Source organism: Sceloporus occidentalis, unplaced genomic scaffold, assembly GCF_023333645.1.
Source record: "Sceloporus occidentalis isolate IW3139 unplaced genomic scaffold, rSceOcc1.0.p SCAF_2, whole genome shotgun sequence".
Lineage (NCBI taxonomy): Eukaryota > Metazoa > Chordata > Lepidosauria > Squamata > Phrynosomatidae > Sceloporus > Sceloporus occidentalis.
The window spans coordinates 169780125-169924303 of NW_028316982.1; the positions used below are offsets into that span (position 1 = coordinate 169780125).

The following is a 144179-nucleotide window of genomic DNA, read 5'->3' on the forward strand; positions in this document are numbered from 1 at the left end:
CGCCAGATAGCATTTCCCCCCTCTAACCAGTTCCCTCCCACTAAAACCCGTTATACAGCTCAAAACTGATTTGCTGAAATACAGCCTCTCCTGGCAGGCCCCAAGCATGCTGCTCTCCCATCCCCAGAATCAGAGTGGATTTTTGGGAGAGAATCCAAGATCAATTTCCTTTCAGCATGAACAGTTCTTTGCACTTGAAGGGAAACCAGATGTGAAAGGATTGCAGCTTGTTTATCTTCAAGCAGTGTCAAAAGAGTATCAGAAATAACACCTTTAAGTCATGTGAAAATTTATGTTCTCTCCTGCCGACTTCCAAAAATATACAGTACTGATCTGCCAATCTTTGAACTGTGATACATGAACCCTCAAAAAAGTATGTACTAAGAAGCTTGTTAGTATCACTTTTATAATTTTTATTGTAATAAAAATTTAGTTTTCATCCACATTGACAGTCTGTAGACCTGTAAAAAAAAAAAAAAAGAAACTTGCATAAGTTACAGAAATAGCTGACATACCACTCTTAGCAAACATTAGTTTCAAACGCCTTAACGTGAATGAAAGCTAAAAAGCAACACTAATATCTAAGCACAGCCCACAGCAGAAACATCAAATCTCCCTCCATTCCACAAAACCAGAAAAGACTTACTCTTGAAAGTGGTAACTGGCACATAAGTAACCAATGTGTACAGTTTGTTGGGTGAATCTTCATCTTCATTGCGTTTTCGAGATAAACGCACACGGATACGATAAGGAACGTTCCTATAAAATATTTGCAACTATGATTAGGGCACAAATGAAGCCTTTTTTTAAAAAAAAAATTGACTAATATTCACTTGCCAAAAAAGATATGGCATAAACCACCAATTAACAGTGATTACCGAATTCCAATCCTGTAATGCTAATGCAGAAGAATTTAATAAAACATTTTGCAGGCTGTTCTCCAGATCTTTTTTTAAAAACCCACCAATCTCTTGAGTCTAGAATCACATTGATTTCACAATGCATTTTGAGACGGGAGCAAAAACGTGAGCTAGGTGAAGCATTCCACCAAGAAAATCTGGAGAACAGTTACAGTACTAAAGTTTAGAATTGTTCTAGTATTGGTTGTTTGCCCTTCCACTGAGAATGAAACGTGTATTTGAATCAGCAATTTGTTTTTAAAAATTTACTTCTCAGGGGCTGTTAGGAGTGGAAAACTCCCAACTCAGTCCCAGACAGTTTTGTACCAATCTGTCTGGCAACAACTAACATTGAGAAATATACTGATGTTGGTGTATTTCACCTTTACCTTAGCATGCACATATTAACCAGATAGTTAATAACTTTTTCCCCATAAGGTAAAGCACAAAAGGTACTGCCTGTCCTGAACGGTCTGAAATATACCTTACTCCTTTTGCCCAGACAGCTTTGTTCAAACGAGTGTCAATGCGTACATCAGGAGTCCCCATCTCCTTCATTGCAAATTTACGGATCTCCTTGAGAGCACGGGGAGCCCGCCTTTTGAAGCCCCTAAATGCAAAAATATTCATTAGGTGAAAAGAGATGTCTCTCTAAAACCTGAGGATCCTTCATTACCTACAGTAATACAGAAACGGCAGGAAAAGTTTTTCTCTTATTCTGAAAAAAATAAGTTTCAGCAATAAGGCAGTTGGCAGAGGGAAGCATCGGTCACAACTGTTGTGATCAGTGGTATTGCCAAGCTTGAATCTCTGGAAGTGAATTCAGTCCCATACCCCAGAAGGCTTCCAAATGCCACCAATGTCTCTGCAGTCTAGAAGATGCACTGGGATGTTAATTAAGGAAGCAACTGCCTAGTCTTGTTTTCATAGGAACATTTTCCCCAAGGCAAAAAGTCAACAACAGCACTTTTTGAGACAAAGAGGGAAGTGTCCTAATAAAACACATCTTCAAAAGGTAGAATCTGGCCAGGTTTATTGCCACTCTTGCTTTTGAAGAAACTTCCAAATGAAAATGGCAGACAACTGCTGACTATCAGAATAACGCTTGGTTCTCCAGGTGCTGAGCTCAGGGTACCAGGTTAAAATATACCATTTTAAAATTCAGTTTAAAATTGTCTGGACAGGCCTGTTAGAAAAGAGGTCTTTAATACTGTTTTATTTATTTAAAGGATTTATATCCTGTCTTTCTCCCAAAATGGGATTCACATGATAGTGTCTGAGGAGGGAAAGGCTCTTACTGGCGACAGAGAAGAGAGCAGCTTAACAAAGCAACCAGTGCAGCACCCAGAAAGAGGATTTAGGGGAGGGGGCTGGGTAAACCATGGCAGTGGGAATGGAATGGATGGCACTTTGCTCTGGATCCCTTCAGACCAAGCAGCACAATGGCTCAGTTCAATTTAGAAACTGAAAATTCCTATCTATCTAAGATTTGTTTTGTTTGCATTCTACCCTGAATTGTTGTTGTTTTTTAAAATTAAAAACAAGTCAAAGCTGACGACTACATTTCCAGAATCCACTTCTGCGTTGATTTCTCCGCAATAATAATAAATGTACAGAGTGATTAAAAAAGAACGGTGCAAAATAAAAGTTGGTCTTCTTAGGTTTTGCACCATTCTTTTTAATCACCCTGTACTTTAGACACAAACAGGACACAGATGGAAAACAGCAAGTATCCATCACTTTTAATTCCCTCTGCTCCCGGTCACATCACTATGAAATTACTGTGTTTCCTGTTCAGCTCTGTGACAAGAATATGAACTCCAAATAGTTCCTATTATAAACAGGAAAAACAACAAATCTTTTCCACTGTGCATCAACAATACACAAGGGCCTACTTCCCCTTGGGCAAGTCACACAAGTCAAGTGCCAACAGGTTAACAAATTTTTTCTTTTACAATGACCAGTTAATAGGCCTTGAATTTAAAAGCAGTCCTGCATCCTCATCCAAAACAAGAGTCTAAACAAAATGAAACAACACTAGTTTCAGAATATTTTTGATGTTATTCCAGCAGTTAAAAATCTTATTTGCTGAGCCAACAGGTCTTCTTCCTGTTGTTGTGTGCCTTCAAGTCATTTCTAACTTACGGCAACCAAAGCTAAATCTGTCAAGGGGTTTTCTTGGCAGAAATTGTTTGGGGGGGGGGGGTTGTCCTTGCCTTAGAATCAGAGTTGAGGAAGGGACCACAAGGGCCATCCAGTCCAACCCCCCTGCCATGCAGGAAATCACAATCGAAGCATCCCCAGCAGATGGCCATCCAGCCTCTGTTCAAAGACCTCCAAGGAAGAAGACTCCACTACACTCCAAGGGAGTGTGTTCTGCTGCTGAACAGCCCTTACTGTCAGTAAGTTCCTCCTAATGTTGAGGTGGAGTCTCTTGTCCTGTAGCTTGCGTTCATTGCTCTGGGTCCTAGTCTCTGAAGCAGAGGAAACCAGCTTCCCCTGAAGCTGAGAGAACGTAACTTGCCAAAGGTCCCCCAGTGGGTTTCCATGGCTGAACAGAGATTCAGATCATGATCTCCTAGTGTCCTAATCTAACACTCAAACCACTACACCATGCAAGTCTTACAAGTTGCTTATCAGCCTCTTTGCTTATATCCCTCCCCAAAACAAACATTGTTTTTTGTTTTCAAGGTCTTGACCCAAACATAAGCTTTTTAAAAAGCTACTTCACTTCCTTTAAATAAATCAAGAGCCACAAAAGCTTGAGAAATAACATCTTGATACTAAAAAGCCCTCTTTCTTGCCTTCCTCAAATGTTCTCATGAAAGCTTGTGAATACAACTCATGCAGTCCAAAACATTAGCTCAAGGATGGGCATGAGGAGGGCTTCCAGATGTTCAGTACTAGAGTATTCGCTATGCCCAGCCAGCAAGGCCAATGATAAGGGATGATGGGAGCTTCAATCCAAAACATGTGAAGGCAAAGCTGCTGCCTATTCGACAAACATTTTTAAAACTCTGTTGACGACCGTTCTCTATATTCAGGTGGTAAAAAGTGGATTTTTATTTTAGTTAGTCCTGGAAAAAGAGCAGGATACAAAATAAATAAATAAATTTGCCTATAATAAAATAATTAAGATTAGTGACCACCATTTTGCCTAAAGGAGGATGTGGATCTTCTACAGGAAAATTTCTTCCTCAGCAGGAAACAGTAAGTATGGTGTCAATTATATCAGAGTAATTGGCATTTTTCATATATATTATTTCTTCACAGAGATGCATGAGACAAAGGAATTTCACTCCATCTCCTTCAAGTCTTGTCATGCACAAGAAAATTGAGCATGGGGGAAAAAAAGGAAAAGCTACTCACACGCCATGGATCCGTTTGTGAATGTTTATAGTATATTCCCGTGTAACCACCTCATTGATAGCTGACCGTCCTTTCTTTTTTTCGCCACCTTTCTTTGCGGGCGCCATCTGCATGCAACATTCAGACAAGAGCAGAACTTTTAGTGCCTTCTTTGCCACTGCAAAATATGGCATAGGCCAATAACATAAAGGAGCGTCAGTCCACGAGTGTCACCAGGCACACAATGAGACTACCCCTCCCAGAAGTATATCCATAGAAGAAATAAACCCAATATTTACACTGTGGAATACCAACTATGAAGTGGAGCCAAAATTAAGGAAGAAGAAGGAAGTAGTAACATGCTACAGACCCCTGGTTCTCCAGATGTTTTGGACTTCAGCTTCCAGAATCCCATGCCATGGGCCAAGATGACTGAAGCTTCTGAAGCTAAAGTCCAAAACACACAGAGAACTAGAGTTTGGAAACCACTGCTCTGGGCCTCCAGTATGACTCTGTGGTCAATGTGCCCCAGAAGTCGTGGTTGAGGACCTAGAGATTCCTAGAGAGAACACTTCTCTAGGCATTTGTAGGTCCTCAAGGACAATCCTATGGTCAACATTTGGCAGATGTTGACCATAGAGTTGCACTGGAGGACCCAGATATTCCTAGAGAGAACATATTAACCAAACCCACGTGTATCTGTGTGTATAATAATAAGGCACCTTGGGTCCCGTCCTGAGAGAAAGGAGCCTATAAATGAAGCAGAATATGTAAGTAATGTATCCTGAACGGCACCTGAGCCAGAGCACTCTTCCTAGGAGAGGATACAGTGCAGTATTTTGATGCTGCTGCTGCCCCCAATGGCTGTGTCTACACTTTAGACACAACCCACTTTGACGCCACCTTCCCTGCCATGACTTCATGCTATGAACTGTAGTTTCGCGAGTCTCGTCTGTCAGAGAGCTCTGGTGCCACAACAAACTACAGGACTCCACAGCATTGAGCCATGGTGGTTAAAGTGGTGTCAAACTGGATTATTTCTGTAGTGCGGATACAACCTCACAGAGTGCCTACCGCCTCCACCGTGCCAGATCCAAAAGCCTTTCCGTGCAAGGTTTATGTTTTATGCACCCATGGGGAGGGATAATAGGCAAACCTCTCTGCCTCTTCCTCCTTCCTTGAAAACAGACACAATGAATAATGATACTGATAATAAAGAAACAAATAGTAGTGATGCAGCTCAGAGAGTCCAAATATTTAAAGGCATTAAGCACTCGTGGCCAGGCCCTTGGAAACACTGATATATCCCAGACGTCTCCCCTGGGTTCCCATTACAGTAATTGCCTACTTAAGCTCTAATGGCGGCAGCCAGGGAGAGATGGAGGGAGGGGGGAGAGGAATGTCGGCCTCATTCGGCGAGACTCCCAGCCCAGCCCCAGAAATAACCCGCCCTCCATGAGCCTCTTCGCCCCAGGAAGCCAGGCCGACCCTGACCCCGGCCGCCCGTGGCTCCGCAGAGACGGATGGCGACGGATTGCTAAACACCGCCACAGCTAGACTTACCCTTCCTTCCCAGGGCCAGACCGAAAAGGAAGCGCAAAGCACGATGGGAGAAAAAGAATCCACCAAGGCGGAAGAACCATAGAGATGGGAAGCGAGGAAAGGGAGCGATAGGCTACTTCCGGTTTCGGATGCTCCCGGCTTCCTAGAGGGGCAAAAAAAGTTGGGAGGGGGCGAAGAGTGGTCCTCCAAGGCTCTTTTTCCTCCTTGTGAAAGGAGGCACATAGGAAGACTGTTCGGGGGGGGGGGGCAGTGTAGCCTAGTGGCTTGAGCATTGTGTGGTAGAAAGGTTAAAATTTAGACTGTCCCTTGTGTCCAGGAGGAGCTGAAGGTGACAGTGCTGGCATGTTGATTTAATGCAGGTCATGTGAAATTATCTGTTTTTGGAATGTAAACGATTTGGAAAGGGCTCCTAACTTAAGAGTCTAACCCAAATAAAAGGAAGTACTGCATAAATAGTTTGGGGACAGTGGAACAAAGCATACAGATAAAAGGTTGATGGATGTCTAACTCATGAGGGACAATGGAATAGGTTAGCTGTAATGTGGGAAGAATATCCAATGAAAATACAGGGGTGCGGATGTTCAATTCAATATAACCAATGAAATGTGATTTCTAGTTTTCTATAAAAACTGGGTTCACTTTGAATCCGGGGTCCCAGGAATTTGGATGAATTTCCTACTGGGAACAGCTACAGCTAAATGAACTATGTTTCCTTTCCAATTGGCTCTGGGTCTCCTTGCTAAGTCTGGTTAAAATTCTGGTTTCAAATTAATCAACAGTTGCACTAGGACTCTGGGGGCCAGGGTTTGAATCCTGACTCAGCCATGGTAAACCCACTGAGTGGCATGGGGGAGTCACACTCTCTCAGCCTCAGAGGATGGCAGTAGCAGAGACAAAAAACCCTCTGAAGAAGAGTTTATGGGGCTGTACCAAGACCCTCAAGTCTTGGGAAATTGCACATGCTCTCCACCCATCATTTTCGCACATAACACAATTTGGGGCCAAAAATTACTCAGCTATGTGGGTTGTCTCCTATGGTTGTCTCCTTTCATTTCAGGTAAGATTGCCTGGTTTTAGGCTCTCAAAAATTGGGGAAATGGGTGAGCCTAGGAAGGGTATAAAAACAACCCTCGGTGTGCACTTTGTCCCCCTTCGATATATATACATTCTGTCCACTACCAGAGACACTGTTCCTTGGCATACCAATTGTGGATGAGCAGTGGGTTGGGGGGATTATTGCACTCATGTCTCCTTGGCCTTTCCAGAGACAACCAATTGGTCACCAAATGAATAGCAGGTTGGATGTGAGAGACCTTTGGCCTGATCCAGCAGGGTTCATCTTGTGTTCTTAAAAACCCAAATTTAACAAGTGGTAAACCAAAGAAAGAGAACAAATGAGTGGACAGTGACCAAAGAGCCTCTATGACAAAAAGCAAGTAATCAGATAGCACAAACTGGTCTTGAACTACTTGTTTCATACCAGATGTTGACTAATGCAAAGAGTGACATACCAACAACCTTCTGCAAGCACCCATATGACCAAGCTGTAGGCCTGAAGCTATATTTCTAATTATTCTTTTATTTAGAAATGTTTACTCACAGAAAACATGAAAAAAGCTCTAGACTTGTGAAATGAGCTGATCTTTCATATACAAAATAATTTCCACACAGTCCCATATAATTTCATTTTATATAGAAATAGTTCATGGTTGTTGTTTTTTAACAACAGCTCATTTTTAACACTACTTATTTTATAATGACATAAAATCTCTTTTAGAAACATCAACATAAAGCATACAAAAGTGCAATGTCTTGGAGGAAAATTCAGTCCTAAATGTAATAATGAAAGAGATATGTAATACAGTTGCAGCATCTTCCCACTGAATGGGCAGTAACACAGTGCATATCCTCCAGATGTTTGTTCTGTGAACAGTTGTGAAGGGTCTGTCCAGTCAGTAGAAGAGATTCTCTTCAAAGTGTTTAAAAGAACGTGGCTAGTATGTTGAAATAGTAGCTGCAAATGATTGTGCTTAGGTCCACTGTTTACAGTTGTAATTCAATAAGTAAATAGGAAACTCAAGTGTAATTTATCTGAAATATTAGAAGTAGCAAGAATAGGGTGGGTAGGTAACAAGTTTCTGGTTAAGGGTCTTGAGGGTTACAAATTGCAGGGTGTTTTTAATTATTTTTAAATAAATGACAGTATATTCTCTCTTACTGGAAGTGCTCATCTGGTCACTGGAGCAGACTTTTCCTTACCAAAAGTGCTAGATTATGCTTTTTGTGCAGCTGTGCAAAATAATAATATTAACCATAATAAATATAATCTCTCATTCTCTCAATAAATCTCTCTGAACCAGTGCTTTTCATATTAAATGATCAAAATAGTGAAGGCCATCTACTACTTCTTCTTCTTCTTTTTGGAATAACCAGAGCATTTTCTGGTCAAAATATTTAACAGAATCTCCTACTAACACATACCAGTTAGTGCCACAATTTGCATATGATGGCATGTATTAGTATTAGCATTAATAACACAGTCACAAAACAGTGCAAACATCTGCAAAATGATCCCCGTTCCTTCTCCTATTGCACTATCCATCAAGGTCTACCTTTGGTAGTCCCTCTATGCCACAAAGCTTTTGAAATGAATACATATTCAAGCACCGACATTTCCTCCTATCCAGCCATCGTTAAATAAAGCTAAATGTGCACTAATTGTGATGGTGGACTCTACTGCAGACATTGCTGCATGTTTGAGGATTCAGGCAAGCCAATGGTTCTCCGGCCAACTGGGTGCTGCAGTTGCTGCTCTTGTGATTGCACATGAAGGTACTCTATGCTTTCTTCCTGTGGAGAGTAGGAAGGTATGACCAGAGACTCTGCCTGCACATTGTGTAAAGGTCCTGCAGACTGCACCTAGGCAAAAAACAGAATTTGATGAAGCCAAGTAATGATTTAACAGACATGAAACAAAAGATTCATTTATAATTAAAATGAATTTGGTATAGTTTATACAATCCCCACCCGCAACAACTACCAATTGCTTTGTGACTGTTGCCTGTTGGCTATAATAATTTGAAGAATACTAAACATTTGGTGTAGGTAAGTTAATGGACCAAATACTGTACTATTTATGTGAAATGGAACTTTTTTAACCAACTCGTGAAGTTATAAAGTTATTTAAACAGAAATTGGTGGGATTTCCTGTCTAATAATTTGGCCTGCTTTAGCAATAGCAATAGCAACAGCAATAGCAAGTACATTTCTATATTGCATATCAGGGCACTTAAGCACTCCATAAGTGGTTTACAACGTATAAGCTAACTGTCCCCAACAAGCTGGGTACAGTGGTACCCCGGGTTACGAATTTAATCCGTTCCGCGGCGCCGTTCGTAACCCGAAAAGCCTTCACAAGCCGAAATGCCATAGGCGCTAGCGCTAAAAGCCGCGATTTCGTGCGAAATAGCGCCGAAAAGCACCAAAAATTTTTTTCGTAAGCCGAAAAAAAAAACATAACCCGGAACAGTTTTTTTCTTTGGGATTTTTTCGTATCCCGGGAATTTCGTAAGGCGGTGCTTTCGTATCCCAGGGTACCACTGTACTCATTTTAGTGACCTCGGAAGGATGCCAGGCTGAGTCAACCCTGAGCCCCTGGCTGGTATTGAACTCACCACCTTATGATTTCCTGTCCTACCTTGCCAATGCATTCTGCCTCATCTCCTTTTCTTGCCTCCTCTTTCCTGCCATGATTCCACATTTCACATGGCAATCATGTTTATTATTAATGGATAACAATCCTGAGCTTGTTTATTTAAAAATAAGGTCCCCCAGACCTCAGTGGTACTTATTTGTAACTACACATATTAAGGACTACAGCCCTACATTGACATTGCCAATGCCCTTCTACTGTGGACGGATTTTACTGTTCTTAAAGTGAGGAATTCTCTATATTTGGGCTTTTTTAATTTGACCCTTATATCTACAATTCATGTTTACTATTTTACTGAAAAACCTGATGTTGAAGTGGCAGTTTATTTGTTAACAGTGCCAAGAGCAATCAGTGACAAATAATCATTCAGGAAGTTTATGTGCAGCAAAAGGAAAAAACAAAGGAACAAGTAAGTAATCAGGATCCAGAAAAAAAAAAGAAAGAAAGGAAATCCACTTGACAGAAACAATGAGCTAAAATTAGATTTAGAAAGAGCGACCAGGTACTCCTTCAGAAAGTTTCCTGTATAATCACATTAAAACAAATTGATGTTTTCATGATATACATAAAATATGAGCTGTTTTTAACATATGCAAAGTCACAATCTCCAAATAGCTAATTTTCCCAGTAATATTGCAGAGTACAGAAATAATTAATTGGGAAATTATTCTGTATTTGAGTGAATGGAGCTATACTATGAGGCTGCACCATAGTCAGTTATTAATGTCTACTCAAATGGATTCTAAACAAATTAATGAAAATCACAGAAAGCTAATAATGTACATTTTTATAGAAGAGTGAAGAAGTGAAACTATTTAGATCCAATTTTCTCTCATCTTTACTTTGACTGAAAATTTCTCATAATTCTAACTATTCCTCTGGTATTAAAAACTTACTACTGAGTTTAGTTCAATTAATGTTTGTTTAAGTACTGTATAAACCGAAGGCTATTGTATTCAGCAGCAACATACACATAAAATAAAAATTGGTACTGGAAACTTAAAAATCTTAATAGAAATATCACACATACACAATTAAAATGGAATTAAAACCAGTCCACTCTTTTGGGTCCTTTTATGAATGAAAGAAAATTTGATATGGAAAATAATGTGTACTTTTGGAAGCATATCGACACAACTGCATCCTATATAACTGTATGGAATCATTTGCTGTGTGTGTGAGAAAAAGAGACAAGAGTGATTGACTATGGGTGTGAGAGAGAAACAGACAGAGACTGCAACTAAGTGCCTTATAGCTTGATCTGCAACATTCACTTATCATGTTCATAACACAGATGCAAGTTGAAACTGGTTTGTGAAAAATGGATAGAATTTATGGTCCCAATGTGTAGCGCTATTTGCCTTTGGTAAAAGCTGTATGGTAATAATTTACTACTTTTCCTTGAAACATTTACATGCCGCCCCTTCAACTAAAAAACGTCCAGGGCGGCTTACCCATTAGATAATGTCAGTTCTGTTCCAGCCCACCTGCAAGTAGCATTGCTGCTGCTGCTGTTGATGCATAGGTTGCAAAGATGAAGCCTGAGAAGTCTGTGTTGCCGAAAACCTGGGGTGTAACAGTGCTTGTCCCATCAGCACTACAGGTGCACTGCTGCTGGAAGCTTGTACTTCCAAACTTTGGAATGCTTGTAGGCTCTGAGAATATCTATTAAAAGAAACAGTCCAGCTAAGGCTTTGTGAAAATAATATAGTTGTCACAGCACAATCCATGAGAGACAATAGGTAAGAAAACAGCAGGTGCGGCTGACTCAGGATCTATGTACTTTAAGTGGCTAACCCACATATATACATACACATGCACACAATATATGCACTGCACACAGATTATTTTCTTCTACACACATCTCTGCACATGCAAATACATGGCACATTCATGCACACCAATGTGCTAATCAATCTTTATTGAAATCACAGAGTCCTGCTGGTTTGGGGAGCTGTTCAGGGAGCAGCCAAGGACCACAGACATGCCCCAGGGCTGCAGGCTGTGCATGGCTACATTAGATGATGTTTCAAGCATCAGGATCCAAGTTCTTAAACATTTTCCTCTGTCTGAAATAGCCCCCATTAGTTCCCCCAGGTCTTAAAAATTGGACAAGCCATATGGTTTGAAAAAACTAATACACAACTGCAGGAGTGAAGCTATGTATTGGAGCAGCTGACTTCTGTGAAAACTAGGATTGTGGTTAGCTGGATGATGGTAGAGAGGTTAACTGTAAGACAGAAGCTAAAGATAACATCCTTACTCTGTCTCCTGTTTAGCTCAAGTACCACCTCTAGATGGATCTGTAGTTTCATGATCTCAGAATAAATGAAGTTTCTCAATATAATTTCAAAACTGCCTCTTCATCTTAATTATCTATGTGTGTGTATATATTGCATTACATACTTTGTTTGGTGTCCAGCTGCATTAACATCTGATGACTGCCTTGCATGACAGGACCCAGGCATCATTGGTTGAATAGGTTGACTCAGCAAGAGTCTGGAAAACAGAAAATTAAAGAAAATTAACATCGGTGAAGATCAAGTAACTTTAATACATTGAAAAGGGAGGAGATTTATTCTGCATAAGGTAACTGCATGTTTTGTGGGAGTAAGAGACTTTAAATTAGACTGGGCCCAGGAACAAATTTTAATTCGTTGTGGAATAAAGCACAATTTGAATCCTATTGCCAAATGCACTCAAGAGCCTACTCGTTCTCATAAGACATTAATTCTTTGTTTAGGCCTAATTCCAATTGCTAATGTCAAGTAGATGAAACCCATTGAAGCAGTTGCTGAATGGTGAAACTAATTTGTACAAGTCTCACTGATCTAATTGGGACTAGCAGTTGGATTTAGGTCTTAGTGTAGATTTAAATTGTGGTTGCCTTGAGAACTGACACTCAGCTGTAATAGTTTCTTCCTCTTACCATGAGATGTGGTATCACATTATAAATACGTCCCATTCCAGCTGATAACATTCTACCACTTGAAGCAAAATGCACCTGTCCCTCTCCCATTCCACATGTGAAGTAGCAGTTGAAATTTTCTTCAGAACTGGTGATGAGAGAAGATCCTTCACTACATCAAAGGGCAACGAACAGGCTATCTTAAGGATGGCAGGGCAAGTAAGGGGCAACATACCTCTGCCCCCTCCCCCAATGCTATACTGCTGCTTTTTATTTACCACTGTAACATCTGCTACCTGAAGCAGCCATCTCATCTTACCTAATGTCAAAGACAGCCATGATAATGCTCACCCCAAACAGCAGTCACTCATTTCTGATGGTGGGACATTTGATATTGTATTGTGTATGCTGGTTATTAGAATAGTTGATAGTTAAAAGCTTTCATTCAGTTTGCCAAGCCTAAACACCTTTTTCTTTTACTCCAGGAAAGCAGTTATTAAGCAGTCATCTGAAGAGGCAACTAACTTTTTTAAAGTACTTATGTACCTGGATTATTTTTCTAAATTTTTTTCACAACATTAGCTGTTAATTCTTTAATCCATCTTGCCAGATCTAAAGAAACTGGGCATACATCCTTTTAAAATTCCACTTTACTTCCTGGATAAAAGAAGGCCTTTCTTAGCCCTAAAATGACACTGGGAAGGAAAAAAACATGGTAAAATTACTGCCCATATTCTCAAGGATATGGGGGCCATTTTTATGTATGAAAAATTTATAATGCAGGTAGTGCAAAACCAATGAAATATTTGGTGGAGGGCACAACTGGGGTATACTCCTGGCAGTTGCCCATTCCTGCTTTAAGTTTATTTTTTCTTTATGATAAGATACTAGAATGGGGAGCTGCAAATTCAGCAAAAACTGTCATAGAAATGAAAATATGATAAAATAGAAAAATACAATAATAAAATAGCTTTCAAAGTAAAAAAATACAGTAAAACAGATCGACCAGTTTAATCTGCCGAGGCAAACAAAATGATACCCAAATGGTGTGTGCTCCATCTTGATAAAATTAGATTTTTTTTTGTTGAACATTTTCCATGTTTACTGGTTATAAAGTAATAATCCAAACATGGAGCTACAGATTTTGCAGCAATGACAATGCCTATTTGCATTAAGATAAACACAGCACACACTTCTTTTACCTCAACTGTTGGTCATGACCAAAATCAGAAGTACTGTGCTGGTGACTGCTATCCTGTGGAATGACAGAAGGTGGAGCTATGCTCAAAGATTGTGGGAGCAGAGAGGTGTCCCTGAATTGGGAAGATAAATTGCTGGAAGAATGGCAGCCATCCTGCATCCCTTGTGAAGTAGCCACTGATTTCTTGTCCTACAATAACCAAAATAGTTTGGGATTATTACACAAGGATACAACAGTAAAACAAAATTAGGAATATTTTTACAGAATGACTGACATAGATTTAGTTCATTTCCCTCTTTTGCTGAGGGCAATTATATGAGTTACTATTAAATTTGCAAATAACCCTGTCAACTGCATAAATCCTCCCTGAACCCAAACAGACAGGCCAAAATAAAGCTGCTTTGGGTCACTTTGGAGGTATGCTGTTTAAATGACACACACATCTTAAGAGTCCAGAAGCTGTATCAAAGCTGCTCTCCAGTACTTAGTACTGGAGCGTGGCTTTGGCATGACTTCTGGCCTCTTAGGACGCATGCATCATTTAAACAGCATACCTCCAAAGTGACCCAAAGCATCTTTATTTTGGCCTGTCTGTTCGGGCCCCATGTCCACTAACATACCATTTTGTTTTTGTTTTTGTTTAAAGAGTTGCTCATGCCTTTTGGGGGTATGGGAAATTTTGCCATGGTTTTGATATCCTCAGAGCTTTTCTAAGTTCAAAGGCCCCTCTTTGAAAAACCAATCCACTTCTTGTTTTTTGGGGAGGAAAGGCCCCCACGCCTCAAATAGCCAAAAATGTGGAGAATTTATCCCCTGCACTCCTTACAGCATAGCTGGGGAATACTCTTAACAGTCAAGGGTATCACTTTCATGCCCACCAACTAGAGCCATTAAACTTTTTGCCAACCTGGAAGTGATGTTCCAGAACTTTGATGTCACTTTTGTGCCATTTGGAGAACTATTTTCTAATTGGTGTGTGTGTGTGTGTGTGCGTGCGTGTGCGTGTGTCAGGGGACTGAAAGAGCATTACTGAAGAAAAAGCACATACCCCAAAATGATCTTCTGGCCAAAAATGATATTTTTGAAGCTGAAAAAATGGGGACCAGTGGCCAATGGCTACACACAAGGGCCTCACAATTCTCTCCCCTGTCCCTTAAATTGTGAGGATTTTTTCCTATTTTGTTTTTGGAGTGCCAGAGTCATGGGAGAGGCAGCTTGTGGCTTACAGGCTGCATTTTACCCATCCTAGTACTGGCCTGGTTTGACAGCACATTTTCTTCCCTTAACATCTGATGTTCTACTGTCTGAGAAGTTGCAACCTGCTCTTGAAGAGAAGGTCTTGAAATAACTTGCTGCCCATGCTGCTGTTGAAGTGGATGAGCCACTGGCTTCCTCTGAGGTTCTGACTGTTGTGGGTTGGTAATATTAATTGAAGCTGCTGACTGCTGTAAAAACATCTGGAAGGAAATTTAAAAAACAAAAACAAAACAAACTTCATCTTCTGCTAAGGCAAATCGAGGCATTTCAATTCCATGTTGTTATTTAATGAATAAAATTTATAAGTAGGGATAGTCAGAGGACTAACTTGCTCCACGAGTTAGATGCAGAAAATATTTATGGATTTGAAGCCAGAAGAGGGGTAGGTAACTTGTGGAGGTCTGAGGACTGCACACACCTCTCCCTGCCTGCTAACAATCTGTATCTATATCTCTCATATGGTGACATATAAGAGTTCACACATATACACAAACATACAAATTTAAAAGGCTGGGGGGAGGTTTCATGAATTCCCCACCCACCCTAATCCATTTTAAATCCAGTAGATGCCTTTGAAAAACAGCAGTAGCTATTGCAAAATAGCATCCCATTGTCTCTAGAAGGTGTGATTGGCTTCCCACCCATTTTTAAAAATAATTATGGGGGATGTGAAGTAATGTGGGACCACACTAGAAGCCCTAAGGCAGTGTTGGTGAACCTTTTAGAGACCGAGTGCCCGCACCAGGGCAGGACTTCCGGGGGCATCACTGGGGTGGGGCAGGACTTCTGCATTCTGGAGGTGGGACATCTGGGGTGGGACTTCTCCAGTGGGGGGGGGAATAGGAAGAACAGGCATTTGCCTGTTCAGCCAGGAACAGGATGAACAGGCACCTCTGGCATGCATGCCATAGGTTCGCCACTATGGCTCTCAGGAATTGGACACAACCTACAGGCTGCATACTTCCATCCCTGTACTAGAAGAGCACAGGAATTTTATTATAAATTTGTATAGAAAGTATTTATTTATCTTTCCTTATATTCTTCCAACTAGCACCTTCTAGCTCAAGTTTCTCTCTTGTATTTTTTGAGCTGTTTGTGAAACCCTCCTGTTGTGCTTACTCCTTTAAGAGATACATATAAAAACACAAAAATTGTATTATGAAAACTAAAACAAACTATAATGTTAAATACAACTAAATTAAAAGAATGGCACAAAGAATGAAATGAAGAAAAGCACAGCATCCGTATATTAAAAGTTGCTTTTTCAGCAACCAGGCAAAAACCTGCCTGAATGAAAAAGTCTTTGTGCCTGCAGGTAGAAGGACAACAGGAAGGGAGGCTGCCTAATGGCTGTTCCCAAAATCTGGGAGCTGCCATTGAGAAAGCCCTCTTTCACGTCCCTGCTAAAAGTGCCTATGAGACTGGCCTTCCCTATAGATCTCAAACCTGAGCAGGCTTGTATGGGGAAATATAGTCTTTCAGATACTCTGCACCAAAGTTAGAGAGAACCAGCATTGGGTTGTGGTTTGAGTGTCAGACACTGTAGATTATAGGGAGAGGAAAGCATCCTTCTCCCATGCTTAAATTGCATTAATCACATGATCGGGGGGAAGATTATCACACCCCCGTGCACTTATCCCATTCTTCTATTGTCTGTAAACAGTAATGGACCAGTCATTCGGTAGTAACGTACAATTAACATGATTTAAGCACTGGAGAAGGACGTGTTCTTCCCATATGATAATCTCCTATGTTCTGGACAGCAGTGTTCAAATCCCCACTGGGTCATGAAAACCCAGTGGGTGAACTTGCCTTGATCAAGTCACACTCTCTCAGCCTCAGAAGGTGGCAGTGGCAAACCCCCTCCGAAGAAACTTGCCAGTAAAATCCTGTGGTAGCTTCACCTTAAGGTTGCCATAAGTCAAAAACAACTTGAAGGCACAGAACACACTCATGCACCTAAGTTATATAGGGCTTGCCACACACAACCACTTAAAACATATCTGGGACTAGTAAAAAGAGTATTTCCCGAAGAATGTTTCAACCTTCCATTGCTCCATTTGTAAGTGCAATCCTTGGAATCATGAGAAACCCTTTGCTCTTTGAATTTTGAGAAAATGTGGTGAGGAATAGTTCAGTTGTTGTCTGAGTGTCAAATGCAACATGTAAAAATACACTCTTAAATCAACAATGGAAGTACTGCTAGCAGTGATTAGAAATCAGCTGTTTAGGAATAACATCCATTCTCCAGCCTCTTCATTCATAAACCTTTTATATATACTTGTTATTATCACAACAACCGGAGAACAAGATAAACGCATGTTATTTTGTTTATGGGAAAGCAGCTGAGGGGGGCAATTAGATGAGAGAAATTGTGGGTAGATGTCATTATATCTTTCTCTGACATAGGACTTTCTCACATGGAAGCAAATTTAAAATCTGTTTTTGCATGTTATTTGTCAGATGCGGCGTCAATAAGAAATAACACGACATTAATCCAAATGCCGACAAAGCACACTCCTTTTTACTTTTGGTAAGGTCCTGAAAGTAAAAAGTAACAGGTTTTATTGATTTTGAGTTCCGATTAATGTTGCGTTATTTCTCACTGGCACAAACGTCGTCTGAAAAACTACTCCTAATTTCTGTTCAGGTAAACCCCAAATGTCATGTGAAAAACAACCCGCTTTTATGGTTTTTTAAACTTTAAATCAAGTTTCTGCATGAGATCCCTCCCATGTAATCATTTTCCTGCTTCAAACCCTACCCTTCCCCACCTTCATACCCCCTTTTTAAGGTCCAAGGTGTATATTTGCAAGAACAAGCCTATGTCTTTTCCACCAGGAAAGAACATTCATACAACATTCCTAAAACCAAGCACAAGGCTATTATGAAAACCAGAATAACATGTTTTTCAATATCTAAATGCACTGCCACAAATTGCCTGTACTCAATCAGTCATGTTTCATTGTGTATTATATAGTTATATTGTCTAAATCAGAGATGGGAATCATATAAACTGAAGACCATATCTGACCTCTCAGGCCACTCTGTTAGGACCCAGAAGTCTTCTCATCAGTGTTTCCAACCTTTTGGATAATCCCACCACTGGGCAATGCAAGTCTCTTCTGAAACAAGACACCGTTTCACACATTAAAAACCTTGATTTAACAGGAAACTTAGTCTAAACCACAAATTTACATTGCTCAACCAAAAAGATTGCAAATTGATCTAGTTGATTCCATTTTCACATAGTGGGGATGGCCAGAAAAAATGGCCTCTCAATGAATAGGGATGTCAATAATAAAAGAAGATTCACATTTGGGGGAGGTTTTGGGAAAAAATAATTTGTGCAGAAATGCTGTTTTTTGAGCAAAGCTCCAAATTTGTGCAAATAAAATAGTGGCTGGGTGTGAAACAGTGGCTGGCTTCTCTGTAAAAATAAATAAATAAATTGATTTTTGTACAAAACCCAATGTTTTTGTTGAAACTATGTTTTTAAAACCAAGTATTGCCAAAATGTGAAAAATAAATTAAAAGTGCATAAAACTCTTGTAATATCATTGGGGGCAACTTTTTAAATTCTTTGCTCCTGAATGCAATAATGAAATAAATGAAGATTTACATCCCTTGTCTAGAAATAGTCCTATTTAGAGCAGACCGATGAAAAGCAAAGAAAATTTAGTATCTATTATTATTATGTATTACTACAATATGTGAGATAAGAATATATGATTATGGAAATAATTAATGAAGATATGTTTTTAAAAAAATCAATGGGACAAGTTTCCCTAAGTCCCATTGACATCAGTGGGATTTGATTTAGATGCAATCTGTTATGTATATCTAATGCTCTTAAATATACACAGTGGGAAATAATTTTATGGGCGAGGGAGATTAAGTTAAAATGTCTATGTATAAAAATGGGGAATGAGTACCTCCCCCAAGATGTTATTGGATTCCAGTTCATAGCTAATTGTGGGTGATTATGGAAGGTGCAGACCAACACCTGGAAGACTATAGTTGCCCAATGTACCACATGACATTGTCTATTAAATACTAAATATTTGGGGAAACTATAATCGAAACTTCAGTAGACCATCAAACCAATTCTCCAAAAATGGTAGATTCTCAAATATTGAACCTACTCCTAAAATCTGTAGCCTATATATCCAATGCTGAAGGATTCTGGAAGTAGTAATCCAGCATCTGGGAACACACGGGTTAGGAATCACTGCCATAAATAAGAAATGAAATCCCAATTTACGGAAAAGGCTTCCTTCTCATTGCTGTAAGCAGAACTTTGATTTTCTGTTTCTGATGTTTCTGCAGTCCTAAACAGGAACTTCTCCAAGATCTCAGATTGCAAGAAATTTTAAGTAGATAACCAGTAAAAGTAAAGGAGAAGTACAAATATGTGTCAGCACAAATCTTAGGACTATTTTTGCAGTGTGTCAAGCACTGAGAGGCACATTACTAATCTCTTCTAATTGCCAGTCTTGTTAGTATTCTTAGGGAAAAAGTAAAAAACATGAAAGCTCAACAGCCCTCAGATCTAGAAACAGACAGCATCATATTTAAAAAGATATGAGAAAAAGCTTTTCTATATGTGCCCTTTAGAAAACAGGCATTTTGAACCATCTGTGGTGATCAAACAGGAAACTCTTTATCACCAACAGCAATTATTTTTAAAAGGTATCACAAGGAAAGACAGCAAGCCAGACTTATAGTTATGAGACATTTCTTTCAGAAAATAAACTGATCTGTATATTGCTGTTTTATGAATATTGCTATCTGTGAATGTCTTATCGTGATGGGGCTCGAGCCTTAAAGCTATTTAGTTTTAGATGAAAAAGGACAATGTGATAATATAAAGAGAATGAGTGTTCTCCTTTAACAAACTGATGAAGAGACAAGAAATTAATTCACAGTAACAGAACAATAATCTGAGGTAGTGTGGGCATGTCAGTAGCAAGTCACAAACAAATACAATATGTGAGAGTATAGAACATGCTTATTGCTTCCAGTTCACTTCCAACCTGAATTCAAAATGTGTGTGCTTGCCTTTAAAAGACTTTAAAAAGATGGACTAGATAATCGACCACTCCTTAATTCTACATCCATCCTACTTTAATGGGCACTTTCAGATTATCAAAGGTTGCCACATTCTATGTGCCTTGTCCATCAGAGATAAGATAGATATCAGCAAGAGAGTAGGCTCTTTTTGGGTCGCACTCTTTCCGAGAAAGCCCACTTGGCATAAATATCAACTTCCTGGCACCAGGTAAAAACATTGTATTAAAATGACAACTGTATTTACCATTACATTAAAAGCAAAATAAATTAAAATACAATAAAATTGTATTTTAATACAATGTTGCATTTTAATACAAGGAGCCATTTTAAATTTTGTCAGTGATGTATTATTAAGATGGTTCTAGATCAGGGGTGGGCAACTGTGAAAGGGTCCACATGACATCCACATTTGCAAAACAGTAATAGTAAGAATAGTAATGATAATGAACACCATAATAATCAAAGAGGGGGTTTTGTTTCCCAACTTCCTCTAGGGAGAAAATGGGGGCATTTTCATAATGTTTTTTGGCATTTCTGGGCCATTTCAGACCTAGGAGAGGTCCCTTATTTTAACAACAGGAAGAGAGTAGAAATCACATCTTGTTTCAAAAAAGGCTTCTTGAGGACCTAAATTGGTTCCTAGAAAGGAGCCCAAACATTGAGGAAATCCACTTAACACACTTTAGAGGGCATGGGGAGGGGGGTGGGGATAAAATGTTATTTGACCCTGGACTCCAGAGGAAATGCCCTCAACAATCCCCAGAGGGTATTTGGGGTATTCTGGAGAATCTTCAAACCTGGGGGGGGGGGGGGGGGGAGAGCCAGATTATCTTTTTTCATTCATGCTGAAATAGGGATTTCCTGCATGGCAGGGGGTTGGACTGGATGGCCCTTGTGCTCTTTTCCGGCTCTATGATTTTAGGGCATAAAAATTCTGTGCATAGACTTTAAGAGCAAAACAAAGAAAAAGCCTTAATAATAATACAATAAAATAACAAAACTTTTATTTATATCCTGTCTTTCTACTATAATAGCAATCAAACCCGTTTACAGATTAAAACAAAACCAACACAATACATAATAAACAAAACATAATAATATATCTTGTTCCCCCCCCTTAAAAAGAATTAAACTTGTCACAATTTAAAATATAGTCTATTAAAATCTATTAATAACAACAAATGCTCTATTGGGCAGAGAGGCAGCATAATTCGGTATTTATTTATAGCCTTAGATAGATCTTATCATGCAACACACATCCTAACAGTATGTTGCTTAGAGGGAAAAAATAGTTTAAAATGCAGATTTAATTTCTAATGAATTCTTTATTTTCTTGCCTGTTTGTGCTCCCACTAAAAGCTGGATGGATGAGAGAGTAGAGGGGTCAGTGCTTCCAGGAGAGATAAAACTCTTGCCTTTCACCAGGGAATGGTTCCTTTTTAAATAAGAGTTAAAGTACTGTACTTACACTGACCTGTGAATAAGTCGACTCAAGGTTTTGGGGTCAATTTTTGGACTAAAATTTCTAGACTTATATACTGTACTTCAGTACTTCTCTGAAACTAATCACGGTTTGCATGCTCACACCACTACCACCACTACTGAGCTACCGCTTTTCAAGATACCATTGTCATCACTGCTACACCAAACCCAGCATTTCTCTTGTGAAACATGCAGCCAAGGGAACATACGCCATATTTTGCAGCAGAACTACACACCCAACAGCCCAATGAGAACACCATCCTGGTGGGAAGAAGAGCATGAAATGGTTCATGTATCTTGTTTCCAAATAGAATTGTTGGGATTCTAATGGCAGGGGAATCTGCAGTTGGGAATGGAGCAGGTGGGTGGGAGACAGCGGAAATAGCTAAAGGTATGTGGATATAGCTTGGTGGAGTATGTATTGCTCATCTCTTCATTTTCCCGTTGGTTCTCTACTGAAAATATTACCTTGTCCCTACATTCAAGTTCTTTAAGCAAAACTGAGGATCAAAATACACTGCAGAAATAATCCACTTTGAGACAGCTTTAATTGCCTTGGCTCAAGGCTAGGGAATCCTGAGAATTGTAGTTCATTGTGGCACCAAAGCTCTCTGACAGAGAAGGGTAAATGGCTCACAAAACTACAGTTCCCAGAATTCCCTAGCATTGAACCAGGGCAGTTAAAGTGGTCTCAGACTGGATTATTTCTGCAATGTGTTTTGGACCTGAGTTTGAGTAGGCATTTTTGCTGAGAATGATATAGGGGTAAAATTGTGATGACGATTTCACAACTGCAGCCCGCAACTGGTGAAATTGAACTGTCACTTTCAAAAAGTCCCTCCTATTCCAGAAAAATAGGTGGCTACTAAAACCTTTTGTGCAGTCCTTCCTCAATTTAAAGACTGGGCAGTGGCATGAGGTAGAATTGCAAAGGCAAATTTCAATGTTGGCCACATGGGACAGTATCAAGCATCACAAGGAAAACAGAAAAGTTTAGGGCTGGGCTATGAGCTAGTCTCAAATTTGTATTAAATGAAAGCAACTCTTTTCAGAGGCAGCCTGAAGCCAAAATGCTGTAAGAACAGATTAATCCATTCACTACAGAAAGAAAGATATACCTACAATGAGGTCTCCCTCTTGAAGGAACAAAATACAAAGAAATCCACCAATACCTCTCTTGGCAACCAAAATGCACAAAATACATAATTCAGGCTTTTGAAGCTCCACTGACTTCTTCATCAGACAAAAGATTAAATAATCATACAGGAGAAGTGACAATGGTAGAGTCACAGGTCAACATTTTGTATATTGCTGCCAGCATTGAGACCAGCCTAAATCAAATATACTACACCAGAAACAACATCTGATACAAAATATAGGCCTGTACTCTAACATCATCCATTTAGTTCTCCTATATGATTTGTTAACATCTTTTGTCTGATGAAAAAGCTAGTGGAGCTCTGAAAACTTGCATTATGTATTTTGTTCATGTTGGTTGGCCAAGAAAGGTATCACTCTTGTATGTTTTGGATTTTGTTGTATTTAGCTGCATAACTAACATAACAACTACCCCTCAATATGTACTCTAGAAGGGACAAATATGTATGCAAGGCTGATGCATAATGGGACCCCCATCCTCAGTCTAGCAGCCCCTTGTGCATTAAGGTGTTCTGTGTATAGAAATCTGTTTCTGCTCTACGATTGCCGCTCACTGGATCAGAACAAATTCATCTGAAAAGACATGCTTTGGGGTATTCTCCTGCTAACCTGCATGTCGGAATCCTGTACCATGCAGAGCTGTTCCTGGATTTTCTGCAGCTCTTCCTGCTGCCACTGAATATTGGCTTGCAGTAGTCGAGTCCGCTGCTCAAGTTGGTCCTTGATGGTTTGGAACATGCTAAACTGAGCACAGAGCTTAAACAAGAAAATAAAGAGCTATGTTCTTTTACTGCTAAGTATAGTAACTGTTATTATATAAACTGTCCTAGATTACTTGTGTGCAAAATAACAGAAATTGGTACACTGTACTGTACTTTCCCCTCATTCCCTTAGGGCACCAAGGAACCTTTCCCATTTGTTCCCATTTTCGCTAAAATTTTAGTTCTTAAAGATTTTCCTTTGTTTTCTTTATTATAAATTAATCATAAGAATGCATAAACCCAAGATGCATTTCACCTTTTAGATTATCCTCTTAGAGCAGTCATCTGTTTTGAGAAAAAAATGAAAAGTCTATCTCACTGACAAATGATGAAACCCATTTTCTCTAGGTTAAAAATTCTCAGAACCCTTGTTTTTATTTGGAATCAGGTTTATCAAATCATGTTACTCTTTGCACCTCTGAAATACAATAGAACCTCAACTTTTGCGGATTTAACTTTTATGGATTTGATTATTTATGAGTTTACCATCAATACCATCAATAATTAAATATCGGTAGTGTTTTTTTAGTTTTGCGGCCTACTGCAGAAAATCTCAGATGACATGCATAGACTAGAAAATGTAAAGAATACAAAAAAAGTTTAGCAAGTCATAAATACATAAAATAATACCAAGTATCCCTGCATCTTAAGCCAGTGTTGTGTAGTGGTTTGAGTGTTCGACAATGACACTAGAGATCAGGGTTCAAATCCCCACTCAGCCATGAAACTCACTGGGTGAATTTGAGCAAATCACATGCTCTCAGCCTCAGAGGATGTCAATGGCAAGCCTTCTCTGAAGAAAATTGCCAAGAAAACCCTGTGATGGCTAATGCCACACTGCAGAAATAAAGCAGTTAGACACTACTTTAACTGTCATGACTCAATGCTATAGAATTCTGGTAGTTGTAGTTTTGTAAGATATTTAGCTTTTCTTATCAGAACGCTCTGGTGTCCCACCTTACCCATAAAGACAGGAATACAGACTATTTGTTGGGGGGTGGTAGAGATATTTGTGGGTTTTCCAATTTGATGGAGGCCCTGAACCCTTAAACCCCCCCATGAATGTGGAGGTTCAACGGTAAAATGATAACTAGAAGAATGTAATTTGATTTTTTAAAATTTCAACATTTTGAATTTAGATCATATCATGCATCACATGTGGGTCCAACTGCTTCCATTAAGATCCTGAACACTAACCTGTTATCCCATCACATCTCACTCATGATGGTGCAATGGAATGAGAATTTGGAAGGTCTTCCCCTCCTTAGCACTGTGGAAACCAGCAATAGGGATGGTTTACAGAAACAGGAAACAGAGCTGGGAAATATTATTTTTTGGACTGCATTGCTCAGAATTCTTTTTAGAAGCCGAAGAGGGGCTATACTGCCTGAGGGGTTCTAGAAGTTATAATCCAAAAAAGGAACTTTTTCAAGTTGTGACAAGAAAAGCCTTACCTAGCTGGGAATCTGCTACATGTATCTTGTGTCATATCTCGCTAGACTATGTGAGAATTATCATTTCTGTGTGAGAGCTGTTACTTCTCATGATTCTCAGGGTTATTTTATTGACTTAGTTATTAAATTTATATATCACTCTGCTAGCAAATGCTCACAGGGCAGTAAAATAATTAAAACCATTTAATCAATAAAATAGAAACAAAAAATTATAGCAAACTTAAGTACGCATTAAAACATAGTGCTTTGAGCATTGGACTATGACTTTGGATACCAGGGTTCAATTCCCAGTTTGCCATGAAACCCACTGGGTGACCATGGGCAAGTTTCTTTCTCTCAGCCTCAAAGGAAGCCAAAGGCAAACCTTCTCTGAATAAATCATGCCAAGAAAACCTTATGATAGGTTTGCCTTAAGATCACCATAAGTTGAAAACAATTTGAAGGAACACAACATGAAGATGATATTGACAAGTCATTCGTAGAGCAGATAATAAAAGAAACAAAGATTAAACAGCATGCCTGCTGGAGCAGAAAGGATGCAGCCTTGTGTCCAATTGTATACAATGAGGAAAAATAGGTGATAGAGAGGGCATTCCACAGCTGTGATGCTCCTGCAGACATGGCTCTTCCGAAGTAACCACCCAAAGCACAACTATAGGCAACAGCATCCAAAGAAGAAACTTCCAAAATTATCTTAGGAACTATTGATAACATACAAGTCTGTACTCTCATGCAGAACTAATTTAAAGCACGTGTTTTCTCCCTGGGACTGACTTGTCTTCTTGTATGTCTAGTTTCTTTTCACTTTGTTGATTAATTTTTTCTGGGGCGGGGGGGAATCCTTACCTGAGCTGGATCTCTGGAACGCTGGCTGGATCTCTGTATTAATAAATCCTGCTCTACATTGGGGGTTCTTTGCAACGAAGGCGACTCTGGGATGAGCTTTGTTGTTGTGGCTGTATAGAATTAATTATATTGGCAACATCTCTTTAATAAAAATGATCATAATTTAAACCAACGTTAGTACAGTTGTTATAAATATGTATAAAAATACTGAAACATTTATAAAGGAAGCCACTGATAGGACAAATAACACCATACAGGTTAAACAGATGGTTTTAGAGAAAAGGGGAGAACTTACTATAGCTGGTCTGAATCACAGGCTGCTTCCTCTTACCTACCCACCCCTTGTTAATCCTGCCTGCAGCTCTTTAGATTTCTGAGCAAATGCACTACTGATTCCATCTCAAAAGGATTCTCAGAGGCCACACTATTTGCTCCTACCCCCAAAGTGCTGAACTGAGAGCAATGGATGTTCATGTACAAATGTCCTCTTGTTGCTTCTAAGATGTTCTAGGATCAAAAAAGGGACAAGGCCAGGAAGAAAACTGCACGTACAGCGTTTTGCTTGCTGTTGTTACTGCACCCATTTTCATTGCTTTAAAGACAAGCCACTTTTAAAACTGAACAGAAGCATGGTCTCAATCTATCACACACACAAATCACACCACACACATGAGCAGGATGAACAATTTACTAATTTCCTACCCAAAGATAAGCAGCTATCATGAGAAGGGCCGATTGTACATACAGACCTTTTGCTGGTGTGGGGCTCCTCTTTGGTTGCATCTGCTCTGCAGAAATAATCTAGTTTGACACCACTTTAACTGCTATGCTTCATCCCATGGAATCCTGCGATTTGTAGTTTGTTGTGGCACCACAACTCTCTGGCAGAGAAGGCTAAATATCGAACAAAACTACAGTTCCTAGAATACCATAGCATTGAGCCAGGGCAGTTAAACTGATGTCAAACTGGATTATTTTTGCTGTGTGGATGCAGCCTTAGAAAGGAAAATATTCAGGATATCTGTAGGAACCTCCCAACTCATTCTATCTCCTTCTATGCAATGAACTAAAAAGATGCAGATTGTATATCCGCAACTGAACAAGCAGCTTTGCCCATTGTTAGTAACAGTAATAGTAACTAGCTGGCTGATCCTTGGTATGTTTTCTTGAGTATACATTTTAGGACTGCAATTTTACTATCCTTATTTAGCCTTGTTTTGTCTTCTTTGCTGTACAGTAGGTCTGTATATATCTAAGCTTTTTTATTGTTGTTGTTCTTTATATTCTTGCTCATACTGGAATATACAGTTCTAATTTCAAATTCTTTAAACAGTAACCAGAAACTCACTTGCTATTACAGGTAAAGATGGAGGAACAGATTTGTGTGAACCTTGCGAGGATACAGAAAGCGCCCGACTAGTGTTGAGAATCGACGCACTTAATTCAATTGTGCTAAAGTGCTGTTGAGAATCCATACCTGAGTTACTGTCCTTAAAAACAAAGTAGACAATAATAGCCAGTGTTATTTTGACAATTTAAAGCCTAAACAAATTATAAACAGTGGTTATAATTTAAAAAGGCTATAAACTCTGAACTAATATTGTTGGGAAGGAGACCTTTTTAAATACATGTATACATCAGTTGGCAAAATAGATGGGAAGAATAGAGGTAGGTTCCTACACCATAAAGAACAGTTCAATATGGTTCAACAAACATTTTATTCAAAATTAACTGTATGCACACGTGAAATGAAATAACCAGGTAAGGTTAAGAAAAACATTTTGAACCTTCAAGAGACCACCAGAAAACCTCTTCTAAAATACATCCAGGAATTACTTTTTATTTCACCAGGTTCCACTTTCCTTATTTCTTATAAGGGATAAATGTATAGATCAATGCAATTTTAAAAATATTTTTGTGCTGCCAGGCCTGTACAGACTGTTAAGGATTGGCTCCTAATGCTCTGTGGTGCTGGTTTTGAAATTTTTAAAGGGTCTGTATAAAGATTTTTATTTGTATTGTTTTAATGCAATGTAATATTTTAATTGTTTTTATATATAATTATTTAATTGTATATTGAATATTTTCATTTTACTTTTGTAGTGTATTTAATCGGTATTGTTTGTAAAATATTGTTATCTGCCTTGAATCCCATTATTGGCAGAATATAAATGATTACAACAACAACAATGATTTGTTGGGATGGCTTTTCGCTCTGTTTTGCTCTTCACATATGCTCATTAAACAAAGATGGAGGTAGCTGATGTTTACTTTACTTGTAGGTAGGCACACATAGTAATAGAACGGGATACAAGAGAATCCCATAGTTTCCCGGCTTAAGCTTTATCGCATCATTTACTTCACACATTCTGGTGCAAACCAATACCAAAAGTCTATTTTCCTGCAACACTCCATCCTCCTCCTCCCAGTGCTGACACTGCTAAAAAGTTACTGGCTAATCAGAGGACAAAGAGGAAAAGTGGGACTGGGCAGACATTACAACACTTTGCAGAAAGGAGCTTCTTTGTCAGCGGCCTTGTTTACTGAGGTATGCTTTTATTGCACTGTCTCAGTGCAATTTTCTGCACGCTTATTCAAAAATTCCTTTGTGTTCAAAAATGTATTCAGGGCTGTAGTTTTAATGACATACAGCAGCCTAGTGTAGTGATTTGAGTGTTGGACTATGGAGCTTATCGCATCGCGTTCCGAGAACATTTTTGGAACCCGATTGGAACGGAACACTTTCAACTTTACCGCACGGTTTTGTCCCCATCGGGTTCCCATCGGGTTCTACATACCCCTCAAAGTGTTCCATATGTGTTCCTCGGAGGGAACGGATTAGAAAGTGATCCAAGCTTGTGGAAACGTTTTTAAAACGGTCCAAGAAATGTCAGAGCGGTAATGTAATCCGTTCTTACTTCCGTTCCCATGTTCTGCCTTGTTGTGATTGGCTGAAAGGACTTCCCTTCCTGCATTCTGTTTCCCAAGCTCTAGCCTGGCCCTGGATGGGGCTCTTCGACTGCAGAGTCCTCCAAAGCTTGGCTGGAGCTTGAGAGAGGCTGTCTCCCCAGCTCTAGCCTGGCCCTGGATGGGGCTCTTCGACTGCAGAGTCCTCCAAAGCCTGGCTGGGACTTGAGAGAGGCTGTCTCCCCAGCTCTAGCCTGGCCCTGGATGGGGCTCCTTGACTGCAGAGTCCTCCAAAGCTTGGCTGGAGCTTGAGAGAGGCTGTCTCCCCAGCTCTAGCCTGGCCCTGGATGGGGCTCTTCGACTGCAGAGTCCTCCAAAGCCTGGCTGGGACTTGAGAGAGGCTGTCTCCCCAGCTCTAGCCTGGCCCTGGATGGGGCTCCTTGACTGCAGAGTCCTCCAAAGCTTGGCTGGAGCTTGAGAGAGGCTGTCTCCCCAGCTCTAGCCTGGCCCTGGATGGGGCTCCTCGGCTGCAGAGTCCTCCAAAGCCTGGCTGGAGCTTGAGAGAGGCTGTCTCCCCAGCTCTAGCCTGGCCCTGGACAAGGTTTAAAAATGTAGGACCTTCTTTTTAAAATTTCCTGACCAGGAATTTTTTTTTAAAAAAAAAGTCCTACATTTTAAAACATTGTCCTACATTTTTCCTAGTTTGGAGGTCCCCAGGGATGGCAACCCTATGTTTATGTATATGTATAACATTTATATATATATATATATATATATATGTGTGTGTGTGTGTGTGTGTGTGTGTGTGTGTGTGTGTGTCTAAAAGTATACATACAATATATATACAATATACATATTTTAAATATGTAATATATACAAAATATATATTATATATAATATAAATATATTACACACAATATATACATATATATGCATATTATATATATATATATATATATATATATATTTGTATATATAGATTGCGGACTATATGTGTGTATACATGTGTGTGTGTGTCTATATGTATCTTGTATATAAAAAGATTAGGTTGTGTTTGCACAAATATCTCCCTGTAAAAGCCTTTTGTTCCGTGTATGTGGTACTCATGAACAAGAATACACAGTTACAAATACGCATGTGCAAATATTGAAACGTTCTCATACTTATCACGCTTCCTATAAGGACAAATGCGGTAAATTGTGTTCCCGTTACGTTCTCGGAACGCTTTACATTTTTGAATGCGATAATATCCGTTCCCATAACGTTACATCTTGAAACGTTCTCGGAACAGAATAGAAACGTTTCAGGCACTGATGCGATAACCTTCTATGACTCAGGAGTCCAGGGTTTGATTTCCAGCTCAGCCATGAAACCCACTGGGTGACCCTGAGCAAGTCACATTCTCTCAGCCTCAGGGAAAGGCAATGGCAAATCAACTCGTTAGAAATGACTTGAAGGCAAACAACACAATCATGAAAAAAACCTACTTTTTATAGTTTTAAGCATGTAACTTAAGCATATTGCTCAATGTCACTGCCCCTAAGTATTCTTTAATTCTCCTTATGCATGCATGGCATACAGCAGACCATAAAGCACATAAAATGAGAGTTCAACTACAAGAGTTTGACCTAATTTATCTTGTCCTAATTTAAATCTCTTCTACGCTATACAGTCTTAACACTGATACCACTTTAACTCTTCTGCTGGCATCCTACAAATCCTTGGATTTGTAGTCTGGTGAAGCACTAGGGCTGCAACCACACAGTACAACTGATCTGGTTTGACACCACTTTAACTGGCATGGCTCAATGCTATGGAATTCTGGGAACTGTAGTTTGCTGTGGCTCCAGAGCTCTCTGACAGAGAAGGCCCACAAAATTACAACTCCCAGAATGTTATAGCATGGAGTCACGACAGTTAAAGTGGTATCAATTATTTCTGCAGAGTGGAAGCAGCCAAAAACTCCCAAGAAGAGAATTCTAAATACCTCATGGAACTACAAATCCCAGGATTCTGGAGCCAAGACAGTTGTAGTGGTATCAAAGTGCAATAACTGTGCAGTGCAAAACAGATTTTACTTAGAAAAGTTCACATATTTCAAATATGGATCATAAATGGGAATGGAGATCATTCCACCTTAACCATCCCAGTATAGTACAGCTTCCCAACAATATTTGCCATTCTTTGCTGGCTGACTGCTTTTCCAAGCAAGTATAAGCCTTTTAACAGCAGCGTAAATACCCTAAAGGCACCAGATCTGACCTGGGAAGATGGGAAAAGTCAACCCTGGTTAATATACTTGGATGGGAGACCACTAACAAATACCAGGAAGGAACTGGCAAAACCACCTCTGAATATTCCTACCTTTTGAAATTTATGGGATCACCTTAAGTCAACAGGTAATTTGAAGGCATGCGTGTGCACATGTGTGTGTGTGCACACACACACAATCCTTCTATCATCCACAGCCCCGGAAAGCAGGGGGAGAATTATGTGCAAGTGACCCTTCCTGAGCAAATACTTGCGCTGGCTGTTTTCATTAGGTTATGCCCGCAGTTCATTTCTCATTTATTAGAAATTACTGGGAGGGATTAGAAAAAAAAATCAAAGGTATCTCATGCAGCCAGACAAGATAGCAAAAGGAAAAGTGAAGAGGGAGGGATGAAAGGCCCCAAGTTTAGTTGGAGAGATGCAAGACTGCTCTGTATGAATTTACATTAGTTTGCAAACTGACAGAACAAGATTGTGGTAAATTTTCTTCTGCAAGGGTCAAACTTGACAATAAATGCATTTAACATGCATCTTTTTCACAGGCATCAGTATCAATGGGAGGGATTATAATTATCAGGTACTGAACAGCCTTTTCTTCCCTGCCACTTTCCAAAGGGGGGGAAATACTTCTCTCTATTTGCACTAAAAGGAAATTCTCCATTGGCACATCAGCAGAGGATGACATGGTTAAATTGCCTATCCCTTTCTGCTGTTATTCCAGTAATGATCAGCCTGCCCAGCTGATTATATTTGCATTTTTAAAAATCTGCAATTTTTAAAGAAATAAAAATCACATCTACTTTGGCTCTTCATCTCCATATTACTGAGCAACAGAAGTGTCAAATGAATTTCTGTAAAACACTCATAAAAGACTCCATTATTAACTTCACTAAGCACTAAGGATATAGATCAGAAGAGCTCATTGCTTAGATGCAGCTAAGGTATAATCGGTTTTAATAGGCAGGAAGCCATGCACTAAGGAATGAGCTCAGGCCAATCCCACAAGCACTTCAAAAGCAGTAATTCTTAATGCCTGGCTTATGGTGTGTTTGCCTTTCCTGGTCTGTTTCTTCCCAGAAGATTTCTTACCAAATGTACATTTTCTTTCACCTTTATATTCAACCATGAAATTATACTGAGATAACTGAATAGGTGGGAAGAGTTTGTTGTTGTTAGGTGTCATCAAGTTGACTTCTACTCATGGCAACCCTATGAATGAGACAGCTCCAAGACCCCCCTATCCTCAATCGTTCTGCTCAGGTCTTGCAGGTTCAGGCCTGTGATGTTCCTGATTGAGTCTAACCACCTGGTATGCAGTCTCCCTCTTTTTCTATAACCCACCTTTCCTAGGATTATTGTCTTTTCTAGCGAGTCCTGTCTTCTTGTGATGTGACTGAAGTACAACAGAGTTTGCATATCTATTACTTACCTTGACTGGTCCTTCTAAACTAACCTATAGCAGTTGTTCATGTGTCCATTTTCAACATCCTCCAAAAGACCATAGCTGAGATCCTGAATCAGGAGAGATGTCATAAAGTGCCACAAAGGTGGAACTGTGACATGTCTCCACTTCCTCCCCCCAAACAAACGCTTTAAGCCCACTCTCCACAAAGCAGAGAGACAGCAGAGAGAATCATCCAACCGTGTTTTTATAGCTGGACACACAGTTACAAAAATTCTCCAGAACCTCCCAGGTGCCCTGTAGAAGTCCCAGAGGATGAGGTCATTGCTATGTCTTGTGTCCAGCTATAGGAATATAGATGAACGATTTTCTGTTCTCCCCCCACCCACTCTCCATCAGCCACTAAATGGCTGCGTTGAGGGTTTAAGAGAAGCTTAAAAGGAAGGTTTAGGGAGGGAGAACTGGGTCACTGTGCCAAGTTAGGAGATCATTCCATTTTCTGCAATGACTTCAAAAGTGAGATATGCATGAGTAAGTTGCACTTACACCTTCATCAGTCACTAACAGGGAGCCAGCTCATATTGACGTAGCAGCTCCATGCACAACAAGGGACAAGCAAGGACACTCTCAGTTTGAGTCAGCCCAAGCATGCTTATCAGTTCTTGGACTGAACAAGGATGGACAAAGGGACAGCAACAACTGTGAGGAAGAGGCAATACAGAGCCGAAAAGGAAGTACGAGTCTTTACAAGTGGGACAATATCAGCAACCAACTCCTACTAAGTGGCATACATTTGACAGCAATCCAAACAGTTTTGAGCCCAGCAGTTGATGTTACCATCTGCCTCTTATTCCTTATTTAAAAGAATTATAGGAATATCACTAACCCATAGAACAAAATATCTATCCCTAATTTCATATGTCAGGATTCCACTACATCTTTCATTTCCAACATTTTATTCTGGAAAACAGAATATTATTCCTAGCCAAATCTTGCTCAGGAGTGGAATGTGCCAGATAAACACTGAATTCACATTTTATGACATATTATGGAAATATTTCATATTTGAACTTTAAAAGATAGAAAATTGGGAAGGGAGATCCTGAAAATTGTTATTTCATCATACCTTTAGTACTGAAGAGTTGATCTCTGAAGGTGTGTCATCCAAAATCAGATTTTGTCGCCTTTCCACTCGAACCTCTGCATAACTGATGAAACATTATTTTCTGTGGAGACCTATATACCATACCAATGGTTGATTCCATTTCAACATTAGAAAGAACCTCCCGATAATAAGAGCTATTCAACAGTAGAACATACTGCCTCAGAGTGTGGTGGAGTCCCCTTTCAGTGGTGTCACTGTTGGTGTCACCAATTGTGGCAAGTAATGGTGTCACCACCCACCAATTGACCTCCTCCTATACTACACCATACAGAATCCTAGGAATGTTTTTGTACTAATTTACTTATAAATTGTAATTCTCATATATCACTGAATGTAATGGTAATAGTTGTAACATAAACAACTACCAAAATTAAAATTATATCTTTAAACTACAATATCATACACATATAATAAATGTGTTTACATGTACATAGTTTCATGTGGTTAAAGTGAAAATTTGGTAAAATGTGATGTTTTGAAAAAAATGTTAAAATTTAATTGAAAAAAATAAAAATTTGAATATTTAATAAAAAAAACCACTGGGGCTTTTCCTCCCACTGAGCCTCACCCCACTCACACCATCTCTTCAGCATTTTAAAGAGATACAAATGAATGCCACAGCCCATTCTTGCCAAAATGCAGATGTCTGAGGAGCAGTAGTGTCATGCCTCCTAGGGTGTCACCTGGTGCGGTCTGAACCCCCTGCATCCCCTTGTGATGCCACTGCCTTCTTTTGAAGTTTTTAAACAGAGGATGGATCGTCATCTGTCAGGAGTGCTTTCATTGTGCCTTTCTGCTTGGCAAGGGATTGGACTGGCTGGCCCTGGTGGTCTCTTCCAACTCTATGATTCCATGATTCTGTAATTCATTCTACTATTCTGAAAGTATCATTAACTCTGATTTATTGTATGATTTACTCTGAATTACTCCACTGTTAAAATCTGTAGTTCATATAGTCCAAATAGATATGGTAGTGTAATAGACTTTACTTTATGTTTGGTTTCTGTGTATATGATTGTAGGTAAATTCCCCAGAAACAACTAGAACTTGGGAGCTGCTTTAAACTGGAGCTTGGATTACCTTTTGGCCTACAACATCCAAAATCCCCAGCCAGCATGGCCAAGCTCTACTTTGTATACTGTTCTTTACACAGTTATGAAATGTTAATTTGTACATGCAATAATAATAATAATAAAGATGTTTACAACTAGGTTTCTGGCCTAGGCATGTATATCAGACAAGAATGACTGGGTTTGTCTCCACATTCCAAGTGTACATTTAAATAAATAAATAAATAATTTTTAGCTATTTCACAGTGTGCAAAATAGCTATACCAGATGGGCATAAGATTATAGCCATAGCAATTATTTAGAGACCAATTAGCATGCCAATATGGTATTTTATTTGTAATAAATATATTGATTATATATACAATATATTTGTTTTAGAATGCTTATTTCTAAGCCAGACAAGATGTTGCTTCTAGCTACATTTCCTTTTTGCAATTAAGTTCACCAACAAAATTGCCTCAATCAACCTGCATCCCTATATAATGGATATATTCTATCATACCCAGTATGTGCAAAACACAAGTATATTCCGTTAGAATTAGATTAACCATTGTACTAAGTATGCTACTGAGTCAAATAAGACCTCTTCTCTAGTATAAATCTAATATTCAGGTCACAAATGCAAAAGAATGGAGGCTTTTAATGTAAGCACATGGAGACTTATCCATGTAGCAAACCATTTCTATTGTGTAGCTTCCATTTGGCTGTAGCAATGTTCACCACAGCAAGGTCAGGAGATTTTCAAATGGGGAAAAAAGGCAGAAGTAAAAGGCATATTCCCGGCAAAGTTGCGTGATTGCACTGAAGGTTTTGAAACATATCACACTTATCCAGGACTTAACCCATGAAGATCCAGGAATGCTCCAGCAATAAACCATTCATGGGGAAGTCCTGGGAATGGTTTGTTGTTGGAGCATTCCTGGATCTTCATGGGTTAAGTCTTGGATAAGTGTGATGTCATCTGAAAATCTTCAGTGCAATTGTGCGACTTTGCAAGGAGAATGCCGTGTTCTTTTTCGATTTCCCCCCATCTGATAATCTCCTCAGAGAGAAAGAGAACCAAGGTGCACTTAGCCAAATGATGATACGCTTTATCCAAAACTTGCAGCAGGAATGTCATGAATGCTTTCCTCTACAAAATGAAATTTAAAACTTTCAAGAACAGGTATACAGAACCTTCCTAGTCTTTCATTTAAACCATTCCAAATCTACCCAAAATTCAAAATGCAATTAGCAATTCCTTTTTCATGTGACAGGGAAATAAGCAACCATGACTTGCAGTTGTGTGCCCTTAACCCAAAGTTATGCATTCATGTTATGCACCAATGACCTTAGTTCCTCATACCTCAGTACTGTGTGAGTACATACGATGAATTCTGGCTTGGAATTCCACTGGTGGTAGGTGATATAGTAATGTGTTTGTAGCCAGATCCACTGTTGCCCTTTGGTCAGAAACCGGTAACAGCAAGACTTCCCTTTGCCAAACTGCATCACTATACGTGGGCAGAAAAAAGTATACGGTACTTTAAAAAAAAGTATACATAACATCATTCAAAAATAATTCTCTGTTGGAGGTTTGCCAGCATAGCCAAAATTTTCCTAAGGACACAAGCTTTATTTTCTTAATGCAGATAATTGAACATTCATATAAACAAGCACAGGTGACAGGGCATGTACAGCTGGAGTTTGCTTACACACAACCTTGCGTCATGTAAAAAACATATCAGAAATATTCATCAAGTACATTGGGGACTAGATGAGCATCATGGTTCTCATCCACTAGTCCGTCCCCATCACCAGCACATGCTCCTTGCTTGATTGCAACAATGAAGTGAAAAGTATACAGGTTGATGTTTGGCAGCACAGTTGAAGGCATCGTTTATTTAATGCTTAGGACATAAGTGTGCCTTAAATTTCCTTATTCATGCAGGAACTAACCACAGTAGCATGCTGAAAACAAAAAGGATTCTTTGCACCCCAAAATCCAAAGACTTTAAAAATGCTTTGACAACATTGTGTGAATTCAGTGGGATGTACATTAGCCCATATGTATGATAAAAGGCCCTTTCACGTGACAATTACTGCATTAATGATTCCACTTTGATTGTCATGGCCACCTTGTATGAAATCCTGGGATTTGCAGTTTGGTGAGGCACCGGTGTGGCATAGTTGTTTGCTGCTGTTATGGTCTACAATGAGTCCCAGTTTGGCAACTCCACCTTTACGATGCCACACTTCAGTTAGTCTGGTGAGGGGCTTATTTTGGTAATGAATCTTTGTAAGCCCCAATATGTAAGGGCCAGGCAGGGTGCATCTACACTGTAGAAATAATGTAATTTGATACCACTTTAAGAGCCAGTGCTTTGAACTTTGGACAACAACTCTGGAGACCAGGATTTAATTCCCACTAGGAGACTTTTGCCATGTTACATGCTCTCAGCCTCAGGGGAAGGCAATGGCAAAACTTCTCTGAAGAAATCTTACAAACAAACAAACCCCTAGGGATGCCATAAATCAGAAATGACTTGAAGGCGCACACAACAACAACAACAACAACAACAACAACAATAACAGGGAACAAGAGCTATTTGGCTGACAATTATAAGTACCTCTCCCTAAACTGCAAGTCCCAGGACTCCAAAGGATAAACCATGACAGTTAAAGAAGAATTAAAGGGCTATTACTGTAAAAGCACTTCAAGTGTATTCCATATATTTGGGGAAGTTTATTCCAATTTCACCTCTATTGACATTGCTCAGTCACAGCCTGGCAGCTAAAGATATGAAGCTGTTATTCTACCTTGGAAAGTTCAAAATAATTTTGATCAGTATAATTTAGCAGATTAATAGCAGAACCATGAATAACAGAACTGTTATTGACAATTAAACAATAAAGTAATCAATGCAAACATTATTTAAGTGGACATGGGAAGGGAGGTTGTAAAGAGGTTTGAGTTTCTTTTAATTCCATTCTTCAGTTTTAAGTCATAAAAAGTTCCGGAATATTACCAGATATTCATTTCATTTTGGAATTCATATCTATTTAAGTGTCAAGCAATAGCTCCAAATTAAAAAAAAAAAAAAAGCCAGAATTAGCTTGTATGACATTAGTAGTTAACCTCAACTGACTACTTTAAAATAACAGTTCTTGAAGCCTATGATATGGAGACTTAAGTCATAAAGAACTGATTAAATATTAACCTGAACTGAGTAAAGTGTCAGATTTGTCATATTACCAGTGCACACAGCACAAAGCTATATATGCTCTTTCAACATAAGAGCCATTAACTTCAATGGGATTTACTTCCAGGTAGGTGCTTATAGGGTTACAACTGTTATCTGGTCTTAAGCTTTTACTCCTTTCTCTGGCTACATCTGCAATGCAGAAATAATGCAGTTTGACACCACTTTAACTGCCATGGCTCAAAGCTGTGAAATTCTGGGATTTGTAGTTTTGAGAGATAGTCTTCTCTGTCAGAGCCACAACACACTACAGCTCCCAGAATTCCATAAGACTGAGCCACAGCAGTTAAAGTGGTGTCAAACCATTATTTCTTCATGTATATACAAACATTAGATTCCTGTGACAGTAGGAAATGTGATACTCACAGTGTTCATGGCATCGTGCTAAGAGCTGTAGGTCATCTACATGATAGTAATCATACCCAGATGTACCCAATACCTCAAAAGGCAAATATCCTATAATTTGTGGTGCTCTGTATCAAGAAAGAAATGCAAATGATTGTGTTCTGTGATTAAAATTTTTAGCAGCAGTGGTTAGTACCTCTATATCTTTCCACTCACACCTGAAAAGGCAGCCAGTAAATGTGTTACAGACAAATTGGGATTAGAGTTTGGAAAGTTACTTCTTGGAATCTAACTCCCCACTGTTATCCTTCTGAATGTACTAGGTAGGGTCAAGGATTCTAGAAATTAGAGTCCAAAAGATGAACTTTCCTGAGCTTCATCACCATGTGGAGCTGTCTCAAGAGCTGCTGCTAGTCAGCCAGTATATTACACAATACTGAACAATTTAGGCCAATGGTAGTTTCCTGTGTACTTTTCTGAAATGATGTTTGAAAGAGAATGGATATAAGCACTGCTGAAAGGAATTCCCAGGACTTCACCTTGTTCAATTGACTCCATTGGGAATGCTGGTGCCCTGAGCAGAAACATTTACCATGTCACCAAGGCTGTGAAGGAGCAGGAACAGTCTCTTTCTTAGACATACACAGGTGTTTGCCTCAGTCTTGCTTCAGGGCTAACAACATGTTCACAGGGGTAAAAGAGCCTCAAGTCATTTTTTAAGGAGAAGTCCCATTTCTAGAGAAGACAATTTAGAGAAGACAAGACAGCATGGGAAAGTACTACCTATTCCCTATCCACCACTTTTCTGCTTCAAATCACACGGTAGCTATTCCTGCCCTCTCCAGGGATCTAGGTACACAACATGTGACTTTGGAACCACATGAGAAGAAAAGCTACAGAGAATTCATACACTATCTGGAGCAGACATATGGTGAGCAAGTAATCATACACAGGTAGTAGCTAGTATTGTGTAGGTTTTGAACATTTGGAAGAAAGGCATCCTGCAAAGGAAAATCCACTTTTGACCCTTGAAAAAAAAACCCGGGAATATAATCCTAACAAAATTAAGCACTTCTAATCCTGTCAGTTTTACTGAGAACATTCCTCTTAAATCTCCCTCTCACTATGGGATTTTAAATGCTGAATTTGGCAGGGGGTTGCCCCATATATTTCCTCTACAGATGTAATGGCATTGGCAGCAATAAGATACAACACTGAATCATAAAAGTGAGAAGAAGATTGGAAATTTCTACTTCCATTCAGATTAAGTTTTATTAAATTATCATCCAATGGCAAACTGTGGTTAATCTTAATTATGGCCAGTGAAAGCAAGACAGTTTCATAGCTGTGGTGTGCATTTGATTTAGTGGCTGCCATTAACCATTTGTTGTTGTTGTTATTATTAATTACAGTCCAGTCAGGTTCCACTTATGGTGGCCCTATGAATGAGAGGCCTCCAACATCCTGTCATCAACAGCCTCATTCAGGTTCTGCAAATTCAGCACTGTGTGTTCCTTGATTGAGTCTATCCAAATGTAATGTGGTCCTCCTCTTTTCCTACTGTCTCCCACTTTACCAAACATTATAATCTTTTATAATGAGTTATGTCATCACATGATAACCAGTTTTATCATTTTGACTTCTAAGGAGAATTAAATCCATTTATTGGTCATTTTGGTGGTTCATAGTATCCTTAGAATTCTCCTCTAGCACCACAATTCATATAAGTGACACACTCATTTCTTTGAAAATGATTCATAATATTTAATGATCTACACAGCCAAGAGATTTGCAATAATCTATAAAGCATAGGCTGCCATTATCCCACATATTTTTGCAGAGTGATCTCTTTCTTGTCTGAACCCATTGTGGATATCTGGCACTTCTTGCTCTATATATATATAGTAAAAGTCTTTGTTGTAAAATTCTGAGCATCAGTTTACTTGCCTGAGAGATTATCCACCAAACAAAGTGACCATTAATCATAGTATGTCTCTATCTATCTATCTATCTATCTATCTATCTATCTATCTATCTATCTATCTATCTATCCATCCATCCATCTAATATGACAATTTTCTGCCAAATTGGATCCAAGGAGGCTCACAAAAGATGTCTGGAAAATTTAGCAAACTACAGTTACTTAGAAATCCCCAAAGAAGCAAAATCCTCCAAATGGCTTGTTTTTATTAATCTGATTAATTTATATCCTGTCTTTCTGCCAATACATGATCCAAGATGGCTTAAAAGCTAGGCTAAAACCAGTTGTTTTAAATAGGAGTACAATATGCCCAAAATGTGAACCTGAGATTTCAGAAGAAATGTAACCCCCACATATCCCTGTTCCCTGATGTGCCTTTTAGCAGAACAGGAAACTAATGCAAGTTACTTTTTGGCCTCTAGCTCCCACAATCCACTAGCCAGCATGGTCACATATACAGTGGATCCTTGTTATACGCTGGGGTTTGGTTCAGGATCCCCCATGGATAACAAAATCTGTGGATGCTGAAGTCCCATTAAATATAATGGCACAGCAAAATGGTGTCCCTTATAAAAAATGGAAAATCAAGGTTTGATATTTGAAATTTATACTTTTTTTGAACATTTTCAAACTGTGGATGCTTGAATCCGTGTATAAAAAAATCTGTGTATAAGACGGGCTGACTGTAGTTCGTGTGTATCGTTTAGCAATACTTTCTACAAACAGATATTGTTTCACTAAAATGTCCATTAGAATCTAACTACTTTGTTTGATCACAGTGCATAACAGCCTTTTGTTATGAAAACTGTATACTATCTATGCAAATATTTCTGGGCATCTCATATGCTTTGTATATCTTCAACAGGAATGAAAATGAATGTTAATAAACAAATGCTGGATTTAGTAAGAGTTGTAGGGATTTGATGCCATCACATCATTGTTTGGCCATCAAACACAGCACTGTTTTCAAAATCTGTTTCATGAAACATTAGCAAACAGTCAAGTAAAATTTCAAGTGCCGTCTTCTGTTTACCAACCTGTGATCCAGAAATAAAAATTTCCATTCCAAACTATGTCTTGAAGTAAATTCTTCTAAAGGTTCTTCAACCATGCACATTTCCTGTGTTAGAAATAAATTTGTTTAGTACAAGCAGTATCTATTAAATAGCTATACATCTATTCAGCCTGCTTTATTAGTTTTAACCGTCTCTATAATTGTTATTCTGGAAGATAAAGCAACAGTTTAGAATCTTAACAAGTTTGTATTCTGTATACAGCACAATTCGTTTAGAAAATTAAACAGTTATTGATAACATTACTGATACATTTTATGTTTAACAGAGCCCCATACAAAACTAATTGACATGTTACAAATACCAGATATTGCCAAAACCACTTCTTTCTTTGAATGATGTCCACTGCAGATGAAATTTTAAAAAATTAATTAACACAGAGATGGTTGTTTCTATGTTGAGCGTCCCTAGACTTGAACGTTTTGGGGCAAAGACATAGAGACTAATCATGAACATGATGAGCATTCCATACAATGCACTCCAAAATACTGCAATTGCAACTTTAATCACTCTCTGTGTGAAGGTTTTTTTTGAGAAACAGTATCTGGGACTAGATCAATATGCAATAGCTGTTGTTGTTGTTTTTTTCAACTTTAAAAAAACTGTTTAACAATGGCAGGTTGCATTGCAGACATGAGATGATCACAATTTGTTACTGTTTCAATTAATTTTGGGGGAAACTCCACATTTATTTGATTAAATATTAAATAATGGAAAGATTCAGTCTCAGAAAGATTTTGTTTCCTAACAAAATCTGCATTCTAACAATATGGGAGGGTGTCCATAACTTGAAAAATGACATCCATTAACCCATGGAGCCTCCTGCATGCCCATTGCTCCTTTTTGTATTTTCCCACATCTACAAATAGTCAGCATCATGTACAGTACATATAGTCTTTTGACATCATCGTAAACCAAAGTGACAAAAAACTCAATTATTCATATACTTTGCAAGCTACTGGTATTCTTCATTCAACCATATATACTGGTGGCACCTATTTCTTTGCTTTGTACATAGTCATGAATGGGGAAGACACTGACTGAAAGGACCGATATTGTTGCCAAGACTAAACAGACTCTAAGACATACACACTTGCCTTTAAAAACTGAGGTGTTGCCAGCCGAACAGTAGCAACAAAGCAGACTTGTTTTCCTAGTGGTGTTCTGTAACCTCTTGGAACAGCACCATCAAAGCCATTATAAGTGGATATAGGCACTAGATAAGAAAATTACAAGACAAAGAGTTGTGCCTCTTAGTGCATTTGCTCCCATTGTCTATTTTATACATATGAAATGCACTGATACTTGAAATACTTATTATCTGCATAAGATAATTAATTCATGATTAGGGAACGGCTGAACAAGATAGCAAATGGCTCAAGTCTTCAGTGTGGGTCACTTGTGAACAACAATAAAGTGGGTGAATGGGAGTAAAATGGCCAGGTAAGAATGAACAGTTGGAAAACCACACAAGTCATTAGTTTTCTGTCTGATCCTGGAGCCCAAATGGAAGGAGTGAAGCTGACAAGGAGGAATAGGAGAAAGGGGTTAGATAAAGTATGAGGCAGCGAAAGGGGTATGCAGCACTTCTATCCTGCTGTTACTTTTCCACCTGAAAATCTCCTTTTATTGTACAGCTGTTGTGTGTGACCCATGTTTAAAACAAATGTGTTGCTATTACATCTCGTTCTATCGCCAAAAAAGAAAAAGCAATACTAAAGTGGCTGTGAGGAAAGTAATGTTAAGCCTTCATCTGACCTCTAAAGCTCCCTGGAAATGGAAGGAACTTACCCGTGTGTGTGTGTGTGTGTGTGTGCGTGTGTGTGTGTACACACACACACATTTTAGTGATATTTCTGTTTGTATAAATACCACTTCGGGTGCAATCTCATACCTGCTTACCTAGCAGTAGGTTCCAATGAACCCAATGAGATTTATTTTCTATGCAAACATGTATAGAATTGGGGCATTATTTTCATGAAGCAGAGTTGTTATGCGCGAAAGAAGTTTCTAGGCTAGAGAAATAGACAACACATCTATATAAAAATAAAGTGGTCCTCTGACATAAATTCAGAATTATAGGAAAGTGAGACTGCATCTACACTGCAGAATTTGCAGTTTGACACCACTTTAACTGCCATGACACGATGCTATGAAATTCTGCAATTTGTAATTTTATGACATATGTAGCCTTTTCTATCAGAGACCTCTGGTACCATAACAAACTACAACCCCAGGATTCCATAGGATGGAGCCATGACAAATAAAGTGGTGTCAAGCTGTTTAATTCTGCAGTGTGGCAGCAGAAGGAAGAAGTGCACTCATTTATAAATTACAGGGCTAAAGTTATGTCAAATCCATAAAGTTTTGTATACTGTGAAACTAGGGTTTCTGACAAACCCAGCAAGGTTTTTTTTTTAATTGCTGAACGTGACCTATCTGGGACAATGCCAGCAATATTTGAAGCAAGAATCCCTAGAGAGTATTCAGTGAAATAGAGGGAAGATAATCTAAGTAGTAAAGCAGATGTAACAGCAGAGTGGTTTCTTTATATATTGTTGCATAGCAGCCTTTCCTTAGATCACAATACTTTTTCATACAGTAAGAAAGTTATACTCTATGAACACACAGCACTGAAAAAGACAGAAAGCAATTCTCTTTACTCTACAAATCAAGTCCCACTGTAGGATAAATAAAATGGAATTAAAAAAATAATAGAAATGTACAAACTGAAAAATTGTTGCAATTACATGTCACAAAGATAAGAGACTAATTGACACTTTGATGTACTCCTAGTTGCCTCCAAGATTATACATTTAAAAGCCTTGAAAATAACACTGCATTCGCCACAGCATTACAATGGTGAACACACATGGCATCTAGAGGATGTAAGTCAGTTCTGGAGGTTTAAATCTTTCAGGATTCAGGTTTCAACTAAATCAACCTTACTCACATAAGGGATATGATATACTACAGTGCTTTTCAATTGTCTCCCAGAGAGCTTTACACCTTCTCATGGTTTTGGAGGAAGAAGATCAATAATGAAGAAAATATTTTCTTGAAAGACTGCTTCTCCTCCATTACCAGTCTTAACCTGTGCAACTGGTGGGTAGCCCTGACTGTATTCGGGATTGTGCTCTCAAGGGGAAGGCATGACGTTCAACAGGTCTGGTCAGTACAACATGCCCTAAAATGTTGTATCTGCTTCCTCAGGCATGATCCAGAAGTATTTGCACTGTGCTGAAGTCCTACAGGATGTGATATGTGGAAAGCATGTGGAAGGCAGTGCCAAATACAATCAGTGATATATTACAATTACTGTAGAGGTAAAATTTCTGAAATGTTTGAAGCCAAGGGAAAAATAGGCACCACCCCCTTATTTCCCTCCCTCAAGAGTAAAACAGAAATGTTGGGGCAGGGAGCTGAAATATCTGCAATACTTCCTTTCTTATCCAACTAAAACTTGTTTTAAAACACAAACTGCACAATTTATTGGTATATTTATATAATTTACACAGACTTTTATTTATTTAAATATTTTTCTAGGCCTCACCTTCCAGTGAGGTCTTAACTAAAATGAATTCTATGTATTCTTAGAAATAAGAACCACTCTGTTTCCCGGAGCTTTCTCCCAGGCAAATATATACATGATTGTATCTCAAAAGTATAAATGGCTTAGTTTTGTACAAGCACAGCCAGGAGCCATCCCAAAAGAGAACTGAATACAACTGTTGCACTGTTAGTTTACTTCCTGCCTAAGAGTTTTTACATATGATATGGCAGGAATGGGGAATAGCTGGGTCTTCAGAAGATGTTGGACCACAACTCCACCATCCACTGGCGAAGGAAAGCTACTGTGCTGTTCACTATTAATTATAGCATAGGAAGTAGATATGGCATTCTACATAACAGTTACAACAAGCAATTAACATGCTATGTGGGGGAACTATATACTAGGAAAATATTGTCAACCTGCAACAGATGCTGAGACGTTGAAGAATGATATATGCACTTTGTGCAGCACTCACTCAGTTTTATTACACAAGAATAAGAGTTCTAAGTCTGAACTGAACTACAACCTTTGAGTCCATCCAAAACCATGTTTACACAGAAATAGGTTCTCCCACCCCCTGCCAGTTCAGTGGAATTTATTTCATAATTAATATATGAGTTTGGAATTCAATCTAAGCAACTTTGTTGTTGTGTGCCTTCAATTCATTTCCAACTTATGAAGCCCCAATGTGACCCTATCATGGGGTTTTCTTGGCAAGGTTTGTTCAGAGGTGGTTTGCCATTGTCTTCCTCTTGGACTGAGAGTATGTGACTTGCCCAAGGCCACCCCAGTGGGTTTCTATGGCCAAGCAGGGAATTGAACTCTGGTCTCCAGAGTCCTAGTCTAACACTCAAATCACTACACCATGTTGTTTCATCTAAGTAACTAGTTTCTGTTAATTTTGTTTTTTTTCCTGTTATATGTGCCCCCCAACTTCTCAAAAACACCCCACCCAAATTCTGCCTATTAAAAGACACTTTCTTATTGTAACCACATTTATATATTGATTTAGTCATTGCTTATATTTATAGAATAACTGAGACTTACCATGATTGTAAGACAGAAAGTTTCCTACAAATTTTATATATTCATATGTTGGAATGTCTTTGGGATTCAGACTTCCTCTCAGAAGATGACAGTAAAATTCAAAATCATCATCAGCTGGGATTATAAAATAGAAGAAGAAAAAAATGTAAATACTTAGGAATAAAACTCTTCCAGAACACAGCCACACAGCCCGAAAAACCCACAAAAAAACTATAGTAGATAGTCTCTGTAAATAAAACAAACTAAACTGTAACCAAGGAAAAGGAAGTAAACCAGTGAATTTAGTGATTCTTTCTGAACATCTACAAAGGCTCATATTTTGTTTGATGAACCTGTGGATTAATGTAGGCTGCTCAGAACTTGTCTAAAGGTAAGGTAAAAGTTTCCCCTTTGATGTGATTGTCAAGTCATGTTGGACTATAAAGGTCAATGCTCATCTCCATTATTAAGCCAAGGGAGCCAGAGTTGTCATAGATGGCTCTGTGGTCATGTGGCCAGCATGACTAAATGCCGAGTCGCATGGAACACTGTTACCAGGTGCCAGTGGTACTTATTTATCTACTTGCACTTTTAGCAAGTAGCAATAGCAAGTACATTTCTATACTGCTTATCAGTGCACTTAAGCACTCCCTAAGAGGTTTACAAATTGTAAGCTATTTGGCCCCAACAATCTGGGTACTCATTTTAGCGACCTCCTCGGAAGGATGCAAGCCTGAGTCAAGCTTGAGCCCTTTCACTGGGATTGAACTTTTACATACTTTCAAACTGTTAGGTTGGCAGAAGCTGGGACTTGTGACAGGAGTTCACTTCATCACACTTGAACTGCCAATTTGCTGACCTTGCAGTCATCAGAGTCAGCATCTTAACCACTAAAGCCACTGTATCCCTACATGGGCTTGTCTACATGGGCCAAATGAAATGTGTCCCCATGCTTTCACAGTAAGCTGTCTAGATGATACAGAGCCTTATCCCCACATCTGGTCTGATCAGTCCAGACAATATACAGTCCTATCAGCACCAAACTCACATTATACCAGCCTTAAACTGGATTTTTAAAAGTCAGTGATTGCTCTGGATTTTGCCATAATTCCAATATTTTTTACTTCCATTTTACTCAATGTCCTAGCCAACTCCCAGCTGGGAATGATGACAGGTAAGGATTTTCCCTCCTCAGTGTCACTGCTTAATCTGCAGTCAGTAACAAGATGCCCGGCCATGTAACCAGTGGTAAGGGGATAGAGCTGGACACCTTGTTTCTGACCTCAGATTAAGTGGCAACACTTAATACAGTGGTGACATGTGTAGATATATGCCTGAGGTCACTGCAAAGTGCCCAGGAAACAGGGGACCTCCAGGGCATCTCTGGGGCCAGAATAGTCAAGTGTCCATTCAGAGTTTTGCCCCTGGTACAGATGTGCTCTATAATTAAGTATTTGTCATGTATACCTAAAAGAAAAAGGCTGAGTTTAGCTCTTGCCCAAGTATTCAGTACCATTCCTGGAAATAAATCACACAGGCTACAGTAAAAGAAGTGCAGTGCAGACTTCTATTTTACACTTTACAACCTTCATGTCAGTTTTCCTCCTTTTAATATATAAACAGCTACAGATAGAACAGAATTTCAAAAATGTAATCCTATTACTAAAAGTGACATCCTTGTCTCTTTCCCATATCCACTCTTTTCATATAGGACAGATCCATTGTGACTTTAAAACAAATTCTTTTTTTAAATAATAAATATGTGCTTCATTAAAGTATTTATGAACATTAAAGTAATCAGAGCATGACTCATGCTCTGAAAAGAATTAAATATAATCTGATGGCATTTTCCTCATACAAATTCATCTGATCTTCAGCTAAATAAAAGTTGTCTTTAGCTGATTCTTCAAGAGACAACAGTGTATTATTAACAAACCTGCAAACAATCACATTTTAAAATACAATGAATGTGTACCTCTATGATTTTAGCACTGGAAGCTTATTCTCTTGCTATGACAAAGTCCTTACTAACTCCAGGTAGTTCTTTTAATCATCATCATCATCATCATCATCACCACCACCACCACCACCACCACCACCACCACCACCACCACATTTCTTACCTCTCCCCATGGATCGAGACGGGGAACAACAACAATTAACAGACATACTACATCAGTTAAAATTCACATCAATTTCATAGGACATGCATACAGTTTAAAATGACAAGATATACACATATTAAAACAATACACATTTAAAATTCACAATTTAAAAATCACCTGGGTAAGCCTGCCGGAAGAGACCAGTCTTTAATGCTGTTTTGAATTCAGACAGCATATTCAGCATATGTCGAATCTCTTCCAGCAGGTCATTCCACATTTTTAGTTTTGTATTTATAAAATCATAATAAAAAAATTAAAATATAGAGAAGAAACACTCACATTTTAAGTAATCTGATGATATAGTATCCAGGAGAAGCATATGAGATGATAATATTTTATAAATGTCTGGCTGTTCTTGTTCTGGAAGGAAATCTAACAAATTCTGATCGATTACATCAGACTGTAAATGAAAAAATTCAGGGATACAAAAACCAGACATTTAGATTATTTTCAGTCATTTCATTTAACACAAACACACACACAAATTAAACATAAACACACACATAAAGAATAACTGGCATATGTAATGCTGTATATAACCAGATCGTCAGTTTTATATAAAGATACTCACTAGTCAATGGGAATTTTGGTAGTCAGGATCCAAAGTGGCAGGGCTAGGAATCAGTGGTCCTCCACATGCTGTTGAACTACAACCCCCACTGTCCATCTGTTTGGGGCTCATGGGAGTTGGAATCCAACAATATCTAGATTAGACTAGATGGACACATGATGTCCATCCTGGCCCTATGATTCAGAACTAGTTAATGTAAAAAATGTGGGAATGTGGAATGTACACAGCATGTGGCAACTGTAAGCAGTAAGACTTATCTCAATGCCACTTGGAGGGGTGCCATTGCTCTACTCTGAGACACTCCTTGTAGTACTGTGGGCAAAGTCTCGTGGTGTCTAAGGTCAGCCCTAGCCATTGCAAAGCTTCAAATGAAATTGGAATGAAATCTCAATCCAGCTCTTGCTCAAATCTCTTGGAACTTTGAGATATAGCAAGATTTGATGTGAGAGTTGGCACTGTGCACATGGCTGCCAACCACTGTTGCCCATCCTGCCCCTATGATTCACACCAAGTTAATGTAGAAAGTAATGTTGGGTATGTGGAATGAACACAGCACATAGCCTTTTGTAAGCAATAGTCTTTTCTTCAGCTAATGGACCTATTCTTCTTTATGTGTCTGTAAACTAGGGGTGCTGAAAATAAGGCTATCTTTAATATTTTTATTCTCTAATACAACATTAGTACCTTTATTTCACTAGCCACCACACTCAGCATGAAACAATCTTTTTTAAAACCCTACAGATCAGCCAACATTAAGAAGGTCAACCAGCAGATTTCAAAAATGGTTGTATAAACTTAGAAGAAATAAAAAAACTTCAGCGAATAGGAAACAGTCTTCTATGTTAGGTAGGTTTGACATTGTTACGGAAATGTTAAATTAATTCATTAGAGAAGGGGAAGGGGAAATACAAAAAAGCAGCTACGCTAAGTCATACAAACAGAGTTTGTGCATATCTACACTGTCCAAAAAACCCATACTCACCTCACAGCTACTGCAACCTAGGCATACAACATTTGTGATGAAATGTGTGGCTTTTGACCAAATATCTGACTTAAAAAGAGCTGCCTTTTACTCCATATTTGCCTAGAAAAGTTAGATTATCATATGTATGACAAGCATGTGGCCAAGAATACTGTGAAGTACAGGACATCTGATCATCCATGACCCCCTTTTTATACCAACAGAAGTTTGCCTGAGGGAAATGTGTGGCAGGTTACTCTGATCTTACTATAATGAATGTGGCATTAATGGGGTCACTGCAGAAAATATGCTTTGAGGTGGGTACAGGTTTTCCTATCAGTGTAGACATGCTCTTAAAAATGTTTTAATGCATGTTCCTATGAATGTTATAAATGTTACAACATTTCAACTTTTCTACTATGGGAGTTTTGGAAAATAGAAGTAATCAAATTTAAGTGTTTCCACAGTTATCCCTGCCAGATGGTCATCTGCTTAAATACCTCTGGTAAAAGAGAAGGTACTATCCCACTCTTACTGTTAGGAAATACATCCAATATTTAACTAAAACCTGCTTCTATGCAACTTCCACCCCTAGCTTTAGTCCTGCCTACTTGTCATCAAAAAGAACAAATCTGTTTCATCTTCAACATGACACATTTTCTGTTAACTGAACACTAACTGCATCATGTCCCCCTTTATTCCTCTCCTCTGCATACTAAATATACTAAATATAATCTGTTTCAACCATTCCTCAACAGGATTTGGCTTCCAAACTATTCATCATTTTGCCAACAGTCTCAAAAATATGATCAGGTGGGCTTTAAACTGAGTTATGTGGGGGAGGAACACAGTATTTTGGAAGACAGGAATTCATCGAGGGCTGGAGATAATAGTCAAACTGTTATATAGAGGGAATAAGGCAAACAGTACAAGGACCCAACAGTGGGAGGGAAAAAACTTTATACAGGCAGCTAGGGGAAAAGCAGCCATGGTCTTAGATGTTTCTACATTAATGCACAGAGCATGGGAAATAAACAAAATCAACTTGAACTCCTAGCACAAGAAAGCAAATATGATATAATCGGCATCCCTGAAACCTGGTGGGATGAATCTCATGATTGGAATGTAGTAACAAGGAGTTACCCTTTTAGAGAGAAATAGGCAAAACAGGAAAGGAGGAGGAATAGCATTATATGTCAGGGATGTTTACACCTGTGAAGAGATCCAGGATTTAAATTCTGGAAACCAGCTGGACAGCATTTGGGGGGGGGGGGGCATTAAAGGGGAGGGAAACAACAGGGATGTTATTGTGGGAGTCTTCTACAGACCCCCAAGTTAAACTGAAGAACTGGATGATACCTGTCTAGAACAGATGGCCACACATTCAAAAAGGAGAGATGTAGTAGTGATGGGTGACTCCGCCTACGCTGATATTTGCTGGAAATCAAACTCAGCCAAAACTTTAAGGTCTAGCAAATTCCTCGCTTGCTTAGAAGACAATTTAATTGTCCAAAAGATGAAAGTGGAAACAAAGGAATCAGCTATTTTAAATCTGATCTTTACCAACAGGGATGACCTGGTTAATGGGGTGCAAGTGATAGAATCCTTAGGTAGGAGTGATTATGTTCTTTATATGGATTATAATTTCATATAAAGTGGAAAGGAGAAACATTCAAGACTTTAGGAAAGCTGATTTCAATAAACTTAGAGAAATACTAGGTGTGATCCTGTGGCCAGGAATACTAAAAGAGAAAGGAGTTCAGGATGGATGGGGGTTTCTCTAAAGGGAGATACTGAAGGCACAATTTCAAATAGTTCCAATGAACAGGGGAGATGGGAGGTGTCTAAAAAAACCAGGAAGGATGACTAAAGAAGTTTCAATTGAGCTAAGTTTTAAACAGGAGATGTACAAGAAATGGAAAAGGGAGGGAATCACTAAAGAGGAATTAAAATGAATAGTTAGCACCTGCAGGGGTAAAGTCAGAAAACCTAAAGTACTGTACAGAATGAGCTTCAGAAGTGAAGATCTAGGACTTTGAGAGAAGTCAGAAGCAGTTGGAGTATTTATTTATTTAATACCCTACCCACCTCTCTCCCAAATGGGACTCAAAGTGGCATGCAATGTAAGTTAAGACAAAGAATAGCTAAAATAGTATGTAGTGCACAAATGTTTTTAAAGTATTAGACCATTCATCCAATTAAATGCATTAACATGGTAGTTCCACTTTCTCTCTGCCACCTGTTATCACTTTTCCATATTCTTCAAGTAGCGTAATTACTCTTTCCCTGCTTTTCATCTAGCTATAAACAGCCTTTTTGTTCTTAGTATCTCATAACAGCCTCAACAGTTTTTGAACCTTAGCCTTCCTAACACCTTTCTTAAGTGTTTTGGCTACTCTACTGCTGTCATCCTTTCTCCTCCCCAACTTCTAGTATATCTCCTTTTAAAGTCCCAGTTCCTCAAAATGCTTCTAGTGATTCACATTGGTTGCTTTAGATGTCACCCCTTTTTTCCTGCTCCTTAAAATAACTCATGTCTCTAGTATTTTCAAAATCTTCCATCTTCATCTACCACTTCTCCTTCAGTCAGATCTAAGTCCCCTTGTTACCTCTGCTACCTACTGGAAGATGAAACTGTTTGTAAAAGAAGACAAGAATTGTAATTGAGCAGGCTTGATGTTTTCCTTTCTGAGCAGCCCCTCTTCTGTTGAAAGAACTAATGGCTTTGTAGTTAGTTGTGTTTGCAAGAAAGTCTCATGCCCTGTGACAAACTGAGCACATCTAGGCTACAAAAGAAATGCACAAGAATTACTCACTGGTAAATGTCCAAGAAGAGGAGTAATACTGTCAGAAACATACACAATGCTTCCATCTGTTGTAACAGCTATAACAAATCCATCTAATGCCTGGTGGAAAGAAAATTTAAAAAATCAGTACAAGTGTTATTGACTGTAAACTGCACATTCCCAAATTTCAGATGTAGACCAGAACTTTCTAATCAGAGGTCTCTAATTAGATTAGAAATGTAGAATCTGAAATAGTCCCCCAAAGAGCTTCTATGCTTGAAAGTGGAACTTTTATGTAGGATGTTTCACTGATGTTTTTTTTCTTACATGTTGGTTGAACTTTCTGAAATTGGGAGTTTACTTGCTTCTTGAAGAGTCTGGGTTTCATTCGTCTTCACTGCAGCAACAGAAATTTTAGCAAGTGGAGCTGCAATGTTCAGTGAAGTCACCTTGGACTAAATTCTCAAGATGAGAAAAAGGGAGGGACTGGATAATATGTGCTTCACACTGAGACCAAATTTATTACTGGTAGATACTTTAAACTTGCCTACATGCTTCCAATTCTTGTTGTTGTTGTCATGTACCTTAACTTCAGCTCCAACTTGAGGAAATCCTATCATAGGGTTTTCTTGGTATGCTTTGTGTATTCAGAGGAGGTTTGCTAGTGCATTTTTCTTAAGCTAAGGGAGCATGATTTGCTAAGGACACATGAATCATTTAAATAGCACACCTCCAAAGTGTGCCGAAGCAGCTTTATTCTGGCCTGTCTGTTCGGGCCCATAGCTTACAGAACTTGGTTTCATTGGCATTCTCCTATCTTTCTTCATTCTTGAGTTGACTACAATGCACAAAAGTCTATGTTGTACCGGTATGTCTCTTTTCTCACATCCCTGAAAGCCTATGCAAAAAATATGCTGGCTTCTTTTTTACCCCCAGTGAATAGTATCAAATTTTAAAGTTTCTCTGTTTCACAATGAAGTTTCTCTGTTAGCTTCCAAAGCTTTGTTCATAACAAAATACAAAGTACACCATAGGTCAATAATTGGTGGCATAATTTTCTAATCATTCAAAACAGTGATACATGTTGCAAGCTTTGAAGCTCCACTGGCTTTTTCATTAGGCAAAGGTTTTAAAAATCACACAGGAGGGGGAAAATATGGGCCCGATACAAACGGGCCATTTTGTGCGTGTGGAGCGCGCACTAGGGTTAGAAAGGGGCGGTGCTTCCACACCCCCTAACCCTAGTGCGCGCTCCACACGCACAAAATGGTGGCGGCCGTTACACACGGCCGCCGCCATGAGGATGTCACGACCGTGCTGCCTCTATACGGGGCGGTGGAGAAGTGACGTCCTCGCTCCGCACCAGGGCGCCTAGTGCGCCCTTAGCGTGGAGCAGGAAGGAGCTCCATTTCGGAGCTCCTTCCTGGTTTGGTCCGCTGGGCACAGCCTTCACATGGCTGCGCCCAGCGGACCAAAGGAGAAAGGGGCCAAGCGGCCCCTTTCTCCTCCTCCCCGCCGCCACGGGGTGTCCTTGGGGCTTGAAGCCCCAGGGACACCCCTTTTCAGGCTGTGGGGAAGCGGCGTTTTGCCGCTTCCCCGCAGCCTGAAAAGCGGCGGATCGGGGCCTCAGCGGCTGCCGTTCTAGCCACTGAGGCCCCGATACACCGGGGAAAGGGGCGGGTACAGCCCGCCCCAAATGGGCGGTCTGTAACCCGCCATGATGTTAGTCAGATGCCTGCATTTTGTCAAGAGGTTGTTGGTGTTGTTCTGGGAAACCCATGCAAGCAGGCCACTCCTCCTTCTGGCCATGTGAATACTGGGAGACAAAGCAATGTAAACTCCAGAAAATAAAATTAAATTCCATTAGCAACACAAAAATATATTTTCTTTGAGTTCCAGGAGGTCTCCTTCCTCTGTGAGGCCAGAAGCCCCTAGGCTTCTGTTTTGTGAATCTTAGATGTTGTACTTTGTTATATGGCCAACATGGCTACCCCGGATATAATTTTCAATCCGAATTGAAATGTTCCAATTTCAAGACATAAGAAAAAAAAAGAAGTTATAATGTTACTTGAAGAATTAGTAGTAAGTTGGTTTGTTAGTTGCTATGACTGGCATCTTCAGAGAATGTTGGCCTGGAAGCTGGCATGGAAGATGGTGGGGTATATATACTGTTGGCTGAGAGGAGGTGATTTGCATGTTAATCTGTGTAGTGTTCTGTTGTTGAATAGCAAGACCTACAGGGTGTCCATTTACTTAATGATCCATTGTCTGCTGGGAATCCCCCTCACCCTGGGTGGTTTTCATTTGCATTTGCTGGGTCTTGATTTTGGTGTTTTTCGGGACAAAAAAAATATGGATGCTGGCTGTGAAAGCCTTTGTCTTCAATTTTGAGAATAGTTTGTGTTTGTCTGCTTTGCTTGCCCTCATTTTCAGCAACTGGTGTGAATAAAAGCAACAAATCCCATGAGAATGACCAGTAGTTATCACAGAGATCTACTGCAGACTATTTATTATTATTTATTTATAGTATTTATACCCTGCCCTTCAGCCCTAAAGGCTATAAAATTATCTAGCTTGCTTGTCCAGAGCCACCATTTAATGTTGTGGAATGCACAAATTCACAGTGGCGGGATACAAACCGCCGCTTTGCGGCGTTCCCCCGCCGGCGCCATTTGCTCCGCGAGGGAGCCGTAGCAGCTAAACCGCGCGGCTCCCGCGCGGAGCAAAAAAGAAGCTCCATTTCGGAGCTTCTTTTTGCGGCGCCTCTATGACGTCGCGAGGCGCTGCTGGCGCATTCGCGACGTCATAGGCGCCGTGTCACGTCTGGACGCTAGGCGTCCAGTACGTAAAGATGGCGGCGCCCATGTGGAAGGGGCGCCGCCATCTTGTACGTATTGTATACGTACTAGAGTTAGGGGGGTGCGGAAGCACCGCCCCTTCCTAACCCTAGTACGTATACAATACGTACTATATGGCGGTGTGTAACCCGCCATTGTTTCAAAAACTGCATTTTTTTTTACCTCCAACATCAACTGGGTGAATTCTTCATTGCTGAGAAAAGAAGGCTTCCACTCCTGTTGTGTGTCACAAGTCTCTGTCTGTGCTGAGAACTCTAAACAAATACAAAAATAATGTTAGCTACTTATCCACAAGTAAGCCAATGTACAAATAAAATGTACCAATAAAAAGTGCAGATAAAAAATAATCATTTTGACAAAAAGAACCTGTCTGCTGTAAGAGTTCTACATGAATTATAGTTTGTGGAGTTCAAAAATGCAGAAGTAAAACAATGTTTAATTTGCAAGATGTACAATCTCTTGAGAACCCAAGAACTGGATGTGAACTTCCATCAAGCACAATTTTAAAATTTAATTCATAAACCACTTGCTTGCATTTAATAATGAGGAAGTGACAGAAACAGGGGCCCGTCTTTATATTCTTCCTTTTCAAGAAGATTAGAAAAATATTTAAAAATAATTTGGTTTCTGTAGTTCACTAGAATTTTAAACAAAGATTTCAAAATTGTTATTGACAGAAAAAATAATGGGCTAAGTAATAATTAATGGTTAATGCTATTTTAATTCATTATTAAGGAGTGTGGCCATTTGGGTCTATTTTTAGTGATTAATTTTATAATTACAGTCGCCCCTCCTTTTTTACGGGGGCCCTCCTTGCAAAAACTGAGTTTCGCCTATACAGTGGACCCTTGTTATATGCTGGGGTTTGGTCCGAAGATCCCCCGTATATAACAAAATCCGTGTATGCTCAAGTCCCATTAAATATAATGACATAGCAAAATGGTATCCCTTATAAAAAAATGGAAAATCAAGGTTTGATATTTGAAATTTATACTTTTTTTTAACATTTTCAAACCGTGGATGCTTGAATCCATGTATAAAAAAATCAGTGTATAAGAAGGGCCGACTGTATTCAAGCCCCATTGGCTTAAATATAGGTGCGGGCAGTGCACCCCATTCATTCTCCCTCCGTTCATTCGTCCCTCACGCATAAGCAAGGGACATGAGTCCAAAGACCTTGAGAATGGAGGGAAGACTTTATTTCATTAGAATTCGCTAAAATGCATTAAAATGTACTGAAGACACTAAGTTTATGGACATTAAGAAATGGATGAAAATACTAATGGGACAAGGTCTTAGATTACCTACTATCCAACTACTATCTCCTGGTCCAACCCCACCCAATCCTGCTTTACCAGGCAGCAACTACTGCAAACAACACATGTCTGTTCTGCCATTACTCTGGGTTACACACCCATAACTGTGATAGTGAATTTCAGCCAATGTTTCCAAGCTCTAGTCACATATCAGAAATTTGCTACATTCCCTTCTTGTATTAGAAGGGCTGGCCAAATTACTGTCATTTAATCCCCTCCCTTCAACTAAACATGTTGTCTGCCACATCTTCTGCCATAAAATAATGACACACCTGTCAAATTCTAATAAGAGAGTTTAAAGAAATACAGCAAAGAGTAACACTTGTCGTTCACAAAGAAGGGCTCCTGCCTGGTAAAGCAGGATGGGGAAAATTTGGCCGACAAAGTACTAGTGATACAGTAGCTAATTTAAGATCTAATTGCAATAGGTGAGTAACAAATTTATATTTTCAATGCAAAAAAAATGTATACAGTGATAAAGAACTGAATCCAGTGTGGATGAAATCCTGTTGGGGATTTATGTATGCCACTACAGAATCCTGTCAGGGAAGCAGGGGTATGTTCCTGTGTCAATGATGAAGCAGCCAACTGATAGATCCAGGACTCCTGGAGGAAAACCCCAAGGCACACTCTCTCAGCCTCAGGCTAGTAATAGCAAAAACCCCTCTGAAGAAACCTGCCAAGAAAACTCCATGATAGTTTCACCTTAGGGTCGCCATAAGTCGGAAATGACTTGAAGGCACCACACACACAAGTCACGCTCTCTCAGCCTCAGAGGATGGTAGTGGAAATCTCCTCTGACAAAGCTTGACCCATGATAGTTTCACGTTAGGGTCGCCAGGAACCGGCGCTTCGAAGGGCACTCTGGGTTCATAGGTTGGAAATGGCTTAGAGGCACACAACAACAACAGCAACAACAACAACAACAAGCATAATAAAGCACAGAAGGCACAGCACAAGAACAAAAATAAAAAGAGCCAGCTGTTTGTGGATGCAACTCTGGAGACCAGGACTCAAATCCCAGTTCAGCCATGAAACCCATTGGGAGATCTTCGGCAAGTCAAACTCTCTCAGCCTCAAAGGAAGGCAACGGCAAACTTCCTCTGAAGATATCTTGCCAAGAAAACTCTATGGATGGCTTCATTACACCTCACAAAACTACATTTCCCAGAATCCCATAGCATAGCAAAGTACGGGCCTTCCAGTCAGACGAGACAGGACTTTCATGTCGCGGCTCAGTTTTCCACAGAAGTATGATAAAGAGCCATGATAAAGAGCCGGGCCAATCGTGTGTGCCCTGCCCCCCCCCACTTGCTGTGGCTGCCATGTGCCCTCAGAGACGGCTTCGCACGCCACAGGTTCGCTACCACAGTTCTAGTGCAACTCTATGGTCAGCAGCTCCCAGAAGTTGATCATAGAATCATGCTAGAGGACCTACAAATACCTAGAGAAGTGTTTTCTCTAAGAACTTGTAGGTTCTCCAGCACAACTCTATGGTCAACTTCTGGCAGAATTTCACTGGAAGATGTAGAGATTCGTAGAGAGAACATATTATCAAATCCACAAAAAATCAAATCCTCAAAATCAAATCAGCAAATGTGGGGGCCAACTGTATTGTGAAATCTTGACTGCTTGAGCAAGGTTCACCAATGTTGTCAAAGGCAACAAACTGATAACAAGACAGCAATGCCAAGACTGGAGTTTTTTGTTTTGGTTACCATTGTGTTTCTGAAGAAAGCCAATGACTTTTTCAAGTACTGTTGTTTTATCCATCTTACGGGTGTTTCCTGGAAGCATTGAGCTGAGCTCCTTGATGAGAATGTTGAACTGGTCACGCCTCTTCTTTTCAGACTTGTTACGTGAAGCCCTATGAACAGGACGAAAGTATTAACATAAATAAAAAGTACAATCTTTACTATTTTTTATTATGGTGTGTTAATATGAAAAGTAGATTTGCCTTGCAATTCAAAGACTAAAAAGTAGCATAGAAAAGGTAGCCTTTTGGGCATAACACCACAAGTAATAACACTGAATGTTATTACTGCAGTATAGTGACTTAGCTGTTATATTGTCACCATGTTTTTTGCTTCAGCAAAGCATTCCTGTATAAGTGCAAGCCATATGCACATTTCAGTGAGAATATCTGATAAGAAAACCAACAACATCTGACACAGGAAGGGCTTCAACCACCCCCTTAAAAAAGAACAGCACAAAAAAGTACTTTGTGAGTCAAATATTTTTCAAGCTAGGCTTTATTTTCTTGTTATTCTTTCTTTTGATTTGTTAATTGAGAGGGGAAATAACCTTGTCAAGTATACAGTTAAGTTCCCAAGAAACTGAGTACGCACCTCTTTGCCCTGTCTTTTTCATCTTCATCCATTAGGTTGTCTAAACAGCTTGTTCTGTTTAAAGAATTAGAGACAGCTGTAACACATACATTCACTAGATTTCTATAATGGTTATGTTTCAGACAGATTCATTGCTGCTTTAACTTAATTCATCCTGACACCTAAAAGCATTTTAGGCCATCACTCACTTTCATTATTCTGGAAACCTATCCAGAGGTAGTCATGTTGGCCATATAGCAAAGTACAATAACATCCAAAAGCCACAAAGCAGTTATGCCTTTATCTGCATTCCTGGATATGAAGATACTATGTTGAAATGATATGTATAATAGATAAGACCTGGCAATCTGGAGAGAGATAATTGTTTCAGATTGACATACTGATACTGTTTATTAGTTTGTCTCATGCTAGAACATTTATTATCATAATTGAATGAGATCTGGGTACGTATTGGTTTCCTGCTTCTTCATGATGTCCTGAAAGGTCACTGAAGTTCCCCTTAGCCTAACAAAAATTGGGGCTACGTTTCTCCCTCAGTATAAACCCTTTTTAAAAATGTTTATACACATCTATTAGAATCACGGAATCATAGAGTTGGAAGAGACCACAAGGGCCAGCCAGTCCAACCCCCTGCCATGAAGGAACCCTCCATCAAAGCATCCCTGACAGATGGCCATCCAGCCTCTGCTTAAAGACCTCCAGGGAAGGAGACTCCACTACACTCTGAGGGAGGGTGTTCCACTGTCAAAAAGGCCTGACTGTCAAGAAGTTCCTCCTAATCTTGAGGTGGAATTTCTTTTCCTGTAGCTTGCATCCATTGTTCCAGGTAATGTTCTCTGGAGCAGCAGAAAACAAGCTTGCTCCCTCCTCAATATGACACCCCTTCAAGTATTTAAAAAGGGCTATCCTATCACCTCTTAACCTTCTCTTCCCCAGGCTAAACATCCCAGCTTCCTAAGTCCTTCACCATTTTAGTTGCCCTCCTTTGGACACGCTCGTTTCTCAATGTCCTTTTTGAATTGTGGTGCCCAGAACTAGACACAATATTTCAGGTGGGGCCTGACCAAAGCAGAATAGAATGGCACTATTACCTCCCTTGATCCAGACACTATACTTTTATTGATGCAGCCTAAAATTGCATTGGCCTTTTTAGCTGCTGCATCACACTGTTCACTCATGTTCAACTTGTGGTCTACTTAGACTCCCAGATCCCTTTCACATGTAGTCTCGTTCAGCCAGGTGTCCCCCATCCTATATCTCTGCATTTCATTTTTCCGCCCTAAGTGCAGTACCTTACATTTCTCCCTGTTGAAATTCATTTTGTTAGCTTTGGCCCAGCTTTCTAGTCTATTCAGGTCATTTTGAATTTTGATCCTGTTCTCTGGAGTATTAGCTCCTAATTTGGTGTCATCTTCTGCAAATTTGATAAGTATGCCTCCAATTCTGTCATCCAAGTCATTAATAAAGATGTTGAATAGCACTGGGCCCACGACAGAGCCCTGTGGGACCCCAATGGTCAATTCTCTCCAGGATGAAAAAGAGCCATTGTTCAGCACCCTTTACTGAAATCAAGATATACTATATCCACAGCATTCCCTTCATCTAGTGGCCGCTATTTTGACGTGATGGACGCTTAGCGTCCGCACGTTGTGGCACCATTATGACACCAAAAGTGCACCATTGGCGCACTACAGCATCATAACCGCGCCACAAGAAGAACCCGCTTTTTGTTGGTTCTTTTTCTCCACGGGGAAGTCCCACGGTCTGGAGGCTGCGGCTTTCCCATGGAGCAAAGCAAGGTGCTGGGAGACCATCCTTTTTGGACGGTCTGTCCCACGCCTAAGGAACTTTCAACTGAGCTAACTTTTAAACAGAACTTGTATAAGAAATGGAAAAATAGGGAAATCACCAAAGGGGAATTCAAACAAATAGCTAGCCTGTGTAAGGGTAAAGTCAGAAAAGCTAAAGCACAGAATGAACTCAGGCTTGCTAGAGAGGTTAAGAGCAACAAAAAGGGCTCTTTTGGATATGTCCGCAGCAAAAGGAAGAAAAAGGAAATGGTGGGGCCACTGCGTGGAGAAGATGGCAAAATGCTAACAAAAGCAGAGAAAAGACAGAATTACTCAACACCTTCTTTGCCTCTGTGTTCTCAGAAAAGGAAAAGGTGCTTAACCTGAGGATAATGGAGCAGAGGACAGAATAGGGGAATTTCAGCACAGAATAAGCAAAGAGATAGTACAGGAATACCTTGTTAATCTAAATGAATATAGGTCTACAGGACCAGATGAGCTACATCCAAGGGTATTAAAAGAGCTGGCAAAAGTAATATTGGAGCCATTGGCAATAATCTTTGAGAACTCCTGGAGAACAGGAGAAGTGCCAGCAGTCTGGAGGAGTGCAAACATTTTCCGCATCTTCCAAAAAGGGGAAAAAAGTTAGTCTGACATCCATACCAGGAAAGACTAGAATTTTGCTTTTCAAAATTCAGATAGATTAATATATAGTGTAGCTTTAGGTTTCCTTGGAACATGTTTTAATATTTTAACCACACCCAAGGTGTGGAGGATTAGAATAGAAATAAACAATGACTCATGCTATACTGCACATAAATAAAGCCAGTGTATTGTAGTAGTTTGTGCATTGGACTATGATTCTGGAGAGCAGGATTTGAATCCCGCTGGTTGACCTTGGGCAAGTCACAGTCTCTCAACCTCAGAAGATGGCAATGGCAAACCCCCTCCAAAGAAACTTGGAAAAAAACAACAACACAGGGTTGCCCTAAGTCAAAAACAACTGGAAGGTACGTGGCATATACTTCACACAATGTCCCATGAAACATTTTGTGTCATTTTGAATTCCAAAACAACACTATATTTATTCATTTTCTACAGTGGTGTGAATCTTGTAGCTTGGGGCCCAGGCAAGTCCCTAGCATCCCCCAAACACTACCCACATCCTTCTCAGTATGTTTGGAGGGAGCAGTATTGTTTTTCTAGAGGTTATATATCTCCTCTAACATAAGGCATCTCCCGCAAAAAATAAAATAAAAATCCCACAGTGATTTTTAAAAAACAAAAACATAATGATGTTCTAATCCAGTTACTGTATTCTAATTTAATTTGAAAACAGTTTTCCATGGAATGAAAAATGGGCACCTCATTTATTCTTAAACGACTATGTGAGGAAAATCTGACTGACTCAAGATCACTCAGTAAGGTCCATGGCTATATGGAGAGTTGATCTTAGGACCCTTTCATGAAACATACAATATTAAATTCTGAAGTCTGTAGTTTAGGGTGGGATATTTGGAAGTCTCAGCCAGAGAGATCTAGTGCCTCTGACCAAACTGCAAGCCCCAGGATACCACAGGATGCAGCCATGACAGTTTTAAGGGCAATCACAGTGCTATAATTGTTACGTGTGACATGGTCCCTAGTTTGACACTCTAGTCACTATATCACACTGGCTTTCATGGTTATATTCTTCCCTGTATTTTTCACTACTACAAGTACTATGTGGCATGATTAAATAGTTATTACACTTTCCTGAAAGGTTTCAGCAGCAAATCAAAGCATACTCCTCCCCTTGTCAGTGAGAGCAACAAGGAAAATAGATTATGTATCTGATTATTTGTATTTTTTCTACCAATGTTTGGGAAACTCTTAACTCTCTGAAAGAAAGTTATAATACAGATCTCTGTGAAGAGATATGATTTATGAATACTACAATGAATCAGCTCTGTGCAAAATGAGCTATTTCAACTGCAAAGTGTCCTGAGTACCCTTTACAAAAAAGAGAAGATCAAACAATTCAAACAAATATTTATCAATTAGGGCAGCCATCTGTACAATTCAAAGCACTCTTTGGTGTGCCTGTTCCCTTCCAGCAATGCTAAACAGGATTAGCCTTCTGAACGCAAAACAGGGAAAGTAGGTCACTTCAGCAACACTGTTCCATGTGATGCATCGATGATGTGATTGTAATGGTCTGTTCAGAGTCATCTCTCTTTCTCACATGACTACAGCAATGAAGGACCAAAGAAAATTGCATAGGAAGTATTATCAAGGCCATGTGTGTTTCAAGCACTAACCAGCCAATGACACCATGGGGATATGGCAATCAAAAGCAAAAATAAAAACACATATTCATTTGGAGTAACTGTTGAGGCAACTGTAGTGACCAAGTCTGGAGATGGTCAGAAGCTATAGGTGGCCTTCTAGTGTCTTGCAGAGCACTGTCTCTTTGTTGTACTGTGTTTTTTCTCAATGAACACACACACACACACACACATCCCATTAATCAATCTGAGCCTCTAAGAAGAGATCAAGTATATCTTACAGTATTTTATTTTTATTGATTTATTGCACAGGATTGAATAAATATCAAATTAAGTAAGACAACCCTGCTCAGTATCAAATGGAGATAGGATTATTATTTTAGAAGGACTATTTATTTAAATAAAGCTATTTATTTAAATCAACAGAGGTGTTTATTCTACAGAAGTGCATAAATTCAGCTTGCAGACATGAGCAAAAAATTACTAACATAATTTCCATCAAGGAGACCATTACTTTCTAAAACCATTTGTTTATTTCCCCTACACTCTCAAGACAATGCACAACAACAGATAAAAATGTTATTTCAAATCAAATTGAAATGTTTTGTAAGAAACTAGTTTCAAAAGGCACACATTTAAAACAGTTCCCAAAGCTAACTCTGACTGAGAAAAGTGAAGGCCGTACAGAACATTGCAGTGTTAGTGATTGCCACCAGGTCAGATTGCTTTTCCTTGGAAGGGAATTCCACAGTTGAGGTTCTGCTAAAGAGAAGCCCTGTCAAAGTCAGTGTGGTTGATAGAAGACCATTTAGCACTTAACTGTAGTATCCAAATATTTTTCATAGACAGTTTCACATAGAGTGTATTAAAACTGTTTAATGAGCTAGTAATGAAGGCATGGGCCACTGTGGCTAAAGGAACATACTTGATGTGCCAGCTAAATCTGGGCAAGGGACACAGATTCAGATAGGCTCTAATATGCTGACAAAACCTTTACTTTGCACCTGTTCATGTGAAAACAAACATTTTAGAATGATTGAGACCATTTGGAAATGACCTCACTGTGTTCAATCCAAGTTAACTTTGCCATTCCACAAGTGAGAAAATGATTTGGCAAATTTGCTGCAGAAGCTTGAATGGGGAATACCTTGATTGACTACCAGACATGACTTAACCAAGATATCTCCTCCCAATCCCCGGAGTAGTTTTGCATTATATTAAATTTTTAAAAAATAGAATAATAGAATCATAGAGTTGGAAGACACCACAAGGGCCATCCAGTCCAACTCCCCTGCCATGCAGGAAATCTAAATAAAGCATCCCCATAGATGGCCATCCAGCCTCTGTTTAAAGACCTGTAAGGAAGGAGACGCCACAACACTCCGATGGAGTTTGTTGCACTGTCAAACAGCCCTTACTGTCAGGAAGTTCCTCCTAATGTCGAGGTGGAATCTCTTTTCCTGTAGCTTGCATCCATTGTTCCGGGTCCTAGTCTCTGGAGCAGCAGAAAACAAGTTAGTTCCTCAATATGATATCCCTTCAAGTATTTAAATAGGGCTATCATATCACCTCTTAACCTTCTCTTCTCCAGGCTAAACGCTTGTGGTCTACTTGGACTCCTAGATCCCTTTTACATGTAGTTTTGTTCAGCCAGGTGTCACCCATCCTATATCTGTTCATTTCATTTTTCCGTCCTAAGTGCAGTACCTTACATTTCTCCCTGTTGAAATTCATTTTGTTAGCTTTGGCCCAGCTTTCTAATCTATTCAGGTTGTTTTGAATTTTGATCCTGTCCTCTGGAGTATTAGCTGCTACTCCTAATTTGGTGTCATCTGCAAATTTGATAATATGCCCCCAATTCTGTCATCCAAGTCATTGATAAAGATGTTGAATAGCACTGGCCCCAGGACAGAGCCCTGTGGGACCCCAATGGTCACTTCTCTCCAGGATGAAAAGGAGCCATTGTTGAGCACCCTTTGGGTTCGGCCTGTCAACCAATTACAGATCCATTTAACAGTTACCTTGTCTAGCCCACATTTTACAAGCTTGTTTGCAAGAATGTCATGGGAAACCTTGTCAAAGGCCTTACTGAAATCAAGATATACTATATCCACAGCATTCCCTTCATCTACCAAGCTGGTAATTTTATCAAAGAAAGAGATTAGATTTCTCTGGCATGACTCTGAAACCCGTGTTGACTTTTTGTGATTGTGGCATTGCCTTGTAGATGTTCACAGACTCTCTGTTTAATGATCTGCTCTAGAATCTTTCCTGGTATGGATGTCAGACTAACTGGACGATAATTGTTGGGATCCTCTTTTTCCCCTTTTTGAAGATGGGGACAACATTTGCCCTCCTCCAGTCTGTTGGGACTTCTCCTGTTCTCCAGGAGCTCTCAAAGATTATTGCCAATGGCTCCAATATTACATTTGCCAGTTCCTTGGATGTAGTTCATCTAGTCCTGGAGACTTATATTCGTTTAGATTAACCAGATATTCCAGTACTATCTCTTTACTTATTTAGTGTTGAATTTCCCCTATTCTGTCCTCTGCTCCATTATCCTCAGATTGAGCACCCTTTGCCTTTTCTGAGAAGACTGAGGCAAAGAATGAATAAATGTAAACCCTCACATGTGCTAAACAAATAAAAATGAGGCTAGCATCCCATTTAAAGGAGGAAGAAACAAGACTGATTCCTAAAATAGTGCATTAAATTGTTTTTTAAAATAATTTTTTATTCAAGAATTGTGAAAGTGGGAGGAAGCTCAGTTCACCCTATGACCAAGGACCTGCTGAGATCGCTCTCCCTTTCTCTCAATATTAATAGCCTGACTTTTATTTTTTATTCATTTATTTATTTAGAATGTTTTATGCTATCTTTCAGAACAAGGGCTTACAGGCAAGTAACAAAACACAAAACATAAAAAAATAGAAACAGAAATAAAAAGAAGAGTAATTGTAACCCCCAAAACTACTATTTAAGAAAGGTTCTTCTTGCCAGAAGATACATCTACACTGGCTGCTTAATGCAGTGCTAGTCTGGAGCATTATGCCTCGAATTAGTCCTGGACTGACCACAATGGCAGCCACGCACACCAGAATTAAGCTGGGCCGACACCACATCGCCTCCACTGGCCAATCCCCCTCGGTGTCACAGTCCCTTCCATGCAGGCAAGAATTCCCTGTATCGAAGCATCCCCAACAGATGGCCATCCAGCCTCTTTTTAAAGACCTTCAAGGAAGAAGACTCCACCACACTCTAAAGGAGTGTGTTTCACTGCCAAGCATCTCGTATTGTCAGAAGGTTCCTCCGGCTCAACATTAGGAGGAACCTCCTGAAAATACGAGCTGTTTGACAGTGAAACACACTCCTTTAGAGTGTGGTGGATTCTTTTTCCTTGGAGGTCTTTGAACAGAGGCTGGATGGCCATCTGTTGGGGATGCTTCGATTGTAATTTCCTGCATGGCTGGGGGTTAGACTGGATGGCCCTTGTGGTCTCTTCCACCTCTATGGTTCTATGATTCTAAGAACAATTCCTAAAAGATGTTTGTTGAAAAATTTGTATTGAATGGCAGAATGCAGATGGAAGCCAGTCTTTTGAATTTTTTAAAATTCCACAAAAACACAAAGGACTACAATTGTTTTCTCTTAGTTAGGTTTTTTACAAAAGAAAACTTGCCAATGGACTGTGCATTATATCTACTTCTGTTGCTTGTTCCTTTGTACATACAAAGGGCACCCTTCTTAAAATAACTGCTTGAAGCTGAGAACAAATGACATGAGATGACTAACTTGTACAACTGCCCTGTAGGCTACTGTACACTTTCTCTGAATCATCAGTTGTGATGATTTATAGACATGAAAGATACTTAGACAGCAATAGTTTGTAGTTCATATATTTGTTTGGACATAACTAATAGACTCAGATGATGCCAAAGAAAAGAGAGCTAAGGTTTTAGAAGGTAGAAGAACAAAGGAACTAGTGTTAGAAATAGATATAGATGTGTAATAAGGATCATAGGTTTTGAAAAATGTTATTTCAAAACAAACTGAAATGTTTTATAAGAAACTAGTTTCAAAAGGCACAATTAAAACAGTTCCCAAAGCTAACTCTGACTGAGAAAAGTGAAGGCCATACAGAACATTTTAGTCTTCGTGATTGCCCAGATAAGCATCGATAAGTTACTATATTGGACTATAACTCCCATAATTGATTACTCCATGTCCTAGTATCTAGAAGAGCAACAGAAAACAAGCCTGGTGCTTCCTCAGTATGCCATCCTTCAAATATTTAAACATGGCTGTTATATCACCTCTTAACCTTCTCTTCCCTAGGCTAAACATATTCAGTTCCCTAAGGTGCGAAATAGACCACCCCTGACAAAACCTGATTGGAGCTGTGACAGCTGCATGCTGCAGCCCCAATCCACTGTGGCCCCAATCCAGCCCTGTGGTGGCTTCCCAGCATGGTGGGGCTTGTGTTGTGTAACCACCACATCCCCCGAGATGCTCGGAAGTTGGTCCAAGTGTGAGCAGCTGGGCAGCTGGAACCCAGCATCTGGGCAGCTTCAGAGTGTGCCATGCTCTGAAGCCTCCCAGACAGCGGTGCAAAAGGGCGGTCTGTTTCGCCTCATACTCGCTCCTCATAGGACATGGTTTCCAGAGCTTTCACCATTTTGGTCACTCCTCAGTATTCCACAGTATTCCAGGTGAAACCTGACCAAAGCAGAATAGAGTAGTACTATTACTTTCCTCAATTTAGTCACTATACTTCTATTGATGCAGCCTAGAATCGTATTAGCTTTTTTAGGTGCCACACCAAACTGTTGACTCGTGTTCAATTTGTGATCTATCAGAACTCCTAGATCCTTTTCACATGTACTGTTGTCAAGCCAGATGTCCCCCATATCTATGCATTTCATTTTTTTCTGCCTAAGTGTAATACCTTGCATTTCTCCCTGTTGAAATTCATTTTGTTAGCTTTGGACCAGGTTTCTAATATATTAAGGTCATTTTAAATTTTGATTCTGTTCTCAGGGGTATTAGCTACTTCTCCTAATTTGGTGCAAATTTGACAAGCATGCTTTCTACTCCATCATCCAAGTCATTTATAAAGATGTTAAACAGCACCAGGTCCAGGACATAATCTTGTGGCACCCCACTGGTCACTTGTCTCCAGGATAAAGAGGAGCCATTGGTGAGCACCACTTGGGTTTGGCTGGTCAACCAATTACAAATCCACCTAAGAGTAGCATTGTCTAGTCCACATTTTATTAACTTGTTTGCAGGAATATCATGGGGACCTTGTCGAAGGCCTTACTGAAATGAAGATATGCTACAGCCACAGCATTCCCTTCATCTACCAAGCTGGCAGTTTTACCAAGAAAAGAGATAAGATTAGTCTGTCATGACTTGTTATTGAGAAATCCATGCTAACTTTGCAACTGTGACATTTTTTTTTCTTAGTGTTTACAAACTGTCTGTTTAACTATCTGCTCTAGAATCTTTCCTGGTATTGATGTCAAGATGATTGGGCAGCAATTGTTTGGGTTCTCTTCCCCTGAACCACCTTTTTGAAGATGGGGACATTTGCTTTCCTCCAGTCTGCTGGGATTTCTTCTGTTCTTCATGAATTTTCAGAGATTATTGACAATGGTTTGATTTCATCTTCCAGTTCTTTTTTTTCCTAATTAAAATTTTATTGAGTTTTTACACTAAAACACATAAAGTCTGTAGAACAATGACAACATCAACAAGAACAACTACAAGGGCCAAGGGTACATATCTGATGAATAGTTATTCTGCAGCAGGATAAAAAAATTAGTTCTCAGCAGAGCCAGAGAGTCTGGTTTGTCAAGGTGTAGGTTGTCTGTCCAAAGATCCATCTGTGAAACAAGAGGTTGGATCCAGTGGGAGTGATGATTAACAGTCAATAAAGATCATCCAGTCTTTTTGAAATGTGTCAGTCCTTTTGGGGCCAATGCAAAATCTCGTTGTAGCAGACAATTTCTCCATCAACCACATACCTCAAATTCTAGACCACCATTGGAGAGGTTACCTGACTTGAAGTATTTGGCTACTTCTAATCTGACAACAGTAATAAGAAAAATTATCAGTTTCTTATGTTTCAAGTTAGAATTCCTTTATCAAATATAGAAAGCAATAGCAAAATTGGACAGAAATTTACAATTTGATTACTGATAAATGAAATTTGATAAAAAAAATGCATCCCAGAATTTTCTCACTTTAGGACATTCAATCCACGTATGCATATAAGAGCCTCTAGATTTACAACTCCTTTAGAAATCCAGAGAAAGTGTTTTAACCATTTTAGACAGTGTTACAGGTGTGAGATACCACCTATGGATGGTTTTCAAATTATTCTCCCTCACAGATGGTGAATGGGATTTGTATGGTATGAGCCCATGCAGCATCTGAAATCATGGTTTTCAATTCTCTTTGCCAAAATGAGTGCATATACTGGCCTTACCCATACATGTTCCAGGAGAAGTTTGTGGCTAACTGCCACTGTCCCTTTAGTATGAGATGCATAGTTCAAAGAAAGGTTTTCAAAAAAGGAGAAGCAGACGTGGAGATACTCCTGCTCAGGCAAGGTGTGACGCAAATGAAGCAATTTGGTGTACTTTTTTAAGGTGTTGGTGGGTGGTAATCCACCAGAGAGCAGATCTAAAGTGCAGTAGAGTCTACATCTTCTCAAAAAACATATTAGTGGGAATTGGTCATCTAAGTTAGAAAGAGGATGCAAAAAAAAGGGGGGGGATTAATGGGAAAAGGGTCCGGAGCTAGTATAAAAATGTATTAGATAACCTACCAAATTTCTGTTTTGAAGTTCTGATGTAGAGGCAAGTAAATTCAGTGGACATCATATTATTAACTTCTAGATTTACCCATCTGGTAGCACTGTTGTCCCTAATTAACTGAATAGTTTGGCTGCGTTGGAAAGCCTGGAAATATAGTGCAATATCTGGGAATGTGAGACCACCATTTTTGGAAGTGATGTGTCTAGTGGATTTGGGAAATCTAGGTCTCTTTTTATTGAAAATAAATTGATCAATTAATTTTTGCTATTTCTTGAATCTAGATGGGGAGGAGTCAATGGGATTGTTTGAAACAGGAAAAAGTCAAGGGATGATGAACATCTTGACTAATGCAATCCTGCCAAGGATGGAAAGATTTAAAGCCTTCCATTCTTTAGATTTATGTAGCAAATGGGGTATGAGATGCTGGGTGTCTTGTGTGGTGTGGTGATTATTCCGAAAAAAGATGAAGTTGCAAGCCCATTAGGTTCTGCCCAGATTTTTGCTGTTGGTATGAAGTGTTTAGAGCCATTAATGTGGATTTGTTAAAGTTAATTTTTAGATCTGAGGACTCAATTGTCCTTTTTAGAGGCAGAAATGATAATTATGGGTGTGATAAAAAAAATCAACACATCATCAGTATAAAGCGCAACCTTATGGTGTTGGCTGTTGACGCAAAGGCCAGTAATATCAGCATTATGCTGAATCATGTTAGCCAAGGGCATTCTTTGTCAGTACAAAGAGGAGGGGTGACAATGGACATTCTTGTTCTGGTGCCTCTGGAAAGTGCAAAAGGTATTGGGTCAAAGCCGTTGACCAACACTGTCGCCCCTGACTTTTCATAGATAAGGCGAAACGCTCCTATGAAGCCACCTCCAAAATCAATTCCTTGAGAAATGGCTACTCCAACCTGTCAAAGGCTTTCAAAGCATCAAGCAAAAGGAAGGCTAGAGGAGTCTTTGACTGGTTTGAATGGTGGATGGACTGGGTCTGCTAGGCGTCTGCCCGGCATGAACCCACCTGGTCAGGATCAATGTATTTATTCATTTATTCATTTACTCATTTATTCTGGAGGCCATAAGAGAGGTAAATAGTTTTGCACCTTGATTAAGGAGTGCAAGAGGATGGAAAGATTTAGTTTCTGGGCCTTCCTCTTTGGTTTTTGGGATTGGAATTATTTGGGTTCTATGCCAATTTATTGGCACAGGAGCATTATTAAGAATGGAGTTTAAAAGGGCAATAAAATGGGGTGAAATTTGGTCAAATAACAATTAGTAAAATTCACCCGAGAAGCCGTCTTATTCTGTTTCAGCTTAGATATTGTCTTTTTGAGTTCATCTGGGTGCATAGGTTTGTTTAACAGTGATTTATGAGAATCTCTGAGCTTCTTCAGATTTAAAGATTGTATAAATTGGTCTATGTCCAAATTTTCTGACAGTTCAGAGGTATATAGCTTAGAATAAAAGTTTTGAAATTCTTTCATAATTTTCCAGGAGCTTTCACTATATTCCCTTCAGAGGAAGTGAGAGTGGATTTGGTTTTTCCTCTCTGCTTTAAGCTTGACAGCTCTAGCGAGGAGTCAAACCCATCTAAAAGATAAGAGGAACTAATTAACAATGGGGGTGTTAGATATTACCATATATGAAGGTAATATGAACACTGCAGGCAAGCCAGCTAAGGCACTGGAGGGGCAAGAGCAGCACACACACACAGACACTGCCCATTCCCACCTCATCGCAGGCAGCCCAGGCAAGCCAGCCAAGGCACCCGAGGGGAAGCAGGAGGGGCGCACGCACACCTCCAGCTGCCCCCCACACCCCCGAGGAGTGATGGCACTTCAGTAATAATTCTAGAGGAAAGAGTGGGGTAGAAGAGGATTATCTAGGTATAAAGAGAGTTAAAACAATAAAAGTGAAGTTTAGAATGAAGTTATTTGCCTGCAAAAGGTCATTTTGCGAATGGAGAGTAACAGTTGTGAACAGGGAATCTATTTCCCTCAAACATGGTGGCTGTCAGTTGTAAGGATTTAGGCAAGAAAACAAGAGAAAAGGGAGAAAGACAAGATAGCGGTGGGGGGGGGGGGGGAGTTGTGAAGAATACATCAGAAAGATACCAGAAGTTAGAGCAAGGGATACTATTGAGGCAGAGAGAGAGTTAAAACAATAAAAGTGAAAATTAGAGTGAGGCTATTTGCTTGCAAAAGGCCATGTTGCAAATGTAGAACAGTTAACAGTTGTGAATAGAAAGACTGTTTCCTTCAAAGATGTCTGTTGTCAGTCATTAGGATTAAGGCAGGAAAACAAGAGAAGAGGGAGAAAGACAATATGGTGATGGTGGGGAGAAAGTTGTGAAAAACAGATGAGAAAGACACCAGAAGTTAGAGGAAGGCAAGACAGTTCAGCTTAACCATTCACTTTATGATGTCAAAAAAAGTCAGGGAAGAGAGCTTCTGTGCTGGAAGTTGGTTAGAGTCAGTTTGGCTGTGTGGCTTTCAGCTTTGCAGGACCACCAAGCTGCTTGCATTTTCCCTGTCTTGTTGGCATCCATGGTCCGGGTTTGGACACAGGTGAAAAGGAGACATTGGCCTGTTACAGACTGCCAGAATAAAGCTGCCTCGGGTCTCTTTGGAGGTATGCTATTTAAATGATGCATGGGTCCTAAGAGTCCAGAGGTCACAGCAAAGCCACACTCCATTCCTAAGCACTGGAGTGCAGCTTTGGTGCAGCTTCCGGATTCTTAGGATGCGTGCATCATTTAAAAAGTATACCTCCAAAGAGACCCGAAGCAGCTTTATTTTGGCAGTCTGTAACAGGCCATTGTTCTTCAACTCTTTCTCAAGGTCTTGGTGCGCCTTAATGTCTAAGGCTTCACATATGTGAAGAAGCTCAGTTTTAGTTGAGGCAGTCATGACAGAGCCATTATAAAAGACTATTCGTTCAAAAGGGAAGCTCCATTTGTATTTTATGCTTGCTTGTTAGAGCAGAGAGGTTAAGGGTTTAAAATCACGGCATTTCCTCAGTGTTTCAGGGGACATGTCCTGGTATACTTGCATGGTGGAATCCTGGTAGGTAAGGTCCGGGGTACTGGACAGCTTCTTCAGTATTTGTGCCTTTTTCGGATAATGTGCAAAACATATAATTATGTCCCTGGGGGGAGCACCTTATCTCCGGTTGAAAACCGATGTCCAATGTGCTCGTTCTATTTCAGCTGAATGGAGACCAAGATCTGGGCACGTGTTATTCAACCAGGTAAGGAGGTATGATATCATATCCTGATGCTCTTCCTTTTCAGGAATCCCACGAATTCTGATATTTAAACATCTTTTTCTGTCCTCCAAATCCTGCACTTTTGTTTATGAAACAGTCATTCATTTGTTCTAACTCCTGTATGTGGGCCTCATGAGAATGACCCTGTTCAAGAGCTGCATTGGCTGTATTTTCTATATCTCCAATGCAGGCTGTCATGGTAGTGAGCTTTGAGTTCATCAGTTCAAGGGCGAGTGTGTAGTCTTTTTGTAAGTCATTCACTAAATTCACATGAAACCTTTCCAGGAGGTCTGGAAAATGATGGGTCTGGTGTTGATGGACTCTCACCCTTGCCTTCCTTCCTTTGTGTCATCTCTGTCCTCAGTTTGAGTTTTTGGCTCTTTAGATGAGCAGAAACTCAAAATTGCTTAATCTACTGACCTTCCTTGCATCCTTGCATCAGATAGGTATTTTTTATCTTGAAAGATGTGTGAAATTAACTCCAGTTAATGGATAAAAGCTGAGATCTTGTCCTGCTCAAGTTTTATGTATCCACCATGATCGATAGCTAGCCATGCCCCTCCCCCCATCTTTCAGTTCTTTTAATACTCTTGGATATAGTTTATCTTGCCCCAGAGACTTGAATTTGATCATCGTGGAAAAGCGGGATAAAAATAAAAATTTATTATTATTATTATTATTATTATTTAGTGTAGCTAGGTATTCCTCTATTAAAGTAAAGGTAAATGTAGTATCTTGACATGAATGTCTATTTGTAAATGACTTTAGGAGGAATTGCTCATCTCTGTTACTAAGCTGAAGAACCAGTGTTATACGAGGACTGCTCTGGTGGTCATTTGGCCAGCATGACTGCACTGAACCTTCCCACCGAAGTGGTACCTATTTATTTACTTGTATTTGCATGCTTTGGAACTGCTAGGTTGGCAGTAGCTGGGACTAGTGACAAGAGCTCACTCCATCAGGCAGCACTTGGGCCTCAAACTACCAACCTTCTGATCATCAGAATTGGCATCTTAACCACTAAGCCACCTTACATATTTTGTGTTTCATTTCCATTCCTGCAACATCTGCTCCATTTCCCCCACTTTGAGCACTGTTTTCCTTTTGAGAGAAGATCGAGGCAAAGAATGTGTTGAGTAGTTCTGCCTTTTCTCTGTTCCCTGTTAGCATTTTAGCACATTCTCCATGCAGACAGAGGCATGGTCTTACAAACTCTTTCAGGTGCATGGGCCTCAGCACAAATAACATGTGAAGGTGACTTAGGGCCCAAACAGACAAATCAAAATAAAGCTGCTTCAGGTCACATTGGAGGTATGCTGTTTAAATGATGCATGCGTCCTAAGAGACCGGAAGCCACACCAAAGCCACATTCCAGTCCTATGGACCGAAGTGCAGCTTTGGCACAGCTTCTGGCCTCTTAGGACGCATGCATCATTTAAACAGCATACCTCCAATGTGACCCAAAGCAGCTTCATTTTGTCCTGTCTGTTCGAGCCCTTAGATTGTATGTGTGTGTGTGTGTGTGTGAGAGAGAGAGAGAGAAATCTGAAATTTTCATGTTTGTAAAATTACCTTGTAACCTTAGCAAAATATTCACTTTCTTGGGGTGATAAAACAACTGTTGTTTTTTAATACTTTTACTAAGGCAGGAAAAAATGTGATGTCCCTGGGTAGTCCTCTGGTAGTCATAGTGATGCAGCTGATGTTGGCAGATATTCAGCTTTCCAGCATCTCTGAGTCACACACTATAAAAGAGATAATGACTTAAGTCTATCTTACCTGCCACAAATATGAGCCACAGGAACTACATGAAGAAACGTGCCTCATCATTTGTCAAAAAACATGACTTCTCCTCAACTTCTCATCATGTAATTATTTTAGTATACACCTTCTTAACTGACATTGGAACTGAGTGATAAAAACGATGTGTCCTATTGTATGCATGGGTTTGCCAAGTACCTTACTGGTGACTCAAACTTCCATTTTTTAAAATTAAATTAAAATCCTTCCTAATCTTCATCTCCTCAAGCTAATGCAGAATACTTCTTGACATGTATTCTGTTTGATAGATAGCTAGGGCAGTCATTATGTGTTTGTGAACAAACACTACAGAAAACCAATGACCTATGCTTTGTAGAGTACTGCCAACACTACCATGGAATGTGCCTATCATTCTTTTCTTTTCTTTACTTTTTTCTTGACAGGATAGAAATATTTCTTCTAGTAAGAGATGTGTAGGAAGCTTATTGTCTGTTCCAGATCTCTGGTATTTATTCAGTATCTTGGCTGCTATACTTAGTCCAGGGAAATATTATATTCTGTAGCTGAGTACACCAACAGTTCATCAAGTTCATACTGTGTATGACCTGTTGAGAAATGAAATAAATTGAAGTGTGCAAGTTTTCTTGATGTGTAGGAGTCTGAAGAAAGTAATTCCTGCCATCTAGAAACCCTGTAAAGGCTAAAGATGAGACTCCAATTTCATATTTAATATAGAAATACATGTCACCTCATGATAAAATAAATATTTATATGTGGCAGTGATATATGCATAGCTCAGTTAACAAAATCTCTGATAAGGAAGTTCATTTGTACAAAGTACAGTGGACCCTTGCCTTACGCAAGGGATCCATTCCGGACCCCCCACGTAAGGCGAATTCTGCCTATGCTGGAGCCCCATTCACTTGAATGGGGCTCGTGTGTGTGGTGGCACATGCGCACCATGGGCACGTGCCCCATTCATCTGAATGGGACGCGCCACCCCACGCGCTCCCCGTGGCTTGAGCACATAAACTTAAAGCCAGGTATAGTGCGCCCACGTATAACGCAGGCACACTGTATTTTTATACTCTCTAGACTTCCTCCCTCCCTCCTTGTCTTCTCTCTAGTTTTTTTAGCAGCATCAGCATTGGGAGGATTATAAAGAAGGCTGGAGAAATGCATACTTTTGATGTTTGGTTGTAACAGCACATCTGTAGTAAACAATGCAATAAAGTTTGAACTGGGAAAGAATAGGATTCTGCTGTAATCGCTGCTACTGTGTGCCTGCCTAGAACAGGCAAGGTAAACAGCAGCTTCCTCCAGAAAGCCTTACTGAACATTCATAAAAAGCAAAAAAGGGAGACAAGAAGAAAGCAAATAAGACTGCTTCACCAATTACCTCCAGCCTTTAAGTGTTCTATTTGTTGTTCTGTGCCTTCAAGTTATTTCTGACTTGAGGCACCTCTAAGGCAACCCTGTCTTGGGATTTTATTGCCAGAATTTGTTCAGAGAGGGTTTCCCCTTGCCCTCTGAGGCTTAGAGAGTGTGACTAGAACAAGGGTTTCCATGGCTGAGCAGGGATTCAAACTCTGGTCTCCCAGTGTCCTAGTCCAACAATTAAACCACTACACGATACTGGAGGGTTCCAATTATTTTGTTTACCCATGCAAAGTTCACTTTAGTTTACTTCATTAACTCAAGTATTCCAGTGCTGTAAATTTCAAAATTCAGGTTACAACTAAAGGCGGTAATGGATTGAATGAGGGAAAACAGATTAAAACTGAATCCAGACAAAACGGAGGTACTTGCTTATGGTAGCAGCCCCAAACCCAGGCATTGGGATATAACCTCCGGTCCTGGATGGGGCCACACTCTCCTCTAAGGACTGTGTTCGCAGTCTGGGGGTGCTCCTAGCTCCATCGCTTCAAATGACAAATCAGGTGAATGCGATGGTTAGGAGTGCCTGTTATTAGCTTGGGCTGATACGCCAGCTGTGTTCTTTCGTGGAAGTCAGGGATCTTGAAATCGTGGTACACACGCTGGTGACCTCACGTCTGGATTTCTGTAATGCATTCTATGTGGGGCTGCCCTTGTGCTTGGTCCGGAAACTTCAACTGGTACAGAATATGGCAGCCAGACTGGTCTCGGGTACATCTAGAAGAGACCATATCACACCAATTTTAAGATCTCTTCACTCACTGCCCATCAGTTTCTGGTCCCAGTACAAGGTGTTGGCTATTACCTTTAAAGCCCTAAATGGCTTGGGTCCAAAATATCTCCGGGACTGCCTCCTTCCATATAATCCACCCCATGCACTTAGGTCCTCTGGGAGAAATCTGCTACAACCAATACAAACCAGGATATCTACAACTGTCCAGAGGGCCTTTTCAGCTATCACTCCCAGACTATGGAATGGTCTGCTGGATAAGACCTGTCATATAATCACCTTAGACAGCTTTAAAAAAGCTGTTCATATGGATCTCTTCCAGCAAGCCTTTCCTGAATAGACGCCCAGCCACCAAAGAGAGAAAGAAATGCACTGATCCCGTTTGCTGTTTGCCTGTCCATTGTTATTTTACTATCTAAATTGTCATTGATCTTTTTAACATGTTTTAATTGTAAAGTGTTTAATTTGATCTTAAGGGAGGGGAGGGTTGGAGGATATGATATATATAATTTTTAATGCTGTAAGCCGTCCCGATTGCCTGAGTGCAGATGGGGTGGGATATAATAATAATAATTATTATTATTATTATTATTATTATTATTATTCTGTGATAAAGTTCTTAAAATGTACACAGTATTATATACAGGTTAAGAACAAGGCAACGCTTGTTACAAGTGTCCTCATCTAGATATGGACTGTTCATATGTTCAGGAGGAACATGTGTCAGTAACATCTTTATTCTAAAGCAAAAATAAAAATGCCCAAGTTTGATTCTATTTTTCCAAGTAGAGGGAAGCAAAACTGGGTTGTCTAAAACAGGGAATTAGAAATGAGAGAAGAGTCAGAGATTTTTTAAAAAATAAAGTATATATTTTATTACACAGGATGTAAGGGAAGAGAGAAAGAGAGAGAGAGAGACAAGACAGAGAGATACAGCAACTACTTGTTAAATTCTCTGGGAAATCTAGGGACGGACAGGAGCACTAAGATAAAAGGAAAGCCACAGGAATAATTTGGATGGTGAAAAGAGAAATATTACCTACCCCAGACAAGGAGGAAAAATGGCAGAAAGGCTTGAATAGGCACCCAAGAAATCAAAATTGAGATACAAAGGGATCTTGCAGCACCTTGGAGACTGAGTTAGTCTCAAAGGTCCTGCAAGAAGATCCCTTTGCATACTGATATTGCAGATGAGCATGGCTGTGTCTCTGAATTCTACCCCCATGGGATGTTGAGAGGAAATTAAAAGCAGATACCTAGACTTGTGGAAACACCAGTAAGCCTAACAGGGCTAACAAGGAAATACAGTATATCCCATTTCAATTAGTAATACTTACGAAAACAGAAGCTGTTTTCTTCAAAGCCTCCCAAGGTCCATCTATGATCCAGACTACAACACTAGAGCTATAGGGAAAGCCCCTGACCCTGGGTAGTTTATCATTTGCATTTGCTGAGTCCTCATTTTGCTATTCTTCAGAACTGGTAGCCAAACTTTGTTCACTTTAATGGTTTCTTCTTTCCGGTTGAAATTAACCAGATGTTTATGAATTTCAATGGCTTCCCTGTGCATTCTGACCTGATAGTTGTTGGCATGGTGCAGAATTTCAGTGAAATCAAACAGCATTTTATGCCCAGGATGGTTTATAGCATGTTCTGCTACTGTTGATTTTTCTGACTGACTCAGTCTGCAGTGTCTCTCGTGTTCCTTGGTTCGTGTTTGTACATTGCGTTTGGTGGTCCCTATGTAGACTTCTCCACAGCTGCACAGCTTACCACAGAGAAACTACCCAGGGTCAGGGGCTTTCCCAGCAGATGATGATCACCAATTAGCAGACACTAATACTCTTTGCATATCCTCCCATCCTGAGGCCCTGCTATCAACAACATAACAATACACAGATTAACATGGAATTTCCTCCAGACTCAGGGTCACACAGTATACATATATCCAGCTCGCTTTTATGCCAACATTTTCTGAAGATGCCATCCACAGATGCTGGCGAAACATCAGGAATAAACTCTTCTAGAACACGGCCACATAGTCCAAAAAACCCACAGAAAACTAAGGATGCCGGCCATGAAAGCTTTCGACTTCATACTGTTGCATCATTTCCTTCACCAATCTGGTTGACAAAAGAGATTATGGCAGGCCGATACGGCTGTGTACATGGCCTGTGGTAGAGACAGGAAGGAGAATAGTATATTTTTCCTTTTGTTCTGATTATGTTAGTCTCCTTTATAAATCTGCATATACTGGCTTCTCATTGGCTGCTGGATCCAGAGCTCCTGATCCTTATTTTTAAAGACTTCACTTGTCTTGCCCTGCTTATCGCTTTGCTCTTATATTCCATTTTGATAATCTTGTGGTTTCAGCTGCTCTAGCTCCTTCCCTGTGAGCCATCCCAAATACTGTGTTCTCGCTCTCCTGTTTGCCTTGTGGTATTGTCTGCCTGGTGTGCTTTCAAGAATACCTGCTTGATGCCACCTCTCTTTCTTCTTTCAAAACTCTTTTTGAAACTCACTTTTCCTTTGAAGCCTTTGGTTCCCAAGCTGCATTCTAACAAAGGACTAAACTCTGTGGAACAGCATTCGTGCAATTAGTTCACAAATGGTTTGTTTAAAAAAATTACATTTGGGTAGTTTCCATTGTGCTCTCAATCCAGATCAAGCTCTCCATGCCAATTATTTGCATAAGGGAGGAAGCTCCTATTTCTGGTGATGGGGGCTTGCCCTCATTATATTTTTCCCCAAATGTAAGTTTTTTGAAACCCATAATAATCATTAATGGAAATGAAAGACAAAAGATGCTTGTAATCAATCCCCCACCCCAACCAATAAGCAAATGTACACCAGCTGTCCACTTTAGGCATATACAACTGGTCAGGTTTCACTCCTGTGGTACAGGCATGGGACCTCTGGGCTATTCAGAGTTCTTCCTAACTATCTAAAGGGCACTTATTACTGTATTTCCAGACTCCTAACAATGAGAAGCTCCAGGCCAAGGAACTGCCATCCAGTGGTGTAATCAATGATGAAATCTAAAGGGCAGGCTCTCAATGGGACAGTTAACAGGTATGAAGATCAATATTTTGGCAACAGTGTGAACAGCATACATAATCTCTTAATAATAATAATAATAATAATAATAATAATAATAATATCATTTATTTATACCTCCCGCCTCTCCCATGGATCGAAGCGGGATTACAACCTTAAAAGACACTTACTACAATTTACAATCAATACAACAATAAAATACTAACACTGAATTTACCAAGAATTCCATAAAGAAGCTCCAATATATTTTGTTAATTTACACCGTTGATTGTTCTGTGTACTAGAAGACAACTGATCATTTAGTCTTGACTCTCTGGCAGAGGCCATACTGCACAAAATTCATTCCATTTTGTTTCTTAGAAAAGTTAGCTTTTAGACTACAGCTTCCAGTTTCTGCAGATGCTGTTGGTTGGGGGATTATGTGATCATGCTGGCTGGAAGGCTAAGTTTTCCAAGCTTTACTCCATTTTCACAGAATGCCAGGAATGATCCAATATTTACTATTTCTATGCTACACTTCATGGCAGTTAACAACAAATGCTATACTCTTTGCTTTCAGTATGCAGTCATGCGTTTATCTGAATGAATGTTACTGACATTAAATTACAGGGACAACCCTTAAGTTAATCACCAATAATGTAGTTGTCCCATGTCTTCTCTAGTTGTCTAACTTGCCAAAGCTTCTTTGTTGAAGGGTAATCACAGTGGAAGTCAATCCACACAGCAAGAAGGAGTAAATAGGGGCTGATTCAGTACAATCATTCCTCTGGACCTTAGGACAGCAATCAACATGTCAGGCTGCACTTCATTCTGCCTTAAGGGATAGTGCTTCTTAAGAGTGACAGGATGATGAGCCTAGACTACCATGGCAGCAGTCAGTCTCTTCTTCCTGGCTCTCTAACAGCCTAGGTGACAGTAAAGAGTACAGCATACCCCATTATAGTCAACCACTTTAGTGTTCAATTAGTTATGATGGCCTAGTACCCTAAGTGAGTGTCTTCTTGCAACTTAATCCAAAAGAGTAGTGCATTTACTCAAAACAACATTGCAATGCCATTTGTTCATGTCTGATTCTTCTCTTCTTAAAGCAAGCTAAAGAACATTTCTTCTCAAGATCTTTTTATCATGCAGAAGGGAGAAAAGTGGATAGGGGGCACATGAAGTATAAGGGCATGTCCTAATTCTCTAAATGGTATTGGGTGAGCCAGCTTCAGAAATGGGTTCAAGCTTGTCTACACTTACAGGGAAAAAGTGCAAAATTTTAAGTAAATGCTAACTGATGTTCCTACCTTAGATATTCTTACACTGTTACTAGGATACGTGAAATATAATGTCAGGTCACTAAGGCAATACTACACACTAAAGCCTAAATTCAACATCAACAGAAGAGAATTTCTGTCCCTTTCCTTTCCCAATGCAGCCTTCAAACCACCTTTCAGCCTGATCCAAAATGTTTCCTAGCCCTCTGAAGCAGTTTTTATTTCGGGGGTAGTTCATGTGAGCGGCTGCAGTGTGAAAATTAAAACCACCTGTTAGCACATCCTGCATACCCCACACAGTATTTTAGGGTCCCCATTTTTCATATCTAGAGACAACATGTTCTTGAGATTGATGACCTTTCAGAAACACTCAGTTAGGTTACCAAGAGAAAAGCAGCATGGCCAGCATGTGCAGATCCAGGGAATAGGACAAACATATCTACGGCCCCATTCCCACTGGGCATATAAAGTGACATATTTCACTGTGATTCTGATTCAGATTCCCCCCCCCCCCCCCCCGAGACGTAATCAAATCTGACCCATCGTTCCCATTAAAAACAGGTGCAAACAGACCCAGGTTTTTTTTACCCCTGTTTTCATTCCCATTGGTATTTTCCCTGTGATAATTTGAAGTAGGTTATTTTGCTCCCCGTTCACACTGCCCTTCCGGGACCTCTTTTTTTTAAAAGCAGCTGTCAGTCAAGCACTTAAGCGCTTGACATCACAGCCAATCAATTGCTTAGGCGCTTTTCCCCTCTGGGGAAGGAGGGGGAGCCTTTATTCCCCTCAAATATATTCTCTGGAAGAGAGAAGGAGCCTCTATTCATCCTAAACCCCTTTGTATCCGAGGGTCTTCTGTGTCTTCCCATAGTTCCTCTGGAAGAGAGCAGGAGCCTTTATTTACCCCAAATCCCTGGAAGAGAGAAGGAGCCTCTCTTTACCCCAAATCCCTTTGCTTCAGATGCTCTTCTGTGTCTTCCCATAATTCCTCTGGAAGAGAGCAGGAGCCTCTATTTATCCCTTTGCCTCCCCCATTGCTCCCTGGTCTGTCTGGGGGGCGATCAAGCAGGCATGTAATGCAAAGCCGATCTGCTGCTCAGCCGCTCAGGCAGAGGCAAAAAAAGGAAAAAAGGAAAAATAATAGTTAAAAATGGTATTCAATGGGTCTCCTCACACATCGGTCTATGAATGTGGAGCAGGGGGGAGGTTGCAGGGGGCATAATATGTTTACTGCATGTGGAGGTCAATGTAGCACGATCGCCTTACCCTGCTTCCCAATTCACTGGGGGAAAGGCTATGCGAACGGGAGAAAATGGTGCCAGTAATGCAGGAAAGAGAACAAGCGGGTGACACCCCCAGGCCAGTCCCTTGAGCACTGCTCCTCCCGCCCCCAAGTTCCTGAATCAGACACCCTTTCGTTCCCATTCATTTGCCCCGAATCAGACTCGGGAGGCACAGGAAAACTCGCAAAAAATGCGCTGTTAAATTAAACCGCTTTATCAACCACTGATTCAGGTTTTTTCAGGATAATTCGATCACATGGGAGTCAGATTCAAATTCCAATGGGAACGATATCGGAACAATGTGGATTGAATGCACGCTCAAATGGGAACAATGCACCCATGATTCGCATCCTGATCTGCGTTATAAGCCAGTGGGAAAGGGGCCTAAATGGTTATACTAATTGCTCCTTCCTTCCAGTAAGTCATTTGCATTTCCTTTGCTCCTTTAGATGAAGGGTCTCCTTGCACTGAAAGCATTCCTGCTACCCCCTGTTGTGTTCGCAGCCAAATTTCCTCATCCATCCATCCTGGGGATATCCTGATTGCTGTTTTTGTCACACTAAAATTAAAGCCATCAACCAGTCCAGAATCCCATTGCCAATTTTTGGGATAAGTCATCAGATCTTTGTTACAGTGCTAGAGATCATCAAGCAAACCATCAGAGGCTTGTTATCGGGTATAGATATCAGGCTCAAAAACCTAGCCGCTTTGCACACAGTATGCATACACTTCTGTGCTCTGTGTATCTTCTGTGTCATCCTCAGACCTCTCAGTCTGAGCCACTCCAAATTTTCGTGGGTCTGCTATTCAGAAGCTTATTGCTCAGCCTCCTGGGGATTATTGCACACTAAATCACTGCTGAACCACCATCCGCCAGGGTCCCAACCAGTTCCCAGCTGCTCTCCGCCAGCACTTTTTAGAAGCCAGAAAGCTTTTTGACTTCTAAAAAGTGCTGGTGGAGCATGGTTGGGACCTCGGATGATGGTGGCCAGCTATTCTACGGTGATTTAGTGTGTGATAATCCCCACCTCCATCCCGCGTCCCAGATGCAGCCCAAGAGGCTGAAGCCGGTTTAAAATGCTGAGTGATAAGCTCCTCAGACAGATAATGATCACTCCCCCTCCAACTCTGTTATCCCCTGTCCAAACCTCCTTTCCAGTTAGCTCTGTATGCTGTGTGTCTGTTTGAATTGTATCTTGTGTCTGTGACTGAATTTTGATTTTTTCTAAATAAAACCCTTTTTATTCACCCACATCTGGAGCCCTACTCAGTTATTACCAGTATACACAGGTGCAAATGGTCCTAAAGATTACCCAGCTTCTTGCAAAGCTAATTTTCCCAACATAAAGTGATAGTTGGTGGGGACTCCCCCAGTCCCCCTTTTTCTTTGAGTAACACAGTTCTGACATCTACTGGATACCACTGTTCTGGAAGCAGAAGCCCAGCATTGGTTTGCAATATTCTGGATTCATCTACTGTAACAGTAGTATCCATTTAAAAAGGAGGAAAACTGTGCTTTAAAGTAAGCATATTAAAATATACCACAGTGACATATGTAATCTTCAAGATGTCAAGTTAAGCAATGCAATTGTTCATGCTACAGTAAATTTATATTGGCCCAAAGTAACTGAAAGTGAGGATGTGCAGTGACCTGTTTTAGCAAAATCACATTATCTGCCAGGATCAAATGGGTCGATGAGACTCTTTAAGTGCAGTATGTTTATTCCTTTCTCCTTCTATAAACTGCATCAGACAACAGATTTGTAAGAGCAAGTCCCTTGCAAAACTTCTCTATTCTTTGCAATTTTTTTTTATCACTGAGGTTAACTTCTGAGGCTGAGATGCAATTCTCGTCTTCTCCCTGAGGCTGGCTCATCACTATTACAGTTGAGAATCAGAGAGGTACTTCAGGACTTCCCACATGCTGGTTTTTTAAAATCTGTTTTATTGTTCTGCTTGGCTCCTGATTTTTATTGTTTCATTTGTATTGTAGGCCATCTATTAAAGCTGTATTTAAATATGTAACTTCCAAAGAATTTGCACCAAGAAAAAATTTCAAAAAACTACCTTCTGTTGCAAAAGTGATTTGCCATTTAGTGTTCCCCAAATGCTATTAGGAATGCTGTCATCATGGTTACATCACTCTCTGGATTCTGCCCTATGTTAAGAAACTCAGTGTTAAATTCATGGAATCATAGAATCATAAAGTTGGAAGAGACCAAAAGGGCCATCCAATCCAACCCCCTGCCATGCAGGAAATCACAATCAAACATCTCCGACAGATGGCCATCCAGCCTCTGTTCAAAGACCTCCGAGGAAGGAGATTCCACCACTCTCTGAGGGAGTGTGTTCCACTGTCAAACAGGTCCTACTGTCAGGAAGTTCTTCCTGATGTTGAGGCAGAATCTCTTTTCCTGTAGCTTGCATCCATTGTTCAGTGTTCTAGTCTCTGGAGCAGCAGCTTTTTCAACATCTTGCTTGGGACAAGCTCCTGATAGCCAAACCACAGAAAGAGAAATTTTGCCCAAACTTGTGAGTCACAGATTAATAAGATTTGAGATGCAAAGCTCATTATTAGACCAAACTATCATAGTTGAAAAAGCATGGATCAAATTGCTAGAAGAGATGGTAGAAAATTGTTGACAATGCCATATATCTATGACAAAGAGGCCTTTTCTATGAAGTCCTTTTATGTATGCCCTGCTCCCCTTTTTTCTTCATCCTCTATGTAGCTGGAAGGTTTGCAGCATCATCGGCATTGGGAGAATGGTGAAGGTAAGCTGAAGAAAGACAGATTTTCAGTGTCAGGCTGTAGCAGCATGTCTGTAGTAAACAATGCAATGAAGTTTAAGGTGAGGAAAGGGAGATGTTACTCTAACCAATCTTACTGTAACTGTGTGTGTGTGTGTGTGTGCCTACAATAGGCAAGGTAAACAGCAGCTCCCTCTAGAATCCCTTAATTGGCAGGCATGAAATGTAAAAGTAGGAGAACAGATAAGCCTGCCTTACCAGCTCCCACCTGTAATGTCATCCCCCAAAAAGAAAGAACATCAACCTATACGTCTAGCCATCAAAACCATAAGAAAGGTGTAGGCTGGTAAAAGAGGTGGGGGGGAGTATCCTTGGATGCATTTTGGAATAAGCTTTCATGTGGTCTTTAGAAGGTTGAGAATGTTTTTGATTACTAGGCTCACTTGATTACTAGGCTCACTTGATCTGGTTGCTTCATTTCACATGTATTATTGGTTTTGGATAAAACCTTTGCTGAAATACACTGAACTGCTCTTCTTTTTGGTTGTATAGGAACCTATCCCTATTTTTTCCATGTTATTTCTGCCTGGTTCCAGTGTTTCTGTTACAGAATGTCCAGGAACACATCTACTTCATTAACTGAGGCACACCTTTAATGACATAATGATTATTTTTCAGTGGACCAGAATTTGGTGGGAGAAATCTTATAACAACATTGTGATTACAATTCAGTGAATCACAGGCTGTTGCTTTGTTTTGTTGCAATCTTATAACAAGATAATGATTATTATTCAGTGAACTATCCTGTTCTGTTATTAAGTCATTCCATCCATCATGGTACAGTTGGTAACTATAGACTGCTACAGGTGCATCTGTAATCTTCAAAATGCTATAGCTGTGCAATAACAGGAAGCAAAACACTAGCACTTCAGTATCCAAGGGGATCTTGTAGCATCTTTGAGACTGATTGCCTGAAAGAAAGAGAGTGATAGAATGAGCTTTCGTAGACTGGAGTCTACTTGCTCAGATGCATGGAATGGAAGGTTCAAGAACTGACCTATATAAGCAGACTGTGAGAATGGCAATAGAAATACAAAACTTGTGGGTATGATGATGGGGTGATATTTCTAGGTGCTTAATGAGTCACATCTCCAATTTAACAGCTGGTGGGATTGGTACCTTCTCATCTTTTCTATTCAATGATCTGCAAAGAATGACAATGTGTCTACCATCTCCTTCTCGGGAGTAAGGCCCCCTACTGCCAAAGGCCTCAGGTTCTCAGATTCAGCCGCCATCACCAGGAACTGTAAATTCCTGGAAATCTGACTCTGTGTCTGAATCTTCTGACTCCAGAGGGTGAGTTATGAGAGTGACTTACTTGATGGTGCATACACATACGCATGTGATGCTCTTACAAAACTGAAAGTCGGAGAGAGAAGTTGGGAGAAATATTTGGCCTGACATGAAGTTTGATATGCTTCAAATATTCCTATGCAGAATTCAGCAGAGAATTTATACTTGATAAATGCCAGACTCTAGCAATACTGGGAGGGATGATCCCCTACCAGATTGTGACTACCCCATGACTCCTAAAACAGCTCTAGTGGACTGGAGCAATCCACTTTAAGCTAGTTTTCAAGCATCCGGGATAGCTGTGAAGGCCAGGGGAGGCCAAGAAAGGCCCAAAGGTTTCACTAGCTAAGGAATGAACTTATCTCCATTTATCTTTGTGTCAGATTATCAAATTCATGATCCTATTAGCCAGGAAGCTTGAAATTTACTTTCATTTCTTGGAAAAACACTGTTATATCCAGTAATAATTAGAAAGTTCTCAATGCTTAGCCTACAATCCACCATACCTAACCTTTTCTCCATTTTGAATGCAGAGAAATCCTTCAGCATGACTGAAAATGTGATGTGAAAATGTGTCTTTTTTTCCTATGACCTACTAATTTCCAAGCAGCCAAGGAGAAGTTAGGAGGAGAGTTTTCTCCATAAGGCTGATAAAGGGAAGCAGCAACCTCAAGGAGTGGAATTTGACTAAGATTGTGTTCATCAGTTGCATAGAATAAAATTAAACCAACATAGCTGTGCTGGATTGAAAATTGACAGGTACTTCCAGGATAGCATGTGATTGCAGATCATTTGTCTTCTCTCAGGACTGGCCTTGCAAATGACACTAAACAATTTGCAAGGGCAAAACAGCACCTAGCTGGCTCTATAATGTAAAGTCCATCTGGATTTTTTGAAAGGATTGTGGAGTAGGAGACCACATTGCTGATGCCCATTCCCTGGTTATTTCCTGTAGACACAATCCACTGAGTATTCCTTTATAAACATTCTCTTGTATTTTTCACAGCAAATTAGTCTTTTTAAGGATTCTCGGGAAAATGAAGAAGCATCCTAAAGGAGAAGAACATGAATATTAATTAGAGGAAACACACACACACACGCACGCACACACACACATATATATATTATTAAACTTTATTTCTAGAGCACTGTAATTATATCTACTGTAACTAACACCAGACCTTGCACCATAGAAATTCCCACAGTGATATTTAAGGAAAGTTAATTACCATGTACTGTTATTGTGATATCGTAGCCTATGTAATAGCACTTGGGCAATCTTGCTTAGGATAATAACAGTGTTAGCAACACTACACAGTTTGATATCACTTTAACTACCATGGTTCCATCCATTGGAATCCTGGAATTTGTAATTTGGTGAGGTTCTCAGTACTTCAGTGCGATAACACCTGGTTTTGACTTTTTAATCCTGTGTCTATTCCAGCAGGATTTCCAGGAGCGATAATCTCCTAAATATTTTATGAAACTACAAATCCCATGACTTGTATTCTAGAGCATTGGACAAAACCATGACAGTTAAAACTGTTACACAAATGATACAACTGTGCATTTTAAAATTCAAACCTGCTCCCATTTAGCATTGTTATATACAATAAATGGGAACTACTTGAATAAAGACAGAAAAAGCAGGTAATACTGGATCATTCTTTAAATCATTAATTGCTCTTCTGGAATGGCTATGTGTTCTCATAGCCAAAGACAAAACTCACAAAAGGCCAGCTCTTCAAATCCAGATTATTTTCTTCATAATAAAGGTGTCAATCACCTCCATGATCCTCTTAAAATGAGTATGCAAACACTAAGTACAAAGTAACCACCCATCTATCATGCCCAGGGACATGAAACAACTATCGTATTTTCACTTTGAAATATCTGTTTCATTTCCAAAACCAAGAGGGCTCTGAATGAAGCTGCAAACAGCCCAAGCTGTTATGTCTGTTGAAAAAGATCTGTGGGAAGGGGTGAAATAGTTCTCCTCGTTATTAGCTGATACTACGTGGAGAAGCAGTGGAATTATTTTTATTTCTACAAAGAGATCCACTACTGCGATAACAGTACATGGTAATTAACTTTCCTTAAATATCACTGTGGGAATTCCTATGGCGCAAGGTCTGGTGTTAGTTACAGTAGTTATATATATGTTTCCTCTAATTAATATTCATGTTCTTCCCCTTTGGGATGATTCCTCATTATCCTGCGAAACCTTACAAGGACTAATTTGCTGTGAAAAATACAAGAGAGTATTTATATAGGAATACATAAACAACCATATATACTCATGTATAAGTCGGCCTCATGTATAAGTCAAGGGCAGTTTTTGGGGCCAAAATCATGGATAAGTTGAGGGTCAAACACTGGGGCATGATACAAAAGATCTAATGGGGGGGGGGGGAAGCACCAGTTCCCTCCCTATATCTCCCTCTCTGGACCTTTCCCAAGGGTTACAGTCTCGGCATGAAAAATGGGGAAACAAGCCTGGGTGCTCTCTCTCTCTCTTCCCTTTACCAAAAGCATCTCCAAGGCTCATGGCTTGCAAAACGGGGTAGAACCCCCCCTTCCCTTTACCAAAAGCATCTCCAAGGCTCATTGCTTGCAAAAGAAGGTAGAAAACTCTCTCTTTCTCTCTCTCTCTCTCTCTCCCCTTTACCACCAAGATTTCCAGGCTCATGGCTTGCAAAACAGGGTACAAACCCTGTACCCTGCCCTTCATCCCCAGGATTTGCAAGGCTCATGGTTTGCAAAAGGGGAACAGATCTCTCTCTCTCTCTCTCTCTCTCTCTCTCTCTCTGCCTTTCATCCCAAGATTTCCAAGGCTCATGACTTGCAAAAGGGGAGACAGACCTATCTCTTTCTCTCTGTCCTTCACTCCCAGGATTTCCAGGCTCATAGCTTGCAAAAGGGAATACAGACTTCTCTCTTTCTCTCTGCCCTTCACCCTCAGGATTTCCAAGGCTCATGACTTGCAAAAGGGGGTACAAGCCTGTGCATACTCTGTCTCTCTGTCTCTTGCTTCAGCAGTTGTTGGTTAGCTCTGGCTGCTAGGGAAGGCTGAGGGATAACACAGAGAGAAAAAGAAGAGGGGAGAGCACACAGGGACTCAAACAGGGAGCTGTTTAAAGATCCCTGGCTACAGAGGAAAGCGGGCACTTCTTTTAGGAACTGTATAAGCAGTATTAACTTTCTGCCCCATATATAAGTCTACCCATGATTTTGGGGTCCATTTTGAGGCATAAATTTCTCGACTTATAGAAACCGACAGTACTCAATGTATTTTGTCTACAGGAAAGAACCAGGGAATGTGCATCAGCAATATGGTCTCCTCATCCATGATCCTTCCGGCAAAATTCAAATAGACTTTGCATTCAGACTTCCTTCCCTCCCCCTTTCACTTGCAATGCTATAGAGATAAAGTAGGAACCAAAGCTTGGAAAAATTACTTTTTAAGACTACAGCTTTAAGGCTGGAGGATTCTGGAAACTGTAGTCCCAAAAATATTTTTTTCAAGCCTTTCTTCAAGAGAGAGAAACCGACAAACAGAAATAGTACCGTGGACCCTTGCTATGGGAGGACTTCCAATCTACAAATCTGATCACCTGCAGATTGCCACAGCCCATGTTATTCAGTGGCGGCTATATGAATGCACACATGCTGAAGCATGTGCATCCATGCCAGTACCACTGGATAAATCAGGGCATCATCAACCATGTTTTTTAACATCTATGAGGGGGTTCTGAATCAAATCCCTACCAATATCAAGGGTCCAGTGCATGAAATAAGCACTGTTGGTTAAGGCATAGACAAACAAATATACTGAAAATGTGTTTATATTTCTCCTTAATTATTAGCTCATTTTATTTATAGCTAATTTTTATTGGCACTCCACAAATTGTCTCATCATGGTATGGAGATGACCCCAGATTCCCAAGGGGGTTGCCACTACTACAGCATAAGATATGAAAGGTTGTATCAGGATGCTAAGACTCTGAGAATTGTCCATGTGCAAAATGGTATGTCTGTTCTAGCTGTGCTAAATATGGAGAAACCCATCACTAGAAGGATGGCCACCTGGTAATAAGGTGGCCATGGTAACTATGCATGCAAAAGTTGTAGACTGCAGTAGGAGGCTTAGCTCCATGAATATAACTACAAATATTCAAAGTATTCAAGATATTTATTGGCCACTGTATAACTAGGTTATAAGGGGTTTTACAACAGAATTATATAAATAATAATAATATATCATGCCATTATAAAAGAAATGTTACCACAACTGCTAGAGAATATACTGATGATGATAACGGGAAGCTCACAATAAGCCTCACTCCCATCCTCATAATTTCTGTAGTGAGAAAAATCTGTCCAGATTCTCTGTTAATTCATTTTATAAAAAGAAATCAGAAAGCCTCTCACTTATCTAACATCAAAATCTATTATGAACCAGCAAAAAAGGATAGCTAGAGCTGACCATTTTGTTGCCAAAACAACAGAAATCTGGTCTTTCATTATAAATATCATAAAGGGTGTGCTAAATAATATCCAAAATAATTGGTCCAGTAACTTAACTTGAAATGTTCTTATTATTCAACTCATATATACTTATGAAACGTTCTGGCTGAACACTTCACCTCAAAAACTTTATTGAAAGAGTATTGCTTGATCATGACTGAGCCCTGGTGGCACAGTGGTTAAATGCCTGTACTGCAGCCACTCACTCATAAACCATAAGCCTGCTAGTTCAATACCATTCAAGGGGGCTCAAGCTCAACTCAGGCTTGCATCCTTCCAAGGTCCCTAAAATGAGTACCCAGATTGTTGGGGGCAACTAACTTACACTTTGTAAACCGCTTAGGGAGTGCTTTAGTGCACGGATAAACAGTATAGAATTGTACTTGCTATTGCTATTACTATGACCTTTCTCGCAATGTGGTGTTTGTGACCTATAAATCTATCATGAATCTTATCAAGACTACTACTGTGATTTCATTTCAAAAAGAAATTATTAAAATCAAAGGTATTACAGTTTCTTAATTTCCATGTCTTCAGGTAAGAATTATTGTGAATACCCTTCTAGATCCAGTGGGCCCTTGGTATCCACTGGGGTTTGGCTCCAAGACCCTCCCTGCCATGGATAACAAAATCTGTGGAGGCTGAAGTCCCTTCATATACAAAGACATAGAAAAGTTATGTCCCTTATATAAAATGGCAAAATCAAGGTTTGCTTTTGGGATTTTTGTTTTGTTTTAATTTCAAGTTGTGGATGGTTGAGTCCATGAATACAGAGGGCTAACTGTATCAATACTCTTCTAGTCAAAGGAAAGTTATTAATTGTTTCTATTAATGACCTATTAATAAACTATTAGCAAACCATTCATTAAATAGTTACATACATAAATAGGAACATGATCTAGGAACTACAGTATTACGTATTTCCAGGGATGGATGGAAATGGATGTGGAGATCAAGCTGGTCAGTCTTAGAAAGACATATATAAAGTAGGAAGAAGTCCTGGAGGTATGACTATCAACATGAGTCTTATCGGCTTCTTCCCTGTGTGGATGTCATTACTTCCAAATTTCCTGGTCATGGCCACTGGTTGAGACTACCATTTTTGAACCATTCAGGGGATTTTATGAATTGTATAGTGCCTCCTTCACTTCTGACTTAGGTTACAGTGGACACGGCATTGGTAAGCATTGGCATCTGTCTCCCCTCCACAACTCCTTGCCATAACTATGGGATTGTTTGGTAAATTGTTCAGGAAGATCAAAGCATTGAAGTCATGAGTTTTAAATTACATAGCTATCTGTAGCAATATTTACTTTCTTTCTTTTTGTAATAGGGCAGACACTGAAGTTATATTTCAAAGTAATAACAACATTATCTCTTTGGTATAATGAGTAACATTATCTAATGACTTTATTTTGATATTACTAAAGGGTATTTTTAGATATGCATTTTTAGCCATTGTATTTTGAGCAGAATTATTCAGTTTTATGCCCTTCTCACTTCTTCCTTAAAGTAAATAGCAAATAATGAATATTACTTTGTTTTAAAAAGGGCAACATTAATAGTAGCAATTACTGGAAGTGGGAAAAGGAAGTACATGAGTTACAGACTGAATTAGTTTTTTAAGTAAATTTTCAAGGTCTGAGAAAGTTCTAGAGTTAATATACAGAAAGCAGGAAAAATATGCATTGCTGCAAAATGGGGCAAAACAAACAAACAAACAAAAACAGACCAGACCTTGCAAATGTTATTTTTTTAACTTGAGTGGATGGGAGATTCTGGGAGCTATAATCCAAGAAAGCAATTTTTTTTCATCTCTGAAAAAAAGTGTCTATCAGTTTTTAAGCATTTTAAAAGAATGTAGATGATTGCTTGGTTTACAAAACAAACAAACCCTAACATTTTGTTAAGCATCTACGACAGTAAACATTGTAAACATTTTGTTGAAAGATGGATCTTGTTCATTACCTACCAGAACAATAACATATCCCAAATATTAAGCCTCATTCTTTGTTTTCACCATTGGAAGACTTTTGTATTTTTACAGAAATGATGCATTTAAAATGAGCACTTTTGTTTCATCTGCATAGCTGCCCTAAAGCTAGCTGAGCAGGAAAGTCCTTGGATGACACCAAGCCACTATTATGACTGTGCATTGGTGCAAACCCCAAGGCTAGCAAAGAAGCAGAGATGCCTGTTTTATGCTCAGTTGAGCCATATAGTGCAGAGACTCCATTTGGGGCTCTTTCAAAAGTGCATCAACCATTTCCTGTCTGTCAGATTATACTGTCTTACTCTGACAAACCTGCAACATTATTTTATTTTTGCAGAGTTAAAAACTTCTGTAGCTCCAGTGTTGGGATAAGTTGTATACACAGCAGGGACAGAAAGAACATTTGAAGATATTTGGTTTAAAAACAAACATGTTTTTCAAGCACTGGTAAACCTTGATAAGAAGAATCCTGTACTGCTGAGAATCTTTGCAGTTCAGGCCTTATTCTGTGCAAAAATTGCATGTCATTATTTTGTACAGAAAACAGAATTTCCTGTGCAGGAAACAGCATTTTCTGAATGGAAATTAATATTTGAACACATAAATATTAATTCCTGCACAGAAAATCCTGCTTCCTTTGTAGAAAGTTCTGTAACAGGGGGTTTATTCTACGAATTTGCATGCTGTTGATGTACGCAGAAAACAGCATTTTCTGCATAGAGAACCACATATATGATTCAGCATCACATGTAGTTTGAATCTTAATTTACAAAAACGTATCCTGTCACATCTTCTTCATTCTAAAAATTCTATTTAACTATTCAATATTGCGTATTTTGATGGCTTCTACATGCATTCTAGAACACGAAACTATCCTCCCCTCCCCATTCTGTTTGAGAACTATGGCAGTCCTTCCTTTTATGAAGCACAATAATTCCAGGAGGGTTTTTTTTCCTCTTCAGATTTCTGGCCATTGCAATACCATGACAACAATGAAATGAGTGAAGTTGTACTGCTGCACTTTAAAAAATGCTAACTAATCTCCTTGTGCATCCATATCAGAGCTTCTAGTTTCCCTGACAGAATTAGTGGACCAATACTATATGATAATTTCTAATATTCTTCTCTGCTTAATAAAAATGTCAAGAACTGAGTAAGCTATTGTAAGATGAAATGATGCACACAAATCAAACTTCCCATTGACCTCGTTATTCTTAGTTTAGAGATCATAGTGCTAAGCAAAGCTGTAAAATTAAGCCAGTGGAATCTGTTCTAGATCTCTTTCCTTCCCACACCCCCAACAACCTAAGGCCCTGATGTGTTTGCTGCAAGTACACAACAGAGGCATGCATAGCCAATAAAACAGAATTGGCTACTGTGAGAGAAAATAATGTAGTAAACACACACAGATGACTAGAAACCCCATCAAGTGGGGGTTGCTTCTTAGTTAGCCTTGGGATCTTAATGAGTACACAGTCATAATCAGTGGGTCATGGTTTAGCACACTACTTTAATTCCCAGTGTGGTACAGTAGCCAGAACTGGAACCAGTGGTGTGCAGAACATAGACAAGGACACTGAGGCTTAAACCAGATATGAGAAACAGCTGTCATCTGCTAATAGAATGTAGGTAATACTGAGCTGGATGGGCCTGTGCCCATACTTGGAATAAGACAGTTTCCCATTTTTCTAATTATGGGAACCACATTTGCTTTGCACAAGTTGTCTGGTACAAAAAAAAGGGGGGGGGACGAAAAAATCTATTGGGACCGGTTGCTTTTGTATACTTTATCCCAAACAGCCGTACAGCCAATCCGTTACATCTCTAGTATCTGACTGCCAAATTTGCACACTTTAGGAGTTATGGCTCTGAAGTGAATGAATAGATCCCTAATGTCTGTTTAGGCCTTCATGTTAGTCATATAACATCCTCCAATCCCTCTCCCACATCTAAGGGACAATTATGGCACTTTTTTTTAAAAGCAGGAGACGAAAAGAACCATGTATGGAAAGTGAAGTCAAAGGCTTTCATGACCGACATCCATGTTTTTTTGTGGGTTTTTTGGGCTATGTGGCCATGTTGTAGAAGAGTTTCTTCCTGACGTTTCGCCAGCATCTGTGGCTGGCATCTTCAAAGAATGCTGAATTGAGAGAAAATGCATTCTCTGAAGATGCCAGCCACAGATGCTGGTGAAACGTCAGGAAGAAACTCTTCTAGAACATGGCCACATAGCCCGAAAAACCCGCAAAAAACCATGTATGGAAAACTAAAGATGTATGGCAAGGATCTATTTATTCATATTGATTACTAACAATGTATATAATGAATTTCACAAGTGCCATTATTCTACAGAATGTGCCACATAACTTCAGATTTGTTTGTTTTTTAAAAACAAATCTGTGTTGTCATAGAATAAAACCAGAATTTAGAAATATTATGCAGAATATGAGGTGAAGGAGAAATTGCTTTCTATTTATTCCACTCATAATGAACCTTCCTGCCAAACCAATTGCTAGCTAGGTTTTTAAATTGTTTCACTGTTCATGCTGGAAAAAATATATTTTATAGTTTCAGCTGTTAACCAGGGTATTTATCTTTGATTTATTAAATTTAATACCCAAACTTTTAAACCCCAAAAAGCCCACCTTCCCACCAAAGTGGTACCTATTTATCTACTTGCACTTTTACATGCTTTCAAACTGCTAGGCTGGCAGAAGCTGAGACTAGTGATGGGAGCTCAAACCATCACATAGCGCTTGGGTCTCAAACTGCCAACCTTGCAGCTGTCAAAGTCAGCATCTTAACTGCTAACTCACTGTGTCCCTGCTGAAATATATGGCTAAATCCAGCATTAGCCCTGGCTGAGATAAACCGGCCAAAATCCATGAAATCTTAGTTAGATTTGACTAACAAGTTCCATTCACTTCCGTGTTGGCTTTCATTCACAATATTGCTTCTTATAGCATACCAAGATATTCGTATCTGCTCAGAAGTACCGTAAGTCTTACTGCATTTGGTGAGGTAGGCTCTCATGTAGGTGCATATGGGACTACCACCTCCATCAGCCTTTAGAGTATAATCCACAAATATCGACACAGATGTAAGTCCCATAAATTTAATAGGAATTAGTCTCAGGTAAATGTGTATATGAGTGCAGCTATAACATATTAATTTTGGCATAATGATCACCAAATCATACATAAAAGTTCCTCCAAAATAAACATAACTTAGGGCCTGTACAGACAGGCCAAAATAATGCTGGTTCAGGTCACTTTAGAGGTATGCTGTTTAAATGGTGCTAAGAGTCTGGAAGTCACGCCAAAGCCATGCTCCTGTCCTAAGGACTGGAGTGCAGATTTGGTGCAGCTTCCGGCCTGTTAGGATGCATGCATCATTTAAACAGCATACCTCCAAAGTGACCCAAAGCAGTTTTATTTTGGTCTGTCTGTATGGGCCCTTAGTCTCTTTCCTAAATGAAATGCAAATATTTTTGGTCTACAACTATTTTCCCGTTTTCATTAAAACCTTTAATTAGAACTTCTGTTTGTTTTTTCTTGTGCCATACCTTTAACTATGTTTGCACAGGTAGGCTAGGAAGAATGTTCACGAATTAGTAGCTTTTGTAGAATTAATTGCAATGCTCAAACAAATATATAATGAAATTAATATAAAATTTATAAGATCAATATAATCTTATAAAATATATATAATAGGATCATTACAATCTAATAAAAATGCAACATCATTTACAGTGCACTCACTATTTTACTGTTGAGTCACTATACAACAGTTGACTCAGTGGGACAAATCCAGTTGAGACTAACTAAAGTGATTATGCCAAAGTGTCCTATATATATCAATGCCAAAATTAAGTATACTTTGTGAATGGATCAATGGTTTATAGGTTTCTGAACTGTTATTCTGTATGGCTCTCTTTATAAGCATATACAATCCCACCGTAGTGAGCGCTTGGAAGTTTCTTTTTTGGATTACAGTACCAAATGAATGTCCGTGCGGTTCGGTAGATTCTGGGAGTTATTGTTTTAAAAAAGAAACTTTTCCAACCTCTGCCACTAAATGTAAAGTGCTCCACATTTTAAAAAACCAACAACATCCTGAGCATAGATAAACTAAAGATGTTTTGCAAAAGAGATTTTTATGTTCATTGACACTAATCTTGGGGAAATGTTAACACATCAGTTTCCCCTACTTTTGCTTGCAGTGGTATACTCTGAGAAAGGTTATACTATGTTGTTTTCTTGCATGTTTAGAATGCTAATCATATATCTTATTAGATGTGAGTTTGACATTCCAGGGAGGATGCCAAAAAGTTATCAAGATGCTACAAGAACTTTCTATCCAGAAAAGGGTCTTCAAGCAACCAAGTGTTGCAGAACTGCTAGAGGTAAAGCAGTTGCAGACCTCACTGCAGGACTGGTGGTCTGGAATGGGCCATATTAACCATGTTATGAATAAAGTATGCATGTGTAAACAGCTCCTTTATACTTGCTGTGTTTGCACATCACACTAAACCATGGCTTATTTGACAAGACATGCATGAGAGGGAACAAGCCTCATAAGTACCTTCAGTCTTTGCACTGGGAGGAAGAGTTCCTTTCATTTCTGCTTCTGCTTTCACTTTTACTTCTTTTAATCTCAGTTGGTCATGTTGTCTGCAGCAACTCTAGCTAATTTAAAACAAGATAGTGTCAGACTGTGTGTTCTGAACCTGGATAGTTTAAACTACTATAGTTACACTAAACTTTCCAGTCCAGATGGCATAGGAAGCTGTGGTTATTTAAAAGTAACAGCTTCTGAACTCTTCTGAGAAAAGGGTGAGAAGAAGGGCGAGGAAGCATGTGAGAGCCCAAAGCTGGTTATAACTTGTTACAGTAACTTCCAAGATCTGTTGTCCCCATAGCTTCCAAACCAAGTTTAACATGCATGATATCCCAATGCAGCTACTGGGTCAGAGAATTAGTCCTGGTCTCTAATCTATTTGCCTGAAGCTTTTCTAGGAGTTTCCTAGCTAAATTACTAGAGGGGCCTGTTTTGCTCTAGAAATGCTAGGCAGCGTACATGACACTTTGGCCATAATCCTTTAATCTCAATTGGAGTTGACACAATGAATCAATGGTTGTACAGTGACTCAACAGTTGTACAGGTTTATTCAATAGTAAACAAAAGACCCCTGGCTTGTCATGTTATGGAAAGACACCTATTTTGTACAGGCTTTACCACTGAGCAGCATCCTTCACAAACTACATCTTATAAATCTTCAAAACACAATCCACACATCTACTTTCTCCAAGTTTTCTCTGCATTATTTCTTCCAACATTTGAATGCTGCCCTTATGTTTAACAAACTGTCAGGCTATTCATATCAGTGTATGGATACAGGATCATACAACAATATCTAAAAATAACACTTTTAAAGATAATAGAATTATACATCAGAGAAGCTAAAATGATTTAAATTGACAAAATAAATGCTTTAAACTTTTAATTCAGCAAGTAATTTTAATATATCTTATATTTAATGCTCAATGTTATAAATAAATGTTTTTCGGATGTATCCTTTTAAAATTTGTATTGCAGATACCTGGGTCCGGAGTATCCGGATTCAAAAAACAACAACCTAAATACCCTAAAGGCACCAGATCCCATCTGATCATGAAAACTAATCAGGGTCAGCCCTGGCTAGTACTTGGACTGGAGACCACCAAGGAGTATCAGGTGCTGTATGCTATATTTCAGAGGAAGGAACTTGAAAAACCACCTCTGAATGTTTCTTGTCCAAAAAGATCCTATGAAATTCATGGGGTTGCCATAAGTCAACAGGCAACTGGAAGACACATACACACAGAAAAACAAAAGCAAGATGGTATCACTGCCGCCATATGTTCTATAGTACTGTATCTTACATTAACAAGACAGGTTTCTCTACTGCACCTGCCTGGCACAAGTAATGTTGAGAGTCAAACAACAGGCTGCATGGCACACAGAGCTTGGTTCTTCAACACCTCATCATTGCTTTCCATCCCACAGCATCTTCTGCCTGAAGTAACCAGTTCAATCAAGCCTGGTCCAACTTGAATCTCAAATTGTTTAGGGGATTAAAAGTCAGTATCTGTGTTGTGTCAGGGATGGAGAGTTGTCTCAACCTGATCTTGTTGTGGCTACCCTTCAGCTCATATACTGTGCCACCAGCTCTCTGAACTTTCAATCTGGCAGGCAGACCAGGCTCCACAAGCCCCACAATGCTGAAGTAACAGCCAGACCTCCCTCAGCTGATCTGAAAACCTGAAAATGATTGAATGAACTTGATGCCCAGCAGAGAAACCACATGTCCTTCAGGGCTAGACCAAAACTCTAAACAACTAATACCAACAAATAACACATTCCTTTTCCTGTTCTGCCTCATACTTTACACTACTAATCCCTATTCTTGTACTGCCTCTTTTCACCAATAGGTGACCTCTTGCCTGTCTGTAATGCACCTCTTGCCTCTGGGTCTTACATCAAAATAAGAATCTCCTAAAGTGAAGAAGACTATTGTTGCATCACTTGTTTGCTAATCAAACATAGAAAAAGCGACTCAACAACTAAAATAGCCAGTACAAGCAGAAACAACAGGCAAAGGGTGAAATAACTGGCAAATTGAATTCTATTATCAACAGAGGAGTTTCTAAAACAAGGTTTAACTACCTTAGAGGGGAATGCACTGAAATGGAAAGTTATCTTTTATACTGCATACTGCCATAGCATTAAATATCCAAATGTGAGAATGCATCCTTCTTTCTAGCAAATAAAGAATCAAAGTAAGAATCTCAAAAACTGTGTATAACATAAGCCATGTAGAGTCTTTATATAAGCATTTATTCATTTTTATATTTATTTTAAATCCCATCTTTCTCCCATATGGAACCAAAGACAGCTCACAACATAAATCAAAACATGGTATATGAATTAAAACCTAGTAATAAGTTTTTTTAAGCTGTGAGAACTAAAAAAAAAACCTCAATCAATTAAAGACCTTTCTGTGTAGCAACTTGGTGTATCCACACTGCAGAATTAAAGCAGTTTCACAGCACATTGGCTGCATCCCCACTGCAGAAATAATTCAGTCTGACACTACTTTAACTGCTATGGCTCAATACTATGGAATCCTGGGATCTGTAGTTTGTTGTGGCACCAGAGTTCTCTGACCGATATATTGGGAATTAGTGGGCTCAGAAAATAGCTGAAACTAAGTCATTCAATTACGCAAGTTTTCCTAAAACAGTTGCTTAGATCAGGGCTGAGACTACTTGGTAAGTCTATGGGAGAGGTGACATTTGAACAAGAGACTTTCTGATTCACAGTTCTTAGCCACTGTACTCCACTACTTCCCTGGAAACAAATTCAATCAAAGACAGATCTTCATACTGCACTTCTTGGATGTATGTATCATGGAGTACAGAAATGTGCATGTTCACAGCAATGGATACAGAATCAAGGGTATTCTATAATGCCCAAACTTCTAGATCCAGAAAACACATGTTCACATGAGGTGGAGCATTTGTTTTCAGTAGCATCAGCTCTCACCCAATTGTAATCATCACAGTTTTTGTGTCTTCAAAATATAACTATGTAGCTGAACACAGGTAGCTAAAGCTCAAGGCCACTGTTTCTTGCAGAATTCACACAAGACTTGACTTTTACATACAGTTATATGTGAAAGTCAAGTCTTGTGTGAATTCTTCAAAACAACTGTCGCTCTGGGGGACTAAAATGTCCCTTGTGCCTGGGCAAGGGTTAATCCATGCCTCTCTTTTCCTACACTAATACTAGCCTACTCAAAACATCTGCTGTAAGAACTACTGAGACAGTATAGAGCCAACACTTTGAACATAGCAGCACTAAATAAATGATCTTGTTTTGTTGATGATGACAATTAAAACAACAATGTCATAAAAAATAAATTATAGTGGTATTACATTAAAGGAGTCGATATTCAGAAGAACTGAACCACCATTTTCGAATATGTATTCTAAAAACACCTTTTTGTCTCCATGTCTTATTCCTGTGTATATGGGAACACAGTTCATGATGGGGGTTTTTTAATTTTAAAAATTCCGTTTAAATTGAGATGTGTTCTAGTTAATGGAGGTATAAGTTGCATATCCCTTATCTGAAATGTTTGGGACCAGAAGTTTTGGATTTCTGATTTTTTCAGATGTTGGAATATTTCCATATACATAATGAGATATCATGGAGACGGGACCCATATCTAAACGTGAAATTTATTTATGTTTCATATACATGTTATACACATATACTGAAGGTAATTTTATACACAATATTTTTTAAAATTTTGTGCATGAAACAAAGTTTGTGTACACTGAACTATCAGAAAGCAAAGCTGTCACTATCGCATGCACCCATTTGGACAATTCTGGAATTTGGATTGTTTGAACTACAGACATGAGATGAATCAAACCCCGATTAATAACTTGATGCAAGCTACAAGAAAAGAGATTCCAGCTCAACATTAGGAGGAACTTCCTGACAGTGAGGGCTGTTCGACAGTGGAACACAATCCCTGTGAGTGTGATGGAGTCTCCTTCCTTGGAGGTCTTTAAACAGAGGCTGGATGGCCATCTGTTGGGGATGCTTTGATTGAGATTTCCTGCATGGCAGAATGGGGTTGGACTGGATGGCCCTTGGGGTCTCTTCCAACTCTACGATTCTATGAAGAAGGCTCACTTTGCACTGGCATTTTTCCATAGTAATGCCATGAAGCCCACTGGGCGACCTTGGCCAAGTCACACTCTCTCAGCTTCAGAGGAAGGCAAAGACAAACTCCTGAAAAAACTTGTCAAGAAAATCCCATGAGAGGTTTGCTTTTGTTGTTTGTTTTTGTGTGTCTTCAAGTTCTTTCTGATGGTGTTTTCTTAACAAGATTTGATGTGACTTGGCCAAGGTCACCCAGTGGGCTTCATGGCCAAGCTGGGAATCAAACCTGGTCTCCAGAGTCACAGTCCAACACTCAAACCACTAGGCCACGCTGGCCCTCAGGTTTGCCAGCTTAGGGCCAACATAAGTTGGAAATGACATGAAGGCACACGACAACACCTAGGTCCTGAGTGGTCCAAAATAGTTGTTAACCAAGACACACACATATACAGTGTGTGTGTGTGTGTATATATATATATATATATATGCCTAGATACTCCAAAGGCACTAGATCCCATCTGATTTTGGAAGCTAAGCAGGCTCAGTATTGGGTAGTACTTGGATGGGAGACCACCAACGAATACCAGGTGCTGTAGGCTATATTTCAGAGGGAGAAGTGGCAAAACCACTCCTGAGGACTCCTAGCCTAAAGAAAACCCTATGAAATTCATGGGTCACCAAAAGTTGACAGGCAAATTGAAGGCGCGCGCGCGCACACACACACACACAAGGCACCGCTCAACAAACTCCAACTCCCAGAATTCCATAGCCTTGAGACACAAAAGAGTTAAAGCGGGTTAACTCTCCAGTGTGGATGCAGCCCTACTAGCTCCCCGTGTGGAGGGCAGAGGGGCCTGCGAGTGGGTCTTTAGGAGAGCTGCCCTGCTGCCTTCCTTACCTGAGGGGCCTTTGCGCGGGAAAGTGGCCAGGAGGAGGGGGGCGCGGGGCCAGGGCGCGCCAGATGTTGCTCCAGATGCTGCTATCCGGGGTGGCGAGCTGGGCTGGCGGGCTGCTGCCCCTCTGGAGCTTCCTTGCTGGGCCACTTTCCTTGCAGCTGCCTTTGCTGTGGCCCTCCTTGGCCCTGCAGCTGGCCCTCCAAGCTCCAGGGGTCCTCAGGGGCTCCGGCCTGGCTCCTCTGCCGCTGCTGGTGCTGCTGCCCCTGCCCCTGCCTCTCATGGTGTGCTGCGGGGGCCCCGCATGCCGGACTCTCCCTCCTCCTTCCCCTCAGAGAGTGGCGGGGAAAGAAAATAGAAGAGAATGAAAGAGGGGCCCATAAAAAAGCCCTCCCCAAAAGGAGGAGGAAGCCAAGGCTGAGGCTACTACCTGGGCTTCTCCTCCTCCTCCTCTCCAAAGCATTAAGTTGCCAGCACTCTGGCTCCAGCCCAAGCATCCAAAGCAGCAGAGGAGCCTTCTTCCCTGGGAAGTTGTGGTGCTTCTTGGGGCTGGGTCCCAAAGTGGGGCATCCTCCTCAGTCAGGAGACCCCCCAAAACCGGGAGGAGAAAAGGCACAACTGGGGTGCCTCCGGGCTCCTCTCTCTTCTCTCAGAGCATGAAGGCGCGCCTCCTTGGCTCTCTTCTTCTCCCAAGAGAGAGCCTCCCTCTGTGTGTGTGTTGTGTGTTGTGTGTGTGTTGTGTGTTGTGTGTGTGTGGTTCCTGACTGAGTAAAGGCGGGGGAGGCTCCTTCTCTCTGCTGTTGCTGACTGTCGCTTGGCTCTTGGCACAAAGAGGAGGGAGGCTGAGCAGGGAATGGGGTCAGGGAGGGAGGCAAAGGGGGGCTCTCCAGCCTCCTCTCCCTCGCCTCCTTCCCTCACCAAAAGGGAGAAAGAAGGGGGCTTCTGGAGGGGTTTTGGGGGGAGGCAAGGAGAAAGAGAGGGGGGGGGAACAGAGAAAGCGCGCGCTCCCTTGTTTTGTGTTTTGGTTTTGCGCAAGTGGAGGAAATGTTCCACTGACCTACATATTTTTGCCAAACAGACATGACCTTCCCCTCCTCCTCCTCCTCCTTTCTTTCTTTCTTTCTTTCTTTGCTTCTTCCAGAGGAGGAGGAACAGAGGAGGGAGGCTCCAAAACCAAGGTGCATTTAGGGCTGACTTACAGATCTGACTGAGAGGAGCCAGTGGAGGAAAGAATGGGCCCTTCTTGGTTTGGGGGTCTCTCTCTCTTCTGTAATCAGGGCCTGGGCCTCAAATGGGAGTTTTGGAGGAGGCATTCCCTTCAGAAGAGGACAAGGTTAGGCTGATGTAATTTGGAACCGGTGTTGAATCACTCCATCGATTCGGATTACAAACCAATTTTTCTGTAAATGGGAATGAGGAGGGTGGCGCTCCCCTGATGCCCTCACAGCTTACCTCAGGACTTTGACGCCTCTTTCCTTGTGGGAAACCTGTGTAGGGTTGCCATCATTTTCTACCACAAAATGGGGACAAAAGTATAAAAGACAGGATTGAGGTGGTTTATCCAAAAAGAAAAGAAAAAGCCTCCTATAAAAAGCCCCTCCCCTCAACCTCATTTTGATATTGTAACATTGCATGCAGTCAGTCCCTATAGCCATAGAGTCAACCAGCCAGGCTTCAAAATAATCCAGAAATATGCAAATTCCAAAAAGCAAACCTTGATTCTGCTGTTTTCTATAAAGGACACAGTTTGACTATGCAAGTCCATGGATTTTGGTATCCAAGAGGGGTCCTGGTCTGGAACTAAACCCCTGGCAGATACACCAAGGCCCCACTGTATTTCAAGTTGTTGTATATTTCTGTAATGCCATCAATGTACACATACTGGGGTTTGTAGTTTGTTGTTTCAACAAACATTTTCCAGACTCTTCACTCCAGGACTTTCCTGGTTTTCCAGGACAAATGGTAAGCCTAAACCTGTGAGCCTTTCCATGTGAGTTTATGGATACAGAGTACACCTTCTGGAGGCTACTCCTGAAGCTGCTGACCCAAAATGGAGAAACTCTTCTTGTTGTGTGCTCTCAAGTTGTTTCAGACTTATAGCAACCCTAAGGCAAACCTATCATGCTGTTTACTGGGGCTGAGAGTGTGTGACTCACCCAAGGCCACCCAGGGGATTTCCATGGCTGAGCTGGGAATCCGACCCTAGTCTCCAGAGTCATAGTCCAGCACACAAATCATTACGCCACTCTGGCTCTAGACAAATTCTTATGCAACCCTGATTGCCCTTGAGGTTTCTTCCAACTACAAGTCTATTAAAGTGCATCTACATGGTGGAAATAATGCAGTTTGATACCACTTTAACGGCTGCATTCTACAGAATCCTGGGATTTGTAGTTTTGTGAGGCACCAGCACTTTGGCAGAGAAGGCAAAGGACCTTGTAAAACTACAAATCCCAGGATTCCACAAGATGAGCTATATCACTTAAAGAGGTGTCGAACTGCATTATTTCTACAGTGTATATGCACCCTCAGATTCATTAACTGTGCATGTTTCCATAAAGAAATTTCTCAGCTTTTCAGAGTTTAAATGTTCTTGGTACCTATATTTTTTTAAAAAAAAATCCAAAATACTCCAGAACTCAGATTTCAGATATATTTAAAATTTGGTTGCAGTGTGAATGTTTAGGTTTTATAATTGTGGTGTCAAACTAAGTTGAAATATTTTATTACTGTTTGAATCCAACACAAAATTGTGGTTTATCCATTGTTTCTTGATATGCCTTTCCAGGTGTCCTGTAAATGAAGAAGAAACAAAAGGAGGGAAAGGGAGAGGGAAAGAAGGAGAGGGAATAGGAGGTAGGGCACATCAGCCTTCCTGAGCTGTAATTTGTGAGAGACTTTTACATCTGTCCCATCATTTCAACAGATATGTCCAGCAGGAACACTGAAGAGGGACGTTTTGGTGGATGTACCAGACTGATTTCTCTTTTGTTTTTCCTCTGACAGCAGGTAATTTTTGCTTGCTTACATGCTTGCTTGTTAGTTTCTACAGGCCTTGGGAAGTGTTTATGGGGAAAGTGCTTTCAATTATTGATTATTGTCCATAATTCTTCATGTTGGTTGCTTTGTAATGGATATAACTTTATGTTGTTTTTAATTCTATTCATAAGTTAATTACATTTTATCTTTTTTACATTTTTAGTGATATTTTATTTCTATGTGTATTTTATTTACAAAAAAAAAGCTGGAAAAAGAAAGAATAGGTATGTAAGAAAGAAAGAAAGAAAGACCAGACATTAAGGGCAGAATAACAGATGGAACAGTTCTAAAAGTGCATACTACCAACCTTGGATTTAGATTGCATTTATTCAGTTATTTGCTCAGCCCTGAAGTTTCTCTTTGCATAAGAAGCTCAGTAAATAGTGCAAAAATACATTGGAAAGTGAAATATTAAAGAAGATTTTAAAGAATAAGAGCCACGGTTTCTGAGCCCACATAGATATTTTTCTCACAATTACATCAATAGCAGAAGTTTATGTAAGATAAATTAATATAAGAGTCATAAATACCCTGAAGGCATCACACCCTGATCTTGGAAGCTAAGCATGGTCAAGCCTGGCTAGTGCTTGGACATGGGACTGTCAATACAGCTATATTTCAGAAGCAATGGCAAACCACCTCTGAGTATTCCTTGATGAGAAAACCTGTGAAAAATCATAGTAGGGGATCTTAAGTCAACAGGCAGCTTGAGAGCACATTCATGCACATAAATGAACATAGGACTCAAAGCACCCAAGAATTCAAAATAGGAGGACTAAATCAAGAATAACATTCTTGAAACTGGTGGTTTAATGCTTAACATAATTGCATGGAATTTATGGAATTTGACACCGCTTGGCATGGCTCCATCCTATCTTTTTAATATATGTATTTTATGAAATTTCATATAGCTTTAAGGTAGATGGTTTTAATTGTTTTCAAATTTTTATTGTAAAGTTTTCAAACTGAGCCACTTTGGGTCCCTTTCTGGGAGAAAGGCGATACAGAAATGAAATAAATAAGTAATAAAAGAAATGATTCCTATGGAATCCTGGAATTTGTAGTTTGTTGTAGCACCAGAGCTCTCAAACAGAGAAAGGCTAAATATGTCACAGAACTACAAATCCCAGAATTCCATCATACTGGGACTAATTCAGGCTTGTTTTTTTTTTAAAAAAACGAAGATAATTTATGTAACACTGAATGAGTGATCACATTCCATGTGTTTGTTAGGGTTTTTAAAATATATACATAATAGCTCAATGGGGGAGCAATTGGGGGGGAGGTTTAACTCTTTCCTCTCTGCTGAGATACCAATGAAAACCTCCCCCTCAAAGCTGCTATTTGCCATGGAAGAGAGGTTCTAAGTGACATTAACAGCTATTTCCTTTTTATAGCAAATAGCAGCTGGTGTGTGTTTGTGACAGTTTTCATCAGGATCAAGCTGTGGGGCAAAGAGACACCCCTCCCCTCCCCTCATGGATGCTGCTGTCACAAGCCAGTTTGTGACCAACACAAAAAACAGATATATTTAATATACATTTAACATAATGAGCAGTAAGGTAAATTTCTGTGGCTGTAAATATAAGGAGATAATAAGGAATGGAAAATATTTCTGTTCTTTTTATGTTACATCAGTAACGTTCAGAAGTTGTTTATTCTATAAAAAAGCATAATTTGTGATGGTTTTCTCCCACACATAAAGAAAGACCACATCCCCAAACTTTCTTCAATATTAATTGGAATCTCTGACTTGCATGGAGATATTCCCAGGCCACACAGCTGGCAAAATGAGGGCCAAGAATTTGTGAGTTATGATTGGAAGTGGAGGTGGCAAGGAGGAACCAAACTATTACCATAAAGCACATGCTTAGGGTTTCCTTTATTAACTTTTGATCACTTTATTTTGTGTAGAAGCTGTTCTTGAATTATACCAGAGCTACACATGGCTTTCTAGTTGCATTTTGCTGGACTGGATCTTTTTTCTCTGACTCGTTGCAGTTTAGATATGTCCACTAATGTAGTGTTTTGAGTAGACGAATAAAAGAAAGAATCCCACATCTTGTGTGATGGTCCAAAAACTTTATATTCTTAAAAAGCCCCACACGTTCCGCCCTTGTCACCAATTGGCCTTCTTCAGGGGCTATTATAAAATAAATACATTTATTATAGCTGTGGTATTGAGACAACACATAAACCACCTCTAAAAACATAATTTCTTAAAAATGAAATAGTATTTATTATCCATATCATCATATACATACTTATTACCAGAAATTTCTGGAGTTGCAGTCTGCACTCCCAATCATAGTGGACCCTCTGAGAAGGAAGAGACTAAGACTACCAATGGGTTCATATTTATGGATTTTTTGAAATGGCTTCATCAAAGAGAACCAATGAGAAGATACATGATGTAGTGGAATGTAGTGGTTTGAGTGTTGGACTATAACTCTGGAGACCAGACTGGACAGGTCACATGCTCTCCACCTCAGGGGAAGGTCATGGCAAACCGCCTCTGAACAAATCTTGCTAAGAAAACTCCATGATAGGTTTGCCTTAGGGTCATCATAAGACAGAAATCATTTGAAGACACACAACAAACTCATGCTCTGGAATAAGTCCCATTGATTTCAGTGTGCATAGGTAAAGGTCAAGTATGAATAGGGTTGCTTCCATAGACAATTGTTCAGAAATGGAGACTATTTCCCTAAACCTGAACTGAAATCAATGAGTAGAAGGGAGACAGGATGTTGGTGTGTATTCCAAGGGGGGGAGGGATGCTGCAAGGTACTTTGCTTCGTAAGACAGAAGAGGTAAGTGTTTATTTTGCTGTGTGATGCCACACTGGCAATTAGAGCAAACACCTTTTGCAAAGCTTGTTTAAAGGGGAAAAATAGGTCAGTATTTCCTACCTGTATTATTTTTCTCCCTAATACTACTTTTGAAAACTAGCTGGTGTATGATAAAGGGAAGTGTGTTAGATCCAAGGAGAAGAAACTATGGAATTTTAGGTTTGTGCTATTCTTGTGTAATATTTCTTTGTTGTTGTTGGAGCTGAATACAAATGCTGGTTCTAACTGAAACACACTTGTTGAATTAATGGAACTTACATAAGTATTGATTCACCATTCAGCAACTGGCTTAATGTGTCTACTCTAAATGAAACCATTGGTGGGATTAAGACCTTGGAATATAAAGGCAAATTATTTCTGTTCCCATTTCAAAGATATAGACCTTTTTTGCTTTTGTTTTGATGTCACTCTTTTCTTGTGCTGTAAAGAACAGGATGTACAGCAGTCATAATCAGATTAAAGTGAGTATTTAAAAACAAAAACATATCTTCTTTCTTCCTTTCACTGTTACCCTCTGCCCCCTCTTCAGTATTATGTTGCACAACAAGAGTTTGGAAAGTAATGTCTTAAAGTATGTAGATTATTTTCTTAGCAATTACTCCCAAGGAAACCATGAATTCAGTACCAATATGCAATATCTTCTCCATACCTAGGACATCTTTATACCTTAAAATGTAAGACTTATATTAAATGTTGTTTGGCACATCTTGATGGCACACCTTCAGCCCAGTTTCACCTGTCCCCCATGTAACAAGGGAGATCCAATTAGTCTAGATAGGTTGTTCCTTATTTGAGGTCCAGAAAATCACTCTGAAGAAGGAGGACCTGTGATGGAAAGAAGAGGAGGGCTTTGCCCTTTCTGCTGAAAATCTGCCATGAGATTATTTCAACAGTATGTGCTGGCCCAGTGTGCCTTATCTCCAAGGAAAAGTAGCGTAAGTCCAAGAATACTCTTGTTGGATAAAAACTGAAGCTAACTTTTACAGTTTAAAGGTTTGCTTTGGTCTCTTAAACATGTTAAACAACATATACCTTATGGGAAGGATAAGGACCATGTGAAGCACACACATGAATTTGTTGCACTGCCATTCTCAGCACCCCTCAGCAATTCCAATGACTATTGGGGTGAAGAGAATAGCAATCCAGCAATATCTGGAGGATCACCCGTGTCAGCCTTGTCATGGACCTAAATTCAATTGCTAGTCCCAATCTATGTAAATTCCATTACTGCTGTGGATCTGCTCTAGCTGGAATTAACATTTGAATTTAGAATTTATAGTCTAACATTATAATCTTTGCTATAATTTTGTTTTAGTTTTGGATTTTATATTATACTTTATTTTTGTGTTTGTGAGCCTTCCAAAAAATTTCTGTTATGGGCAGCTATGTAGCTATAGTAAATAAATAGACCAGAGTTAGCAACGTTTGGTTTTTGTCCTAATTTTATGTGACCCTCAGGGTCATTCAGCTCTCTGCCTGATGATAGTCCACTCCAAACTTGGTTCACTTGGCTACCAGTCCTTAAGAATAGCAAAATGAGGACTCAGCACATGCAAATAGGAAATCACCCAGGATCAGGGGCATTCCCAGCAGATAATGATCCCCAGTTAGCAGACACTAATCCTCCTTTGCATATTCTCCCACCCTGAGGCCCTGCCATCAACAACAAAACAATACACAGATTAATATGGAAATCATTCCTGCCTACCCAGGGTCACAGTGTGTGTATGTGTGTGTGTGTGTGTGTGTGTGTATCCATCCATCTCTCTTCTATGCCAACATTCCCTGAAGATGCCAGCCGCAGATGCTGGCCAAATGTCAGGAATAAACTCTTCTAAAACATGGCCACATAGCTTGAAAAACCCACAAAAAACTATGGATGCCGGCCATGAAAGCCTTCGACTTCACATTGGTCTTTGTAGCTTCTTATTGCCCTGCAGTGGAACAATTTCCTCTAACTGGAATGAAAATATCACACCTCATTCATCTTTTCCAATCCAGACGAACAATCCACAGCATTTAAAGGGTGAATGTACAGCATGCATGTTACAAAGAGAATTGAGTAGAAAGAAGCAAGTGGTAAAACTTAATGGAATAGGTTGCTTTCATGCCTTACCAAACTGGCAGATTATAAATCCCAGCACCCCCAGTCATCAATCACATTGTAGGATTTTTACTCCAAAGCATTTTGTAAACTTCAAAAATAGCATTTTTGAAGGAACAATAACAAAATGTGCCACTAGGGGGCAACCATGAAACTAAACATCCTTGTGGCAATTTATTATTATTATTATTATTATCATCATCATCATCATCATCATTATTAACCTTTATTTATAAAGCGCTGTAAATTTAATTAGACGGTTCCCTGCCCTCAGGCTTACAATCTAAAAAGACACCACACAAAAGGAGAAGGGAGTAGTGGTGGGGAAGGGGATGAGGTCCAGCAGTTCCTCTCTACCTCCAAGGCCTGGACCAAGGCAGATGGACTGGAGGGAGGGCTTGGCTTCATAATGGATTGTTAATCTTTATCCAGGGAGGCAAGCAACAATTATGCAAGGCCTGGGAACGCTTCTCTGAACAGGACGGTCTTCAACTCTGTTTTGAAGCTGGTTAAAGTAGTGATGGCTCTTGTTCGTGGGGGAAGAAGGTTCCAGGAGTGAGGGGCAGCGAGTGAAAAGGGGTGAATCCGAGCTGGAGCAGAGGAAATCCTGGGCTGAGACAGCAGACCTTGACTACCAGAACGGAGGGCCCTAGTGGGAAGGTGAGGTGAAAGAAGGTCTGATAAGTAAGGAGGGGCCAGCCAATGGAGGGCTATAAACGTCGACAGCAGGAGCTTATACTGAATGCGGAAAGGGAGGGGGAGCCAGTGAAGGGATGCCAACGCAGGAGAGATGTGGTCAGAGCGGTGGGTGGAAGTGATAATGCGTGCAGCTGAATGCTGGACAGAGATTAAAGGATGGAGGTGAGAAAGAGGAAGCCCTGCCAGAAGGATGTTACAGTAATCAAGTCGTGAGATCACTAGGGCATGGACCAGAATCTTGGCAGTAGAGTTGGAGAGAAATGGTCGGATTTTGGCAATATTGTACAAAAGGAATCTACAAGGCTTGGCTGTGGTCTGGATCTGAGGGATACACGACAGAAAAGAGTCAAAGATGAAACCAAGACTGCGGGCTTGCTGGACTGGTTGAATACAAATGTTGTCCACAGAGACAGAAAAGGAGTGTTGAAGGGTGGACTTAGGAGGAAAGACAAGAAGCTCCATCTTGGACATGTTGAGCTTCAAACACCGTTGGCGCGTCCACTGCGAGACAGCTGTGAGACAAGATGAAACTTGCTGTTCAAGCCTTGGAGAAAGGTCAGGGGTGGTAAGATACAACTGGGTGTCATCGGCGTACAGATGGTAGGAAAAACCAAAAGAGCTAATGAGTTTACCTAAGGACAGTGTGTAGAGAGAAAACAGAAGGGGACCCAGAACAGAGCCCTGGGGCATGCCAACAGATAAAGGAACAGAGGACGAAGTTTGACTACCAGTGACCACTGCAAAAGATTGTCCTGACAAATAAGATCTAAACCAGTCAAGAACAGAGTCTGAGAACCCAAGGTCAGAGAGTATATCAACTAGAAGACAGTGATCAACGGTGTCAAAGGCTGCTGACAAATCAAGAAGGATGAGAACAGAGTAAAGGCCATTAGCCTTGGCCCGTAAAAGGTCATTCGAGATCTTAGTCAGAGCTGTCTCTGTGGAATGCTTTGGGCGGAAACCAGACTGAAAGGGATCAAGAATGGAGTTGGATTCAAGAAACTCGAGACAGCATGAATAAACAACCTGTTCCAAAACCTTAGAAAGAAAGGGGAGAAGAGAAATCGGACGAGGAGGGGTCAAGAGAAGGTTTTTTTCAGAATTGGGGAAATGAGAGCATGTTTGAAGTCCAACGGGAAGGAGCCTGTAGAGAGAGAGAGATTGAAGATATGGAGAAGTGAGGGCAGAAAAGAAGGAGCGATAGAAATTAGAAGATTTAATTAACATACTAATTAATAACTTGGCAAATTAAATTCCATCAGTTCTAACCTTAACAGGAACAAATCTGGGGCGGGTTATAGACCACCCATTTGGGGCGGTCTGGACCCGCCCCTTTCCCTGGAGTATCGGGGCTTCAGTGGCTACACTGGCAGCCGCTGAGGCCCTGATCCGCCGCTTTTCAGGCTGCAGGGAAGCAGCAAAATGCCGCTTCCCCGCAGCCAGAAAAGGGGTGTCCCTGGGGCTTCAAGCCCCAAGGACACCCCGCAGCGGCGGGGAGAAGAGAAAGGGCCGCTTGGCCCCTTTCTCTTTTAGTCCGCTGGGCGCAGCCATCTGAAGGCTGCGCCCAGCGGACTAAACCAGGAAGGAGCTCTGAAACTGAGCTCCTTCCTGCTCCGTGTTCAGGGCGCACTAAGCGCCCTGGCGCCGAGCAAGGACGTCACGTCCGCACCGCCCCGTCTAGAGGCGGCGCGGCCGTGACGTCCTCACGGCGGCGGCCATATGGAAGGGCCGCCACTGTTTAGTGCGTGACGAGCATGCACTAGGGTTAGGGCGGTGCGGAAGCACCGCCCTTTTGTAACCCTAGTGCGTGCTCGTCACGCACTAAACTGCCGGTTTGTAACCGGCCAATGTCCCCATTTCTAATGATCAGCAATAATTAATGTCTAAGCCTAATATTCCAAACTGTTCTATTTGTGTACATGAAAAAAGAAGAGGAATGAAGTAAATGGCAGGACAGAAAAGAAATGCTTCAGATTTTGCCCATTTTTACTTCTAGTTCCAGCTAAATTTGTCGGAGGGTCAGCACTCTTCTTTGGAAAAAAAATATTTCTCACACCTGTTTTAAAGATTTGGTTTAAAATGGTTTAGAAGTAATCTTACTTTCACTTGGCAGGTAATTCTGTACTATACTGCCATTTGCCTATTTTTTTTCATCTTCATTGAGATGAAAAGATAAAGATACTTTCTGGGTGTTTGCCTGCCCTAAATACAGAATTGAAATTGACTACATAGTTGGTCGTCAAGAAAATCCTTTCTAAAAATAACAATTCATAATTATTTATTACTATTTTAATATTCATTACTTATTATAGGAATTGTTATTTTATTAATGCCTCAGACATCATGATGTTCCAGTTCATGCTTATAATCTTACCTGTTATAAAATCTTCTGTACTTCTCCTCAGTAAAAAAAATCCCCAACTACTTTATATAAAAGGATTTTAAAGTGTTTTTTTAAAAAGAATTGACCTACAAATGCACTGTAAAGCACAAAGACTAAAAAAGCAACAACATCACAAGAGACAGATTTGGGGGGGGGGGGGGGTAACAGGACTGAAATTAAGAACTTAAAAGTATGTTAGGGAGGGGAATAAAATAAAAAGGACTATGCCTGGTCCCAAAAGGAGAACAAAGTTGGTATGTGGCAGCAATCTATGTGGATATCATTCCAGAACTGGGATGCCACCATGGATGATCTAGTTCCCCTTATGTTAGGGGTGGGAATCATAGGGCTCTCCAGATGTTGTTGGACTGTAAGTCTCAGCAGCCCTAGCCAGCATTGCCCATAGTGAGAAATGCTGGGCACTGAAGCCCAGCAATATCTGAATGGCCATGTGATTCTTATCCCTGCCATAGATGGGGGAGACTCCCCACAGAAAAGTCCTCAATGATGGATCAACAAGTGGACACATTGTAATTTAATGTGATACTTTATTCTTCCTCTGAAAATCTTCACAATGTAAGAAGATGGATAATCTTGCTAAAGAAGCACTTGATTTTAGTTCTCTTATTAAGGCAGAAGTTACTTACTAGCTTTTAAGCAGTATCTAAAGTTGGCCCTTGATATTCGTAGGGGTTTGGTTCCAGGATCCCCGTGGATATCAAAATCCATGGATGCACAAATCTCATTAAATACAGTGGGGTAGTAAAATGGTGTCCCTTATATAAAATGGCAAAATCAAGGTTTGCTTTTGGAATATGTCATTTTAAAAATATATATTTTCAAGCAGTGAATGGTTGAACCTGTGGATAAAAAAAAATCTGTGGATACAGCGGGCCAACTGTATGTTTATAATTGTTTAGTATGGTGTTCCTCATTAACAGAAGGTTCTGGCTAGAGTAGAAGACCAAGGGCTTAAAGCAAGAGTGCAAAAAATGTAATTCCTCTCATGTAGCTTCTTCCCTGCAAACTTCTTCCCATATTTTTGACTGAATCTACATGAAGGCTGTATCTCAGTTCTACTATGTAGTATCTCTGCCCTGGTTTGCCCCTTTTATTACCACATATACCTGTTTTAACCCAAACTAAAATTAGTTTGAAAAGTCACATGGGACCCCCTTTACATAGAATCATATCACATGGGGGAAATCGTGGGTTTAAACAGCAATTATCCCATGCAAAACACAAAATCACAATTAAGATTTTCACGGGCATCACTAATAAACAGGCAATAAACAGCAACAAATCATTTTCAGGATTTCCCCGTGAATGATTTGTTGCTGTTTATTGCCTGTTTAATAGCGATGTCATGTGAAAATCTTAATTGCAATATCGCGTTTTGCATCGGATAATCACTGTTTAAACCCCCAATTTTTCCCAATTCCCCCCATGTGATAATAGCCACATTGGCACAAAGGGGTGTTTATATGCATATTCTGCAGCCACTGTAGAATATTTTTCTATTCCTTCCATGCGTACAAATATTTGCTTATTCACTTCATCAAATAGCCTTTATTTTCCCATCGTTCTGATTGCCCTCATACACTTCTATAAAGTGAAGCTGGTAGAGCTGGGGGAGACCTGTGATTGTATCCAATGGTATGTTTGAAAACGTTCACATACAAACAATAAATGCAAAATAAAACAAAATAAGTGAGGAAGAAAGCTATGTATGTCACCTTGAACTCAGTAATGAGAAGGCAGGATAGAAATGTAATGAATAATAAATAAATATATAGAAAGCCCTTTCCCTTTATCTCAGTTCCCAAGCCAGTTCTAAATTCCTCAAAAACCTATGGAACTTGGTTTGAATATCAAGAATAGATGAAATTATTTAAAGATACTTACAGTCTTAAGTAATAAAGGCTTTTTTATGAATAATTCATTATTTTAGTGCAGGTTCTTTGCAGATGTGACATTTACAAAAATTAAGACGTTTGAAATCAAGTTAGAGTATGAACAACATTGCTACAGCTACAAAAGAAGACAGAAACTGAATGAGGAAAAACTACATCCCACCAAGTGATTTCAATTTCTCCAGCTGCTTGTAATTCTTTTCTTCTTTTCTTTTCTGGTATATGTTGTGCCATGGGCCACACTTTACCCACCTCTGCCCTATATGAATAAACCTAGGTTCCTCTGAAGTCAGTGGGGCTTGTTTCTGAGTAGGCACACACACCCAGGGCAAGTAAGATTGAGACTGTCAACCCCTTTTCTCATCTACCTAGCAGGACTTCCTTCAAAGCAGACCTATGCTCCATTGGTAGGAGTCATTGGAAAATAAGCATTTAAACATTAAATGGAGGAAAATTGGTCACCCCAAAGCATGTGCATGTAATTTTATTAACCTTCATGCCACTCCTGTAGTACTCAGATAAAATATATGGACACTTCATTAATTTCAACTGTCAGTAAGTAGTGGGAGTGATGTTATTTAAAGTGAAAAGAAGCTTTGCAAACCTTTCCTGTCATTTCATACAAAATCTTATGCTTCACTGAAACTGAAGTCATGAATGTAAAGTGTTTATCCATGCTAGTTATTTTAAAACAACAACACAGTTCTAGCAAATTTCTATACTGCAAGAATCCTTGTATTGGTGAAAAAATCATCTTATCAGACAGAATAGATGTTTCTATTCCTTGATGTATAAATCTTTCCTTCTTTCACTGCTTAGGAGGATGAAATGCAAGGTTTTCTTCCATGTGCCTTAGAGATTTCCTTGGCTTTAGTTCTGCAGCAACATGAGGATAATAATGATAATGACATACTTTACAGGGCTGGTGTAAGGATTCCTGGCATAATCTAGAAGTGCCTTGAACATTCCAAAGCAGAAATGGGAAAATGTGCAGCCATAAACCACATGTCTCCCTAAAATCCATCCTTTTGCCATCCTTGCAGCCTCCCTGGAGACTACCGTTAAAACAATCAAACCAATTTCCAGGTGATTTTTCACCCAGGAAAAAGGTGACCAAAGACCTCTAAATTAGCAAATGAGACAATTTACCTACACCACCATCTAAGAAACCCTAATCTCTGAAAAATATTCCCAAGTGGCCAAAAATGGTGTCCGAATGTGATGCAATGTCACTCCCCCTGGACCTGGCTGCATGAATGTGCCGGTAGGGGGCATAGCAGGGGCCAAAATTGCACTCTCACCCATACACCTGCACTCATCAGAATAGTCTCTATTGCCAAATCCAATAATAATCATAATCATAATAACAATAATAATAAGATAAGACAGGTTAGAGTACAGGTTAGTGTTTTCTTAAGAAGAATGCCTCAGTCTGGTTTTTAAAGATTTTTTTTTTTGGGGGGGGGGGTGTTGTAAGTGAAAGCATTCAGTGTTCCCTGCTACATTTTGTCCAACATAATAAATAAATTGTTGGGTTTCAGTTTGTGTTAGGGCATTCTGTTCTAGAGACTAGAACAAATCTACATACAGAATATCTCTAAATACAGAGTGTATCTCCCTTAGCTGTAGTACCTCTTTCCTTATCATCAGTGTGATTCAGTGAAGTTGTTCGAAGTTCCATATATCTAACATAAGTGTTTATTCTTTACATATGACCATTTCACAGAGGTTAGTAATTTTGCCAGCAAATACTGTATCTAAAAATTTGAAAAGCAAGGTGTGAGGCTTACCCATTTCTTAGCATTGGCAGCAGAACTGAGAAAAAACCACTTGCCCTGTGTTGCTGCTCTCATTAAAATAAAACAGGGTTACCTAGCCCCCTTTGGCAAAAATGGGTATATTTGTGAGAATACATGAACCTCAAATGAGTAGTGTGCATAGCTTTTGTACTACAGATAAATAAATAAAAAATAAGTATCAATAAATAAATACATAATTATCAAAGGCAATAAAGCAGTTGTATTTCTTGAGCAACTGCTGTCCTCATCTAACCCAGCACTGGATTAAAAATTTCCATGGGTTTTTAATCCACTGACATTTAACAATTTATTGGACTTCAGAACATAGAATTCATCTGCCTTAGAAATACTGTCACACACTGTAAAAGATGTGAATGAATAATATATTACATAGCAGAGTTCAGAGCACTTCATATTTATTAAAACAATCCTTAAAACAATCCTGTCAGACAAATGAGCATGATCTCAGTCTGTGTTCCTAATTCAAGAATGGCTCTACGCTTGGGACTCTGAGCTCCAATGAAGTTGTTGCTTCTCTAACAATTCTTTTCAAACTAAGCACTTATAAAAAAGCTGGATGCTTCATTCTTTCCCGTCTGTCCCCTGGGTCCTGATCTCTGAGCAGAGCATAGGTTTGTGTTTGTGTTTCTAACCATGAGTGTGCATGTGCCTTCAAGATGCCTGTTGACCTATGGTGATACCATGAATTTCAGGGTTTTCTTAGGCAAAGAATACTGAGAGATGGTTTTGCCAGTTCCTTCCCCTGAAATACAGCTTACAAGCAATTGGTGTTCATTGGCAGTCCCCCATCCAAGGCTGACTCTGCTTAGCTTCCAAAATGTCAGACTACAGTGTCAGACTACAGTTCCCTAAATTTCCACACTGAGTGGGGCAACTAGCCAAGATGACTGGAGGAATTCTGAGAGCTGTGGTTAAATAAGAAATCTCTAAGCTCTGCTTCTGAGAAGACAGGCATATGGCTAGACTGGCACTTTGCCAGTGTGGTCTTGTGATGCCTGCCTGTCTTGTTGTTTCTTCCTTTTCTGAAATCTTGAGGGTGACTGGAGGAAGTGAAGTCCTTTGAGGAAATCCCAGGTTCCTGGTGTGGTCAGGGCTGAATACTGACAAATCCCCCACCCCATGCATATTTGAGGTTACAACTCCTAGGTTTTTTTGTTCTAGAAGAATGATGAGTCAGAGTAGAGAGAGAACATGATAGAAATGTACAGAATTAAGCAATTAATGTCTCTGCAGTAACTGCACCCGTTTTTACAATCAGATTTGTGTAGCCTAAATATGCTTAGATTCATCCCACCTACTCCTCAAAGGCTAATAGTCTCATCATTACATTTGCTGAAGGGAGGTCACCAAAACATCCTGCTCTGTGCTGCACAGCATGGAACAACACAACCATGACTTTGTACCTTGTCAAGAAATCTTCCACTCCAGACGCGTGCAGGGGGGGGGGGGGCACAGATAGTGGTTACCTCAAATGATATTGACATAGAACAGAACACACTTCCAGTCAGGAGACTGTCACCTAGAGTCTCCCCATAGTAAGCATCATAACATGTGCGCCAGAGCAAATTCATGAGCAAATCTATGCAGCCCTCAGCAAGGACTAACCCAACATAAAGAAGATTCAGATGCAGAAATTAAGGCCAGGTTTTCCAGCTCTAGGAGAGAAAAAAGAGGCCGGGGGGGGGGGGGGGGGAATCAGTTGAATTCAGCCTTGGTTTTTTTGTATATAATTTGCTATTATGATGCCTGGAATAAAGCATTCATTAAATAAATTAATACTCTTTACTGAAATCAAAAGATTTACAGTGTACATTTTAGGCTTTTGTTTTCTGAGGATGAAGTAGAAGAAAAGGACAGTAAATCACCACTTGACATTCAAGTTTTGAATGGCTCCCAACACTCTGCCAGATCTGCATATAGCAAATGCACCTGTTGGCTTGGTTCTGAAACAGAAAATCACCCCAATTTCTTAAATGGTAGGATGCTTAGCACTCTTTACACAGGACTACAGCTTTAAAATTTTATATGGAGCAGTACATGAGGAGGTGAGCAGGGACAATTTACTTTGTTGTTGTTGTTGATGTTCTCCCAACATGGTGTCATAATAATGTGCTGTACTACAACTCCATTGGCCATGCTGGCTGTGCATGATATTAATTGTAGTCCAATTTGAAAGCATCTGAAGATAGAAAAAGTACTGTAGGAACGGAGGGCAAAAAAGGGTTGCCAGGTGTCCCTTATTGTAAAGGCTGTTCTCTCCCTTTTTATGGTAGGAAAGCTTTTTCTTTTATATAGACTAAACAAGATGCCCCCCAAAATTCCATATTTTGGAGTGTGACAGAAATCAATACTTTCATTCAGTAGTTAGAACACAAGCTTGTGAGCAACTGTTTTCTGATTGTCAACTCAACATGTCAAAAATGTCAACTGTTCCTTATAGCTGTTTTGAAAACTAAGCAACCCCAACATGACATTAAATGTGTCTTTGCAACTCACATTCGAATTTTCAAAAAGGTAAAAATAGCATCACCTGTTTGGTGGAGGGGAAGCACAGAAAATTTTTGTATTACCAGTCCCCAAATAACTCAACCAGCATGGCTACTCCAAAATGTCACATTTTCACGTTCAGGGGGGACCTTATAACTTAGAGCAAGCATGGAAATATGAAGCCTTCTGAGGAGGTACGACATCTGAGTAACTTTTTTTGGGAAGGAATCCCTCTCCAATGCCAATAGCAACTTCAGAGGAGCAATTTTCTGTTAATCATGAGGGTTAAAGTCCCTCCCCGTTGCTTTAATCTTCATGATTTACCCTCCTTATCCCCAGTGGACACCATTTGCCAGCTAATACTACTTGCATTAAAAAAAAAAAAGAATCTGCATGTTAAATGCAACACTTAGTCCAAGATCATATCAAATTTGATCCTCAGAAAGGTTTGGAAGGGGGGAAACAACTTTGGAAAAGTACTATATTTCCTCTTTACTCTTCAGAGACTGTAAATAAGATGAGAATTATTTTCACCTTGCCCTGGGGAAACGTTTATACTGTGGGGTGTGTGTGCTAAATTTTAGTAAGCAGTCAGCAAAATGCTCAATATTCTCATTCTGCCTCTCCTTCCATCTGTTCATGAAGATCCATGAAAAACAGATTTTATTTTGACACCACTCCAGATGCAACATAATCAGAAGAGGACTATCACCAGATGTGATCTGGACATAGTTGATATTGCTCTCATCTGGATTGCTTTTGCTTCATGCTGAAGGAACAGACAGACCCAGTAAAGCTATCTATAAAATAGACGGGCAGACCCATTGTATGTTTTTATAGTTTTAGTACATAAACATCAGTCAGAATTAGCACAGCATGTAGAAATCTACAACAGTTCTCTTAAAACACTGGGCAGAATGTCCCTGCATCTTGATCCAGTTTGAACCTAACAGTGTTAAGAGAGGATGAGAGAATGTTAGGAGTGGGCAAGTGCACCAGGGAAGATATATTTGCCCCCATGCATACCTTGCAGGAGCCACACCAGTGTACCCAAAGTGACATCACATATGGTTTTCTGGCCATATCTGGCAAAACAAAAAAACAAAAAAGATGTTGGGTATGAGGACTACAGAAGCTATATTGCTGCATCTGTGAATTGGTTTCTTGCCTTCTAGGCCATTTTCAGGGAGAAAATTGTCTCCAAGGCACCCCCCCCCCCCTTAAAACAAATTGGAAGTTTCTAGGGACTGCAAACATGGGGCCGAGTTGACTCAGAAGATGTGCTTTGCTTATCTCCAGCCTAAAGCATGGCTACCAAAGCATCTTTGCTTTAGGGCAACTCAGCATCCCCCTCCATTTCAGGATCGAAAGAATATTTGAAAACATACCTGAAGAATTGTAGAAATCCATGTTTTTCAAGTGTTGAAAAACCCTGACATGAAGAATCTTGGACTAACAAGAATTTTTGCAGTTTGGGACTTGTTCAGCGCATAATTTGCATGTGGTTGTTTGATACAGGAAACAGTTTTAATATGCAGAAATATTATTTCCTGCAAAGAACATGCTGTTATTGTGGACTTACTCTGCACAAAATTTGCCTTTGGTTGATTTGAATAGAAAATGGCATTTCCTGCACAAGAAACCACTTTTTTTTCCACGGGAAATAATGTTTCTGCACAGAGAAGTTTGCATGTGGTTATTTTGTGCAGGAAATTGTTTTATTATGCAGAAATATTACAGCTGCTCTTCCCAATCCTAGCCTCCTTCTAATTTCTTGACTCCAGTCTCCATTCTGGTTTATGTTCGAACCAAGGTTTGAAATACAAGGAACTCTTTGACTATTTCAATTTTCTCTTTATCTAGGTTGAATTCTTGTAGAACTTCTATGATCATTATTTTGTTTTCTTGATGTTCAGCACAAAGCCTACCTTGGCATTTTCGTCCTTGATCTTTTTCAGTAATTGATCCGGGTCTTTGCTGGTTTCTGTTAGTAATATCATGCCATCTTCATATCTTAGGGTGTTAATGTTTCTCCTTCCAATCTTCACTTCTCCTCCCTCTGAATCTATGCCTACAGCATGTACAATATTTGCTGCATACAGGTTGAATAAATAGGGTGATAGTATGCACCTTTAACTGATTAGGAATCATTCTGTTTCTCTGCATTCAGTTCTGATGGCAGCATCTTGTCGGGTGTATAGGTTACTCATCAAGACAATCAAATGTAGTATCACTCCTATTTCTTCAAAAGAGATAGTTTTTCATGATCTATGCCAGGGGTCGGCAACCCCCGGGCCAGATCTGGCCCAGCGAGGCCTTGGGACCGGCCTGAGCCTGGTCCTGCCACCGATTGGGGAATCGGCAGCAGGACCGGGCCTCTCGCGCGGGGCCTTTGGCCTCTCACGCGAGAAGTCAAAGGTCCTGCGCTTTTGGGGGCCACCAGCCTCCTCCCTCCTTCCCGGCCCCCATGGAGGCCGGGAAGGAGCCCCAGGGGCCGCCGGCGGGGGCCTCCTCCCTCCTTCCCAGCCCCTATGGAGGCCGGGAAGGAGCCCCAGGGGCCGCTGGCAGGGGCCTCCTCCCTCCTTCCCAGCCCCCATGGAGGCCGGGAAGGAGCCCAAGGGGCTGCCGGCAGGGGCCTCCTCCCTCCTTCCCGGCCTCCGTGGAGGCCAGGAAGGAGCCCAGAGAGAGAGGCCTGGGGCTGCAAGGGCCGTGGCGGAGCCCAGGAGGTGGCCTGCCCAAGCCCTTCCCTTCGGCCGAAAGCGCCCCTTGGAGCCCTTTCGGCCGAAGGGAAGAGCCGAAGGGAAGGGCCTGCGACGGGTGCCCAAGCCCTTCCCTTCAGCCTCCCTCCCCTTTGGCCAAAAGGGCCCCTTGGAGCCCATTTGGCCGAAGGAAGGGACCAAGGAGGAGAGGGCAGGCACATGCCTCCTCCTCCCCGCGGGGCTTCGGCAGACCTGAGGTGTCCTTCAGAGGACACCTCAGGCCTGGCGAAGCCCCGAGGCTCTGCCCCCAGCATGCGGCTCCACCCCCAGAGGGTGGAAGCTCCACCCCCGGCATGCGGCCTTACCCCCAGAGGGTGGAAGCTCCCACCCCCGCCTTCGGCCCCCCAGTTGTCTGAGGGACAGCAACCTGGCCCCCAGCTCAAAAAGGTTGCCTACCCCTGATCTATGCAGTCGAAGGCTTTGCTGTAGTCAATGAAGCACGTCGATTTTCTTTTGGAATTTCCTGGTGCCCTCCATTATCTGTTGTATGTTTGCAATGTGATCCCTAGTGCCTCTTCCTTTCCTGAAACCAGCTTGCACCTCCAGGATTTCTCCCTCCATATATGGTAGGAGTATTTGCTGCAGAATTTTGAACATGACTTTGCTAGGATGGGAAATTAGTGCAATAGTCCTGTAGTTGCTGCAATCTTTTGTGTATCCTATATTAATTGTCTCCAATCTGTGGACATTAGAATTGCGTAATAAACTGAAAGAAGTCCAGTAGGTGACAAATTCAAAGCTCCCCCCCCGCCGTGTTCATGGTTATTCTATTGCAGTTTGACATTTTCCTGCATTCTTCTTTCTTCTTCCCAGAATAAAAACATCAGTTACTGCTTTTGATACCAAGGTGTGACTCATTTTCAGAGTAAATTGTAATTATAAGGAAAGAGATAATTTAACCATGTTTTTTTCTGTGAAACACAGATGTCTGCCTTGTGTGACTTTGAAGTAGAGTACATAGGCTATAATAGGTCCGCTTAAAATGTTGGTATTGCAGTGAGCAGTGTCTCATGTAGCTTGGCCTAATCTACCCTCTTCTGCCCTTTTCATGTTACATTTTCTGTAACCACTGTAATCCCCCTCCATTTAAAAGTCTGATTTGTAGTCTTGAACCACTCCAGTGAGTCAGGTCATAAAGAGACAGATAACTATTATTAGGAACATGTTTATTTATAACACGCAGTTTAGCATTGAGCAACAAGATATGACAGGCTGAGCTTTTCTGAAGGTTTATTGCATGCCTCGGGTGAATTGTGAGGCATGAGATGGAGCGCAGAGGCCTTTAAACCACCCCCCAAATGCAGGAAGCTTTCAGGAATGTGCTGCCATTAACATCACCCAGTGCTGTTATTTATTATAAGCAAAGCTAGAAGTTTGTTTCTTCCTGTGATGGATTCAGTGACATGGACAGGACAGGACTGGTCTCTGAAGAATCCATTGTATCTCTGCTGAATTCACACTTCACTCTTTTAGGTCTGCACTTACATCATAAATCTACACAGAAAATACAAGGTTTGAGGCCATAAGCATGGGAACAATGCTGAGGCACTTGTGAGAGGAACATGGCAGGGTGTTTCTGCTGAAACCACTCACCTTCAATGACAGTGGAAACAGAAAGTGGAGATGTACCAAATGGCCAGGCCTTGTCCCTGGTGCTGATGGACCTCCTGGCTATACCAAGTGTGTTGCTGTTGTTGTTCCTTCTTTTTCCCAGTCTGGGGCTCAAGGCAGCTTACATCAATTAAAACAGATATACCCCCCCCCCAAAAAAAGAGTAAAAACTATCAATAAATTAAAAGCAGTCAAAAAGAGCATTAAAGGGCATTAAAAAGAACAACAAATACAATCGACATAGCATATGAGAAGCCCTTTCCTCCTGAGCAATTGCCTCTTAAACACTTGCCAAAACCAAATAGGACCTACCTACAAAACAATAGCAAGGAAGGTGCCAGTCTAATCTCTTTAGGAAAGGAATTCCAGAGCCTGGGAGCAACCACCAAGAAGGCCCATTTCAATGTTTCCACTAGATGTACCTGTGAAGGTGATAGAATAGTGAGAAGAGCCTTCAACAGTGTATACTAACTTCAATCAGTGGTATAATTGTGGTGTAAATGGCCCAATCTCCCTCCCCTCATGTCTCAGGCCCCCAGTGCTGCTGATAGTGCCCTGCACTTGCATGCAAACATGCATGCCTTCACACACAAAGGCTTCATATTGTTGCTGTGTGGGAGAGGGAAGATGTTGTTCCCTCTTTCTCCCTCCTCAACAAGTATTGGTAGAATCTGACACTTACCCTGGCTCCACTTCATGGCTCCACAATTGGCATTTCTTGTTTTTGTCCCTGATCATGCCCACACTGAGTGCGGCAAAAACAGCAGGTTGGAAGGGAATGTCCATAACTGTTCCAACATGGGCTTCAGTGTGCACAGTTCTAGCTGCAGAGAGGTTTCTTTTCCACCCAGCAGTGCCATCAAGCATTGCAAAGCCAATTCTCCAATGGGGGAGCTTGCACATGTGCAGAAATGGGATTGGGATTGGTGAGAAACTGGTTTTGGAACTGTTCCAGGGCCCCAACTATCTTAATGTGGCTTTGTATGTTTGTAGGACTCCTTTATATTATTAGGTGCTCTGGTCTGGTAAGGTTTCTAAGACTATGACAGAGCCACCTAAAGGTGCAGTGTATGGACAACAGAGGGTTCTCTATCCAATGTATTGCTGTCAGGTATCCAAAATGGTGATCCTGCTTCCCACTAAAGCATGTTGGGAAATTTGAGAGATAGTAGAGTGTCTCACAAGCATAGTAATTAGATTAACAACAAGAAGGTGAAAAACAACCAGACCCACACCACAATGCATTCACCCATACATGTTCTAAAGGTAAAGTAAAGGTAAAGGTAGTCCCTTGACATGAATATCTAATTGTAACAGACTGTAGGTGGCAGTGCTCATCTCCATTACTAAGCCAAAGAGCCAGTTATCTGAGGACTAATCTGGTGGTCAAGTAGTCAGCATGACTGCTTTGAATGCTATTACCTTCCCACCAAAGTGGCACCTAGGCTGGCAGAAGCTGGGACTAGTGACAGGAGCTCACCCCATCATGCAGCACTCAGGCCTCGAACTGCCATCCTTCCGATCTTCCAGTTGTCAGAATTGGCCACCAGATCCCTAGAACACATGTTCTAACAGAGAAATAAAGCAGGTTCAGTCTTCTTTGTAAAACCATATGAAGTAGATTACTAATAAATACTAAAGGTTTCATAATATCTCATGGTGAGATTCTCTAAAACATGATGAGAATCATGAAAGATGTCTGCTATAGCACATGTGTGTCCAGAAATGTGTTTCATGAAATGTAATGTGCTCTTCTTCTTCTTCTTCTTCTTCTTCTTCTTCTTCTTCTTCTTCTTTTTCTTTTAGCCTGGGCTTTGTCTTGTCATGCTGCAGGAAGAAATACATGTTAACATCAGGAAATGGACACTTAATGTCTAGTTGGGCCCTTAGTCAATGGCAGCCAAAGACTCTTAGGGACCAAAGTAGCTTAGCCAAAAGCAACTCAGAGTACTTCTGCTTCTCTTTTCTGATGCTAAAGCAGCTCATCCAATCATTATCAGAATCTTCATAATATTTGCCACAAATATTTTTAGGATATTATAATATTTGTATGCATGAGATTCCTGTGATCATTTTAAATGTTTTAGGATATTGATGTAGACATAGCATTAAATTTCTAGAATTAATCAAAGGAAACTTTTTTAAAAAAAGAATATCATTTAGAGTCATTCATATGTTTTGGATCTACACACACACACACACACACACACACACACACACATACCACTAGAGATACATAGCTATTTCTCATTCACAACCAAGGTAAGTATGAAGCTGTCTCACAATTTGCTTCATTTCTCTAATACCGTTGCTGCTTCAAAATGTTAGCCACTGGTTAGAACAATCTAGTAACATCAAAAATCCACCAAACAGTGATGTCTTTATTGAGCCAACCAAAATGCACAATATACGTGTTGCAAGCTTTCGAAGAAGCACTGGTTTCTTCATCAGGCAAAGTGTTAAAAACCATACAGGAGGGAAAAAATTGAAGGTGTTAGGCCTGGCTTTTGCTGTTTTTGTTCTCAGTTCAGATGCTATAGAGGGGTATTTCTTGCAGGCTAGCACCTCCTCTTTCTGGCCAAAGTCCAAGAAATTTAACCAGAAGGAGGTGATGCCAGCCTACAAGAAATACTGCTCCAACTGAGAACAAAAACAGCAAAATGCAAGGCCTATGACTAATATATTCAATGTTTTCTTCTGTCTTATTTTTAACATCTTGCCTGATGAAGAAGCCAATGAAACTTCCAAAGCTTGCAACAGGTATATTGTGCATTTTGGTTGGTCCAATAAAGGTATCACTGTTTGGTGGATTTCTTATGTTACTGAATTTGTTATATGTCTAACATGGCAACCCCTGGATGTTTTCTGGTTAGAATAATGTGTTTGAAATACAAAACCATTGCTATTTCTAGGATCTGTCCATGCTGAATATTTCAGGCAGTAAGTTAACAGAGGGCAGATTCCTACTGGGGATTTATGTATGCATAGACATCTTAGTTATGGTTCTACACAGTGAATCCCATCCCAATACACCCAGTACCCACATACTGGGAAGCAAGCACTGCCATCAAGAGTGGTCTGATCCTCTGTCGATCAGGAAGCAGCTAACATCCCCACCTCTCCCATGAGTGATCTCTGGTATGAAAGGCACAAGCAGGACTCCTCTTGCCATGGTGGCTGCTTCCTGGTTAGTGAAGTCTGGGGACTTACGCAGTCTTTGTGTAACCCCTAAACCAGATATCGTGAATGTGAAACAGTCATGAGTACTTAACTCTAGGTTATGCATTCATAACTGCCCAACAGAGTCCCAGCCACTCATTCAAACTCTACTATATACCAACTTTTTCAACACAGGCAAATTTTGATTTTGGAAATAAATACAGAAGCACAGTTCAGAATCGGTGTGTATATACATTGTCTGTGTCCTATGCCTTTTTTGAAACAAAAATGCTGCCCTAGATCTATTTGCTGCTGTACTTGATATATTTTGTTTTATAAATAAATGCTTAAATCCAAGCCTTGGCAACTAGAACAGCTGGAGGTCTGAAATAATCTTAATCTCTATAGTCTTTAAAAGGCCAGTACAGAAAGAATTAAGTTGTGTTTTTTTTAAATCCAGGAATGGTTTGATTACACCCAAACCTATTTGGGACACTGTTTCACCCTGCATGACTCTGTCTAATAAGGCTCTAAGCCAGGGATGGGCAATTTATGGTCTTTTCAATGTTGCACTGCAACTTCCAGAAGACTTAGCCAATATAGCCAATGGTGAAGAATCAAGAGAATTGCAGTCCAATACTGACTAGTGGGCTACAATTACCCACTCCCGCACTTACCCATTGGACATCATCCAGTAGCCTATAGATGTTGAACAGCATGGGTGACAGGATGGAATACTTTGACACTTTGTAGATAGACTTGCTATATACAAAACAGAAATGGTATTTTTTTCTAATTGAGAATGCATGATATTATTATTATTATTATTGTTATTATTTATTGATACCCCGCCTCTCCAATGAGACTGAGGTGGCTTACAGCAATATTAAAAACATTAAAAAACAATAAAATACAATGTCCCATAAACCCATCCATCCATCATAACCAATAAATCACAGCAATAAACATAAACATTGATATAAAACATGGACTGTAGATGTTGTTGTTGTTCTGTGCCTCCAAGTTATTTCTGATTTATGGCGACCCCATCACAAGGTTTCTTGGCAAGATTTATTCAGAGGAGATTTGCTATTGCTTTTCCCTGAGGTTGAGACCATATGACTTGCCCTAGGTCACCCAGTGGGTTTTATGGCCAAGCTGTGAATTGAACCCTGTTCTCCAGAGTTATAGTCTAGTATCAAATCATTCCACCATGTTGTAGATGTAGTCAAGCCTAAAACTTGGGGGGGGGGGGTACTACAGTTCCCAAATGCCCAAGCCATGGTCACCTCATGATGGATATAGGACATATACAACCTGGAGAACCATCATTATTATTGAAATGTTAGAATCCTTGCTTTTTAAAATGTATTTTGATGTTATTTTCACCATCAGTGAAATAATACAGCGAAAAAAATAATAATTGATTAGTGGCACATACTGAAGGCTTTGTCTTTGATGAAATATATCCACTTGTATGTTGAGATAAAATGCCTATTCTTCTTGATGGGGAGTTTGGTATTAATAGAATTCTTTATCCCTTGACATTTTTGGTCAAAGAAGTAAAAACACATCTGTTCATCATCACAAAATGAGTAACTGTCTGATCTGTTAGTTATTGTTGACACCTCTGCATGCCTCTCCTTTACATGAAAAACCATGATTGGTGAATATGAAAAGGTTACACAGCCTTCCATAAAAATATGGAAGTGGGACTCTTTAAACTGTCAGATTCCATTAAATACACTGTGGAGATCATCTTCAAACAATTGCAGATATACATTTTTTTGCCTGAGAGAGCACACCATGATGCCATTTAACAGGAACCTGAAGCTATTGATATCCCGCTGTGGTATCATGTACACGAAGACCATGTGATTGTCATCCTGAGGCAAATGTTATACGCATCTTGTTAACCCCACTGTGGTCAAAAATAACCAAATTCACTACTGCTTGACCTACTTTATTATAATGCAGAATCCTTTCAGTTGTAATAACACAATTCATCTTTTCAAATATTAGGGTTAAAGACATCATGATTATGTGAAAATCTAGCCGTAAGATTCAGTTTTTGTTAGCCAAAGAAATGCATGCATTCTTTTGAAATGGCCTAGCATTTTTATATGTCTTATATTAGTCTTGAATCAAATCATCCTTTTGGAGGGTGTGTATATGTTTTTGTCAGATTCAGTTGACAATGATAGGACTCTTCACCTAACAGAATATTTATTGCAAGGGAAGTAAATAAAAATGGATCCATAGTGAAAATAGTCACAGTCATCTGGGAGTGGATGGATTCCTTTTTGTTAACATTTATCTTCCCCAGTATTACTATCTACAGTTTCTATGGAAACATTCAAAATTTAAGTTGCTGTTCAAATATGTTCATCATATACTTTTGCACGGTGCATACATGAATTAAACATATGTAAATTCACCTTCTCTCCTAATATTAACCAGCTAGCTGATTCAGGGACATCATCATTATTCCTAGATTAATGAGGAGAGGCAAATTGTTTAGGCAGGTAGATGTTCAGCACAGAATAAAAATAAAAAGCAAAATTTAGAGGTAGGAGTATCCAAAGACATTTTGCTTTCCAAGGCCAAACAAACAAACAAAGATGGTGCCCCTTCTATTCCATTTGTAGATACCAACTGGACTTGTGGTTGAGTCTTCCTGGGAGTCTGGTGATGGGAGAACATCTGTCCATTGGTTTAAAGGGCAGCAGGCTAGAGCTCAGGATGGACTAAGGGATCACTCAGCATCTATTACCTGAGGTGACCACCTCACTTTGCCTTATGGTAAGACTGGTTTCATCAAGAGCTATGTGACACGTGATGCTATTCTGCATGAAATTACATTGTGTATGACTTGCCAGTTGGATTTGAGTGACTTCCCTCCTTTCAAAGGAAATCAAAACTGTGTAAGCACTGCTTAAACCTCTCCCTACCATGCTCATCAGTTTATCTCTTCAAATACAGTTGTAGAAGACCTGAAGAACAATGTTTATTTTCATTTTTAAAAATATCTTTATTCAACAAATATGCAAAACATTAAAACATCCACATAAACATCCCTATAAATATCATTCACAATAACACCGAACATCCAAACATCTTCATATTTCCAACATCAAGTACATTCTAGTTCATACTCAAAAGCAACATCTTTTATCTCTTCCAAAGTTATTTAACCATCTTCATTTGTCTATTTATCCATTGATAAACAGACAAATTTATCCTTCCAAACCACATATAACAGCTACAACTGTACTTTCTCATTCCCTCCTCATATCTTCTCTCCTCCTCACTTCACATCTCATTCCTTCCCTCTTCTCTTTACTCCTTCCACCTTCTTCCCACTCCTTCCACTCTACACCTTCTTACCATTTTCATTCGTCAACTTCACTATGGATATGTAGATTGAATATCAATTATCTACTGGTTTAAGGAAGTTATTTAAGAACAGGGAGTAAAAACTGGAGAGGGCAAGTGAGGATGTCTAATTTGGGTGGAAGAAGATGCGTGTGAGAATGTGTGAAGAGGGTTGGAACAAGAAGAAGTGAACAATGTTTTATATTCTTAAATGACTTTGTTTTAATTTAAAAACAACATCTTTCACTCCTCAGCAAGGTGAGGGGCAACGGTGAAGATATGCCTGATATTTTATAATACCTGAAAACTTTTCAGCAGAATTTCCTACAGAAGTAGTATACACAGTAGTAGTCTGATTCTCCCTATTCACAGAAGGAGACAAGCATTCTGCCACAGCTTTTCCATTCAAAGGAGTGCTGAAATGTAGATTCTTCAAGGAAAACAATGAGCATGTACTTTGACCTGCTAACTTCAGTCCAAGGGGTTCAACTATGGGGTGGTTCCCACTGGTTGATACGCCAGGATTCAAATCGAATCCAAGGTGAGGCGTTCCTATTGGAAACCGAATTAACTCTAGATCAGTTCTAGAGTAACCCGCAATTGTTCCCACATAAAATCGATTCGTAAAGCGGTTTATTATTTAATCCGTGTTATCGTCATTTAACACGAGTTAAAAAAATAGAAGGGTCGAACCTACATTTTTTCCTTGAATCGGGATAGGAACCGGAGCATTTAAATAGGAACGACAGCCTTTGAAATCGGGTTAGCTGGATGGGAGGAGCGGAGCGCGATGGGGCTGGCCTTGGGGGAGTTGCCCTTTCTGTCCCCATCCGTCGTGGCTGTCGCCATTTTTGCTTCCCTCACCCCTTTGTCCACTGTGGTCTTTCAATAAGAGATAAGGATTTTTATTTTTATTTTTTATTTTAATGGTTTACAGGCGCTTAATCTCTTCAGCGCTTTCAGCGCCTGAAGTCCTGGCTGCTCAAGCGCCTGCATCTGCCAAAGGAGTACAAGGCTTCCCCCGGTGGATTGCAACCTCCCCTCTGTGTGGGGAGAGCCCATTTCTAACGGAGGAGAGGCAGGAAGGGAAGCCTCCTCTCAAAGAGGCATTCCCTGCCCGCTTCGGCTCTGATCTCGCCCAGGCAGGGAATGGAAGCCTCCTCACGAGGAGGCATCTGACCTCGCCCAGGCAGGGAATGGAAGCCTCCTCGCAAGGAGGCATCTGATCTCGCCCAGGCAGGGAAGGGCTCTGATCAATTGGGGGGGGGGGGGGGAATAGAGCCTTTCTCCCTCTCTTTCTCAAACGGAATCTGCCTTCTTCTCCAACTCTGGAAAGAAAATCTTTGGGAAGAGTGCTCCCTCCCTGCTTTTCCAGCAGCCTCCTTCATTGATCTCTGGGCTCTCTGAAGGGATTCTCCCTGGCTGTCTTGGGAGACATGAAGAGGGGATGCTGTCCTGCAAAACCCATCCCCATAGTTTCTCTGGAAACAGCTTGGGGTCCCCAAATTTGCTTTGCCAGAAGCCTCCCCCAGCCTGGGGTCTTTCTTCCAAGGCAGCAAAAGTGCTTTGGGCAGTTTTCTCTCCCTCAACCATCTTTCCCCATGAATAATTGCAGGACTCATAGGCACTTTAAGCGCCTCCTCATTGGTTCTTTTATAACAAACCGCGAAATTTAAAAGTGACGTTATGATGACGTTGCTTTGATTGACAGCCCCAAAATGGTGAGTGGGAACGAAATAAGGCTAAAACTGATCTATATATACAACGTTTTATTTGAATAGGAATGAAAGCGGATCACTTAAAGCGAATTGATTGGTAAATGAGAACGAAGAAAAAAAACTGATTTGGAATGCGGGATAAGACCAGGGTTATTTTGAATCGATTTAACTGATACCGGTGTATTTTAAAGCGTTGTAAATCGCAAGTGGGAACCACCCCTATATCTTGCAATGACTCTATGTTCTAGAAATGAAAGAAAGAAGACATTATTTTGTTAAAAAGCAAAGAAGGCAATCTGTAGTTCTTCAATAGAGCACAGAACATTTACTGTCTGATGGATTTTACAAAGGGACAAAATAATTATTCCTGCTACAGTTTTTGGCTTGAGTGTTACAGAGAGTGACTCATACTGAGCATGTAACTTGGTAAAGAGACTGCAGAGAACTGAGGAGGAGGAACAACCCAGACTATCGTACTCTGATCAGACTCCTGTGCTGTTGTCAAGCTGCATTTTCCCTGTGACATGGTTACTCTTTCAAGCTGAATCTAAAATTGCATTACACACACATGGGCTCAGGATGGTATGATACAGCACATGTATTCCATTGTTAATTCAGGGCCTGAACAGACAGGCCAAAATAAAGCTGCTTCTGGTCACTTTGGAGGTATGTTGTTTAAATGACATGTGCAACTTGAGAGGCCGGAAGCTGCGCCAAAGCTGTGCTCCAATCCTTAGGACTAGAGTGTGGCTTTGGTGCGGCTTCTGGCTTCATAGGACGCATGCACCATTTAAACAGCATACCTCCAAAGTGACCTGAAGCTGCTTGATTTTGGCCTGTCTGTTCAGGTTCACAATCTCTGAATAAACCAAGAAGAAACCAGTTACTACCATGGAAGCGACCCATCACACTAGGGGACTAACAACATAGCAGCAATATTAGCAGCCATTGACAGGTTTTCCTTGTCAATGAAAAGATGTACTACAGAAACAAATGAAATACAAAGCAGAAACAGGACAGACATGATGTCATGTGATAAGTACAGTCCAAAAATGTTGTTGTTGTTGTGTGTCTCCAAGTCATTTCCAACATATGGCCATCCTATGGCAAGTTTCTTCAGAAGGGGTTTGCCAGTGCCATCCTCTCAGGTGGAGAGTGTGACTTGCCCAAGGTCACCCAGTAGGTTTCTGTGGCCAAGAGAAAATTCAAACCTTTCCCTCCAGTCCTAGTCCAACATGCAAACCATTACACCACACCAGCTCTACCTTGCTTCAATTCCTATTTACTATCTTAAGTGGTAAAATGCTGAGGTGACTGGATCATACACCATCAAATCACTGTGAAATTCACCCTTGCAAAATACACTATAGTCCTCAGATTCTGCCCTATCTATGGTAACACTAGTGACAATACTGGTGCTGCCCTGTGGCAACCATAGTGGATGTGATTTAACTGTGCTTCAATTCCATGCACTGAAGTGCTCTGTTGTGGTACTTTTACTTTTCTCTAAACTGGAAATTTAATGTTGCTATAACACTTCAGAAATATTTGCAAGAGCTACAAGAATTTCCAAGGAAAGATTTCTTGCGGCAAGTTTTAGTCATGTTGAATCCCCATCACTCTGTGCTTCTGCAGTTAAGAACTAAGTTTAGCCTGTCACTGTGCTTTGCCACAGAATGTTTCAGAACACAGTAATAATAATAATGACGTTAAACGCAGTGCCCTTAAGGAGCAATTCTAGCTGAGGGTCACATTTTCCTTCATTTCAATTAACCTACTTGTCAGATGCAATGATCTATGCATTCAACAGACTGCCCCCCAAAGTATTTCTTATGCTCTTTTAGTAGGGTAAATTCATATTGTGTTATAATAACTGAGGTATGATGTTGTTTGAAACTAGCAAACAAAAACTGGAAGCACTCTGTCTTTCAACCACTCCCTTCAAATTAATGTGAGAACTGAACAATTTAGGAGCACAGGGCACAGTGCAGTCTTGTAATGTGCTTACCTGGAAGTAAGTCCTATTGTGTTTAGTGAAACTTACTCCCTGTGTCTTTCAGAATTCATGGTCAAATGCATCCCTTTGCATTGCTGCTTCAAAATGAATCTCCCTTGTTTAAGAAGATTAAGAGTTCATAAAACAGACCAGAACAGATGTGAGAGTTTCTACATGGTTTCTTATTTTTTTCCTACAAACACTTGTAGACACTTATTTTGTTCATTAAAAAAAAATCCAAATTTTATTTTTAAAATTTAAGTTCTGATTTTTTTTTTAAAATTGCAAACTCCACATTAAAACAATAAAAGCTCAGTACCCATATTTTGAGCACTACTGCTATAATGGCCTGAGATTTGCAGCATCCCGACAAATTTTATGCAAATCATGTTAACTGTGTGCACAGTTTATGGAAAGTAGCTGCTCATGATCCATTCCCTCAGTGATTCATGATACTCAGTTAAGTGTCTCCCCCTCCATGAATTACAGTTAATGGAGATGTACTCCATTAGGAGATATCCGCTCATATGCAAGTCTGTCTGCCTTTGTCAGACAATTGTTGTACTTTTGCCCAATATGATTGTCTCTAATTGGCAGTAGCTCTCTCCTACCCAGAATAATATCCTTAACATCATAATATACTCCCTTTCGCTAATGGAGGTCACCGTTTTTACTCTGAATGCTGGAAGGGTTCAGTTCTTTACCATTCACCAGAAGTAATATCAATTGGAATCGTTCTTTTTTTTTTTTTTTAAGTTCTTTTTCACACTGAAGTATACTAAATGAAAGGAAGCTTTAGATGAAAAGCCATTTATTTTGCCAGCAGCTTGAAAATATTCCCTGGGCCATTACTGAAGATATAGTTGCCAAGAAGAAGAAATATCAGGAGCATTCTCTTTGTTTTGATCCTGAAAATATTAATATTACAGTGCAGCCTTGCCTTACTTGGGGATCTGTTCTGGACCTCCACCACATAAGGCAAATACCGTGTAAACTTGGCACACATGCTATTCTCTATATTGCATGTATGGTGTGCCCGTGTATGGAGTGGGCGAGCTGTATTTTTAATGCTTATATCTTTCTTCCATTGTGTCTGAGCGTGTGCACATCTACATACATGTAAACTCAGGAAGATATACATTAACTCATATATAGATAGATGGAAAATCTCAAATGCTTTTCTCCCTTTCTTCTTCTTCTTTTCTTCCCAGGAACCTTTTCACTGTTTTGTTCACATGCCCAAAATTCCTCTGTACACATATGGAAATCTTCCTTCAGCTGAGAGCTGCAACACCGAAGAACTCCACACACATACAAGGCATAATTAGGAGGTGATTCATGGGTTGGAAGTCAAATATGCCGTAGGCTCTGTGAAAAGATTAAAGTCACTAATGCGGAAAAGTTGCTGCTGAACATATTTACACGAATAAAGATGAAAAGTGTACGTGCTTCTCTTTGTCTTAGGAACAGACAGTCAAGTTCACTGAACTCATGCAGGATAGCTCAGAATTCTCTTCTGCTATGTTTTCTATAATTCCTTGTAAGCCTTCACTGACTATACTCTTATCTCTGTACCAGCAATAAAGGCCATGCTCACAGAAGGCAGGAGACAGATGCTACCCCCCCTCCCCAGCCTTTAACAGATTAAAGGTGGTTTGAAGCAGGGATCATTGTTCATAGTATGTATGCTCTTTCCATTCCCATTTCTCTATCCCCCCCCCCTTCCTGCATTTCTGCATCCCATTCCTACTTTCAATCAAAGAGCAGCCTAGCCTCTTGATGTTTAGGACAACAACTTCTATCATTCATAGACAGCACCAAAAGGATTATAGGAGCTGTAGACCAATGCATTTGGAGGCCTTGAAAAGGCTGATATAATGTAGTGGATCAGTTTCAATCATCCATTTTTTTCTTATTTCATTGATTTCTTTTGCAAGCTACTCTGGAAGGGCATTTTTAGTTGAAGGATGGGATACAAATATATGTAAAATGAATTGATAAAGGAGCATGTGGACCAATACTTTTTTATACAGTAATTCTCAAAATGCCACAACCCAGTACAACCAGTTCTATGCCAGTGGAAGATTCTGTGATCTGAAGTCCAAAGAAGTAGCTTTTCCAAGCTTTGAAAAATAAATAAAATAATACAGAGAGTCAAATGATGACATACTTCTTGATTCCTCCCATGATTCTGAAAATAGAAGCAGATGATAACAGATAAAAATTCCAATTTCACAGAACCTTGTAGAAGCTTTCACCCCTTGTCTATTTTTTCACATTTTGTTGCGAAATTGAGCCTGATTTAATTGGCATTATTACCACTTCATGTGTGCAAGATACTCAAAACGGTGAAAGTAAAAATATTTGTACTGTGTCAAAAAGTTAAGCAAATAACAACAGTCTGACATTTGTTGCTTTCAGAGGTATTCACTTTCCTGAGTCAGTACTAGGTAGAAGCAGTTTTGGCAACATTTTCAGCCATGAGTCGTCTTGGGTCTACCAGCTTTGTGTATCAGGACTTTGTATTTTTATTTTTATTTTTTCATCTATTCTTCTTGGCAAAATAGCTCCAGCTTTGTCAGGCTGGATTGTGACTGTGGGCAACAGCAACTTTCAAATCTTGTCACAGATTCTCAAATGGTTCGAGGGCTGGGCTTTGATTAGGCCATCCGAAGACATTCAGGTGCTTGTTTTTAAACCACTCCAGTGTTGCTGTGTATTCAGGTTCATTGTTCTACTGGAAAGTGAATCTCTAACCCAATCACAGTTCCCTTGCAAGCTGAAACAGATTTTCTTCTAGAACAGTCCTGTATTGGGCTCCATCCATTTTACCCTCAGTCGTGACCTGTTTCCCAAAACCTGCCAAGGATATGCTTCCCTAAAACATGATGCTATCCCCACCATGCTCTACCATGAGGATGGTGTTCTTGGGGGGCAATAAGCACTATTGGCTTTGCACCACACACTGTGTTTTACACCAACTCTCAAAATGTCAGTTTTGCCCTCATCACCCCAGAGAACTTCCCATATGCTTACTGTGTCTTCCACATGGCTTTTTGGAAACTCCAAACAGCTTTGATATGGGTTGGTTTCAGCAATGGGTTTCTTCTTATTGTTGCAAATATCTATGTACATCCACTGTGATTGGAGCATGTCTTGAAGATGTCACAGATCGCTTCCTTTGGCTTACTCCCAAATTGGCAATAATGTGATGAATTAATGCATGGCATAGGTGGAGGAGTGGCAAACCAAATTCTCACTCCACACATGTAGGCTATATATGACTAGGATTGGCTTTCTAGTGTTTTTTCTTTGTCTTCAAGAACTTTTTCTGTTGCTCTCTGATTTAAAGATGTCCCTGGTGTAAATATGTCTCTTCAGCGCTTGATTCAGGGAATTTATTTCTGTTGGATTGTCTTCATGCCTGTTGGAGACACAGCCTGGAGGCAAGTTCTCTTGCTGCACTGTCTTACTTTATTGTATGGTGTAATGCATATAGTCATCTTTGACAATTTTTGCTTTTTACTGATTATACAGTTTTCAAGCCAGCTGTGAGCAAATGTTATTCCACTGAGAGGAAACAGATAAAGAAATAAAACTAGGATTTTGCTGCACATTTTTCAGGGCATGGATTTAAGATAAATGACCTAGATCAGGGTGAGAAACCCATGACCCTCCAGTAGTCATTTGACTGCAAATCTAAAAAGCCCTAGCCATCACAGCCAGTAGTAAGGAATGCTGGAAACTGCAGTCCAACCACATCTGGACTACTACAACAGCATCTGGAGGGACACATGATTTCCACCTCTGGCCAAAATCCAGTCCCAACTAGAGTAGACTTGGGTTGCATCCACACTGCAGAAATAATCCACTTTGATACCACTTTAACTGCCATGACTGAATGCTATGAAATTCTGGAGATTGCAGTGGCAACACTAGGGTTGCGTCACCCGATGTGGTAACTCATGGTATCACTGCCTCCCTGCCATTGACTTCCTCCCATCACCATACAGAATCTTTAGTAATGTTTTGTGTATTAATGCTACTCACTAATCGTAATCCCTGCAGATCACCAAGTGTCATGGTAACAGTTGTGACATAAACAACTAGCAAAATTAAAATTAGATCTGTAAATTAAATTATCATGTGCACAGCCTCAATGCATTTACATATACATAGTTTCATGAGGTTGAAGAGGATATTTGGTAAAAGGTGACATTAGTAAAGAAATTTTTAAAAGAATTTTCTAAATTAATTTAGAATTTTAAAATTTATTTAAAAACAAAACAAAACCTGGGGTCTTTCTCTTCCCACTGAGCCTCATCCCAATCACACAATCTCTTCAGCATTTTAAAGGGGCACAGGCAATTTCTGCCCAAAAGCAGATTTTTGAGGAGCAGTGGTGTCAACCCCCACTTAGGTTGTCACCTCTGCAATCTGCACGCCGCCCCCGCCTCACTTGCCTAATGACACCACTGGGGGATTGTAGTTCATTGTAGCACCAGAGCTCTCTTACAAAGATTAAATGTATCACAAAACTATAGGTCCCAGAATTGCATGCCACTGAGCCATGTCAGTAAAAGTGGTGTCAATCCAGATTATTTCTGAAGTGTGGATACAGCCCTGATGAATCAATGCGAAATTGGGGTGCCTCCAGATGGATAAAAAAACCCAAAAAACTCTATATGGATTTGCATCCAGTCTCTTTCTGGAACTGTCATCGGTTTCGTTCCCTCCCTCCCCCTATTCCCTGTTCCCCCCCATTATGCCACATCCAGAATCAGGTAACACTTCAGAAATGGATTTTCACTAATTTCCAATGAGCCCTTTTAATTATTATGCAGGAGCTCCAATCAAAGTGCTAAAGTGCTTTAGCAATATTACACCTGTCAAACTTTAGAATCATTTTGTTTTAGCAAGTACATTTCTATACCGCTTATCGATGTACTAAGTGATTTCCAAAGTGTAAGCTAATTGCCCCCAACAAGCTGGGTACTCATTTTAGCATCCTATGGAAGGATGCCAGGCTGAGTCAACCCAGAGCCCCTGGCTAGCACTGAATTCACAACTTTGTGGTTTGTGAGCGAGTGGCTACAGTATAAGTATTTAACCACTGCATCAAAAGGGCTTCTTGTTTTCATGCTAACATCATTCTTTCCCTCTCCTGATCTCTGTTGAATCTGTGGCCTGGCAACAATAGCTATCTTTACTTGGCAGCAGCTATCATAATTGCTTGGCAGATGCTAGAAACACATAGAAAGTACAAATACATTTCATTTGGAAAGTAGCCAGTTAATTTAAATTGATCTGGGGAGTGGGAATGAAAAATCTTCAGTGATTGCTAGGGTTGCCATAATCCAGTCCCTCATATCTGGGCATAGAACTTGCATACTGTGCAAATTATTATAATTATGCATATTATTAATTTGCATTCTATTATGCAAATTCAACATATTAATCATTGCACTTTTTCTACAATTATTGTTTAACCTTAGAGATTTCCTTTTCTTCTTGTCCTTGGTAGCTAGTGTGAAGAGAGGGAGGCTTCTAAGCAGAAAAGAGAGTAAAGGGACTCCTTTTGCTCTCTCAAGCCAATTTGGAAGTGAGGTTCCACTGGGCTGCCTAACCCTAGGCTCAAGCCACTGACATAGTCATCACACAACAAAAGGCTATCTCTGCTCACCTCCTTTCCTTTCCCGCTTTCTGGACCTGTTGGGAGGAGAAGGGAGGAAGGAGAGGAAGAATAAGGTGGCAATGCTAAACCTGTGCAGTAGCAAACGGAACCTGCAGAGTGGGATGAGGATCTTGTCATTGTTGGTCTTCTTGCACAGTTTCCTCCTTCATCACCACTGCCACATTTTAACCTACCGTACTTATCTTCCTCTGATGAAAGAGGAATCCAGGATTTACTGCTTCAACTGGCCCAACCAGTTTTTTAATTCCTTCATTCAAGGATTTTCCAGGTTCTCTGGGACAAATGGCAACCTTACCAGGAGTCCCTATGAAATACATGGAATGAGGGAAGTGTTGTATGGCTCTAAGTTTGCTAGAGGTACAAACTGGAAAAGGCTTCTGTACCTTTACTGATGGTATGGCCAAGGGAATTCCTGCATATGTTGCTTGTTACTTGGTTATGTGGTAAGCAGTACCAGCTGAAATTCCCTCTTCTGCACAACCATTAAAGGTTCAGGGACCATCCTCAATTTTCAGTCTGGCTGACCTATTAAAATTGGTTTGTACAGGAGCAAAACCTGGGACGTTTTCCTCAGCCAGAGGAGCAGTTGGTAAGTCAAGGGTTACATTCCATAAGTACAAACAGAGTTTAATGAACTAACTTTAGGTGAGAGCAACACAGCCAAATTTGTTACTGAAGCGGGTGGACTTGAAAATCTAACAAGCTTTCAGGCCTTGTGAATGACCTGTGCAAACATACTGTTAGGACCAGAGTGGGCAATTGTGCAGGACTCAGGGGACAATTCCCACCACCACCACACCCTACATTGGCTCCCAAACATAACTACTTTTTCAGCTGTATCCTGGCCAAAGGCTGGCAGGAACTGATGTTACAAGAGGGTCATGGCATGTGTTTTCATGCATGGAGGAAGGGTTGACATGGCTTTCAAGAAAAATCACCAGAAACTGGGGGGGGGGGGGGGAGAGAATGAAAACATTGGGGCTTTGAGGGACTGGTGGAGGGCTCTGGGAACCATAAAACTATGTAGGCTGTAGTAAGCACTTTCCCTACCTGTGATATATAGTTGCTGACCAGTTGCTGTAGTTGCTGACCAGTTTTCAAGCTATCTTCACTGGACTTTTCAAAACATTGTGTCTCAATTCTTAAAAACACAGATTTGGGGAAGTTATTTTGACTACAGCTCCCAGAATCACCTAGACATCTCAGTCACTGACTATGCTGGCTGGGTGATGTTGTTAGTTATAACCCCAAAAATGACTTTTCTGTGTACCTGTTGACTTATGGTGGCTCCATGAATTCCATAGGTTGTTCTTAAAGGCAAGGAATACTCAGTGGTGGTTTTGCCAGTTCCTTTCTCAGAAATATAGCTCAAAACACCTGTTATTAATTGGCAGTCTCCCATCTAAGTACGAACCAGAACTGGTCCTGCTTAGCTTCTGAGATCATGCGCACACACACACACACACGAGCATCAACATCTTGATGCTCAGCCATCCTCTTCAAATCCCATGAAGAAATGCAAGAAATGGTGGTTTGGTGCTAATAATTTGCTCTGAATAAAATCATGTCTGGTAGTATTTGTAGATGTTTTGCATATGCTAATTAAATCAGCTATTTTTGATCAACAGAGGAAGAAACATGCCTCATATGCCACCATTTTTATGGAAGTCTCTTTTTTTCCATAGAATGGGTTATTTATCAGTGATAATCATTCCTTACCAACAGCAGGAATGAGTGCTACTTTCATTCACAGGCACATGAGTCAGAACTATTGTATACATAACACATACTAGGATAATGCTCTGTAATTAGGAGAGGGGGCATCTATGAAGGGCAGAAGTAGGCATCCCAGAGATGAAGCAACGCTCTCTTTCTGTGCAAGCCTTTGTCAATTTCTCCTAATGTTGCTCATTATTTCTTTTTCTTCTTGACTAGCTCACAACATATTTCAACGTAATGAGGAAGCACATTCCCCTACAAGCATTTAGTGAGGACGTTTGCTTATTTTCGAATCACCTTGTGCATGAAATAATGGAAGCATGCCCTGCGTATTTCAAATGGGTTATTATTTTTTCCTTAGAAATTTAAGTACAGACATATACGTCAAAGGTTTCAAGTCAGGCAGATTCTCCTACCCTGAATACACAGACTCACATACACAGCTTCCTGTTTCTCTCTTTTTTCTTTTCCTTTTCTTTTTCCTTTTCCAGTGAAGGTACTGTAGGAAGAAAAGGCAGGAGAGACTGGAAATAGGGGGAAGAAGAACCGCATGAAAAATATGTGGAGTCTTATTTAGGACCCAACATCAGAGAGATAAGTCCCCAAATGCCCTGGTCAGCATGGCTACTGCTCCTGCTTGCTGGGGAATTCTGGGAGCTTGTTTTCCAAAAATATAACTTTTTCTAAGTGCTGCCCCACATTGTCCTGATCCTAAAGCCACACTGTTTTCTGCTAGTATTATCTCTTGCAAACTTTATGAGAAAAGAGCCCCAAAACATCATAGGTTATTCTGTCGTCATATATATGCATCATCTTACATATTCCTACTGACACTTCCCATTCAGTTCAGTGGGACTTTGGGGATGGGGTAGACATATGTTAGAATGTGTTGCCCCCTTTTAAAAGTCCTTTACTTTTCTTAAAGAGGTCCTCCTCACTTCATGAGATCTGCATCTGTATTTATCACTGATTTCTCTCTTTTTAAAAAGCCACTTATTCATATTTCCTCATTTGTTAGGTTCCCCAGAAGTTTGCTTCTAGCATGGGGACAAGTAGAAGAAAGATATGCATTTCAGATATGTCTTCTCCTTTTCCATGAGTTGTAATGGCTGACACAAGTATTAAGTAGAATGAGGCAAGAGAGGATGAAATGAATCAGCAGTAGAAATTTCTAGTTTATTCTCTTTGAGTCTCCTGCATGCATGTTCCTCTCTTGAAGGAACCTCTACTCATCCCTCAAATTGTCCTCTTGTCCTAACATCTAGAGCAGAGGATGCTTTGTTGTTGCTGCTTTTGTGTGCATTCAAGTCATTTCTGACTTATGATCCAAAGGCAAGCCTATCATCACAGGGTTTTCTTGGCAAGATTTGTTCAGAGAGAGTTTGCCTTTGCTTTCCTCTGAAGCTGAGAGAGTGTGACATGTCCAGAGTAATATTACTGAATTCAGATTCAACTGGCAGTCTAGTCAGTTTCTGGATGTGGACTGAGAGGAAAGGGAGTTGCCTTTTTGTTCTACAGTCTCTCTTAGGCTACACAGTTTTAGTATTATGATTCCACTTCAACTGCTTTGGCTGCTTCCCATGGGGCTTTGTAGTCTGGGGAGACACCCGAAGAGCTCTCTGACTGATAATTGCTCCTATACTGCAAATCCCAGGATTCCATAGAATATTTTCATAATTATGTCATGGTAAAGGGGCTTTGTCTTAGGCCACAAAATGTCTTGATCTGGCCCTGTGAACTGTGCTGATGAGAAACTCAATGACTAGCTTTAGGAAGCCAAAGGGAAGGGAAAAGATTTAGGTGGAAAAGTCCATTTCAGGCACTATGAGACGAACCCAAGATGGTTCTCATGGTGATAAGATACATATTTATCTTTCCACAATAGGAGAGCTAGGGAGGATGACAACAATGAGGAGCCTTTAGTTGATGTTTCAATTTGGGGTCTAGCTCAAAAGGAGGAATAGAGGAAGATAAAGAAAGGGAATGAGACTAAGGCTGCATTTGTACTGCAGAAATAATCCAGTTCCATGCCACTTTAACTGCCATGGCTCAATGCTATGAAATTCTGGGAACTGTAGTTTTGTGAGACATTTAGTCTTCTCTGTCAGAGAGATCTGGTGCCACAATAAACTACAATTCCCAGTATTCCATAGCACTGAGCCATGGCAAGTGGTGTGAAACTGGATTATTTCTGCAGTGCTGATGCAAACTTATAGTGAAGATGATGAAAAAGAGGTGCAAATGA

At 40.2% G+C, this 144179-nt stretch overlaps 2 protein-coding genes across 7 annotated transcripts; both read right to left on the reverse strand.

The window, feature by feature from the left end:
* Positions 1 to 389: 389 nt before the first annotated feature.
* LOC149319299 (large ribosomal subunit protein eL31) lies at positions 390 to 5907 on the reverse strand. 2 transcript variants are annotated; one of them, XM_089511422.1, is made up of 5 exons: positions 5811 to 5907; positions 4269 to 4375; positions 1384 to 1509; positions 647 to 759; positions 390 to 461 (listed from the first exon to the last, which is right to left on the reverse strand). In XM_089511422.1, the coding sequence occupies exons 2-5, from the start codon at positions 4373 to 4375 to the stop codon at positions 430 to 432; spliced, it is 378 nt and encodes a 125-aa protein (XP_089367548.1). In that variant the 5' UTR covers positions 5811 to 5907; the 3' UTR covers positions 390 to 429. The 2 variants fall into 2 exon arrangements, with proteins under 2 accessions (XP_089367548.1, XP_089367546.1); XM_089511420.1 differs by lacking the exon at positions 5811 to 5907 and having other exon boundaries at positions 4269 to 4400.
* Positions 5908 to 7369: 1462 nt separating this feature from the next.
* On the reverse strand, positions 7370 to 103389 carry LOC149319300 (neuronal PAS domain-containing protein 2-like). 5 transcript variants are annotated; one of them, XM_089511423.1, is made up of 20 exons: positions 102611 to 103386; positions 58703 to 58756; positions 58073 to 58221; positions 55201 to 55292; positions 52211 to 52300; positions 48142 to 48262; positions 45719 to 45832; positions 42216 to 42334; positions 41083 to 41165; positions 38086 to 38192; positions 35823 to 35970; positions 33369 to 33450; positions 27011 to 27152; positions 25663 to 25772; positions 23211 to 23357; positions 14888 to 15088; positions 13633 to 13820; positions 11929 to 12021; positions 11010 to 11187; positions 7370 to 8729 (listed from the first exon to the last, which is right to left on the reverse strand). In XM_089511423.1, exons 1-20 carry the CDS (start codon positions 102886 to 102888, stop codon positions 8544 to 8546), a joined length of 2682 nt encoding a protein of 893 aa, XP_089367549.1. In that variant the 5' UTR covers positions 102889 to 103386; the 3' UTR covers positions 7370 to 8543. The 5 variants fall into 5 exon arrangements, with proteins under 5 accessions (XP_089367549.1, XP_089367550.1, XP_089367553.1 ...); XM_089511425.1 differs by having other exon boundaries at positions 8659 to 8729; positions 10977 to 11187; positions 102611 to 103387; XM_089511426.1 differs by lacking the exon at positions 7370 to 8729 and adding an exon at positions 12452 to 12578 and having other exon boundaries at positions 11099 to 11187; positions 102611 to 103389.
* Between the last annotated feature and the right edge of the window lie 40790 nt (positions 103390 to 144179).

Bases quoted from the DNA above. Each gene is read 5' to 3' on its own strand.
- LOC149319299 (XM_089511420.1), bottom strand. From the start codon at position 4,381: ATGCAGATGGCGCCCGCAAAGAAAGGTGGCGAAAAAAAGAAAGGACGG. The intron at 1,510-4,268 runs GTGAGTAGCTTT...TTTTGCATTTAG, and splicing joins CACAAACGGATCCATGGCGT to GGGCTTCAAAAGGCGGGCTC. The intron at 462-646 runs GTAAGTCTTTTC...TTTTTTTTACAG, and splicing joins GCCAGTTACCACTTTCAAGA to GTCTACAGACTGTCAATGTG.
- LOC149319300 (XM_089511423.1), bottom strand. From the start codon at position 102,888: ATGAGAGGCAGGGGCAGGGGCAGCAGCACCAGCAGCGGCAGAGGAGCC. The intron at 45,833-48,141 runs GTGAGTGTTTCT...TTATAATCCCAG, and splicing joins ATCATCAGATTACTTAAAAT to CTGATGATGATTTTGAATTT. The intron at 23,358-25,662 runs GTAAGGATTCCC...TTCTTGTTTAAG, and splicing joins GTTCCAGAGATCCAGCTCAG to CTCTGTGCTCAGTTTAGCAT.